This window comes from Parasteatoda tepidariorum, chromosome 2 (assembly GCF_982258835.1).
Source record: "Parasteatoda tepidariorum strain Cologne lab strain chromosome 2, Ptep-v5.0, whole genome shotgun sequence".
Classification (NCBI taxonomy): Eukaryota; Metazoa; Arthropoda; class Arachnida; order Araneae; family Theridiidae; genus Parasteatoda; species Parasteatoda tepidariorum.
Window position 1 is genome coordinate 64,152,254 of NC_141756.1, and position 144,179 is coordinate 64,296,432.

Here is a 144,179-nt window from a genome sequence, read left to right on the forward strand (position 1 = left end):
TGCTCAAAGCAATTGATTGTAATGCAAGTAATTTAACGGGATCGTTTAAGAAGAAATAATAAAGCTTTTGTGTCCTGGTGTAATGAATTCTCTAGTTCTCCAGAGGGTAAAGGTCTGATTAAAAGGTGCTATAAAGGACGCCGTATAGATGAAGTCCCCAGGGTGTATTAAAGGCGAAGGCAAACATTTTTCTGAGTTTTATCGTCCTATAACACACATTTTAGTTCTGTTAAAGGTATAACCTAAAATCAAACTTTGAAAGGTTTAAATTGTTTTGAGTAAGACAATATTTATAATTCAATCAGAAGCTTGACGATATCTAACAACCAGAAATTCAAGATTCGTTTTTTTGCAAAAATGTCCGAGCAAATGGAACTTTTCTTACCTCATCGTTTATTGGAATTAAATTGCTCCGTGAGTAATCGAATCATTGAAGCTGAAAAAAGAATTCAATTAAGTATTGTTTTGCTAATGCATCATGCATTTTTAAATTGCAAAAAACTTTAATTAAAAAAAAATAAAAACTAGTAGATTTCAGTGTTGGTGACAATAATTTACTGAAAGATTTCTACATCGATTACACCGGGTAACAAATTTTTTGTTGCATGTATACAAATACTTGGTCTTGCCTAACTTGGAAAAGGAGATTTAAAATCTGAAATTAGTTTTGCGCCTAATGTTATAATTTTTTTTAAATGACATGCTTAATCTATTTTTTTCGAAACGCACAAGTTTAAAAACGTTATATATAAAAGGGGGCTGCGTAATTGTCGGGGCTAACTTCAAGGAGAACCCATGCTCGGAAATGTCGTCGTACCCTGCTATGATTTGTTCAGAAGCATACGACGAAGCAGTTTAGAGTATTAAAAACGCCTCTAGAGGCACATGACGACATTTTTCGGACATGTTTTCTGATGCAGTTTTAATCCTGATGATATGCTCTATCTCACCTAAAAGTTTGTCAAAACATTTACGCAATCCCTTGTTATTAAATAACGTTTTAAAAAAATAGACTAAAAAGGTAATTTGAAGAAAAAAAAAACTGAAGCTTGGAGAGATACCAATTGCAAATTTGACATCAGCGACGAGAAAATATTCGCTTATAATATAAATATATATATCATCGACATTATATATATATATATGTCGGATTTCGTAATTCAAAATATCATCTGCACTAATTGTTAGCATATTCGAGGTCATACCCGTGAGCCATTAAGTCTGAGTCCCAGAGTCCTAGCACGTAAAAATCCAACCATTAGATCAAAAGTGCTTTTTTTTTTGTTTAATATATATTTTTTTCTTTCTGTGTTGGACTTTTTTTTAAAACTTAAATTAACTTTAATGTAATATCTTCCTTTATACAATTATGAGTCAAAAATTGGAAAATTATGAGTATTCTGTCGAAATAAAAAAAAATAAGATTTCGATCAAATATATATATATCTATATTCGCTTCTTATTTTAAGGATTAGAGGAAGAAATAAAAAATACTTTCTAACTTTTCAGTCACATAAGCAAAGTTCTTTTAGTAATCCCCATAAAACAAGTCTAACGTATGGATTGATATGGAAAAGGAAATAAGATTAACCGATACTCCTTTTTACTAGAAAGGGAAAAGGAATATCACAGATATTCCCCTATATTTTGTATCAAAAACCTTTTCGAGCAACGCTAACAGCCTCTATTTACTCTCTTGTAAAAGGGAATTTTCGTGTGCTGAAAATAAATCCCGGTAGAGTACCCACGTGAATACAAGATCGTGAAATTTCGATGGGTTTTTTTTTTTCTGACGGGTAGATGTCAAGGTGTAGCGATAACCTTCCTGTAACTAGCGGAATAAAAATGTATACTTTTTATTTTCTGAGGGTGATTTTTCGTTGGATATCTAAGACATAAAAACTTGTTTTTTAAATCTGTTGATAACAGTTTCTCACTGTTAACAACACATTAATTCCTTTTGGTTACTAAAAATTTATAATAAATATGTATACATCATTAAGAGATAGAATTGTATCTTGAAGTGCAGAATGCATTTAAAATAACGAGAGACGTATAGAAGCTTTCAAAAAGTTAAATACTGGGATTAATGTAGGAAAAAAACCTGGCGGGAGAAAAAGATCCGCAGTGGCTCAGAGAATGGAGCATTCGCCTCTCAAAAAGGTAACCCAGGTTTGAATCCCAGTGGTGGCTGGTGGACACGAATCCTTCTCACGGCTCGCACCGACCACAGTGCTGACGTAAAAGTATCCTCATTGGTAGACAGATAAGTTAGAATTCCCTTGTCATCGGTTAACCACGGAAGGTTTTCATGGTTTTTTTCTTCATGCAACGCAAAGGCGGGTTAGTTCTATCAAAAAGACTTCCACGAAGACGAGTTTGCCCCAATGCTTGATCCAGGAGTTATTGTATCTTCTGGGTTGGTTTAAAATTACAAAACTACTCAAATCAAGTAATTGATAGTCGTAAACTCAAAATTGGGTTAGCTGTTCAACGCCAGTTATAAAATAAGACAAAATTGCAAAGAAATTGAGAAATTATTTTAATTTAATTAAAATTCTCTAATTCTTAATATATTTGACCTATATATTTAAGAACAAAATTTTGGATAATGACTTAGGTTTGACTTCGATTTTATTATATATATTTTTTATGCTATGTCATGAAATTGATTTCCGACAGATAATTATTTAAAAATATGAGTTGATATTTTATAACTTTTTATTAATATCAGACGTTATTTTATTGAAAATATCGAATTGTAAGAGATGCTCAGAATATTCGAGTGTAAGAGATGCTCAGAATATGCGGCCCTCTAATCGTACTGTAGCTGCATTCTTGAATTTAACAAAGGCTTTTGACAGAGTGTATCGAAATAAGCTAATAATCGAGATTTTTGATGATTTTAGAATTAGAGGTAGCGCTCTTCCCTGGATTTCTGATTATTTAAGGGTCAGAACTATCAGAGTTAATTTTAACATGACCCTCTGAAGAAATTTTAGACTCGGCCAGGGAGTTCCCCAGGGTTCCGTTTTGGGACCTCTGCTCTTCTGCCTATTTTTCGCTGGTATCGAAAAGGTGACCTCTAAGAGATGTAATGTTGGTATTTTTGCTGATGATGTCGTCCTCTGGCACTCTGGAGCTGGCATTAAGACTATTGAAGACAATATCAACCTCACTCTAAAAGATGTGACTTTGCTCAAAATCACAAACTGGTTTTTAACTCATCTAAATCTGTTGTTAGTTTTTATACTACCAATAAGCACATATACAATTATAAACCTACTGTTTGTTTTAACGGTCATGATTTGCCTTATGAATAGAATGCAAAATAATTGGACTTTATCATGGACCAAGAGATTCTTGGCAATAAGCACATCGAATTGCTGGAATCGAGGTGTAGAAAGAGGTTAATTATCCTAAAATATTATTTCCGGGCAAGACTGGGGAGCAAATGCTACAACTTTGAAATTAACTTACGCCGCACTTATTAGACCCATTCTAGAACATGGGGCACCTATCTATTCCTGTGCTTCAGAGACAAACCTGAATAGATTGGAAAGAGTTCAAATTAGTGCGCAAAAATTATTACTGGTTTGAGGCGTAGCTGTCCGGATAAAATTGTTCTGGTTGAGTCTGACCTCCAGCCGTTATACATGAGAAGGAACTCAAGTCTCAAGAAATACTACAAAAAGCTCATCAGTTTTGGAGACCAGATCAGAACCTCTTCCTATCTCAAAAATTGGAAAAATGACCATAGACTGAAGAGAAACAGTCCCTTATCTTTGGCCACTTCAATTCATCTTGTTGACTTGCAATATCCCTGCCGAATTGAACCTCATTCCTTGAAGTCATGTTTTAGCCCTGTTACTGATTTTTCTGGTATCCATTTCCACACGGAGCTGTTGTACCCGGCCCATAAAAGTAAGGACAACCCAGAATTTATGAGACAAATGGCTCTTGAAACTATTAACCAAATACCAACAGATGCTTTACAACTATACACAGATTGCAGCAAGAGCGACGAAGGTCATTCAGGTAGTAGATTTTTTATTAAAACACCCACGTACACATTGAGTCTCAAATTTAGAAATTCTGAATTTTGCACGGTTTTCAGATCTGAGCTTATTGCGATTGAAAATGGCCTAAGACATGGTGAGAATATTACTGTGCCTAACTTTAAGCATATATGGATAACTGACGGATAGCAAATCTTCAATCCAACACCTAAGCAACTGGATGAATGTTGGAGATAGGGCTGTGACTTCAATTTTGGGGATGCTCTTCAAGCTCTCAGCGGACTTTGGGGAACACACTTCCAGTGGATCCCATCACACGTTGGAATCAAAGGTAACAAGATGGCGGACTCACTGGCTAAATATGCTTCTTTGGAGCCTTTACAGCTAGATATGCCTTCCACTTTCAATGAGGTCTTTGGTGAGTGTAAAAAAATGCTTATGGACCTCTGGAGGGTTCCTCCTCTGCATAATTGGTATTTCAGAAAACGTCCTGGAGGTGCCTTTCTTTTTGAGGGACTTAGAAGCCAGTAGACTTGTTTCTCTCGCTTTGCCAGTAGTCACTTGAGGTGTCTCTCGTATGTTCAGGGGCGAAGGACTTTTGGACTTTGCACTAAATGTAGGACCGATCAGGCTTCGCCCGAGCATATTCTAAACTGAATCGATTTTAAGATCGATGAGGTTTTTTCAAAACCTCATCTGTTTTTAGACTTTCTAGACATTTTTGGAATTATGGATTTGGTCTAATTGGGATGGACCTCTTGGGGATTAGAAGCAACAACATATGGAATTGGAAAATAAAGTATTTGTATTGCTTCATGTGAAGCAATACAAGTACTCTAAGCAATACTAGTACTTTTCCAAATGTGCCTACTTGATATGAAATAGTTCTTTAGTATTGTTTCCAGATAAATATTTTACAATTTTCGGAAATTTCCTATAGATCACAGTAAAGTGCACAGAAATTTATCTTTGTTTTCATATAAATCGTGTTCTTTTTTGTTAATTATTTTTAAACCAGAAATGGTTTTCCTAAATAGTTCGAAATTGTGGCTTATCATTAATGCTTCAGAACTCAGAAACTTTCAGTTGCACCTTTCAGTTATAGGAACAGTTATTACTTGTATTATTTCGATAAAGGTGGAAAGATAATGCATTTAATTGTTAACGCCGAGTAATGTATTCGAAGACAATATTACGCATACACTGTTAGAAATTTCTCGAAAAAAATGTTAAATAACAATTTATTTAATTGTTATTTTACCATATTCGAACATAACAGTCAAATAATCATAAATAAGATGATATTCAAACTGTTGCCAGTGAGTAAAACGACCTTCACCTAATACGGTTAAACAACTAAAATTTCATCGCACCAACTAGACCCGCCCAATGAAGTCATTTAATTCCTTGCAGACATATAGGTACATATTGTAGACGAGAAGGCTAATTTGTCATCTCTTGACCGACAGAATAACGGTGCGAATCCTTGCGTTGACACCACAATATTTCCTCTATTCCCTTCATGCATGATGAGTTTCCGGTGTTCTGCACTCCCCAATTCGTGATCCTGGGCTATCAGAATACGATCGTCTCATTACCACATAGATGGCAGCACCATAAAGCTGCTAAACTATCTCCAGTGTCAAGTTAGATTTCTTTTTTGAGGTTTTGAAACCATGCTAGTTGTTAATGATTAAAAAACAGATTAGTTTTTAAAAACAGTTTAGTTGTATTCATATTTTTTTTTAAAGATAACTGTAAGCGGTTTCAAACCCGTAAGGGAAAAGATGTTCGTTATAGTAAACTTTACGGTTAATTGATGGACAGACTGCTTCGGGTTATTTTTCCATAATTTTACAATGAAAATTTAGCTGATAGAGGTTGTAATCAGACGCTCTCTGCACTATGTTCCCCAACCGCCCAACATTGAGTGAATTTGCTTCCCAAATAATGTACTTTATAAAACATTTAACAAATGATATCAATTATTGAAATATCATTTAACAAGTACCTATTATCGTAATATCATTTAACAAATGGTATCAATTAATATAATATCGTTTAACAAATATTATCAATTATTGTCTTTTGTCCATTTATAGACTTAGTACTATGAATATAATTCATGCTTAAAGTTATTTTTTGGGATAAAAATAGATAAATGCTTGATAGTTATTTTTTTTTCTTTCCTAATTTCACAAATGGCAGAACTTCTCTTTATTTTGAAGTTGGACTTAACTGATGTGGATTTTATCAATTTCAAAACGAAAAAATAAGTTTGTACATACAGGACGTGTATACCCTCGATAGATATTTTTAGAATCTTTGTTAGAAATGAAGTAAAAAATGTGTGCATATATATTCATAGTCAAAAATAAATATTTAAATAGCGGAAAATTAAAAACTTCATGGAAATCTTCCAAGATTGAAACCTCCTTTATCTGTTTGAGTGCCAATGGGAACTGTGAGAAGTTGAAAAATGGCTTTTTTAAGTTATATCAGGCAATTAAACTGGTTTTAATAGTTCCCTCATGAATTACGCACTAGTGTCAAAACAAACTTCAATAACGTTTTTACCAGCTGTATTGTAAAATATGGATATTAAGAATATCCTGAATATTATCAATGTATAATTGTTTATTTTCAATTCTTTTATTCAACGATTCATTTAGTAAATGCAATGGTAAGAAGACTTCTATCTATTTAAATTATTTATTTTTAAAATCACGCATAATTTTAGATTTTATATTTTTTAGATTTTGCGTTACAAATGTCTTAAATGTTTCATACATAACAACAAAATTTTTAAGTCTCTCTTTATGGAAAGTAATTCCCCAAATGATTTCAAAACATTCAATAATAGTGAATAAAGTGTTACTGAAAAACTATTACCTATTCGGAATCATATTACTGATTTCAAATTCAAAAAATTATTTTTTTTAATAAAATATTTATATTATTGTTTATTTTATTTCTTATAAGAATTATTTTATCATAAACAAATGAAGAAAAAATATATTTGGAATATAGTGCTCAAAATAAAAGCAATGTTTCGCAATTTTGAGTTCTTTGTGCAATTCTGTAAAAATTTAAATCGAAATTTTGAGTTTTGTTCGTAAAGTTCAAAATGTTGTCTAGACTGACAAATATTTTAAGAATGTCGAAGAAATTCCGTGCATAGCAGAATTTCTAAGAAAGTTACATTTTGTCAAACTCATAAATTATTAATGTTATAATCAAGAATAAAAATTGTTTGCTGTCAAAAGTATATTATTTTGAGAAAAAAAATCATATTCAGTATGAAGTTTTTAAATATTTTTCCCTATCTTTCTTTAATTTATTTCCAGGTAGACTAAATACTTCTCTTTCGAAGTTTTATCGTATTTTTGGAATTTAATTTAAAATAAGAGAACAGATATTACACAATAAAGATTCGAAATGGCAGAATAGAAGAAATATGCTTGTTTTATGCAAAGAAAATCTTTTTCGAGATTTTACTTCTCAAGATTTATCTTAGATTCGAAATATATATTTTAAAATTCATTTTAGATAAATAATTAGTTTGGATTTAATATGAGTAAAATAACTCGAAAAATATTAACACATTTTTATTTAACAAAATGGTTTTCGTTACAAAAGTCGATTTTTTTTAAAAAATGTCACACTTTTCACATTAAAATTATTTTATGTTATTAAATTTAACAACGATGTTATTTTTTTCCAGAGTTTTAACTTACTTTAAATAAAATAAGTTTATTATTTAAATCAGTACATTCTAAATATAATATATGTGATTTGTATATTATATTTAGAATAATTTATTAGAATGAATTGATTTAAATCAGCTGAAAAAAAAACAGTTAAGTTTAAGTGGTTTTAAAAGAATCAGCGTTGCATTTTCAAATGAATGGACACAAATAAAATTAACTGTTTCAAATCAATGCATTAAGATTACATAACGTAACGAATCAATTAGTTTTTATCGAACAGTTTATAATCGACTTATTCTTATTTATGATAAGAGTAAACTTATTAACGTATCAGCTTCTTATAATTAAAATAAATTAAAAACTGTTTCGAATTTACATGAGGGGTCAATAAATATTATCAGTAATACAATATTATAATCCGTTAATATTATCAACTTATTCCTGTTCCTGATAAGAATCAACTTATAAAATACAGCGAACAAGAACAGCTATTCTAAGGAGTGTTAAATGTTGTTGTCTCTAATGACACTTAACAATATCATCAAGCTTGCTTGGTGAAACCAAGTGAATTTAAGACAAATTGAGCATTTCTTGTTTCTCAGTGACGCCATCTATTTCCAAGAATACGACTTCAGCCACACACACACGTCATAGCCAGGCTTAGAGGATAAACCCATTCCTATATCTATTTATTCATCCACAGATCGTATTTTTGTCTTGAACCAGAGAACGATTAATCTTCAATTCAGCACCTCCCAGAGGTACTGATTTGCAATAGGAATTTCGGGGACTTTGTGACCCGACAGATTTAACATGCAACAGCCACCATTCGCTATACGGGTAGCCTTCAGCCAGCGGGGATTGAACTCGTGACCTCCTGGGCATGGGCCTAACGCCCTACCAATCAGACAATCCCTTTCTATAAGTGTTATATAAGTAACTGTTTTGTTTTGTTTTTCTCGTAAAAGAATTAAATAAAATAAAAAAAAATGTTTCTAAATAACATAATGTATCAATACATTTCATCAATTACAAATTATTATAATACGTTATTATAATACGTTATTATAATCAATTTATTCTACTTATTAGATATTACTACTGATTAGATATTATTCTACTTATTAGATTCTACTTAATACAGACAGTGAATAAGAATGAATGGAATAAAATAGATTTAAAACGATCTCTAATTATCATAATGGAATTCATAATGGATCAATAAATTCTATCAGTAATAACGGTTTACTTATTCACATCATTGATAAGAATAAATTATTTGCTGATTAGAACATATATAGAACGCTGATAAAAATCAGCAATTAAGAATGATTGAATAACACCAGAATCACTGATTACAATCAATGCTATAACAAAGTAACGAAATTGTTTTGATTCAACCGTTTTTGGCAAACTAATTTTAATAACTGACTCTATTGTTTCGATTTGAATAATTCAATTCACTTAACTGAAACAATTGATTCGAAAGAGATAATCAGTTCGTTTGAATTCTATAGTCATAGATTTTATTTTTGAGTCAGATGAACTTCATAAATATCGACTGTTTCGAATCAACAAACCAGATTCATTGATTCAAATTAATATTGATAAGAAATAAAGGATTTATTTTATTGAAATTAATAGTCTGGATCAAAAATGTTTAAATTATATTTTTTTATCACTGTTATAATTTTATGTTTAATTTTTATTTTGTGTAATAATTTTGTTTTATGTTGTGAAGTTTGCACACACTTTTTAAGTTATAAGACAAAAATATGGTTTAACGTTAAAATATTTCTAAAGTTTTCCTTATTTCCGCAAAAAAAAAAAAAGATTCCACTACCCAATTTAGAATAGAAGACTCTTTAACCTCGACTTTAACGACATAAATACAATTGCATATAACAACTTCTGAATAGTATACCAAAAATAAAAATATTTTAAGAACTTCAAGGTTTTAAATAGCGATTTTAAAAGAATAAGAATTAAAAAAATAAGAATTAAAAAAATAAGAATTAAAAAAAATAAGAATTAAAAAAATAAGAATTAAACAAAATAAGAATTAAAAACATATATGAATTAAAAAATAAGATATGAACAAATAAGAATTAAAAAAAATATGAATTATAAAAATAAGAATTTAAAAAAAAAGTTGTTGTTGTTAATTTACGTCGCACTAGAGCTGCACAATGGGCTATTGGCGACGGTCTGGGAAACATCCCGGAGGATGATCCGAAGACATGCCATCACAATTTTGATCCTCTGCGGAGGGGATAAAAAAATAAGAATTAAAAAATTTATTATATTACAAAAGAAATAAAATTCTGTTTGAAAAATTAAAAGACAAACATGAGAAATAAGCACATTTTTTAGAACTCTTAAGATTTTTTAAAATTATGAATTATATTCATGAAAAGGGGCACCATAGTGATGATTGCTATAGTGCAGCACATATTTACTACATAAGCAACTAATTTTTTATTTCTATTTCTACATATTTAGAAATACATAGAAGAGGATATAAAAGAATACTGTGCTGATTACTATTAGTTTTCTTTCATACCACGCCTTTAATTTAGGTCAGTTTTTAGCAATTAATTTCAAGCAAAGCGTTCAGAATAATATACGCGTGCTGCATCAGATTTAAATTTGATTATAATTCCACAATCTATTTGAAGATGCAGTTGTTTTAGACAGATTAATTAACTCTTCCAAAGAGAGTAGTTGAATATAATGACGACGTGTTGGTATGCAGGGAGATTATCTTAAGAGTGAAAAAGCTTGGTTTTATAAATCAATATTTTTAATTGCTTTTAGCTTTAAAAAAAATTAATTGGTTTAAAAGCTATTTCTTTTTTTTCAATAAAACAATTTGACTGAGATATAAAGCAAATTGTTTTACTGTTCAGTTTCCAAATTGTTCATAAAAGAATAGTGATAAAAAAGCTGTTTTACATAATTGATATAAAACAATAATAATTATAAAAAAGAAAAAAAAGTTTTATGGTGTCGACATAGAACAATAAAGATTTTTAAAAAAAACTGTTCAACTATTGTCAACATAAAACAATGATATAGAAACTGCTCTACTGTGTTGACATAAAACAATAATGATAAAAAAGTGTGGAAAAAATTTTCTTAATTTGCAAGGGCAAGGATGGACTGATTATGGTCTGCTCTCTGCAAATTAGAAAGAAATAAGAGAAAAATAGATTTAACTAGCATATTCACCATGCACTTTTTGATAACCTACTTAAGAAAAAAAAAGATATACACATCCTGATAGGAAAAGGAGTGACAACTGATAAAATAGTAAAAAATAAATGCATCGGTTTCTCGAGTTCCAAAATTAGATCATTATAGAAAAACTTATTTTCTAAATTTAAGGAGATAGGGTAATCTAATAGCGAGAAAAAATAAACATATTGAGGGTATTTTTTTCCACTTAGACAATTGGATGAATTAGGGTTTTTTAGAAAAAAAAAACTCCTTCTAGTAAACTATAAAAATTTATTTTTCCAAAGCAATACGGAACAAAACAGTTAATCAGAGTTTAATCTTTTTAAAAATCTTGAAAAGTCAACAATAATAAAATAAAAAACTGTGTAATAAAATTATATATTACTAGGGGGCTATGCCCCCTGTTCGCTGCCACTCACCAACCCCGATTATTGCTTCGCAATAATTGTCTTTTCTTTGCAGAAAACAGTTTTTCTACTAAAGTTGAAATTATTCACTTAACATCTATGTACTAAAAGAAATACTGTTTGCTTACTCTTGTGCCTCTACTTCCCACGTCCAAATATTACTATCTATTAGTATTATAAACATTTAGATCTCTTGGTGAACGGAAGTGATTTTTCGAAGTAATCATTTTTTAAAATAACATTTATATTTTTGCAACATTATATTGTTCAAACAAATTTGATGAGTTCACAACCATAATTTAATATTCTCGCTAATAATAGCAGTACTGGAAAATAAGTTTAAATTTGGGATACAAAAATATTTAAAGGAAAACAATACCTTTACGACTGTTGTTAATTTTATGCTGATGACAACCAAAACAATACGGAAATGAATGAGGGAAAACTGGATCCTACCACGTGATTTTCTGGCCAATAAAAATGCACCGACAACAATGGAAAACTGCTACACCATCATTAAGGATTTTATATATAGTAAGATTTGAAACTCACAGTTTAAATTTGGAGTTAAGCGGAGAAGATTTGAACTGTTGCAGCCTTAGGGAAAAAAATTTGGAAATTTTATTGGAAGCGTAAGGGGCGAAGTAAAAGTTACCATAAAAAAATGTATAATAAAATAATATCTTGTTTGAAACTCAACTTCAAGGAAAAAAATTTGTGAATTTTATTGGAAGCGTAAGGGGCTGAGCAAAAGTTTACCAAAAAAAAACTATGTGTAATAAAATAATATATTATTTGGAACTCAACCTTATTGAAAATAGTTTGAGAATTTTATTAGAAGCGTAAGGTGTGGAGCAAAAGTTTACCATAAAAAATTGTGTAAGAAAATAATATATTATTTGAAACTCACAATTTAAACTTGGAGTCAAGATGTGAAAATTTGAACAAGTTCAATTTTAGTTACAATGAAAAAAGTTCGAAGTTTATTGGAAATGTACAAAACCAAGCAAAAAGTCAACATTTCAGTACTTAGACAGTTTTGCAGCTATATTTATTGACTTTTAGTTTATAATTTTAAGGAAAAATAACCGCAAGAAAAATTTCCAAAATCTTAAATTAAGCTAACTTAGAAAAGTTGTGCTACTTCATACCATAAGACAAAGTGTAATAAAATTAATGTTCACAAATCCAAGATTTGGTATTTTTAATACTGTGTACTAATTTTAATAGTTCAAAGGAAGGACGTTAAATATGGTAATTAGTTAAAAGTCAAACCTCCATTAATGACGTGAAATAGAAAATTAATTAGTATATTAATATGTAAACTACCCAGAGATTTAATGGAAATCCCATTGATTGAGTTTATTATAACTTTATTTTTTGTTGCAGAAATAATTAATTTCTTTAGTTCAGCAATATATATCATTATAATTATGATTTTTATTTTTATATAATCGACTGTATACGTAATCGAAAAAATTTTCGTAAGTTGAAACTCTAAAAATACATTGTAAATGTACACTCATTACATTGAAAAAAGGAAAAATTGAATAAAGGTTTCCTAATTTAAAAAAGTATTGTTTTATTTTTAAACAATGTGAACTTAATAACTTTATAGATTTTCATTCGATTTGATGAAAAATTAAATAGTATGTATTAGTTTAGTTTTTCTTCCATAAAAGAGGTTTTTAATACTATTTCTAGTTTTTAATAAATAATTTATTGCAATAACAAATGTTTAAAATTGAAATGTTTACAATTATTTTTTTAAAGAAACCAGTAAAGATATTAGCAGGAAAATATTGATTTTATTTCAATTAAAAGCTTTTATTTTTTTTAAATTTCATATTTAAAAAACAATTGAAATATATTTTGATTATTAACTTTTTCGCAAATCAAAATTGACTTCAAAAATTAATAAAAGTAAGGGAGAAACAAGAAGAATTTCACCAAAAACCTTGCCAAGTTCCTGCTCTTCAATAGGAAAAGAAAAAAACAAATTGGATTACAATGGCATTGGCTAGTTGCGCTTTGACGTTAGTTAATACAAATGGTAGACGTCAGAAGCTGTATTTTTCCTGACACTAATTGGATAATGTTGATCGCAGACCGCCAAACAGAAGGGAAGCTTTTTCTAGATTTGGCGATCATTGCAAAAGTGAAAGACGCGTGTACTTAAATATATCCTTCAATAGACTATATTTCAATCTGCTTTCTCTTTTCAATGGAAGCGACTGTATTTTAGCAGATACAGATTGATCTATAAAACCATAGATTAGGCAATAATCGAAAATCTCGTATAAAAAGTTTAAAAGATTTACATTATTTCCCATTTAGACATTACATTGAGATATTTTAATCTACCATAATGCAATCTATCATATATAATATAATCGATCATATTTTAATCTATCCATACGCTACGTTGCTTTTAGTTTATCAGATTTATGGTGCATTTTTTTCATGCAATTTCTTCTTTTCTTATTATTAGTTGTAGTTCGGCGTCTATTGAAATTTTATTTATTAATTGGTACACATTCATAAAGGCTTGTGGGTTCAGTTACATAAGTACGGCTTACAACTTATAATCATTGTCAACTAGAAAAACAGATAGGGCAATTCAGAGAAGGACGGCAAGAAGATACATCCAGGGTTTCGCCGAGACTCGAACCCGCTACCACTCGGCCGGGAATGATCCGAGTCTGTTCAACTAACTACGTAAGTTCGTAAGATTATTTCTGTTTACTGTATAGTTTTATCTTTATGAAGAATTTTCAAAAGATTTTATTTGGGTATTATGAATATAATTTAAAAAAACATGCCAAAATTAGTCTACCAGAAACTCATACGCATTTTTTATTTCATATTTTATAACCGTCGTTGAACTGCTGACCCAATTCAATGTTCAAATCCATATCCTTGTAATTTTGAACCCATTCCAGAAAACAAGGAAGGTCAAGTATTGGGAAAAATTTGCCTCCGTGGAGGACTTTTGGCAGGAACTACCTCGCATCAACAATGCACGAAAATCTCACACGGTTATCCTGGTGCCAAGGGGCCTCTAACCCAGCACTGTGGTCGGTATGAACCTGGTTAAGAATTCGTATTGACCAGCCATCTCAGATATTCAAACCTCGGCCACCTCATCGGGAGGCGAGAGCTCTATCCCCGGAGCCACCATAACTTCATACGTTCTTTCATAGTTATTCGCATAATTTAAAACTTGCAGTTGCTGCTAATCCAGGCCTACCATCTTCAAAAAAAAGTTACGTGCAGCCGAAATTTTATTTCCTATTATCTTGAAAAAAAATTACTTTTTTCTGCTCACTTAGCTGAATTATGATACAGAACTATTTTTTCTACAGAATTTTAATTTATTCTACTAGGAGGCTTCGCCCACTGCTCGCTGGCGCTCACCAACCCCCGGAACTGCGTTCACAGTTCATTTTGGATTGCTTCGCAATCCGATGCTCGCTTTACTCGCTCATTGGATACGTTCTTAACGTCTAGCTTTTGTATACTTTTTTGAACACTGAAGTTCCGAAAACTTTTCACTGTAGAAAATTCTAAACCTGTGCATTTCAATATTAATTTGAAATGGCAAACAGTTAGAATTCGGTGAGAATCGAAGACAAATGCTATTGTGTTTATGTAATGAGTTCACAACTTCTTAATTATATGGATAAATATGAAAAAAAAGTTTGAGAGATTTGTACAAAACGCCTACAATTAAAAATGAAAACTGTTGCCAACGCGAGAAAAGAAATATCATCTATTTTATATAATAAGACTCATAACTAATAATATAACAAAACGTGGAATAGTAAAGCGCTCAACTCAAAATAAAATGGCAATAGCATAACACTTCTCATTTCTACCAATGAAAAGTAACTATTTCAGAACTCAAAACCAACCAACCGTTTTTTTCTCGGCGACAGTCGGAGATGTGGCACACCCATACTCGGTTAGAATTCGGTGAGAATCGAAAACAAATGCTATTGTGTTTATGGCAGTTCACAACTTCTTAATTATGTGGATAAATACGAAAAAAAGTTTAGAAATTTGTACAAAACGCCTACAATTAAAAATGAAAACTGTTGCCAACGCGAGAAAAGAAATATCATCGGTTTTATTGATACATACCTACGTATTAGCGTTTTATATAATACTAGGAGGCTTCGCCCCCTGCTCGCTCGCGCTCGCCAACCCCCGGAACTACTTTCGCAGTTCATTTCGGATTGCTTCGCAATCCGATGCTCGCTTTGCTCGCTCATTGGATACGTTCTTAACGTCTAGCTTTTGTATGCTTTTTTGAACACTGAAGTTCCGAAAACTTTTCACTGTAGAAAATTCTAAACCTGTGCATTTCAATATTAATTTGAAATGGCAAACAGTTCACATATTTTTCTTAATCACACTATTCTAAATTTCAGTTGTTGCGAAAAGTAACTGTTGTAAGTTTTGTTTTAAAGTCTTTCCCACCAGAGGGCTAAAACCATGTGTTGTAAAATGATATGAAATAGTACTGAAAGCCGGATGTAAAGCATCGGCTTCGATGAAGATTATTTTGTGAGAATTTTTTTGATAATTCGGTGAGAATTCACCTGATTAGACATATGATGCTCACTGCGTGCTCTTGCGCGCCGAAGCCTATCAATTAAAACGTATTAGCGTTTTATATAATATAGATTAGCCATATGATGCTCACTACGTGCTCTTGCGCGCCGAAGCCTATCAATTAAAAATGAAAACTGTTGCCAAGGCGAGAAAAGAAATATCATCGGTTTTATTGATACATACGTACGTATTAGCGTTTTATATAATATAGATAGATTGTTTTATATAAAAAATTGCGAACTATACTGATTTCTTCTGCCTCTGGAGAGGTATATTGGCACAAAATAGACCTAATGTACTTTTAATAGTACAAAAGCCGGATGCGGTAATATATCGGGTGCCATATTCATGCAATTAAAGTAACAAAAGTTAATGGCTACATAAATTAAGTATGGTTCATAAAAACTAAGACTGGATCGAGTGTAAAATTTAATGGCACAACAGCCGGGTTCGGTTTTACAACACCAGGGGTTATTATGCATTTAAAGTTATAAAAGAGAAGAAGTTTGAATAAAGGCTGATGCCAAATCAAACGCGTTCACGAGAAACTAAAATAAAGCAAGGAGGAATACTTAAAGGGCATCGAGGATGTGATAGCAGTATTTATCTGAAGGAAAGTATACTTTTATCGTTGATATCAATCGCAAGGATTTAATTTATTTTTCTTGGTGTATAAAACTCTATATAACCTGCTACATATGACCAAAACGTTATACCTAACGTAAACATAAATACCAAAACAAAACTTGTCCGTTTAATACCTACATAAACCTATTTAATGTTACGCAAACTACATAAAATTAAACCTATATAAAATTAAAGCATTGATAGAAACGTAAAAAAAACGTTAATAAATTGTTTCAGTTATCAATTAAAGAAGAAAAGTAACTAAATATTAAATTACGACAAATTTTAAAAAATTATTGAAATTTTTAAAAAAAACACTATGTTGCATTATTTTAAATTTAGAAACACAATATTTTCTTTTTAAAAAAATTAAAATTGCCTCTATAATATTGATTAAAGAAAACCGCAAATTGCAGCTCTAAAACTGATTGGAAAATATTCTTAACTTACCAATTTCCAACCATAACAATCCTATGTTAAGCACACAATCGATAACCCTATTTTTAGAAAATATCGAAATCTACACCAGACAAGTTTGAATGCTTTATTCTCATTTTGTTATTAAAATGTTTCATTACGGTATCTATCAAATCTATTGATTTGAGTAACCAGCATCAATTTGTTGAGTTTATAATTTGCCGCAATAATCGAGCTTTGTTATTTCATTTTGCTTCTACATAAGGATCAATTATCGGCGAATTAATAAAAGACTTCAATGTTTTGATTTCCACAAAAAATACTTTAGTCTGCATCCATAATTAATTATTATTTTTAAAATACATGTACAAAAATCAAGAGCTCATTTTTCTGATTTTTTGTGACTGATTTTCAGCGCCAAATGACGTTTGGCGCTTAAGATTCATTAAATTTTACACATTGGAAATGTTTTTAAAATTGATGAAATTTTTCTTCATTAAGTTCTAATTTTTTATTATTTTACCAACAATTTAGTCAAGAAGATTTCGTAGTTATATAGATAAATTTTACAAAATACCTCCAACTTTCCTGAAATTACGAATATGTTTAATTCTTAACTTGGCAATCCACTCCTAACTCTATGATGTATTTGGGAATCCACACTTTCTTTTATATACTTTTTTTCTGAAGTTCTAATCAACAGCTAAAATATATATTGATAATTTTTAATTATAAGACAGTTTACTGAAAAAATTACTACAGTTACTGAAAAAATCTGTTATATTATCGGAAATATATTTGTTAAAAATGTAAAATCTCAAAAAGGAGTTTGAAAAAAAAAATTTTTTTTTCATATTTAAAAATTTATCAATAACAAATTTTGAAAATTAAAGACACTTAAATGATGAATAACTGCTTCTCTTAAATCTAAATAACTGCAAATTTGAAAAATTATTGTTTGGAGTGAGCCGTGTTTAGATTTTACCTTTAATGCAAAAAAAGAACCCGTGTTTCCTGCTGTATTTCATAACTAAATATTATTAAATTCTAAATATAATATTTTCACTTATATTGACTTAAATTAATACAAAATAATGAAAAAATATGAAAAATATGTTTAGTAAAAAATTAGCGTCAAAGGATTAAATTACAACGTATTGAAAGCATTGTGCGTATTTTTTTGAGTTAAAAAGACTCGAAAAGTCATCAATTAATGAAGCTCAGATTTTGATGATCATTTCATTTCTGGATTCTTTCTTCCTGTTTATGTTTTTTAGATTTTGAGGATATTTTTTTTCTAATATTTTTTTAATATTGTAATTCTGTTCTTATGTAGAAATCAGCATTAATAGATTTATCCTTCGTTTTTGTTATTAAAGCCTTTTACACTTATTTTAATTTTTACTGAAACATATATCGATGTATGCATTTCAATAAGTCATACCAAGTGATTGCGTCCCATGATCACAAAGCCTCGTGATTTGCAATCATTTTTATTTGTTGGCCTAAGTAAACATTTCTTCAATTGTTTGTCCAAATGTTTTCTATTAACACAAATTTAGCCCTGAATATATTGGGACAAAATTTAAACTTTATCATTTTGCCTGGTTAGAGTGTTTTCAATATTAAAAGATTAAAAATAATCATTAAAACAATGAATAAAATAACAATTCTTATTTGGACATCTTTTTCAAGCTATAAGAATAAAAATATGGCAAATGTTTGCAATTATTTCGACTGATAGCATTTTTACTTCCCAGAGGAAATAGAATAAATTTGCGTTCCAAAATTTATACCAGTAATTAATGCATCTATTGTTTTCAATTTGCAATAACCCTTTTTTTAAGTGAATCATGCATCGAAGTAAACTCATAATTCAGAAATGAAATTTTTTTCGTTTCGCAAAAAAAATTGTGCAGTGCTTTGGTAAAAAAAAAAGGAAAATTTTACTGATGAGAACAATTTAAATGTCTTAATTTATAGTTACAATTTAAATAATGTGTATTCAACTATATCATCTACAATATGTTTTATGATCTGTAGAAATGAGGATTTTGAGGCATAACTCACATTTTTGCGTAAAATTTTAACTCAGTATTGTTTACAGATCGATAGCTTACTATCTTCCGAAATTTCCACTTAATAACATCACAATTCACAAGAAAAATTTTATTGTTCGAGTTTGAAATCTTTGTATTTTATCACAAAAAAAAAACGCTATCTAAAATGACTTCCCAGTACAGTTTGAAATTGTGGCTTATAATTATACCCTAGCTTTCATATAAAGAATTTTTTTTCTAGAATCGAATGAAAACACAATACTTATTGAACGAATAAGAAGCCCCAAATCAACGCATTGCTGTTCGCAAAGCAAGAGCAGAATTATTTCACTATGGACCCCTAAATTACGAATAATCTCGATTTAACAAAAAAACATTTTCGACGATAAATAAATTCGTTATACTGAGGTGGAAAGATATACTGCCCTAAGCCTTTCAATTTTAGCTATCATATTATGTAAGATACAGTAAGATAGATTACGATATGCATTGAACGATTTCTGAGCTGAAGATGCTTGATGATTATGTCTGGAAGTAAATGAGGAATGAGATTGGAAGAGATGCAGAATATGGTATTTATGATATGTATGACTGAGTGATAATGAATGAATGTACATGAAAGAGTATATGTCAAAACGATAACGATTTGTATTGAAAACTTTAAGAGCAGAAGATGCAAAATATGGTGATTATGTTTTGAGGTCTAAGTGTTAAAAGATACCAGATATTGTAATTATGATTACAATAAGTATGAATAATTGATAATGAATGTGTATGAGTAAGGATTGGAGGTTAAATGAATGGGTCTGAATGAGGATAAAGGGTCAAAATGATTACAATTTGTATTGAAATTTTTTTTTTTTTGATCTGAAGATGCCAGATAAGGTGATTATGTTTGGAGGTCCAATTGTAGCAGTTGCCAGATGTGGTATTTATGTCTGAATGATTGGTAATCAATGAATGTTTATAAATGATGATATGTCTGAATGATTGAAATAAATATTGCAAGCTTTTTTAAGATAAAGATGCTAGATATGGCGATTATGGTTTTCTTCAAAAGATCATTTTACACATCGTAAGCTAAGACACGCACACAAGTAAAGCTAAGACACGCATATAAGTAAAGTTGACGTAAGCAATAATTAGGAGTAATTTTTTTCATCATAAAATTTGTTACAAATACCTCATACAAAATGTAACAACACTGTACAATGAAAACAAATTATATATACGAGAATCTTTTATTATAAATTATCCAATAATACCAGAAAATTTACATTACTTTTTTTTTATGTTTTTTCACAGTGACTAGATGTTTCACAAATGCCAAAAACGCTACAGACTAGATTGGGGGCTACAAAGGACTAGGTAAAGCCATGAAGAGAAGAGAAACTAAATCAGTGTTATGCCTCAGCCTCGTTTATTAGTACAAAAAATAAATTACGTTGTGTTCGGCTTGAAGCGAGTGTGTTCTGAATTCAAATTAAAACTAATACTTGAATCAAATGAAACGAACTTTTTAGTATAAAATTCAAAATGCTTTCTATGTGAGAAGATTAGAATATGTATTTTATGAATTTACTATGTGATAAGGCAATCTGGAAATGTTAAAATTATAGATAAAACGGACTTTTTAATCAGATGCCGCTCCATTTATAATTTAAGTTCCTCGAAAATTGAAAATTTTGATTCGATTAAAGCTTTAATGAAATTAGTACACATCAAACAATTAGTTTAAACAACTAGGACATGTGTAAATATTTATTGCGCCAAATTTGAGAAAATTCCTAATTGGCGAGCAAATTATCATAATAGAAGATGAATAAATATTATAATGACATTTATGATTAGAAATATTTGAAACAAAAGGAAGTAATTAATGCTGATTTAGGTGAAAATATTTGAATAGGAAACAAATTTACATTTTGTAAAGTAGTAAATTATTTTATTTACAAAACTTATACTTTTTTGGAGAAAAAACAATATTTTTGCTCAAGACCAAAAGCAAATAAGCAGTTACAGTTTGTTTTTGAAAGCCGCTACCACTTTTTGAAGATTCCATTTCGGAGAGGGGTGATCCTTTCAGCTGGGCTCTTCCTCAAGCTCTATTCCAGATGCTTTTCTTTTCTCTCACCCCTATTTCGATGAAATCAAAACAAACCACGCGTAAATGCGCGAATGATCTTTAAAAACCAAAACAACTGTATGTTCCCTGAATGCTTAGGTAAATATTAAAATTTTGTTACGAAATATTTGGCTGTTACACGTTATAAAAGTTCTTTTTTTACGAATTTAGATGTGGTGTAATTAGTTCTAAAATCGCAAGACACACAAAAGTTTCTTGGTTACACAAATAATGACAAAGAAAAGCAATAAATTAAGCAGCGAAAGTCTAGTTTTTCTACCACATGTTCATATTAGAAATACAAATTTCTCAATCTATTATGTGATAAGGCAGAAATATCTAGATATTAGTGATATAAGAATGGTTTCAAATTCTTATTGTATGTGTGATTAATTTAAAATATTTAACATCTGAAATAACAAATCGAAATGCCTAAATAACAAATTATTGCAAAATGCCAATCAATGCGCAAAGTAAATAAATTTGAATTTAACTTATTGCTAAATACCAATCATTGCAAGACAACATCACAAAAATTTCAATTGCACTCATTTACATAAATTAAAATATATTCACAAAATCATCCAACATTATAATGTCAACAATTAACAACTGCACACAAAATATTTTTCTTAATTTGCTGGCAAAAAAAAAAACATTTTGAGGACAACATACTTCATAATGCTGATATCAGCAATTAATTGCAATCACTATTTCAATTACTTGACATGACATGAAACATTCTGTGAACATTCAATTTCGCGATGTTGATGTCCTCTCTCTGGACAAAAACCAATAACAATTAAACATGCTATTAAGAAGAGTGTTCAAAATTAAAAATTAGCTTATGTTTAGAATACTCATGCACTTAAAAACAGCAATTATACAAAGGTTTCTAATTGTTATGACCAACTAGCAGTAGCTGCTTTTCTTCGAATAGAGTTTTCAAACAGCCTCCACAATATACTTCGAACTATCACGAGTATATTCCACCTTCCATTAATTCGAACATTCACACAAACAGCTTGAAAGTAAAATGGATGATCGAATTAACTGTTGATAATTCTAAGCATATCGAGGTCACGTGACTGTTTTGCAGCTATTTCAAGTTTGGACAACAATTAGGCACCACAATGAAGAATTAGTAAATGTTCTTTTCGACGACATAACTGAACACAGTTTGAAGACTCAGATAGTGCAGCCAGTTTATTAGCTGCCAAAAGTTTTTTTTTCTCTTAGTTTTTGAGATCCTTTCGGACATAATATCCTGGCCACTTCAGATAGGCTATGATGTCAGAAAAGCTCTGTCCAATAAAGGAATAGAACGTAAGAGAATAATGGTGATCCATTACTTTTCTTTCCGTTGCAGCCAGATCACATTATGAGGCATTTTCCTTTCTCGGCCCAAGGATTGTTCTTTTTGTCGGGCGCATGTATCAGGGGGTCTGTGCGTTCATTTTCTTCGATATATTCTCTCAATCTGCAAGAAAAATAAAAATAATAAGGTATGGCATTGAAAATAGATCTAATATATCAATAATTCGGAGGAGGAATGAGCACTTTATATGGTCTGGTATATTTTTTCGGCATATTTTCAATCAGCCAAGTTATTAACGTATAAAGCTCTCATTGCTGACATAGTTTTAAAAATTTGTTTCGTTTTATGATGTGTGCACTGTTTTCAAAATAAAAAACAGACTGATCATACTCTTGTCAATTAGATAAGTAAACAAATCTCATTGAGTAACAATGTCATAGTTAAAATGATTAGAATTTATTAAAATTTTTACACATAGTTAAAGAGACTATGTGTAAAAATTTTAATAAAACTCATCATTTTTTTTCACAATCCATATTACTGGGAGGTATTTTGAACAATCACCATTAAATTCTGTTTCCTGAAGTTTCAGATAAATAAGTATTGCTTAAAGTCCTTTTTACCTAATTACCATTGGTAGAATAATTTTTTCAAATAATTGTGAGCCAAAATTTTAATTTACGTGATAGTAATCATACTATTGTTTACTTCACTCTAATTAGAATTCAAGCAATTAAAGTTAAAATGATTAGAATTTATTAAAATTTTTATACATATTTAAAGAGACTATGTGTAAAACTTTTACTAAAACTCATGATTTTTTTTTCACAATCCATATTACTGGGAGGTATTTTGAACAATCACCATTAAATGCGGTTTCCTGAAGTTACAGATAAATGAGCATTGCTTAAAGTCCTTTTTACCTAATTACCATTGGTAGAATAATTTTTTCAAATAATAGTGTGCCAAAATTTTAGTTTACGTGATAATAATCGTACTATTGTTTACTTCACGCTAATTAGAATTCAAGCATTTCACACAATGAGTATAATCGTACACATGATGTGTTGAACATATCAAACACTGTTAAGTTCACAATAAGAAATTTTGAGATAATCTTAAAAGACTACTAAGACTTAAAGAGTAGATAGATTTCAGGAGCCTGCATGATGCTGATTTACAATTTCTTTAAAACGGAAAGGAACTTTGAACTATTTACTTATATAAATACAAACGTTGAAATTCTATATAATCATACTCTCATCATTAGAAGTCGAACATGAATTATTTTATTTCCGTGTTGCTAAGATAAATTTTATTGTTAGAGATAAGAAGTCATATTGAATGCATGAAGAATGCATGAAGAATGGCATATTTTATTTAAATTTTTTGAAATCTAGAGTTCATTATTATACAAATTATCTTCAGTTTTTAGTGTTTTTTTTCTTCAAATGATGGTATATGCACCATAAAAGTAACAAAATGGAAATAAATATTTTTATCACTTTTTTGTTTGGAATTATTGTGCACCAAAACTTATTTGGGGTCTTATGTAGGAGTTGATATTTTTTCTGGTCTTTTGAAGAAGTTCTATATTTACAGCAAAGTAAAGTTATAAGGTTTTAAGACTATTTCCATAACTTAATCTAAGAACATTATTTTAACTAAACACAATAAAATATAAAAAGAAATCGATAATTTTCGGTTACATAAAGCCATAATGTATTAATATTGGAATGTGTTAGAGAATTAACTATATTCGACTGTTTTAGATTAAAAGGAATTTGATAGTTAATCGATAAGAGACGACAAATGTTTCTGACTAAATAAGGCATTTATAGACTCTTATCTTTGTACAAAAGATAACACACCCATGTCCCTTAACTTAGCATAATATCGATCCATGTATAGTTGATGGTATTTAATAGCTGGCATCAATCCAGCACGCAGGCAGATCTAATAATCGTCAACATAGAAGGACTTAAATTATTTCCGCTTGATGGAAAAACTTTTTTTCTATCCTTTCATTTTATGAGACACGAGGAAAACTTTCAAAGAAACGAGTATCATTTTAAAAACACATTCATTATTGGGAAAAAAGTTTCTTCAATAGTTGATGCACTTTAGAGTATCGATATTTTGCACGTTTCAAAGATACGTAATAATCGGAGATTGATGTATTTTTTAAATATGAATATCTTAATAGTTTTTTTTTATTTAAGTGTTTGACGCTCCACTTAAATATACATTTAATTATTCAACAAAACAAAGAATATTGAAGATTTGATTTCCAACAAGGCAGTATCGATTCACAATGTTTTTTGAAGGTCATTTGCCAAGGAAAATAAAATAGCCACAGATCAAGGGCCTTACATTTAAGGCAAAGTTATAATTTTTAAACTATTTATACCATTTATTTATACAATACTATATATATCTAATCTCTTTACAAACCATTTATGATATATAATTTTAATTTTTAAAAAATCACCAATTTGGCAAGATTTTTAATTTTAGATATAAAATTTTCAAACTTAATGAACAAATCTCAGTTATTGCAAATTTTTATGAGCTCCTATCAAAATTATGCTTGAACTTAGTAGCGCGTAACATCATTTTCCATTAACATTTTGTAGGCTAATGGTGCTGTTAATTATACTTGTAACTAGGACTGGGCGATATAAGAAATTATGTATCGTGCTGCATCGTCAGTTTTGCATCGCGATATAGTATTTTTGAATTTCATTTACTTGTAAGGCACAGAAAGTCAGATTTCTATCAAAACTTCATACTCAAATTGATTTAAATAAATTTATAAATTTGAAGATATATATGTTTTGCTTAAGAAAGATATTAAATAAATTTACTACAATGTTCAAATCTTACTTAATATTTATTGAAATGTTTGTTTAGAAATTCATAATACGCGTAAAACAAAGTGTTAAAAACTTTTTTAAAGCGTTTTTTACAAATTAATATTTTCTTGTACTATGCATAAATAAATACATAATTATTAAGTTCGATCGTAATGTTCAATTTCTAAATGAAACGTTAAAGATTATTTGTATGTTTAAAACAAAGTGCTAAATAAATTTTAAAAAAAAACGCTTTTAAAACACTATTTTTTATTATTATCATTTGTTGCCAAAGTGTCTGAAAAACACAAAATAGGACACGAAATTAAGATGGCCACTAGGATTACTGCCACTTTTTGATATTTTGTTTGATATTTTGGTAGCCATTTTTTATACAAAGGTCACTCGTTGGCGACTGGCTACCGCTCATCTAGAGTTCTAGTTACACATACTCTACTTATTCATAAACACTCAATATTTTTGAGGTTGTTAAATGTTAAGAAGGTGGTACGAATTAGACAACCGGTTTCTTAAATCATACCACTTGCAGATCTTGCGAAAACAATTACAAGTACTTACTGCACAAATATTATTTTCAAAAAATAACATGAATAACTGTATTTTAGTATTAAATTATTTCAAATGTAATTCTGTGATTGATTGGCGATTGGTAAAAATTTTAATGTTAAAAGTGTAACGATTCAGGCAACTCCTCTCAAAATGGTCATTTAAGGCACTTCGGGATAATGGAACCCATGTTGACCTTTAATTTTATCCAAAGCTCAAATAAATTAGCGTCCCAAAGATGGATCCGTCAACAATTAAATGAGTTTCCATTGGTCAAGCAATTGGAAAGTCTCGTTCGCTTTGTATTAGGGTGGCGACTTTCAGGATGGAACCAGGACAACTATCTTGCCGCACTTCTCCATCGTTTTGATGGTCTCTCATCACTAGAGTATCACCAGTGAGGCTGTGTGGCCAACAATGCCGAACACCAGAACACCATTTTCTATTTCAGAACACAACCTGAGTTATAACATGAACCATTACTGGTCAGCACTTCACCGAATAGCTCAACAGCTAGGAGTGGACATTGGCTAGTAATTACTGATTTTTGATAAAATTGATTATACATCCTGAAGGATTGGATTACAATGGGAAACTAATTTTTTTACATCTATTCAAACACTTGATCTTACCTCATTTGGGTGAGAGGATTTAAAATCTGAAATTAGTTCTGCTCCTAAATCTGCAGATTTTTTAATAGCATTTTTAGTCAAAATTTGCACATTTAAAAACGTTATATATTATAGGCTGTCACGTAAAAGCTGCGACACATCATCAGGATTAAAATTGCATAGGAACCCATGCCTGGAAATATACGTGGTTTGGGGCATTTCTCTATTATGATCTGTTCAGAAGCACATGAAGAAGCAGTTTATAAAAGTAAAGCGATCCATGTGGCGTACGACGACATTTCGGGGAATGGGTTCGGATGCAGTTTTAATTCTAAAGATGAGCCCTAACTCTCTTAGAAGTCACAACATTCACGCTACCCTTTGTTATTTATAACGTCTTTGAATACATTTCGACAAAATATTGACTAGATCCGAAGACATGCCTTTACAATTTTGATCCTCTACGAAAGGGATGGTTCCCCGCTTTGGTAGTCCACCGACATGCGCGCAAAAACTAGAACTTTTCGGTAGAGCAGTTTAACGAGGATAGATACCACACACCCTCGGTCCCTTCACAGACCGATCAAAGTATTCACCCTCCCGCACACTGACCACTGCCGTTGATGCCTGACTTAGGTAATTTACTGGGAACCGTGTCTTAACGATCAGTCCACTGCGAGACAGCTGGAGGAGATAAACCGATAAATTGCAGATTTGAAATCAGCGATACGAAAGTATTTAAGATCTGTTAAAAAATCTCATGCAACAGGAAAAAAAAGGTGTTCGCTTGTGTTATTGATCACGATTTTAACAGATTTTAATAAAAAAAAATTAGAATTCAAGAGAATCAAAAAGAGGTTAGAACACAAGAGATTAGAATTAGAAAAATTAGACGGCAGGAAAACAATTTTAGCAAAAAATGTAGATTTGTTTACAACTTAAAAGCTTCAGATTTGAATAGAAGAGTAGATTGCAAAATCATAATAAACCAACTCAAAAGGAATTTATTTAAAACTAGGAAAATTAAACCAAACAGCGTCGCTTAGTTCGCAAATGTTGAAATCAAGATTTTATTCTCAGGTAATTCGAATTCGAAGGTGAAATTCCAACACCCAAGTCATCGCTTTGTTTAATAAATTAAATTCTTTCAAGCACCGACGTCTGGGATTTCATTGCATTAATTATCTTCTAGTAAGTTTCGTTAATTAAATGGAATTTTTTTCCCTTCATACTTTTGATTTCTAAATTGAAATTTCGAGTCGTAAATAAAAATTGCTTTACAATGCAATTTAACTCTTTGTGATCTTATTCTCCAAATGTGCAAAATTACTAAAACTATAAAACACTGTTTTTACAAATAACAACAATTTTCAGAAACAGTGAGGTGCAATATATTAGGAACAAAATGCTAAATTAAATGAACTTCAATATTTAAGTTGAAGTGGTCTAACACGTAGCATATAACATTGTTTTATAGTTAGACTAGGTATCAGAGCCATCTGACGGGCATCTTTGTGACTAACTTTAAGTTTTGGTAAAATCACGTTATCTTGTTTCCTAAATACAACACAGCAAATTTCTAACTCCTTCTGATTTTCTTACATCAACTTCGGTGATTAAACCTTACAAATAAATATATATATGGAAAAAAATCATTTCATAATAAAAATGTATAATTAAAAATTTTAATTTCGAAAAAAATTTGGTCAAAAATATATATTTTTAAACTTTATACTATCAGACTTTACAATAAAACATAAATCGATTTCAGGTTTAAGGTTAAAAAAGGTATAAAAGAAGATGAAATATTTGATTCGATTTAAGAATTCTCTGGCAGGAAAACTATTTCTCTCATGCTAAATGATTATTTTCACGCCAAGTTACCCACAGACAGCCATCAGTTGTTTGTGTCTCATCGCCATTTTCAAAAGAGTACCCAAACTTTGTTTAAGCTAGTTTTAATTCGATTATTCTTTTGTTTACAATCTGTTGTATAGTTCAGGCAACTTCATGAACTGAACTATATCATTAGTTTTCTACATAGGTTTGAATTTTCTGAATTATATTGCATTGGATTAAAATTCTTGAGCAATTTGTGAACAAATTTGTCGTACGTATTTTTTTTCCTTCTCTTTCTCATACAAATAAACTACATTTTCAAATTGTTCAGGAACACGTTTTTGGAAAAAAATACTGCACTTTCAAGGTAGGACTAGTCCTACCTTGAAAAGCAGATTCTTGAAAAGTTTCAATTTCAAGGACTATGATGTTTTTGCGTTGTATACTAGTGTATAGTGGATCGCCTGGAAACTTGAAAAATAACAGTTTGGCGTTGAAAATTTATGTAAAAAGGGCTGCCCCAATGAAAACTGAGGCTTTTCATTGTATTTTCCTGAAATTTCAATGCATATATTGTTACCTGTTTGAATTGGGGACAACTAGTGTCAGCTTCCTGATCACTGCATGTCAGAAATGGATCAGATTTAAAAATCGGTCTTTTATCCTCAGTTAGAAATGAAATGTGAAGAACATTTATGCAAATTTTCCAAATTAATAATGTCAGAATAACAGTTTTTATTTTAAAATTTTTTTTAAAAACAGTTTCAAATAATTTTTAAGCAAATTCTCAAACTTATAAAAAAAAAGGCTAATTCTTGTAAAGAAAACTATTTTAAATAACCCATTAAATTTTTTTTTCTTAATCGACGTTTATAGCGCTAATGGCAATTTCAAATTCAATTAAGATCAATCAGTATTCCTAGCTCTAAAAAGCGTTTCTTATAAGAACATGCAAAAACTAATTAACAATAAAAGTTTTATAGGTAACAGAATTCTAAAAAGGGTTTTGTCATTTACGTCACAGTCATTTTAGTGTAGAATATTTAAACTATATACTTTTATTTCTGTTTTTTTTTCTTCTTCTTGCATTTAAAAGAATGTTTTACAGCTCACGTATCTCTCTACAGGTGAGTAAAATCAGAAACTCTGTTTAAAATGTCTTCTTCTGCAGACAACAAAAACCTAAATTACCGAAATAAAATGAAGTCCTTTTTAAAGGAAGAAAATTACCGGAACCTGTCACGTGAGAAAAGATAATATACGAACCAAACTTATCAGTTAACTGTAAATTTATTGCTCTGTCGATCTGAATTGATACTTTTTTTTTTCTTTTTCATAAACCTCAAGGTACTAAAAATATTTTTTGTTAGAGGGGAACATTTTATAGAGTTTTTATTATCTTGTCGTTAACATTTCTTTCTCCATCGATTTCTTTTTAAAAATGAGCTGTAAAAATGTAACTACGTCATACTTCTTTAAGTATTTTTCTTTTGTGAAACAAAATTATTTAACAGTAACTTATCTACTCTGTAATGTACGCAACTACTGTTTAAGTTGGTTGTGTGAAAAATGTTAAACATTACAAGATTTGGTAGCGGCTATATTGCGCCAAACATAAATACAACATACTCAATGAAATAAAATAAAATGATTTTATAAACTAAGTTTTAAAAAAACAAAAATCAAATTTAAAAAACTATGCTGAATCAAACTTTTACACTAAGACATATGAGTTTTCTGATCGAACGGTGTTTTAAACTAAGTCTGACAGAAAAAGGTGGATAAAAGGAAGATCACTGTCAAACCTCGGAGTCATAAAATTCTCATTTATTTAAAGAAGGCAAACCCTTTCAGGGGATAAGAATATTTAAACCAGCAATTATATTTACCATGAGGAACAGGCATAAAAGTTAATTTATTTATCTTATAATTGCAGAAATATTTGATTTTTATAAGCATTACTTTGAAATAAATTACTACATATAATATCTCTCGTTATAAATGAGACATACTTTTTTCCGACACAAAAGAATTAATATTTTTTTATATTCAACAATATAAAAAAAAACTAAACTTTTTTGATATTTTTAATGTTGGATTTTATTAAGTACTGAGTTAAAAACAATTTTTTTTTTTGCTTTATATTCATAATATTTTGTTTCTGAACATACTATTACCGAACACAAAAACACAAACAACCAAATCTTTCCATATTAAAAAACGTAAGGGCCACTATTGTTTTGAGCGTTCAACTTACTGTTACATTTTGACACAATACGCAAAAGTTATAAGACTTAACTTGAAATCACAAAGGTTCTATAGAGAAATGTACAAGGAATACGATGAAATAAAAAAGGTAACATTTTATAATTATTATCTGTTAAACTTAGAGCAAAAAACAGCATGTGGGCTGTTCTGCAGGCCTCAAGAATGCAACAAAGACTTGAAATTTTACATGCGGAAAGAAGAATGTTTGTTTATAAACTTAACACAAGCTATTTTTTTTTTCGAACAATTTGTTCAAATTTTGTGCCTTTTCGCATTTTTTTTCTGAATTTTCTTTTCTCTATTTTCTTTTCTCTATTTATTTTCTTTTCTCTATTTTTCTTTTCTCATATTTCGCTTTGTTGTGCAAAAATTACATACTTAAAAACTTAGAATTATTATTTTGAAATTGATTCGAGAAACATTAACTTATCTTTAAAGTAAAAAATACCTTGTGGAGCATTCTGCAGTCCGTAGAAATGCAACAAGATTAAATTTGACGCGTTAAAAGTGACATTTTCACATATAAACCAAACGATTTTTTTAAAATTCCTATTTGTTTGAAAATTAATGTGATTTTAAGTGTTTTTACGTGATTTTTTTAAAACTTTTTTATACAATAATTGCTTTTCTATTGTTGCAGCTAAGTTTAACTCTCTCGTGATCTACATTTTATAAGTTCCAGCTTGACTTGATATCAAAATAAAAGAGTGAAAGATGTTACCACACATAAGTCTTAACAATTGCATTGAAATTTTAAATTTAAAAGGCTGAAAAAGAAATAAAAAAGTTCTTTCAATTTGGACTGATAGATGATATAAGGTTACTGTAATAGATTGATAGATAACATTTAATATTATTTATTACTTTTTTATTGTGTAGCTCATTCTGAATTCCCAAGCTTAAATATTTTATTTTTCTAAGTACAATTGATTATTTTTCAAATACAAGTATTATTTTACATCATTTCGATTTTCTAAATGTGCTTAAATATCTTATAAGCAAAATGATTTTTTATCAACTTATAAGGAAAGAAACAATGATGAATGAGACGCAACTAGGGGGTTGGCGAGAGCAGCGATCAGGAAGTTGTTTAAAATAACCATGAACACATCAACCACTTAACGTGATATGGTATATGCATGGTACGTGGTACGCCAGGCAATGTCGTATGATGCAATGTGACCAAATCACGTCAATTTAAGATTTGTCAGCTTTGTTGATAAACTATTACTTGAAGTTTACAAATATTTTAAAAATCTCGAGTAAATTGATCTACTACTTGAACAAGATTTGGAGTTGGCCACATCAAGTTAAAATGCGTTTAGGTCTATAACGAAACGCATAAACGCAGTATTACCCAAGTTACAACTTATTTTAAAAACTTAAGTAACACATCAACTTAACGTTATTGGTCAATCCCAAAAAAGTAATCTGAAAACTACTTTAAAAAGCAGAGAAGAAGTTCTCACATATTCACATTTAAAAGTATTACCCTAGTTTGAAGAGTGCCCCTGATCCATAAAACTTTTCGCTACCAATGGCTCGTTGACTTTTCTTTCAGACATTGAAGTACAGTCTATATATATAAGTACCGAAAAAACAGCGAAACACACGCTGAAATGCCATTTCAGCAAATTTTCGAAGCTACTTAGAGCGTTCCGATAAAAGTCCATAAAGACAGCCATAAAGACAAAACTCAGACAAAATTGGCACGTGTCTGGGTAATATTTTTTTCTCCACTTTTCTTGTAAATAGGAAAATATCTTCGGTTTCTTTTAGTGAATTACAACTGTCTCCATTTTTTTCCGTTAAATTATTTAACCAAGCTTAAGTTGTAAGTAAAGTCACAAAATGCATAGAGAGAAAAAAGCGTATTGTTGAAAATTTATGAAGATTCTACGAAATTTTAAAATTGTATACAAAAACATCTACATTTTATCCCCGGGTTATTGATATTTTGCATTAGGGGATTTATAGCGAGAAAAGAAATGCATTAGTAAATCTTTTCGCTTCTTATTTTTTCCCGCTTGTTTGTTATTAATCTGAGAGCATTCTTTTTTTGAACGAGAATTCAGTAAAAAAAAGGGTAGAAAATCAATATTCCCAGTTTTATTTTTGTTGGGAAATTTTAAAGAGATTTTTGAAAGTTTAATTCTTATAGGTTTGCTAAAATTTCTAGTTTTAGTTGCATATTAAGGATATTGTGGATCGAAGGCAGAATGTACCTTCAAATGCCCAATGTGTGGTCATCGCATTTTATTTTCCTTTGTATTCGACGATTAGCAGCGAACCCAATTCTGAGTTTACGACAATTAATCTTCAACTTCGTAGCCTCTTAATCTTGACCAGGAAACTCCTAGATCAAGCTTCGGGACAAACTAACCATCGTGGAGGAATTTTTGATAGAACTAACCAGTATTTGCGTCACATGGAGAGGCAAACTACGAATACCTCCCACGGCCAGTCCGACAGCAAGGTGAATCTAATCCATGATCAGTCTACCTCTGAGGATATTTTATGTCAGCACTGTGGACGGTGCGACCCGGGAGAGGTATCGACCATCCACCGCTGGGATTCGAACCTAATTCACCAGGCTCTCTATCCTCAAAGAAATGACGGCTCTCATCGCCTTTTAGATAAAATTACATAAATTCTTTTCAAACTAATTTCAATAAAATGTTGGGGAAGATTTTCGCAGAACATAGCATTATCTGCCGCAGCAAATTGCGCCATCTACAATCACCAAAGCGCCAAATTTGGGCTATCGCAGATGACACGACAGATCAAGAAACGGAAATATCCCTATCTTTGGGTGGGGGTGGGGAGGAAACATTGAAATTATACTATTAAAATTCCAAATTTAAAATTCTATTTTTAACATCAACAACCTTTTATTAAAGAAATTTCCTAACAAAACAAATGTTAAAAAAAAAAAAAAATTCATTACAGATCTATATTTTAAAAATGATAAAAATGTTAATCATGTACAGTAAAATAAATGAGACAAGTTTTTCGTAGGAGAAAGTTACACTAATTACACTAATTTAATTTTTTAAATTTTAAACACTTTTTGATTCGAAAGTATTATACATATAATTTGTAATAATTCTCTTTTCAATGCAGATTCGTTGAAGATTTCAAGAGCTAAATTTGTTAGAAGCCCCCTTCCGCAAAGATTTGTATATACTCCTGCTGTATTTAATTTCTGCAAAGAATTGTATATACTTCCGCTGTATTTAATTTCCGCAAAGATTTGTATATACTCCCGCTGTATTTAATTTCCGCAAAGATTTGTATATACTCCTGCTCTATTTAATTTCCACTAAGATTTGTATATATTCCCGTTGTATTTAATTTCCGCAAAGATTTGTATATACTCCCGCTGTATTTAATTTCCGCAAAGATTTGTATATACTCCCGCTGTATTTAATTTCCACAAAGATTTGTATATACTCCTGGGGTATTTAATTTGCTTATTAATGAGAGATATCTCACGCAAGACTAGGATGGGCTGAGATTTTTCCTTAACGTAACGAGAGTGACTTTAACAGACTTTGTAGCCATAGACAAACTATACCTGCTAATATTGCAACTTTCATTGTCTGGGAGCCCTAAGAAAAATTCCGACAGCTCTTCATTTAACACAAGCAAGATCCAGAGAAAAATGCTGCCTGATATGGAATCATAGTTTTTAAATCAAAATTTTTTCAGCTCAAATTATAATTTTAGCATTTTTTTTTTTTTTTTTGAAATTTTTCAGATTCAAGAGAGAAAAAGTTCGTCCGCAATTTGAATTTTAATACAACATAAGGTTATTGTAATAGAATTTAATTTTAAAAAACTAAAATAACTTCTCATTCATTACTTCTTATTGCGTCAAACATTCTATATTCTTAAGTATAAATCATTTTGGATCAACATGGAAAAGTTTATTTTATTTATATGCGCATTAATAGTAAATAATTTTCTACTAAAGAGCATTGAGCAATATAATAATTACCTAAAATATGAAAAGTTTTAGCGAGTGCTTATTAAAAGCGATTTTTGATGAAAAATACCACTCTTACATAGAGGAAATAACATTTTTTTTCTATTAAGCAGATAGTTCAGGTACCGCTTAATAAATAACCGTTAAATAACTTAAATAGCTGAAAGTAAATGTCTGAAAATACTAAAGAACAGATAGGTGTAAATACTGAACTTGTAGAAATAGTGCGGCTTATTGTAATGCCCTAAGCCATTCATTTATATATATTTCAGCTTAAACTTAGAAAAACATTCTTAAAAATGCTTTGTATGTAAATATAAATAAATCAATTTTTAAAATTTCTGATATGTACCCCTTAAATGTGTTGACAAAATTACTTGCAAATAGATGTTTTCGTGTAAAAAATTTTACAATAAAAAGAGCTCGATGTTTCATAAGCCAGTTGTTAAACCCCCTCGCGTGTACGAATGTTTCTATTCAAATTTCTGTTTATATTTGAAATATATAGATTGATACCCCTACAATAAATAAAAAGACAAAAAAAAATTTATGAGTGCTTATTTTCCTTTAAAGAGCTTGGAAAAATTTTCTCCTCTTAAAAAGACCTTCTGAAATATTCATCAATATCAAGTAGATCACTGCATTATTCATATCAAATCGAATAAATATGTATTTTAAGATTCTTAGAAGTTTACAAAAACTTTTTCCGATCGAATAAACATTCGAATCTAAGTCGGAGCGTTTTCGGAAATGAAAAGTGAGGATTGGTTTCCAGACATATTATCAGCAACGACAAAACTTATATGTTCTGGAGTTTTTTTCTCTTAAAAAAAAATTGTGATATCACAAATAATACAGAACTTGAATCAATTTGCTACGCGGAATCAGGAATTTATTATTGCTCCCGGGACCAACCAAGCTGTGATACAATCTCGATCCGAATTTAACCCCCCGAGGTCTTCTGAGGTGGATAATCTGACCTTCTAAGAAAGTAAGAAATAAAAAAAGAAAGTCAGAAAGCTTTATTTTAAATCCTGAACATTTCTTGTAGTGTTCAAGAAATTCTTGGTAAAAAAAGAATAATACATATTAAGATGATCAATCATATCTATATTCTATCAATTATACATATGGAAGGTGTTTTCAATACAAATATAAACAAAAACAAATCTAGAGCTCCTTACCTCCACGACTTCCGATTACAACGTTTACAGCTGTTTACTTCAGCTTATTGTGCGAGGCAATATTTTCAAACAGATAGTTTTGTTTTCAATAAACGAAATTAATAATATAACTTCTTAACGCAAAATTTTCTGCATTTCATAAGATAGTAATAAGAACAGCGATGGCTCAGGGGATAGAGCGTTCGCCTTCCAAAGCGACGAAACGGGTTCGAATCCCAGTCGATACGAATTCCGCATCCGGCTTGCACCGACCACAGTGCTGATGTGAAATATCCTCAGTGGTAGACGGATCATGAGTTAGAGACCCTTTGCCGTCAGGCTAACCCTGGGAGGTTCCCCAGATCTTCCTTTCCATGTAACTCAAATGTGGGTTAGCTCCATCAGAAAGTCCTCCACGATGGTAAATTTCTCCCAATACTCGATCCAGGAGTTCCCTTCTCTTCTGTATTGGGTTCAAAATTACAAGGCTACAGAGTTGAACATTACTAGTCATAAACCCATAAAATTGGGTAAGCTGTTCAACGACGGTTATAAAATAAAATATAAAATAAGATGGTAATGAAATTAAGTAATTCTGCTGAGTTTCATAAGAAATTTTGATTTAGTTATTTAGATAATTTAAAAAAAGGAGACAAGGTTGTTATATTTAGAAAAAAAATCTTTTTTAGCAGTCATCATTTGGCTTCTTTTGACAAGTTTATTGCAAATTATCTTTGCTACAAACAGTACTCCGTACATACGTTAGTGTTAGTATATGGAGTAACAAGAGAATTTCGAAGTTAGTATATTGTTGAAAAGATAACAAGGGTTTTATAGCAATATTTGTTCTAATATTAAGCTAATATTATTTCGCAAACCACATGCTTTGAGTATATGTACTATCTTTTACATACTTATGTTTATTATTATATAATTACATCTACTGTCTTCACTATTTACTGTGTATTCATTATTTACTATATTTACTGTTAACGTTCAGCCAAATGGCCTCAGTAAACCTGAAATATGGGTAGTAAAGAGCCTGCAGCGCTCCCTAATGTAGAAAACAACATCCATATAAAACGTTATGTGTGGTCTCAAAACCGATAAAAATGATTTTCCCACGTTGGCAACAAAGAACTGAAACAAACTGAGCTATAAGTGGGTTAGAAGTAAAAAATTAGGAACGAACAGTTCATTTAAGCAAACTATTTTATAATTAATATTTGTTTTTATTATAATTTTAATTAAGGTTGATCATAGAATAATTTAGATAATTTATGGTAATATTCGGTAGAATGTAGAAAACTAGATAAGCTCTATAAGCCTAAATTAAAGGTAAAATTTTCAACAGTACATAGGTAGTTTACCAAAATTATCGAAAGTTTATTTAATATATCTAAATAGCTAAACGTCTAATCTAATAGAAATAAGTTATCTAATAAGTTTAAATCAGTTAAACCTCAGAGAAATAAAATAAATGAGATATAGGGTAAACTAACCAGTGAAGGAACACTTAAGCTTCGCTTGCCTTTTAAAAAACCATATTAATTTCAAAATTCGTAATTTTAGTTAAATGACAGTGTCAACATATTTGTTACTAATTGCAAATTATGTAAAAAAAATTGTAGATAACTTATATAATACTGTTTTAAAGTTTTGGAGGTTCAAATAACAAGTAGTAAGAAGACCAAGTGAAGGAACAGCTCTTACCAGTGAATGAACACCCAGTAAAGGAACACTTAATTTTGGTTATTTTTTAATGCTCTTTATGAATTTATAAGCCATACAAATATTTAAAATCAAGCATATTCTTGAAATTATAATATATAAATACTTGGAAAATGTTAACTTTTTTTTGTAATCATGAATTGAAAATTAAAGTGTCAACATATTAACACATACTGTTCATTCACCGGGAAATCTATGCCCAGTAAAGGAACATGGCTGCTCCCTCACTGGTTAGAAGTTGTTTTTCGCATTTTTAACATACTTTTGATGCGGAACATCGCTAAAGGTACAAGAAAATTAAAGTTTATCTTTTATTTTCATTAACTTAGAAAAAAACCTAGTAAAGGAACACTTGTTCCTTCACTGGTTTTTCATCGTTTGGTGATCCAGTGAATGAACACCCTCTTATCTCAGTACTTTATTATGCTATGATGTTTAAAAATAAATAAAACGTAACTTTAATAACTATATTTTTAATTCTCTTTTTCACAGTGAGAAAAATAAAACTATTGCACGCAATTAATTCCACTTCAAACATATAAATACAAACACTCACCTTATAATTTTTTCAAAGAAACAAGGTGCTGCAGAGATAATAATAAATTCTAAAATTTTTCCAGAGAAGTCTATTTGACCAGGTTATCCAAAACATTGCTAGATGACTTCCTATTGTTTGGTAGTAAGGTATTGTTACCAATCAATCTAAAGAAAACCTTTCAAATTCTTATTTTTAATCAATACATATGAAATGTTCCTTCACTGGGTAGTGTTCCTTCACTGGTTGGTTTACCCTACAACTTCCATGAATTTTTCCTCAAAACTTTAAAGAAATAAAATGTGATTTGTGGTTTTGAGTAATTAATTTGAAACTACACTCTTCTCAGGAACAAGATTTTTTTTAAATCTAATCTTATTGCAATTTAAATTGATGAAAGCCAATTTGATTGATGGTAAACTTTCCTTTAACATTAATTGCATAAAAAGGAAGATACTTATACAAAAATCTAAAAACTGATATCTGTTTACTATATAAATTTCTTTCAAAAACTGTTGATTGCAGAAGTGTATTGTCATAATTTTGTGAGAAAAAATTTAAAGAGATTATATGCTATTCCTCGCATTATATCTCAAATTCTGATTGGATGATGGCTTTATATTTTACATGTAGCGAAAGGTACTGCTAAATAGAGTAAATATTTAACATCAGTTTATTTGTAACAACTAAATAAAAATTATTAAAAGCATATTTAGAATTTTCCTTCCCAGTCCCCACCCCTTCGAGAGCTGATGGCCCTCTTAAATGAGCAATCCACTAATAAAAATTTTTTTAATCCACTATAAAACAATTTTTAAAATTGAAGTGTATATTTTTAAACTTCTGTAAAATTGTCTTTCAAATGATCAAAATAATAAATATATTTAATTATACATATTTAATTCTTTATTACTTTCTTAGCATCATTTTTAGAAATCAGAAAAGAAGCATATTTATGCACACGCGAAAGAGAGCAGGAAGAAAAAAATACCACCTAAATAGGATTTAGAATACTCAAAAATATTTTACAGAGTTTCCCATATGAGAATTATTCTTGGAAAAAAATGCATGCAGACCTTCTTATGATACCTGAAATAGTTAATAAAGAATAAGCTGAATTTACAGTAAAGAGATAGAAAGGGAAAAAATTAGCTTCCCAAAATGATTTTACTATCTGAAAAAGCAATCAGCAGGCGTATTCTTAGTTACATAAATTTCTCTTCTTCACTGGAATATATTTCGCTGAAGAAAAAAAAATGAAATTCCGAAAAGAATGGTAAAAGAGAAAAAGAAGTTGAAGATCCTAAAACTGTGACAGATCATGCCACATAGCGGATTTATTCGGAACTGTTTTTCAATACTTAGAAGCAAAGAGGTAGGTGTAAATTCCTAAGATTTGAAAGAATTTCATTTTCATGTACTTGAAGAAAAAGAACACGAAAGAAAGATTGAAGTTAGAAGTTCTGAAAGAATAATAAATGTAAGATGAAAATGTTTCACAAATTCCTTTAAATCAAGATTTATTTTACAACTCGGTTGGGGGGAAATCGTTTGATTTTGGTTAAAGTTATATAACAAAGAGGGAGAGAGGAGTTTGTTGAATAAAATATTTCTGAACTTAACTATTTATTTATAGCCACGCTATTTCTACAAAAAGCTTTTTATGCAAAGAAATGTAAATAGTTTTTCTACCCGTGGAATACACGATCAAATCATTTTTACCATGGAGTTTATTATTTCGTTTTACATTAAATTCGAATAAACATGCGGTCCATGATATATATTTATATTAAAAAATTCTTTTTAACGAACTTGATTAACTCAATAAATTAACGAAACTGCACCGAAGAGCCATTACATTATGACCACCCTGCTAATAACATGTAGGACCACCTTTAGCCCTCAAAACTGCTAGCACCCGCCGTGGCATTGATTCCACAAGGTGTTGATAGGTAGTGAGGTATCTGGTACCAAGCGCTCACCAACTGGACCTGCAATTCCCTCACATTGCGAGGGGGTAGCGCGGTTGCATGAATTTGGTTTTCCAAGTAGGATCACAAATGCTCTATTGGATTAAGGTCAGGTGAATTTGGGGGCCAAGACATAACTTGAAAGTCACTGGAATGTTCTTCGAACCCATCCATGCCGATTCGACCCTAATGACGTGGTGCATTATCCTGTTGGTAGACACCACCCCCCGCAGGAAAAACTGTTGCCATGAATGGGTAAACCTGGTCTGTAACTGTGTTCAAGTAGCTTGCAGACATTAGGGATTGTTCTATGAGGATTATGGGTCCTAATGTGCCCCATGGAAGCATTGTTCCTGGGCGAGAAAGCATGAAAACCTGGGCGAGCCCATTGTTATAGATGGAGGGTGGTCATAATGTAATGGCTCTTCGGTGTATATACATAACTGCAAACAACAAAACACTGACAAAAAAGACATTGGTTGAGCATTCGCATAAGTATATTATAGTCAGCAAAAATTTTATATATTTCAAAAGAAGTGTTGAAGTTAAATAATTTTTGTAAGAATTAGGATTTTTCTTTTTGTCATCATTTTTAAGTTAAGTGCAATTTTTTGGCATAATTTTTAATCGAATTCAAAAAAATTTTATTGCTGCGAAGCATATAAGGATAACCAGATTTTGAAGTTAAGTTGGTTTTGAATTAACACACAAAATCGAACAAAACAGCAAAACAACTGATAATATTCTCTTCATTTTGCCCATTTTCTAAACCGCCTGCGGGTTATACACTGGTGTGCAAAACTTAAGCAACAAGTGCGTTTTTTGTCATATATTTCAAAAGAAGTGTTGAAGTTAAATAATTTTTTGTAAGAATTAGGATTTTTCTTTTTGTCATCATTTTTAAGTTAAGTGCAATTTAACTATACAACATATACATATATGCATAACTATACAAGAAATCATCCGATTAACATGAAATTTGAATATGATGTACATTATTTTGTACTTAAACGATGGTAAAAGAATAATGGCGCAGAAATGAATATAAAGCTTAAAGTAGGGTATGGAACAAAAAAAGGCTTTATTTGACATATAGTGGCGTTACACATGATTGCCTGAAGAAGCATAAGTACAACTGGCAGATGTTCCCTAGTATGGGATATGCCCTCCCCTTACTGTAATTGTTGCTTGGCATCGTCTCTCCATGCTAAGCAACAGATTATCCAGGAGTTCTTGGGGTAAACGTCTCCATTCCTCCTTTAACGCATCTTTCAGCTGATGGGTGTTACCAGGAGGATACTGTCGTGTCGCAAGATGCCTCCCTAATGCATCCCACACATGCTCTAGGGGATTTAGATCTGGAGAGTAAGCTGGCCAATTCATTCGTGTGATATCTTCAATTTCCAGTAGCTCTTGAACATTAGCAGTACGGTGTGGCAGGGCATTGTCATCCATAAAAATGAAGTCTGGTCCAATGGCCCCTCGGAACAGACGCACATGGGGAAGGATTACCTCATTGCAGTAGTATTGGTAAATAGCAAGCAAGGTCGCATAGAAATGAGTAGTAGCTGATGTCTGGAAAATTTGGTCCCTTTAGTTCAGTCAAGCAAACTATTAAAAACTCATTGATGTTATTTTTGAATAAATTGCATTTCTTATTATATTTGAAATACTTCTAGAATTAATTGAACTAAATTATGAAAATAATTCGCAAAATATTACTTCATACAAAAGATTTTTTTTTAATTATCATTTAAAGGATAGTTTAGATATTTTAAAACTGTAATTTAATTCTATTCTTGCATCTTGTCAATATTTATATACGTATTAAAAAACACTAAAACTTATTGTAAAAAAATACTTAAATTAATGAGCTTTACTACTTTAAATTTTCGTTTTAAAGTAATTTTTTTGAAGCGACTAAAATTGGGCAAAGCAACAAAAAAGCCTACACTTTTTACAATTTTCAAAATAAGCAACAGTTCCTCAAAGGCCTAATAAATAGACGAAAACAAAATAACGAAATAAGATGGACGAAATAACGATGAACAATCTTCATACATAAACATCATTATTTTAGATATATTTTAGTCAATTAGTTGAAGGCTGTTCTTGTAATAAATTCGGTAATAAGTTCAAGTAATAAGTTCTTGTAATAAATTCTATTATTACAATTCGGAATAGTTATAATTTTTGCAGTTATAATTTTTTTAATATACAAAATAGTTATAATACAATTATCAATTGCCCCATAAAACGCAGACATTATTTTTTTCTTCACACGAGGTTAAAGTTATAACTTTTGTTTCGAGGTAATTTACCCAATTATTTAATTCACTGTCTCCCTAACAATCATTAGAACTGAAGTAGTTTATTATTTAATAATATAAATGTTTTTAAAGCGTACAAAAGACGATCAATTTAGATTATAATCATGCTCATCACGTAAAAGCAATTTTTCAAAAAATGTCTTAAAAAAACTGTGAATTAATGTTATTTATTCATGTTCTCATGGCAATCACGTTTCTTTAAGAGTCTTTAACCACCCTCAAATGAAATATAATTCATGCTTTGCTTAAAACTATAGTAATTTAGCTCATTTATTTCTTTTACCAAACGTAAAAGTTGTTAAAGAATTTAAATGGTTTATTTAATTATTTGAGAAAAATATGCATCACAAAACTTAAAAGTGGCGAAATCATTCATAAAATTACAAAGATTTATTCTACTCTATGTGGTTTGCATAAGTTCTGTGAACACTAAAATCCTTTGTATATTTTATGGGTTTGAAAGAAATAGGCGTTTAATATGTACTATATAATTGCAAAACATTTAAATTTAACTACATATATTTTTGTTAATGCCACAAACTTTTAAAAACAAGAAAAAATTACTAGAAAAGTTTCATTATACACATATTATATATATATATATATATATATATATATATATATATATATATATATATATATATATATATATATATATATATATATATATATATATACAAATGTTGTTAAAAAGACCATAGGCCATTCAAAAATATAAAGAGTCAGCATTCTAATACCAATTCTGGTTGGTTGGTTGGTTCTAATGCCACTTGCTACACGGGCAAACCTGCTTGGTGAAACCGAGCAAATTTAAGGCAGAGTGTGTGATTCTTGTCTTTCAGTGGCGCCATCTATGGCCAAGAATTCGACTTCGCCACATCATACGTCACACCTGTTTATAAGGCAGACCCATTCATACATCCATTCATTCATCCACAGATCGTAATTTCGACCTGAATCAGAGAACGATCGATCTCCAATTCAGTACCCCCAGAGATACTGATTTATAATGGGAACATGGCGGACTTTTTCGACTCAACAGAATTAATGTGCATCAGTCTCTTTACTACACGGGGAGTCTTCGGCTGGAGGGGTTCGAACCCACGAACTCTCGGACATGGGCCCAGCGCCCTACCGACCAGGCTATCCCGGCCTATCTTCAAATGAATTGCGTGACTTAAAGCATTGCACTCTTGGATTGGCTGGACTCATTTGAGGGGTAATTAAGCCATTTTTCAGGGAGTAGATCCAACTCTTAACCCCTCAACATACGGAGACGTCTGGGAGACGTCATTTGTTTCTTATGTCAAAACAATAATTGACGTGTCTCAGACGTCTTCAACACAGAGATGCCAACTTGCTCCGGACAGCAAGTAAATGTTTTAAAGTGGTATTTTATCAATTGTGATTCTTGGTTTAATAAATTCAATTTAATAGATTTTCATCCACCACTATTTCTAAATAATTCGTAGGCTTATATAATTCACCACTTTATAGTAGTTATGTCATGCTAAACCTTTGAAAAAACAAGCAAAAATGCTCAAATATTTGCAAAATTTAGTTTGTAGTTATTTACCGTTTTTTTTTAAAAAATTATTTTGGCGTGTCCGGAGCAGTTGGCACCTCTGCCAACATTTCGTTGCGAGTTGTTATTGTTTACAGTGCAATCAAAAATCATTTCTAATTCAAGAAATAATATGTCAAGTAGTTAATCTAATTAATGCATTCTTATAAAATACTAAAATAGAAAAAGCTAAGGTTCATTCTCGCTTCTTTTATAATACATTTGTTACATAGTAGATACTTTTTAAGCATAATATTTATCTGGAGCGTTGCCACGGAGGAAAGAAAATAAGAAATTATAATCTTACACGCGCTTCTTAAGAATATGAACGAAATTAGTTTTATTTAATATTTGTTATATTTGGTATTAAAATATTTGAAGCAAAAATATCCACAAAATAATTTTTTGACAAATGTAGTTATTTTATGTGCCACAATCGAGAAAAAACCGTGAAATTGTTCTATATTATTTTGCTTAATTATTGTTAAGAAACATTTCACTGAAAATATTAAAATAAATTCAAAATAATAATGCAGACAAGACGTTACAAAAAAAATAAAAATATTACAGGAATGTAAAGTAATATATATATGAAAAAAAAAAGAAATTTTTAATTGAAAGTCTCTGAAAATTTTTTTATAAAATTGAACACTGAAAAATATAAGTTTGTTTTAGGATAAAAAAGCAATCTAAGAAGAAATCCAAAATTTTTTTATTAATATATTTTTAAGAAAAAAAGCAATTTTATCTTTTTTTTTTTTTTTTTGTCATACAAAACTCCTTCTAAAACGTCAACTTTATTAGCTATGCACACAAAAAGATAGACAAGACGGTGGTAAGCACTTTACAGAGAAGAAAATAAAAAAAAATTTCATGAACTTTAACATTTCAAATTTTGAGAAACGATTTTTCCAGATTTATATCTTCCCGAAGAAAATTCTAATACTACCCCCCCCCCCCATACTCCAATTGCTTTCACGCCCGCTGCACAGCGTTTTCTGCTGTGGACACAAGCTGTTATGTCGTGACGTCATTTTGGAAGTGTAAATATTTCGAGCGCTAAGGAATTTAATTCTGTTATCACAATGAATTAGATTGATGCTCAGTTCCTTTGTTATGCATATATCCTTTCCCAGAGGAAGCAGTTTCATTTCCGGGTACTACTCCGAAAAATCCCCAAAAGAAAAAGGAATTAAATAAAAGGAACGGATTGTCTGCAGGAAAAATGTGATCGTGAGGGATTACTAGGAATCCTCCCCCCCTCCCCAACACGCTTGAATCGTCTAATTTAATTAAAAGCTACCCAATATTTGTTGACATACAACATAAGCTATTTCCGCAGAAAGCATGACCAGAAAACCATTTTTTTATATAAAAACTTTTTCTTTAAATTTATTAAAGTAATAAAATTTAATTTTATAAATAAATAACGTACGCGAGGTATTCGAACACGCGATGAGCTGCGAAAAAAGGAGGGAAATAGCATGCTTAACAGAATATGCGAATTCGTTGTCCAAAAAAAGTTTTCTTATAATTAATTAAAGAGCTTATTCAATCTTAATTTTAGTAAAGATCAATATAGTTTACGCACTGTTGTAAATTTTTAGTTGCACAAAAAAAGAAATACAATTTGAGGACGTTAAGTTATTTTGTTTTCATGATATTTTTTCTTAATAAAGTCTATTCTGGATTATGCATTCAAAATTTGAGCTTTTTCCGAAATTGAAAAATTAATTTCTGTACTGTAAATTTTTTGGAACTTAAAATAAACTACAATAATTTTGAATGAAAACTAATATAATGGCGTCCGAAAGTTCATGCAATTATAAGTTATTTAGTTGCTAATTTCAAAAATCTTAGACACTGATGTTAGTTTATTTCATAAAAGGTATTTAAAAAACACTAGTTGCATTAAAAATTGTATTTTCGTATTTCGACAAATTTTGTCATTTTGTATTTGAGGTACATAATTTTAAAATATCTTTTGGAATAAAGGGTTCTTTTCCACCAATTAAGCAACGCTGTATTTCAATTACTAGCGTTTTTTATTGTAATTTTTGTTTTTCATTTTACTTTCAAATTTCATTTAAAAGCTTAAAAAATGTGTCGTTTTGAAGGATTGGTATAGAAGATTGTGTAGACCGATTTTCATTTTTCAATTCAGTAGCATTTCAGTTAAATTCTTGTGTTGAGTTTTGTACTTAACGTCCAGTGCCCAAAAAACTGAACACTTTGAATAATTCAGTGAATAATTGATAATTATGATCGGATTTTCACCCCTTAAGACTCAATCCTAATGATTCGTGGGCGTTGTCTTAAATATGCTAATTAGAGAAGACGATATTTTAAGTTCCGAAATTAGACACAAAACGTACATCTCTTGAATAAACATTCTCTTTTTTTATACGGATTTCTACTCTTGACCCACAAAGTATGGGGGAAAGTTTGGTCAAAATAGTTTAGGTTGGAGAGTGGTCAAAAGTTGGGATTTCTTAATGTTAATTTCATTTATTGTGTTTTTGGCTGTACCTCAAAATCTTTTATGAGATGCCTATTTTTTTAAAGAAAAGAATCCATCCATAAATTAGTATGTTTATTCAGAAAAAGCACGTTTTTGCAACTGATTTCATAACTTAAGATATTGTCTTCTCTAATTAATATTATAAGGTTAGGCATTCAAACCATTAAGGTCTTAATGTGTGAAAATCCGATAAATAGATTAAAAGTTATTCAAGGTGTTCATTTTCCAATTGTGCGATGTACATAAATAACACTATCAAATCGTGTAAAAGTAATCAATAAACAAATAGCATCCATAAATTTTCCAACTTAATAAACTAGAACTTAGCTTTGAACAAAAATCATATTACGCGTAATAACAACGTATTATAGTGTTTGTGTTTTTTAAGTATTGGCAACAATGGAATTGCTATTGAGTAAACCAAAAGCTTTTTGTCATTCTACCTGAACGCATTTAAGGCGGTAGGAATATTTTTCATTGACTTCTACTTGTCAAGAGAAAATTGCAATTCACGGTCTATATAAATTCTATTATTGTGTGTATGCCACAAAAAAAGGTAAATCTTTCAAAATGTCAACGCTGGCAATAAATATTAAACATAAAAAGAAGAAATGAAAGTAAAATATACGCATCATAAAATATGGCAACAATGAAATTTCTTATAATGCTGGTAAACATGTTTTTAAGTTACCTTGAAAAGATATTTCTTTTTTCAGTTACAAAAATACGTTCAAATATAAAAGATTCGTTTGTTTAAAAAGTAAACACGAAAGAGTTAACAAAAACAAATTCTAAGAGAAGAAAAAAGACGGAGTATTAAAATTATTGGCTATTAAATATTGCGTTCTTGCTTTAAAAAAATTTGTTTTCAAAAATTAGAATTCTTTAATACGAGAATTCTAAAATTCTTCATCTCCTTTGCAAAGTTGCAAAGGTTGATATTTTATTTTATAACCGTCTTTTAACAGCCGACCCAATTTTAAATTTACGACTACCAATGATCAACACGGTAGGTTTGTAATTTTAAACCAAATCTGGAACACAAGGGAACTCCAGTATCAAGTATTGAGAGAAATTTTGATGAAGATAACCAGCATTTGCGTTACATGGAGAGGAAAACCACGAGAACCTCCCACGCTTAGCCTGCAGACAAGGGGATTCACATACCACTGAGGACATTTTACGTCAACACTGTTTTCGGTGTGAGGTTCACCTCATTGGGAGGTTAACGCTCTATAACCCTGAGCCACTACAGCTCTAAAGTTTGATATTTTATTTTTTATATATAACCATCGTTGAACAGTCAATCCAATTTTTGGGTTTACGACTGCTAATGTCAAAATCCATAACCTTGCAAATTTGAACCCAGTCCAGAAGACAAGGGAACTCCTGGATCAACTAATGGGAGAAATTTTTGCCTTCGTGGAGGACTTTTTGATGAAACTCACCCGCATTTACGTTATATGGCGAGGGAAAACCAGGAAAACCTGCCACGGTTAGCCTGACGGCTAGGGAACTCTAACACATGATCCGTCTCCACTGAGGATATTTTGCGTCAGCACAGTGGTCAGTGCAAGCCGGATGCGGAATTCGTAGCGACCAGCCATCGCTGGGATTCGAACCCGGTTCACCTCATTGGAAGGCAAACGCTCTATCCCCTGATCCATCACGGCTCTAAAGGTTTTGATATTGATAAAAATTAAAATATCATTCGGTTGGTTTAATGTAGTGTTTAGCAGAGCAAGCCTAAAACAGTGACTTTGCCAAACGAAAACGCTGATTCCTCTGGGAACGAAACCAAACCATGTTTCACAGAGTCAGATGCTAACACAAACAAAACATGTAAAAATAGATCACTCAAGTGCCTTGATGTGGAATCAAGTGTTTATCTTACTGTTAATGCCTGAATGCCATTAATGAGTGCATTATCAAGGTAATCTGCGATTCACTTGGGCGATTCGCTTAAGTATGGAATTAAAGAATTTTCAGCAATTTACCTAGAAAATATGCAAATTAACGGCTTCCGTATTTTTCAAGTTTAATAGTTTGTTTCTCTCATTCATAAATTAATATTGAATTTCCTTCCATTATGATAATATCTTTAATCGTAATAAAATTTAAAATCGATAATAATATTTTTATTCAACTGCCATACATTGTTGGATTCTTGGGTTCAACTTGCATGTCCTGCAATCTTTTTTTAATTCATTTGAATTCCAATTCCCTCCTTAACAGTCCCGTAGCTCAAGGGATTGCATTTTGTATTGATTTGCTTCTCTCAGGCACTGAGGTTTATCTAGTTTTGGTTTTTTACCTTTATTTTTCGTCTTTTATTTCACTCGCTGTTACCGTAGTCTTCATTATCTTGTTAGTTTCATTTCACATTTTTGGTTGGAACCGTTACGGTTTCTGTTTCAAATGTCTTGATTTCCTCATTCACGTCTGACGAGTCTATAGAATGGACGCCTATTTTTGGGAGCTCGAAACATATCGGCTTTGATTACAATCATATTTTTTGAAAGCAAATGAAGTTTTTATATTATAAAGTAAATATTTTAAACCGTTTAATTCTTGTGTATAATAGTTTTTTAATTGATTAATATTTGATCCTATCAATTAATTTGGAGATTATTTGATTGCATTAACTTAATTCCTTAGCCATTGAAAAAAACATTACGTTAATTTAAGTGTTCAGAAACTTTGTTGTTCCAGAAAACTTTACTACATGCCTTGTGAATAGTATGTAGATTGGCGCGTGCCAAGTAGGTATCATACTTGTAATTTGTAGGTATCATACTTGCAATCTTGGTAATTTGAGAAATTTAAACAATTTTTAGTGCATAAGTGGATCACATTAGTTTATCTGCTCATCGTCTTAGTGAGCGGCACTAAAAATATGTTCTGCGGAACCGTGGAAAGATGGCAGGACCGTGACTTAGTAATTCTTTTTAAACAGAAATTATTTTTGAAACTTTTAATTGTCCAACCAATAATCAATTGTTCATTTAATATATGTGATGTTTTTCTAAAATTTTCCAGAGGAAAAATAAATAGAAAAACTTTAAAAAAATCCATAATTATTTCTCATTTTATTCAAAAATAAGTATTTCTTATTGAAAATTTAAAATAAAAATAGCCAAATTCAGGAATAAAGAATTTTCTTCCGATAACTACTCTAACAATTTAAAACAGTTCTTTTTCAAAAAAAACTATTATTTGGTATTTTTCAAAAACTGTTATTTAGCTTATTTTATTTAATTTGTCTTAGATAATGTGTACGCCAAAAACTACTAAACAAAAAGCCGCTGTAGACCTATGAATTCAACTGCCTGGTATAAAAACATAATTTTAGGACTGTAATTAATAAATTTCATTCCTCACAATAAATGTTTCCAAATTTTTCTCTTTTTTTTCTAGCATATTCACAGCAGCTAATGAGCTTTTCTTTTAAGGTTGGAGTTCCGTCAAAAAAGCTTCCTCTTTTAGAGTTCCGCAATGGAAAAAAATGGGAGCTGCAGGCTTATGTTATTCGTAGAATAACTTATTATTGCACTTCAGTAACTGCAAACTTCTTGAAAAGAAAAAGTGAAAGGCATAAAATCAAATATGGTTTTTTTTATTTATTTATTTTCAATGAGCTGCACAATCAGTCTTCCCGATGAGCAGACCTAATGCGTTCTCCAGAGGTGGTATCCACTCTTTCAGAACCACCACAATGGGTGAGACACCGTTGGTCTAACTAATTTGGACGTCTAGTTTCTGCCACACTAGAGGGCAGCACCGAGACTCTATTTCAGGGATGGGGAAACTACGGCCCGCGGGCCAACTGTGGCCCGCCGGAAGGTTTTATCCGGCCCGCGGACAGAATTTTAACTTGCCGATCCGTGGCGAATATAAACAATATACATTATACGTCCATTTTCTTATCTGCTTTGCTTAAAGCTATTTTTGTTCTTTCTTTTTTAACAAAGTACTGATGACCTTTTTACTTTCTCTATTTTTGTTCGACAAGCCATAAATTGATGGAAATAGTTAGCACAGACAGCTTCAAATAGTAAAATGTTGAAAGCAGAAGTTCCTTATAGAATAGCCGTAGATTAGCTCCAACTAGTGTTTGTCTTTCTCGAGAAGCTGACATATGGAATCTAATATAGGTGAATTGTACTTCACATGAGGCAGACTACACATTTTTAAGTTCCAACGAGCGGATTTTTCTGCCGGGGCGAGTTCAAACATTATTTACTGTGTATGGACAGATTGCACACATACAACGTCATTTTAAATAATGGTGAAATTATTAAATGCATAAAATGGCTACTGCTTTTTTGAGTTATTTGTAAAATTTCTTAACCCAAAAATGGCAAATAAAGAACGCTAAGTTGATGTAGAGTGCCATGCGTTCAATGATGAATTGACTTTCTTTTATTTCGGAAATTAGAATTTTTATTTTAGAAATTTTTACTAGGCCCACCAATTTTTTTTATAGAGTTTTGGCCCACAACCAAAAAAGTTTGCCCATCCCTGCTCTATTTGGATGCTAAAGTAAATCAAGTATGTAAGTAGAATGTTTTTAATTGAATACCAGCTCTATCATGCGCAGTTTATATCAATAAGTCTATTTAATCAGAAAAAGATTTATCAAAGATCAGAAGAAGATTCTGATTTTACTTATGTTTTTAATTGGGTTTTTCCTCTTTAAATACGGTGACAAAAAGATGATTAATATATGCTTCATCATGAATAGTAATGAAGAGTGATAAAAATGAGTATAATCATTCAGAATATCCGATTAATTAAATCTGATATCAGATCAATTAAATAAAACAAGGTTATTTTTTCTCTCACTAACATCATACGTTATGTCAATAAAATTTCCTTTAAACTTGAATAAAAAATTTTATTTAATAGAATATAATAGAAATTCTTTTCAAAAAGTGAACCTTGTTAATAAAATGAAGCTCTTTCTCAATGATGAACTAATTAAAAGCGAAAAATTCCTTAAGGCTGAGAAATTTTTAAATGAATGGCATGTCATAAATGACATGCCATTCATTTAATACATTAACCATCGCGTACACCTTCAAAAAACGAAATTTTTGCGAATAGATAAACCGAAATGGAAACATATTTATGAAATATGTAAAGACCATTTTATCCGACCTGATTAAATATTCTGTTAAGTTGGTTCATTAGGTCTACTTAGATTTCTTTTTTGGTTTCTAAGCAACCCACAACAACTGTTTAAAATTACTTTTAATTTATTTAATTAAAAAGTAAAACATTCTAACAATACCTCGTTTGTGGGCCAGGGGATCATGAAAGTTAAGGACTCTAAATGGCATGATTGTGTTAATGTAGTCAGCATTACACACGAGTCCTTCTTTACTTCTCACACAAGCTTCCACACAACGATCTAAAGTTGGGTGAGGTTCAAGTCTTCACTGAGGATCGAGCAATAATCCTTCACAATGACAGCTCAGTGTTTTTAACCTCTGCGCCATAGTGGCTGAGTTCATTAGATCGGCTTAAAAGTTCTGCTAGGTTACTTTTTTAAATATCTTGTTCTGTTAGCTCACATGTTTCCTTCTGTTCAAAGGTTGAAAGTTCTGTGAGTTAGCTTTATTAAACTGCCTCAAAAAAATCTTTAAACATCTAGGGTTACATTATTTGGTTGATTTAAAAAATGTTTTCTTGATTATATGATTATAAGACTTCAAGTGTTACAACTGAAGTTGAATTTCTAATATTGAAGAGTGAGAATCAGAATTATTATCAGATCAACTTAGACACTTTAACAGCACCAGAATAGATGAAAGAGCTTTAATATCGTCGTCAATTTGTTTAGACATGTTATGACAAGTTATTGTTTACTTCAACTGGAAGAATTTTAAAAAAAAAATAAATAAGAGTATGGCACTGCATATGTAAAAATAACACGTGGAAAAATACGAAAAAGCAAACAGCGGGGAAAAAATTTATATATTCAAATCATAACTTAGAGATTTATTAATATTTTTTCTAGGGTTGGTTCATTTCATTTATTCTGCGTACTGTACGTCACGACTAATATTGAAATCGAGATGATTTTCAATAGAAACGATCTCCTAAGACAGGGGTCGGCAACCTGTGGCTCTTTTGATGCAAAGTTGCGGTTCTCCACTCCCATACCAGTTCCAGGTGTATGTTGTCCCAAGGTCCAAAAGAAGAACTGCTAGGACTGCTACCGCTCTCAGCGCAAATTCGTAGATATAGCAAATGCTGTGCAAAAATGCCCGGAAGATAATTCATCAAGGAGCGTTTCGAACCCAAACATTTCCAGCCTAAATAGTTGAGGTTCCGAAGTTGTTAATAAAGATTATTAACATCTTGGCAAGACCTCTCAACCGTCGCCAGTTTAAAGTTTTCCTTGAAGAAATAGATAACCAGTTTTCTATTGTAACTCTAAAGTGAGATGGCTTTACAGAGGTTAAGTATTTCAGAGTTCTGCTTCATACTTGAGTGAAATGAAAACATTCATCAATGAAAAAAGCATTGAGCATCCCGAATTTGAAGAAGACAAATGGCTTCAGAAATTTAACTTCATGGTAGATACTACAAGGAAATTAAATGAACTAAATCTACAACTTCAAGGAAAGGGCCTTGCGTGAACTAGTTTGTTTCGAAAAAAATTTATTTCTTTTTGTTGAAGACATGGAGAGTGGTAAATAAAAATCTACAGTCGTGCTTGGAACTTAAAACAACAAATTATAAGCCAGTTTTAATTAAACTTTTAAAAAGCATGCAAAGTCGATGCTCCCATTGATGTTACGATCTATATTTGTGTTTTTATATGGATAAATATTATTCCGTATTTGAAGCCGTTTATTTTAAATCAAAAATCAAATATATATAACCAAATACTATAATATTAAGTCGAAAATTTTTAGTGGCTCTTTAAAAACTGGGAAATTTTGTAAATTGTAAATTCTGGCTCTTCCGCTTCAATAAGTTGACGACCCCTGTACTTATGTAATAAGGAATGTGTTTTATCATTGGACGGTCACAGATCGTACATGCTTAGAACAAATTTATACCAAACATGCCTTTTTTTTTCGTTAACTGATTATGTATTCAGATAAATGCATTATTTTTTTTAAAAAAGAGAGAGATAAAAACTTTATTTTACACCTAGTGCATTTAAATTTAGAATCAATTTAAAATATGTTCACATCTAATTTAAAAACCCGTCAAGAAACTTAACTCTTTTATAATATAAAATCAATCATTACCTTTAACAAAGAATAATCTTTTCCAAAAGTTCTCTATGAAAAGAAAAACTTTCTTATACAATTCTTTCTCATCTTTCACCCCTTACAATTTATCATATTTCTTCACCACATAAATTTATGTTAATCAATGACCTTATACTTTCTTTTCATACTAAATTAAAAAAAGAAAATGGCTCGCTTTATTTGTAACTCTGAAACCTTTCATATTACCATATTTTTGATGTTTAAGCTCGATGTTTAAATAAGGTAAAATATTTTGCCCCTAAATTTACTTTCTCATTCTAAATTACTTTCTTAGCAACGTCTTTTTTAAAAGAAATTTGTAAAGCCTTTCTACAGATTAAATTTAACTTTCTTCAATAGAAAAATGTAAAATATATATAAGATTCTCGCAGGCTTTTATTATACTAGAATCTTTCAACCTTTAAAAAATATGGAATTTGTAACTTATTTTAATATTGTCCACCTTGTATTTTGTCATCGTTTATTTGTGAGCCGCATGAATCATTTTTAAATCATTTATTTTTTTTCTTCTTTTATGCAATTGCGTAAATCTTAAGTTAATATCAGTCGTAAAAATCCACACACATTTATGACACATTTATAATTAAAGATTCTGAATCAAATGCTTAACCTTGCTCAGTGAATGCATCCATTTTTCTGGCTTTATTTTGTAACGAGTAAATGAACAAGGAAGTTAGATCCTGGATTTGAAATAGTTTCATTTGTAGAATAAAATCGTTTTTCTTATTTCTTTTGTAGAATAAATTTCATTACCATTAATTTTATTAATAAACTTATATAAATTTTTTAAAATAAATGAAAAACTCGTGAATGGCAAGATTAATATTGAGTGCTATATTACTCTTAAAAATAAAACAAGAGTTATAAAAAGGGATATAAAATAAATTTAAAAAGTTACATTGCTAAGATTTCTGCGCCAAAAATTCGCATAGCGTTAGCATTAGAAGCGAAAAACAAACATTACAATTAACTCCTTATTATTTATTCGAACAGAGAATATTTATGAACCTTACATTTCCTTTTTCAAATGTATCAAATTTAATTATCGCTAAAGAAATTTTGAGCATTTTTCTCTTTTGGGGAGTTTCTAACATTCCCTAAATTTAACGTTCGATTCAAATTCAGCAAGCACTGTACTAAAAGTGCTTGTCGTTATTTATGAGTCCAATTATTGAAAGAGTTGTTCAATAAATAATTGAGCCATCTGTCCCGAAACAATTGTATATAGGATGCTGTAAATTTTGACAGACAAATTCATAGGGGTAATAAAAGACAAGAAGAGTAGAAACTTACCATAAATCCAAGGATCTCAAACCATGTTGACATGGCGAAAATCGCGAAAAACACAAACGGAATGCACAGGACCTGTTGCTTGGCCCCCACGTTAAAGGGATCTCAATCTGCATGAGTTCTTTCTATGGGGTTAACTTAAATCACTAGTTTATGCGACGCCTGTCGACGCATCAGACGTTCTCTCAGCCTGAATTGTGATTTCTTCGGCTGACATCAAAAGCACGCCAGGATTCTTCGAGAGCACTCGGGAATCATTTTTACGTCTTTGTAGACTGTGCAATAACAATGGGTGATACTTTGAATAACCCTAGCAATAATTAATCAAATAAATATTTTTGTTGTTTGCAAGATTGTTGTGTCTTTTGTGACTATTGTTTTTCAGTGTCACGCAGAAACTTGTATGGGTTTTTCGCAGTTTGCTCCCTCAACCTTGTTTGAGACCCCATGTTTTATGTAAAGTTCTTATCCTTCTAATGCCTTTTGTCACCCCTCAGAATTTGCCGTTCAAATTTTAGAACACCCTGTATTTCAATTCAAAAATGTTGAAGTGTTTTGGTTGTATTTTTCGTGTGTCTGAATGTTACCATTAACGAGGATATAGCACCTTTGAACTTATTAATTTTCCGCTGATAACGCAAAAGCACCGACACAACAATACTCTATAGATTTCAAGCCATCCTTATTAAGCCCTGACTTTGTGGTAGTTCTTAAACAAAACAACTTTAGAGATACATCTTCATTTCCGGTTTTGGAAGGGGTGAGCATTTAGTTTATTAAATTAACACATTCTTTTATTCCCTTAATTAAGGTTAATTCTGTTAAAATTGTTTTGTGAATTACCTTATATTTCGAGCTAATTTTCAAAGAAAAGAAAGCTAACTGAGAAACTGTTTAAACCTTCGGTTCCCAGATGGTTGTCCGCGGAAACCTAGGGTTACCTGGAAAGATCACATTGGTTCCAAGAGCTAGGACTTTTCTTTTCTATCAAATAATGATTTTGGAAATATGCAACTAAATTTGTATTGAAATAGTAATCCATTATTTTTTTAGTATTTCCATTCCTTTGGTGAAATTATATTTAATAAGAATTCTTATGAAAAGATAAAAATCCAAAACAATGCTTTTTTAGTAATAACAATATAATAAATAAATTATGAATAGGATATGTAAGTATAAAAAATTAGTATTAGTATTTCGCATCGAAAAAAAATGACCCAACTCCGTGTTTCGTTGATTACTACGTTTACTCTGATTATCAACGTTTATTTTCGCAACTTTCCGTTCTTATTTTAACGGAAACCATATTTCATTAATTTGTTTTGAGTTTATGTATTCACTAAAATCAAATTAAAAACTAGACTATTTCCCGCTCTAGACCAGTGATTTCAACATTCTGACATAAAACCCAATTTTAGGACGAATCTTGTTTAAACGATATGATAAAAAAAATTCATTATCCATTAAAAATTAACGGAATAGTAAATAACATTCAAATCATTAAATATTTTCAAAGTAATTTATTTTCCTTCTCTAATTAACAATCACCAATTAGCAATATTTTGACAATCACCAATGAAATTTATTCGTGAAGTTCAGGGTTTCGCTGAAACAAAGTCGACTATTTAGGGTTCCGCAATCGAAAAAAATTGAGAACCACTAGTTTAGACTATTTTTGACAAAATTTTTTATTCAGTAATTTTTGCGACTCGAAATTTTTTAAAAACATACTTACATAAAATTAAGAAAATATCATTGAAATTAATAATATAATTTGCTTGATTTTTAAAACAAATTATATGGAAGATTGAAATTATAAGAACTAAAATTTGTTTCGTATTACTTTGTTACTTAAACACTGATAACAGTGACTCCTCTGAACAAGCGACACATTTTTTAATGATATTAACAATTTGTAATAAAGCATTCTTGAATATTTACATTGAAACTTTTGTAATACACTGGTTATCATAAATTAAGGAAAAATCACAAAAATAGCGATAACTCTTTCAAAAGTAAGCCAAACCGTGCAAAATTTGCATATGTTGTCCACTAAGAGTAGCTGAGTAAAATTGCAATATGCAAATTAGTGGCGCTGCACTCGGCTTACGTCATCTGCCTGGAGCATAAAAGTCCAAGTTTGAGAGAAAGCACACAAATTTTACTGTGATTGCGACATTGAAAATCTGAGATAGCCAATTCGTAATAATGACCTCTAGGCATCATTTGCCTGAAGAACTACGATGGAGAGCCATCGGGAGACTAGAGGCAGGGCAGAGTCAATCAGAAGTGGCCAGATGGCTAAATGTGAGTCCATCTGTGGTTCATAGACTTTGGAGGCAATTTCAAACCACAGATTCGGCATCTAGGAGGTTCAGTCAAGGACGGCCAACTGTTACGACCAGTGCCGATGACCGATATTTGACATTAAGTGCACGCAGGAATAGAACCGCTACTCCGACACATCTTAGATCCTCTCTTGCTGCAGCCACCGGAAGGTTGGTGTCAACGTCAACTGTGCGCAGAAGGCTCCACGAAGGTGGTCTGTATGCGAGACGACCAGCCATTTGCGTGCCGCTCACATCACGCCATAGGAGAGACCGTTTGCAGTGGGCCCGACAACATGTCCACTGGACGTCAGATCAATGGAGGCCTGTTCTCTTTACGGATGAGTCCAGGTTTAGTCTAGAAAGTGACAGTAGACGTTATTTGATATGGAGAGAACCTGGGACCCGTTATCATCCATCAAACATCCGTGAAAGAGATGCATACGGAAGAGGCAGTGTCTGTGTTTGGGGAGGCATATCCTTAGGAGGGCGCACATACCTCCATGTCTTTCCAAGGGGAACCGTGAATGCTCAGGTTTATCGAGACAACATCCTTGATGCTTATGTGCGCCCATATGCCGGGGCAATTGGTGATTGCTTCCTGTTACAGGACGATAATGCAAGACCACACAGAGCTCGCATTGTTGATAATTATCTTCAACAGGAAACAATTACTCGCATGGAGTGGCCAGCTCGATCCCCGGACTTGAATCCTATCGAGCACGTTTGGGATGCTCTAGGGAGGCGTGTATCTGCCATCAATCCGCCCCCTCAGACCCTTGCCACGCTTGCAACTGCTTTACAAGAGCAATGGCTCTCACTTCCTATTGAACTGATAGACCGCATAATTGAAAGCATCACACATCGCTGTTTGTGCTGTATTGCTTCTAGAGGCAATCATATTCCATATTAAAGGTACTTTTTCTATTGCAAACCGATACTTCCAATTTGTTTATTTTATACATGTGCTAATTTCTATACTACTATTAATGTCTGATAATTTCTTTTTATGTTGTTTAATACCTTACTATGTGTTGTATATTGTGGGTAAGTTTCATAAAATTCCATGTGTAATTTCTTGAGTTATCGCGATTTTTGTGAATTTTCCTTAATTTATGATAACCAGTGTAGATCAGTTATATTTTATCATAAAAATGCTTTCGCCTTAAGTGCAACTCATAGCACAAATGCGTAACCAAACCTTAAAAAAACTGACAAATGTATTTATATGTAGCCCAACATGAATAAAATACAAAATCTATTCAGTTTACGAGTAATATAAGATCAATTTCATATTTAAATAAAACTTTCCCATATTTTTTCCTTAAAGTATAGATAAAACATAACATTTTAGTGAAATGTCAAAACGTAGAGAAAATGTTATTTTAAAGTGTTGCGAGCTCCTGGAGCAGTTTGGATCAATAAGACAAACAAAATGCTTTTTGTTACCATTATCTCAAAAACTATAAGCAAGGTGAGCCTACATTGGTTTTTTGTAGACACACGATTTTTATCACGATGGCTTTGCTAAAAACTCCAAGAAACTAAAATTTTATGCGACAACTGTATATAAATTTAGTTTAAAACGATAAAACTGACAATAACAATGAATAACATAAGTCTCGTTCCATTTTTTTAAACAAAAATAAAAAAATCCTTTCACATTGCAGAACATTAAATGTCCACTGATGTATCCTGGCATTTTTTTGAGCAAAACTATACAAAGGACTACTTCAAAGAGAAAAGTGGAAAACTACGAAAATTTTTCACAGTTTGAGTACATTTATATATTATATTTATATTATATTTATATTATATTTATATTATATTTATATTATATTTATATTATATTTATATTATATTTATATTATATTTATATTATATTTATATTATATTTATATTATATTCATATTATAATTATATTATATTCATATTATAATTAAATATTAATAAATAGTATATTTATTTTATGTATATGCTGTTGTAAATTACAAGGCAGGAAAAGTATTTAAAAAAATTACATTCTAAAAGGCGTGTAATTAAAATATAAAAATATGTCCTTGATTCAGGAGTTCCCTCGTCTTCTGGATCGGTTTCAAAATTACAATGCTACCTAGTTGAACATTGGTGGTCATGAACTCAAAATTGAGTAGACTGTAAATAACTATACCAAATAAAAACCATAAAATAACTATACCAAAGGTAAAGACATTATTCTATGAAGTTTTCAAATGCATACTAAAAATTGTCAAAGCAAAAAGTATATCATTTAAAAGCAAAACAAAAATTACTAAGTTATGGTTTTCGCAAAGCTGAAGAACTATATTTTGTATTTACCTACAATAATGAGCAAATTTATTGGGGCAAAAGGAAAAAAAATTCTTTATAAAAGCATGAGGGGTAATTTTAAGAGAAAGTTGATATAATAACGAACCCATCACGAAATTTTTTATCATTAAAACTGACCCTTAATATTCTTTATTTTAAAACTAGATCTTTTACAAAACTCTTTAGGAAAACGGTGGATTCTTTAATTCATAATTTTATAATTAAAACTAAAAGGTCTTGTTTTTGCGGAATTAAAAAAAAAACAAGACTGACCAAGAGATTTGATTCGGAAGCATAAAAAAAAACTATGAGTAGACTTCTCACAATTTCACAAAAAGGGGATCATTTACAAAGTCTGGAATCTAACCTTTTATCCGTTTTATTTATTTCCTTATTACATTGATAAATGCAGTAAGCGTTTCTTTACTAGCAGTGATCTCTCAAAGACATTTTTGGTATTGACTACACTAGATTTTTTAGAGTACAATTTTTTTCTTTTCCTTTTTTTTAATACAGTTAATCTTACCTATGTCTCTTCAAAGTATTCCCCAAGATCTTTATGGGATTTAAATCTGGTGAATCACCTCCTATGTCTCTTCAAAGTATTCCCCAAGTTCTTGATGGGATTTAAATCTGGTGAATTCCCGTAAAAATTAAGCAATGTTATTTCGATTTTCGAATATAAATTGACCTTTATCGATTATAACAAGGGGTCAAGTAAAGTTAAATTGTCTCGTCAAATGTCTGCATGTCTAGAATAATCCTACATCGTAATATCTATACATTTTTTTCTTTTAATTTATCATGTTTTACAATGGTTATTTAGAACATGCACCTACGCAACGACCACATTTACTTAGAAGAAAAAAAACTACAAAATATTTGTTTCAAATGCTGTTTTGGAAAAGTGGTTCCCAAGTAGTGCTATGTGGAACCTCAGGGTTCTGTGCAAGGGTCGCAAAGGTTCCGAGAGTTGGGATATTTTTAAACAGTTACGATTTTCGAAACCTGTCATTAAATTTATATCTACTTAATTATCTCTTTGTTTAATATTTTCATTGTTTTCATAAAATTATTCAAGTAAAATACTTGCGAAGAAAGAAAAGTAAAATTTTGAAGAAAAAACTATGTTCTAGTAATTATATATAGAATGAATAATGAATGTGTTTATGAGAAATTGCATCAATACCTAGCATCAAATAAAAATAACAATGAACAAATAAGTTTTGCTGATAACCATTTTCGACGTTTATTTTCACCCGTTTTCGTTTTTATTCCAACAAAACCCATGTTTCAGCTGATTCATTTAACTATATTATAAGTTAGAATAGATGAGTAGATAGATGACTAGATACATAACTATAAGCTAGCCGTTTCAGATCTGTAAATTCACCTTTCTGACATAAAACCCGATTTGCAGACTAGTATAGATAAAGCAAAATTTACAAGCATAGATAAAGCAATATTTATTATAATATATAAAGCACGATGAAAAAATTTTATATTTCATAAATTCATTAAATGTTTTCAAAATAATTCATTAAATATTTTAAAAACAGTTAATAGTTGATATTTGATTAATAATATACAATTGTGCAATTGCTAATGAAATTTATTCATTAAATTTCGGGGTTCAACCAAAAGAAGGTCGATCATTTAGAATTCCATAGTCGGAAAAAATTAGAAACCGCTGTTTTATAGTGTGACAGGTTGATGTCTAAAATACAAGAGAAAAAAAACTTATTTGTTTCAATTAATTTGCACAGATAGTACAAAAAATGCTGACGAAACAAGTTTTGTAAAACAATTTTTTTTAAATGATATGAAACATTACTCTCGCCTTCAGAACCAGCAAACTAAACTGTAGTTAATTGTTACTAAACAATCGAATTTTACATCAACAAACAATACAATCCTGGTTCGAAGCCGGGCACAAAGTGCGAAACCTCGTAAAGCAAACTCCGAAGCTTTAACAGAAACTATAAACGAATTCATATCAATTACGAACATCATGCAATTAAACTTCGCTGCACAATTAAATAAATTACGTGTATTTTAATCCTTAGCAAAGTTTCTAAAAGGATGGTAAATGCTGTGGGACTCTCTTTTCAGAACCCATTAGTTTCATAATTAAATTTTCCTTCACGAGATCGTTTATTTCGCATTGGATTTAATTACAGGTGCATCGTAATTGCAGGATGAATAGAGTTACCTAATGATGTCCAATTTATGTAAACATATTTATCAGGAAATCCAAAACCTGAAACTAATTTCAAAATTACTTTAATTTGAAATTTTAAAAGTATCAATCAGAAACATTCAGTTTTCCTGCACTCACTAATGATCTTGAAACAGACGCATAACGTTTTCATAGAATGGTTGGAAAATAGGATTACTCAATATTTCCCAGAATATTGAAACATAAGCTGCCTGGTGAATGTTTTTCATTTGAAGTTTTGGAAACTAATAAGCATGATCACGCTTTTCAGACTAAACATTTAAGTATGAAGAGATATTTCGAATGAATCCATTTGGAACGAAACTTTTTATTTAAGTTTTAATTAGTAAGTTACCATGTTTTGAATTCATATTTAACGCTAGTATACAAAGGGAGAGTTAGTGTGAAAAAATGTTTGATGCTATAAATAAAGCTGGGGAACAAATTTTATGTTGTATTTATACAAATAATTGATCTTGCCTAATTGGGAAATGGGAATTTCAAATCTAAAATTATTGCTCCTAAAGCTACATTTTGTAAATGACATTTTTAGTCAATTCACTTAAAAACTTCTTGAGAATTTGCGAAATACTCAAAAAGTAAAATTAACATTAAGGGGTCCAAACATTGGATCGCTGTCCTGGCTAAACTATTGGAACCTTATTTCCCAGATTGAGGCTACCCCCTATAGTTTGTGGGCCAAAAATCTGAATCCGTTGGAATAAAAAGTATGAAAAAATTTTGCGAAAGTACGTTATTCTGCATTATTTTGTAACTTAAAATATCGTCACTATTAATTAATTAGCATATTTGAGGTCAACCCCTCGAACCTTTATAATTGAGTCCTAAAACGAGAATGTTTGATCATTCAAGTTATTCAGTGTAGTCCGTTTTTTATTTTTCGCACTGTACAAAAATTAAAGGGTAGTAAATAGTTACTGCTTTCATTTATATCAATTTTGGCAAAAATAGATTACATGGTGTAATTTGCGAGTGAAAGTCTTTTTCCTACAATTAAAATATTTATTTAGCGAAAAAAAAAGCATATTTCAATACAAAAATTTGATGCGAACAAGAGAAAATAGTATCATTGTATTATTTATTTTCCTCTATAAATAGGATGCTTGGCACTATTAAACGTAGACCTTGGGCTATGAAACGGATAACGTCAACTATAAAATGAACACTTTCTATGATGAGAAAATACAAACCTACATCATCATTAGTTTTTATTTATCATCACCACAGATGAATGCTTAGAAATAGTTCGCTCATTATATCTTGATGTGCCTTTTTACCTTGAGAATTTTAAAACCACCGGAGATTTTTTTTATTATAGATCAGAAACAATTATAGAGACAATTGGTTTATTGCAAACTTATAATGTAAGAGATTCAAAATTAATTATAAAATGCCCAAACAAAACAAAAAATACAAGTTTTTAAAAAAAATGGAGTGACAAATCATTCCTATCCAATAAATAATGTAAAGTATATGAGTTTTTACAATTACAAGTGAAAACGAATATAAATGTAGAGACGGTTCATCCAGTTAAAATTTATAGCACAAAATATTACATTTTTTTAATCATTACAACTAAATAAGAACAAATGTAGAGGTTAGTTCATTTTAAAATTATAGTTTAAAGAAATATAAGTTTTTATAACTACCTGTGCAAAGGAATATAAAAGTAAAGACTGCTCATTCATTTAAAATTTATTGTGCATAATACTAAAATTTTTTATCATTACAAATAAACAGAGGTTATATAGAGGTTATTTCATTTAAAAATTGTAAAAATAATTATAGTTTTTTTATCACTACTAGTGAAAAAGAACATTAAGAAACAAGTCATCCATATTAAATCCATAGTGTATGGCATTCAAAATGTGTTTATGCATTGCACTAAGTGCATGCTATCAAATTTATAAGAGCGTTCATTCCTTTACAGTGCAAGTAATATGGCATTATATTTACAGTTCTATGTCTGAAATATCAAATTCCTACTATATATAATAAATTTAAGTTTGCAAAAACAAATTACTTCTCTTCCAACTTCACAACGACTGTTTACCTTCAGTTCAATTTACGCAAATAAAAAATAATGCATTCACTCCTCACTGGTACATTTAATGCCAACATAATACAACAATCATTTAGATTCGATTTCTATGTTTCATTCAACCTTTCGGACAAATGAGCCCGTCGCAGACGATAATTATTTAAGAAAAGCTGAAACTATTTGGAATTCATTTCAACCTACAGATTTAGAAATGGTTGCTACATCCCCTTTGTGTATCTTAAGGCCAGTCCCAATGGACGACTCCAGGCAACGCCATCTTCCGAAATTAATCCAAATCTATTTAAGCAATCCCACGAAAGCACTTTTACTAACAACGATGTGGAAATGTTTTTCTAGTGAAATGACTCCCAGGATAAAATATTTATAGTACGTTCCTGGCTGAAAGTTTTTAACTAAACAGGTCTTGGAAGTATAAAAAATATTTTATATCATTTACTATTCCCTTAATATAGGGGTCTTCAATTATTTTTTATTATTATTATATTTTTTGCGCCAGAGGGTTACACCAATAAATTCAGGAAATCCCACGGGCTACATATTTGCTGGATAATAGAATATAAAAATTGATTAGCCGGAGGGTAACTGTAACTGTTTCGGCGTCAGTTATGAAGTTTTATTATTTCTGACTAGAGTATAAAAAGCTTATTTTATCAATTTTTGTTATTATCTAAGGTAGATAATAAGATGATTATATACTGAAATTCGGAACACACGTATATTATTATAGTGTAGAGCAGTGTTTCCCAAAGTGTGGTACGCGTACCCCCAGGGGTACGGGAACAGTTTAGCGGGGGTACGAGTTCTAATACGAAATATCTTGCAACAAACGAAAATTTCAAAAAAATTTATTTAAAGACAAAGTTAGCCATGAAAATTTACAATTACGTATTTTTTAATTGGCTATTTTTTGCACAGTTAACAGTTAATAATTAGTTTTGTCAACAGCCATTTGTGATTCTTAACTTTTGTGCAATTTGTTTTATCGTAAAAAATACATTCATTTCCTTATTAGTGGTACACAGCGTTACGAAAATATTAGAAAGGGTACACAAAAGTCATAAGTTTGGGAAACACTGGTGTAGAGAGATGAACACCATTTCAGACAAAATGAGAAATTTGATATTGTTTTTGCAAAACTTATACTGTGGAATTCGCGTAGTTTCAGGAAATATTTTTCTTAGTGGTAGCAACGGTAACGTAATAATCTGTATATGAGAAAAAAAAATTTCTCATTGACTCACTCAATCCTAATTCTCCAACTTCCCGTTAAGTTAGAATGATACAATTTTGAATTTGTGTTCTTTATGAGATAAATAGAAAAACTAAATTTTCATTTCGATATCTTGTAATTTTGGGAGTAATTATCCTAATTGACATTTATGCTAAATAAAATGTTTTTACCAAGATCGAAGTTACAATTTTCGGTTCTTTATAAGATAAGTAAAAAAATTTAAAATTTTCATTTCAATATTTTGCAATTATTCGGGTACATTTGGGTACTCCAGTGGGGTTGATCAACACCGCCTAGAAAGGCCTCAGCACGGATCAATTTAGTAGTCCGATGTGACGAAGTTAACTGCGCAGTAGACGAAAAATACGAAAGATGTCATTACGTTAGGGGTATTAAGCTGCGCAGTGGTTGAAAATACGAAATATGTCATTACGTTTGGACTACTAAGGGATATTTATGGCAACCCGTGCTGAGGCAACACCTCCTAGAAGTAGAAAGGCCTCAGCACGGATTAATTTAGTAGTCCGATGTGACAAAGTTAACTGCGCAGTAGATGAAAAATAAGATGTTATTACGTTCAGGGTACTAAGGTGCGCAGTGGTTAAAAATACGAAATATGTCATTACGTTTGGACTACTAAAGAATATTTATGGTAACCCGTGCAGAGGCCTACTCTTTTCTTGGAGGTGTTGGCTGAGGCCTGTTCTTTCTAGGAGGTGTTGGATTGATCCGGGTTCTTAATTTAATGTTCTGTAAATAAAGGTTTGCCACAAAGATAGAAGTCTCAAATTTCGACCATGTATTCCGTATTAGATAAAGGGAAAAACTAAAAGAGTTTCGTCTTAATGTATTGTAACTGTCAGGGAAATTAGAGAAAATCACTCTAATAGACAGAAATTTGAAATAACACTAGCCAAACAAATTAGAAGTGTCAAACTGTACACCGTTCAAGTTAAGAAAAGACCATTGCTGTATAGGATTTAAATAATCATCCACGACTGCATTTCCGTTTTATTTAGCTATAAAGTTGTACGAATATGCTTTCAAAACAATATAAAAGCTTTTGAAAGTTTAACACCTCAGACACAAAATTAATTTGAGCTATTTTTTTACGATGTATATCATAGATTATTTAAAAAAAAGCTTATAGTTTCGTATTCTTATTGGAACTTGGTGTCATATTTCAATAAATAAAAACTTTCGTTCTTGAAAAAGGTACTACTATATGAAATTGTAAGATCATTGGATTTGATTAGACCACTAAAATTGGAGCATCTTATGCTGACATGCCCTTATCAAATCAAAGGCGAGATAAAGAATTATTACTTTTGTTTCACTGAAGAAGAAAATCGTCTGCAAGAAACAACATTTATTATTCTTTCATCAGTTTCCTTAAATGAGAGCAGAAAGGCTCACATTTGTTACAATTTTCAGCTATCATTTTTACTAGTTCTTATTACTTGTTAATGCATTATTGATGTTATTAACTTATTAATAAAAAAGTCCAAAAAGAGGCTATGCAACGTCGTTTCAAGCGTTGGCGATATTAATATACGTTCGTGCTGCGAGCTTGGCAGCCATTTGGTGTGCACTTAGTTGTAAACAGGCTCTCTCCATAGGGATAATGGTTTTTTATCAACTTGCAACAAAGTATAGAATTGTACGTTCCCTCAGAATTTGGAATCATTTCTGTATGTTTTTAATGAAATCTTAATTTAAAACGGTTTTATATTTCCACATTCTAAAACGATTCTAAATAGCACGTAAATTACCTGATAGTATTTCGTGGGTTATGTGAAGAAATTTCAGTTAATTACCATATCTTCAGGAAAAAAAATAGTAAACAACTTTAATTTTTTCTGAAACCCAAAAATCCCGTTTAATAGTTCGCAATAATAGTTGTTAATAAAAAATTTTAATAGCAAATACAAGCACTGAAATCAAAGTATATGTTATGTTGTAGGCTATTTCAAAAATCAGGCTTTTGCAAACAGACTTCTTTTTTGAGCTTATTTTATTGAGTCTGGTTGGAGTAATTCAAAGTGACGTCGGCAATTTGCAAAGAGCCGGATTTCTTTTTTAAAATTAGTCTGACGCATACTTTAAATGATTAAGACAAACTATATTTTTGATTAATGAAAATAAAATAATTAAAACTAAAAAAGATAATTATTTGCTTACAGAGCCTTCAAGAAACTACTTTTAAGTCATGACTACATTTCCCATCAAACTAGCTTGCAATTTATAAAAGAAGTCTTTGAGAAACAGAACTTTAAAGAAATCCCTGAGCATTAGTGGATTTTGAAACACGGGAAGTCTAAATGTTAAATAGTAAGCATTTAGTTTATAAAATTCCATTTCGTTCAGCTAATTAAAATTGAGCATGAAAGTTCGTTTTAAATAAATTCAAGCTTTATAGAACATGATACAAATTTTAACTATATTCATTTGAAAATTTTAGTAAAGGTTCAAATGATTAGTCAGACCTGACATGAAAAAAACTCAAAGTCAAAAAGATTTATATGAAGAAAAAACAATGAGCACTTCATAGATTGACAAACTTCCATGGAATTTCTAAAATTTCGTTTTCTTTGACTATTAAAAAACTATTTTGCGGAAAATTTTGCTTCAGTATTTAAACAAATTACAATATTGATCCATTCGTTTAAAAAATCTCGTACAGGTCAAACAGACCAATCAAGTCAAACGTATAAAGAACTAACACTCTAAAAATTTAAAGAACAAAACAATGAGCAATTTTTAGATTGTAATGAACAAAAGAACATCGAATTTTTAAAATTTCTTTTCTTTCAGCTATTTAAAAACTATTGTACATAAAATTTTACTTCGATATTTAAAAAAGTTTCGGCCATTAATAATATTATTCTTCAATTCACTTAAAAAAATCTCGTATAGGTTAAACAGACCAGTCAAGCCTAACGTGTAAAGAACAAACACTCAACTGATTTAGAAAAAAAATGTAGATTTAGATGAAGACAAAACAATGTGTATCATTCAGGTAAAGAAAACAGCTTAACAACAGAATGCGTGTGAGTTATTTACTACTTAGTATTGTCCATGGAAAAGATTTCTACTCAACAAAAAGAAAAAAATTATTCCTTGATTTATTTCTTTTTGTTTTTGGTTGAGCGTGGATCCATATCATTGAAGGCATCTCCTGTGTCGTGAAATTATCGCAACGGTAGTAAAAGCATCCGACATTTTATCCCTCAAACGTAAAATTATATGGTTGTGTTCGACCTTCAGATGCGCAACGTTGTCTGCGTGAAACATTTTTTATCCGTCTAAATAAATATTGTATGTTGGGATGGGTAAAAAAAAAAATAACCTATTTTTCATAACAATGAGTCAGTACAGAAAAGTTAAATAACATCGAAAAAGAAACTAAAATTTTAGATTTTTTTTTTAATAAAATAGAAAAAAAATTTAATACAATATGTTTTCTGTATGTAAAAAATGTAAAACAATATGTTAATATTTACTGAAAATTACTTTTTGCATAGAGTTATCTATGGATAAGCAAATTTTATAATTGTGTCCAAAAAATTTTCAATTCGCCTAAAAAAGTTCTCGAATTATGGTGAAGTACGCAAGAAGTAAAATTTACATTTAGGGTCCAAACTTTGGTCCACTCTTCCGACCAAACTATTAAGACCCTTTTTCCCCCATTGCAGTTACCCCCCCCCCACCATATATTTTGGAGATCAAAAATCTGAAAAAGGTGTGCTTATTCAAAGAAGGTACATTTTTGTAACTGATTTTGTAAATATCTTCTGCACTAATAAATTTACATATTTGAAGTCACTCCGTCGAATCATTAAGATCGAGTTCTAGAAAGTGGAAATCCAATCATTCAATCAAAAGTAATTCAGGATAGGTTTTTTTCGTTTGCGCACTCTATTGTACAGCCTTTGGTGTAAAAAAAATCACTTAAATATAAGGAAAGTCTATAAAACATAATTGCACGTTATACATGAATAAGTTAGATAACTCAAAATCAAAAATTCAATTCTATAAAAGTAAATTGTTCTTTTTCTTCAATCGATGAAAAAAATTGAGCACGTTTCATTGACAAAAGAACTGTTAAAAACAAAAAACAAACAGACTATCAGTTCTATTTCTTATCTCTGAGTTCAAGTATTTGTGGATAACTGTTACACAAAAGCTTTTGTCCCTATAGCAATTCATGAGAAATAATACAAAAACTCGTTATCTAGATAGAAAATACAACTTCTCTACTTATCGAATTCTTTGAACAAGGCAATCTTTCTGCTCAATATTTGATTACATTTATTATAGATATCAAGAAAGATTAAATTAAGGGACAAGATCAAACTCAATAAATTGCTTGTTTTCATCCCAGCCTATTAATAATCATGCTTTTGAGCAAGAGACAAATTTTTAAATTATGAAACTTGATTATAAACAAAACTAAATCAATAATTTGAATGTCACACTAACATTCGTTCCAAAAACATGTCTCTGATATTATTATAACTAATCGAATGTAAAGTTTAAGGGTTCCAGAGCCAGGTGCGACTTTACTGCACCAAACTTAAAAACAGAAATATTGCTTTTAAATTTTATGGTTACAAGAGAATGAAAAGTTGTTATAAACAATACTGACTGAGAATAGGACAAAAGGTCTGAATCTAATCATATGTTACTTGAATGTAAACAGCCGCCTTAATGGGTGAGGCCAATATAAAACATGTTTTGTAACTGTAACATATGCTGAACCTATATTTAATACAAAAAGTAATTGAAATGTATTCAACTGTGGCTGTATTTAGCATTGTATTAGGCCGCCAAAGGGCATCTTGAATAAAGCAATCATACCATCTTTAGTAGATATACTAAAACTCAGAAATTTTTGTAAGACCATCTTAAAAGTTGTTTAAATACACAAACATAGTACATATATTTCCCACATGATTATATATTTCTAACAAAATAGTATAAATCTTTGATCAAACTGTGATGAAGGTGTAAATAAACTTTCTCCAAATATGAGTGCAATTTCTGAAAAGGGAGGAATTTTCGAATTCTCATCCTAGTTATTGCGAATTAGAAAACACGCACACTTTCGCAAATAATATGTTTTGCAGAAAAATATTGAAAGACGAGAGCACATTTGCAGAAGTCTACAGTCTTTATTGTCGAAACAGTTTTTTAAAATGACTGATCAAGCTGAGTATAACTTATTTTCACACAATTTAAGTATTTTTAATGAAAATAAACTCTGACTTGTTGTCTAATTTAGTTACATGCATGTTCAAAGATGAAATAAAATACTTGTTTAATCATAAGGGAATTTTTCTATTTTAATTGCAGATTTTACTATTTCATTGCAATTCGGACTCTATTGTTTATTAAGTTACAATGAAATGAAATATAAAATGTATTCTAGTAATTTAAATATAAAAGCAATGTATTAAATATCCATGAAATTAGCTTCTGTTAAACAGATTACAAATGTAAGTAAACTTCCTATTCATCACAACACTCAATAATCAGCGTTATTTTCTGTGAAAATTATATCAACTATTAAGAGTTATTTTTAACCAATCAGTCACATGACACTGCAATTAAAACCCATGAACCGTAACACGCCCTTTACATACAGAAATGCGAAATGACGTCAAAGCAGACGATTATAAGAAAAAAATAAATGAAACGAAGAACTGAATGGAACGGCATTATTATATAGCAATTAGCTCCTTTGAAATTAAACAGAAATGCGGGGATTATTAAAAGCAATTAATTAAAAGATGGGTACGATTTCACGTAAGTTTACAGCAGTTTTATCTAAATAACTAACAGAAGCTCACAGTGGTTGCTCTCTATGTCTTCTTACTGTATTTTAATAATAAAATTTCTTGAAATAAACTATTACAGTAAAATCATTTTCGTTAAAAACCATAGCGATATTTTTTTTAAATCAAATATAAAATATTATCAATGCACAAAATCTTGTAAACTATTGTAGTTTGTTGCGTGAAAAATATCTTCAGCGCAATTACCAAGAAAATATTTTTATAATAGAGTAATAAATTAGTTTAATAAATGAAAGTTTACTAAATAATAGTTTAAGAAATATAAGCTTAATAATGATAGTTTAAGAAATATAAGCTTAAGAATAATAGTTTAAGAAATATAAGCTTAAGAATAATAGTTTAAAAAATATAAGCTTAAGAATAATAGTTTAAAAAATATAAACTTAAATAACAGTTTTAGAAATGTGAGTTTTAATAATAGTTCAAGGAATAAAAGCTTTAGAAATTATAGTTTAAGAAATATAACTAACAGAAATATAAAATGTTTGTTCAATGAAATATCAAATAGAATGAGATTTTTTTTTGTCTCGGGGGGGGGGGGGACGGTGACATCTCACTAGCCTTTCTCGACCGGGGACTATGCATTGTTGTATGGACCTGAAAGTTCGGGATACTGATCTCAGATTATTTTTTGCATTATGCCCCACAAACATCATTGTTGACTTAGCAGCGTTAATGAGCAAGCTTAAATTACAGATATGTGACTTTTTAAGTTCGGCTACGTGCCTCGAGCCTGACTCAAAAGACGAGGGAATTCATTAGCCATCGCGAAAAAAGTTTTGAGCATCGCTAATTTCTATTTGCATCACAGTCAAAAAAATAAAGTATGGGGAAAAAACTGTAGTTAGTCCTATAATAATGATACTAAGTCTTGATAAGCCAACGACTAGAAAGAATTTGTGTAAATACAGTGGTTGATAAGGCTCAAGAAACATACGAATTATTCAGCTATTCGAACTTGGATTAGAGAAGAGTTCGGGCTCGCTTTTGAAGGTCAGAGATCGAAGAATTTTATTCCAAACCCTGACCAAATAGACATACATAGGATTGCTTAGAGCTCGAATCCGTCTGAGACACACGCCAGAAAAAGGCCAAATTTTGATGAGTCTCGCTATTTGGCCTTTGTTTCCTAAATAAATTATTAACTGTGATAAAAAAAGGTTTTAATGACTAAATTTTACCTTTTTTATACTTCATAACGGAACCAAACGCTTTTTTAAAGTAATATAAAAATCTATGAAAATTTTATCATGACTTCGAACCTGAAAATTTTTTTCAGTAAACAAGCCAGAGACTGCGGTTATACGGTTTCGGGATGAGTTTGTCCCAGCTCTTGCCTGGATTCACTTGAAAAGGAAGAAAAAAATAAATCTCATGAGTAATCCCTATTCTTTTTATCAATCATTACAAAATTTTAACACCAAATCTCAATATTTGTCATATGTAGAGCAATAATTACTATTTCTTTAACGTGATTTTGTGAAGAAATTTTTTAGAACCGAAAATAAATTTGTTTAAATTATCTAGCATTTAAAAACCACCACTTTATGTTTATCGTATCTTGTTGAAATTTTTGTTTGCCGTAGTGGTAATCTGCTATCAGTTTTAAATCCAGTTTACAAGACAAAAAATTTTAATTTGGCAGCCATTAGAAGGAAAAAAACTTCTACAAAAAATGTAAAAGTTGGCAACTATGATACATTATACAAATATGAATAAATGTTAAATAAATGCATTTATTTCGTAGTCAAAAAGAGCTTAGAAACGTGCTACAAAGTATCCCAACGAAATTCAAAAGAGTATAATAAAATTTCAAACTTAAAATTTATGTGTTTAGTGCAAATACAAAAAGAAGAACTCGTAAGTACGTGTATAAAATCCAAAATAAAATTTTACTAAGAATTTTCAAACGCATTTAAGGAGAGAAAAAAAAGTAAATTCGCTTTTAAAGAAATAGAAATTTTAAGATGCCACAGATTTTAAGAATCAGATTCAGCCCAAAACTAATTTTAATTCTCTGGATTTCTCTTTACTCCAGGGCGGACGTGAAAGGGGAGGGGACGCACCCAAGGGGGGGGGGTGATGCAAAAACTTAGGAACTAGTTTTTAAAGAAATAGAAAAACAATGTAATGTTTACGCTCTGAATTTCAGACCATTATTTTCTTACAATAAACGTACTTTACGTGAGATAAGATCGTTTTTAATACCTCGATATATGGGTATCGAGATTTCTGGGCTATTTTTTTCAGAAAATGGAAGATTCTATTGGAATAAGGTAAAAAATAATATTTAAAACCCTGAAAAAAAATTTAAGAACTGGAACACGTAAGAGGTTGGGAAGTGCGTAGAGTGGAGTTGTCTGCATCTACGAACAAATTTGTATATTAGCATTTAAATAGAAAAGCACCCTTTTTACAAATACAGGAACATCTCTTGTTGTAATAAAAAAGAACGTTGTATGCTTGTTGTGAAGAATGGTTAAGTTTTGGAAACGACTCGTGAAATATTCGCTGATCTATTAATAGTCAGAAAACGTATTTTCACTTTTTGCATACGAATACTTTGCATAAGCAAACGTATTCTATAATTAATTTGAATGAAAACTGCTCATGAATATCTTTTAAGAGTTTATGGACATAAATAATAGTTTAAACATTAAACCATCATATCGATCATGTTATGAAAAAGAGAAAATATAAGATATTTTAGTTATGTTTAGTTGGTTTTGATATATAATCAACTTTTTTGTTTTCAAAGCAAAAGCCTTTTTTGTAATCTTAGGGAAAGTAACCCTTATTTTTAGTAAATCTCTACTTAAAATTATCCAATGAGTTTAAATCTGAGCATAATCGAATATACATGGTGTTTCAAAAATGAGTTGAAAACTTTTCGAAGAGGTAATACCTCAACTATGAACTGCATAACAATCCATGACGGAAAATGCCACTAGGTAGAGTTCAGCATCAAAATAATATAATGCTACTGTGCACTGAGATAAAGAACCTTGATTTATTTTTCATTGGGGAGATATCATGCATCACAAGTGTTGATTTATTTTTTGTGAGGAGCTATCATGCATCACGAAGGCTTCATTTCTTTTTGTGAGGAACTTTCATGTATCACAAGATTTTGTTTATTTTTGTGGTGAGCTATCGTGAATCACAAGTCTTGATTAATCTTTATAGAAATCTATCATGAGGTTTCATTTATTTTTTGGGCGAAGCTGTCATGCATCACAAGCCTTGAATTATTTTTGTCATGTATCGTAAGCCTTGAATTAATTTTATAGGGGGGCTATCATGTATCACAAGCTTTTATTTATTTTAATGTGGAGCTATCATGCATCACGTAGGCTTCATTACTTTTTGTGGGAAGCTATCGTGTATCACAAGTCTTGATTAATCTTTGTAGAAATCTATCAGATCACGAGCTTTCATTTATTTTTTGTGTTGCATCACAAGCCTTGAATTATTTTTGTGGGGAAGGGTGCAATATTTTTTTTTTGTTGCTATTTGCATAGGTGCTGGGTTAAATGTTGGTGTGTATGTATCGTAAATCTTGATTTATTTTTCACGGAAGCTATCATGTATCACAAGTGTTGACTTATTTTTGTGAAGGGCTATCATAGATCACTAGCCTTGATTTATATTTGCTGGTAGCTATAATGTACCACAAGTATGTGGTCTTGCTATGGACCTTATATGGCAAGAATCGCCTGAGCTATTGCTGTAATCAAAGAAACTCTCATGGCGTATTCGACAATCAATGTTCCATTCGCATCAAAAATCTGTCGTAGCATTATGAGCTTTGCTTACATAATGTTCAATAAATATCGGGTTGAATAAAAAAAATTTCTCCAAAAAAAAAAACAATCCTGTAAAAGGATAAATACAAGCAAAATCAGCAAAGATAATGAAGATAGTAATCTCCATTCAAATCGACAATAGTCTGCCAACGTTTTGGCAACTTTATCAATCCCTTCTGCGAAGAACTGGGGGTGCGCGAGTTCAGAAAGCGATCGACCTCATTTATGACCTCATCATTTGAACGGAAGATTGTGCCATCAAGATGCAGCTGCAGATGTGAAAACAGATAGTAATCCGAAGGCGCCATGTCTGGGCTGTGTGGTGGATGTTGCATCAAATCCCACTCCAGCGTGTAGAGGGTCCAGCCGGTCGTTGCACTGACATGTGGCCGGGCGTTATCTTGATGAAGGAGAACCACCTTCCTTCTGAACTCGTTTTTTAATTTTTCGCGAATGGCATCGCTAACTTTGATTAGCATATTGCTGTATATTGTACTGTTGATAGCCTGTCCGCTTTTCAGGTACTCCTTGTAGATAATTCCACGGCAATCCCACCAGATACAGAGAAGGACCTTCTTGTTAGTTAACGTTCGTCCTGCAACCGAACCTGCTGATTCCCCGGGTGCTGACCACCCTCCTTTACGGCTAGTATTGTTGTAGTATACCCATTTTTCATCCCAGGTCACAAATATGTCCAGAATGTTCCCTTTTCCTTGATCTCCGAGCAGAACCAAACAGGCCGCTCTTGCTCTTGTCTTCAGCAGTCAATTCGTGAGGCACCTAGTGGTTGAACTTTAATGTTAGATTTATGCGTTTGAGAGCATTTTCTATTGTTTTTTGGCAAACGTCAAGCTCTAACGTAATGCATGTTGAAAATTTTTTGTCTTGATCAATAATTTGCTTTAACTAGTCACAATCAACCTCAATAGGGCGACCAGAACGTGGTTCATCTTTAAAGTTGAAATTCTCTGTATTAAACTTTCGAAACCAAACCTTTACTGTATCATAAGAAACAGTACTGAAACCTAAGCTTTCACACATTTTCTTGTAGAATTCAGTTGCACTGAGTTTATTTCAGAACTCATAGTACATAATCATTCCGATCTGTTCACGTGATAGCTCCATTTTAAACACTTTTTTGATGCACCAGATGATTAAGTTTTGACAAACAAATTACACAGTTGTTTAGTTCCAACTTTCAGCTTTAAAATGCAAAAGCCCGTTTCAAAAACGGTTAACTACCACGGGAATGGCTGCTTCTGGTACGGAGGTATCTCCCCTTGTAGAAAAACCATTTACTCAACCCGATATTTCCTAGTAATAACTCTGTCCTGCCACTTCAGATATTTTACCACTTTCTCACAAAATTTCCAATCACGAACTATGCAATTCTCAATTTTATAAAGTACCCTACCTCCCCTGAGAATTTGTTGTAATATTTTTAAGACATCGAAAAATTTGCCTTATCTTGTTAAGTCAGGAATTCTAGGATAAAAACATGAAACAAACCTGAAAGTGAGTGTATAAATAAATAGTAATCGAAAAGAAACCAAAAAATTGCGTAGACTTGAATTAACTAAGAATGAATTCGTTAAAATTAAAACAACTCTCATTATTTTAGTAGCCACAGTAAACTTGGCATTTTTCTTTAAAATAATTTTTTATTTTTCAATAGGTCTTATTATTTTTATTATTGTCTTTAGTATGTCGTTTATACCTCTCTTTAATATCTTTGTCAGGGAAGATAGTTACCAATAAATACCGCGATATAATTAGGTTTATATCACTTTACTGTTATTAAATTGAATTAAATATAATATAAGGAGTCAAATATAAAGCAATGAGGGTAAAATTTAAAAGTTAAACGAAGAATAAATATGAGTATTTACTTCTTATTTTACGAAAAGAATGTAGAACTTATAAAATTCTTAACAATCCGAAGTGAAATTTATCCAGTTGAAATTAAAATTTTAAGATAAATATTAATTTATATAATAAAAATATTAAAATTAAACTATCCATCTTAAATTCGTTAGATAAAACATCAAAATCTAAGATAATGTTACGCAGTTTATTTTTACGATGCTTACCGCAAATCTTTATTTAAATTTAAAAAAAAAAAGAGGAATACATTTCGTCGCTTTCGAAGTAATGGAAATTTCAGGTACAAAAGGAGCGAATTGAAAAGCAAATTCACCCAAGAAAACTATTTTATTTTTTATTATTCTTTACGTCCAAATTCAAACATAGAGCAAAAACACAGAGAAAAATGAGGGAATTTTCGTATTGTGATATAAAAATCCAAAGAACAGTTTTTGGAGAATTGGACAAAATAGTTAAGTTCCCATGCATCGAATTGGAAACCATAATTTTCTTACTATAAAGATCGTCTTTAAGATGTTGGTATTTACATGTCGTAAGTTATTTTACTTCGTTCCGAAAACTTTACGAACACGGTTTGGAAATTTTATTCATAGAAGTTTTGAAGAAGTTTTAAACTTCGAAAAAGAACAAGAAAGAATTTTGTAAAGCATTGAGTCCACTAGTCTGCATCTACAAACAATTTGAGGAATATTTGCATTTTAATGAAACTATTTAACTACGAAAGAAAACTTGGAATAATAAAAGAGAGTTAGAAAAATTCGCAAGCGTTTGTTGACAAATATGGAAATGTTTTTGGCTAAGAATAACGAAAAATTAGTGTTTAATAAATTTTCTATACTGTTAAGATTGAATAATTTGGAGAATGCTGAAGTCTCCAAAATGTTCACTTGGTTCTCTTCTTTATACTTCCAGAACTACGATAACACTTGCAAAGAAACTGTACTAGAGGAATTTTTATCAAATTTTTTTCCGTTTCTAATCAACAGAGAAGAATTAGGTAAGTATTTTTGATTTTTACCATCAATATAAATTTTTCTCTAATGCTTGCTAAACAACAAATTGTCTGAAAGGAAATTTTTAAGAATATCGTAAAATATTTCCGGGTTGGATGTGCGACCAACCGGCAACTAATGGTTAGAATATCTGCAGAATATAGTAAGTTATTGTATTGTTTCTGTTTATACTGAACATAATATTATTAGATATTGTGACGGACAGGTGTGTTACGGAGAAGAATTTTATTTCCGTGAGAGAAAAAAATTTATTGGCTATTCCACGAGTAATTTGGCTGATTTTTTTATTCCATGAGTGATTTTGTTGATTTTTTTTTATTCCATGAGAAGTTTTAGTAGTGGTTTTGACCATCCATGGGGAATTTTTGAAATTTTTCTCAATAATTCATGGGAAAGTTTGCTAATTTTTCCATACAACAATTTTCCATGCAAATATTTCCAACCTTCAACATTTTTCCATCTTCTACGCAACAAAAATGTGGGCTAAAATAACCTGTCTTTTCGATTTATTGTAATATAACTTGCAGTAGAAAAGATGATTTATACTTTTAACTTAACAATGGGAGTTTAAATGAACATTAAAAAACAATTCTTTCACCATATTTTTTAATATGTCTCCATTTTACCTTACTTACAGTGCAGGAGCGTTTCCCTATGCTTAGCAAAATTGTCTTTTCTACTTAAAATTTACATTATTTATGTCGTTCATCACGACGTATTAGTTTATTATAAATTTTATAAATTAAACCAATAAGCATTAAATAAATTAGGAAGAACTATTTTTATCTTCAAGTTAGATTTAAAAGAAGAGTTTTGCAATTTAAAGAAGGGTAATTTGATTTTGCAATTATTTTTTGCTTTCAACCAGTACTTGAGTAAATGAAACATGTTAGTAATTTTGGAATTTCAAAAATTCATACTTTTTGCAAAATATTACATTTGATGGATTTTTCTTTCTTTTTCCAAATAGTGTAAAGAAACTAAGGCTGAATTGACTAAGGTAAGGTAGTTGATTTCATAACATTGAATAAGAGCAAGCAAAATATAAATGGTTCAAAATATAATTAAAGGTTACATTTTTAAATGAAATATAGTACAACATACCGGAATACCGTCTAAGTGATAATTTATTTAATAGCAATGATAGTGTAGTAAAATTTAAAAGTTAATTTTAATTCTTACTAAAAGTATCTGTACATAATTTTTAGAATACAACAACCCTTATAATTATGCTAAATGCTTTTTAATCAACTTCAAGTCATACATTATTCTATAACAATTGCTTTGTAAATCAGTGGAATATTCAAGCTAACTTTAAATCAATTTTTACCTAAAATACTAGTGAAAAATTTCGAACAACTTTAAGTAATAAATTATTCTACAGCAATATATTGCAAGCCATCTAAAATTTAAAAGCCAATTTTAAAAATATTCTCAGAGAAAATATCAGAACAGAATTCCAATACATATAATATAATAAGCTATAAATGATAAATACCTAACTGTAAATATAAGCAATAAATGACAAATTATTCTACATAAATACCTATTTAAAGTTGTGGAAAAATTTGAAAACTAATTTTAAAATAATTATTCCGGAAAATATTTGTACAGCATGTTTCATAATATAAAAACCACATTTACTAAGTTATAACCACCTTCAAGAATCTTTGAAGTCAAAACCATCTCAAAAGTCAAGTAATGCTTCAATAATTTCAACATAAAGCCCTGATGAGTGATACCGATAATTCCATCACCTCAACTTTATGCAAATAGATGATAATCATTAAATAAGGATATCTAAGAGGATTCTGCCTGTGCCATGTAGTACACATCAAAGATTAATGCAATTCGCAAGTGAACCTGGTATAATGTGTAGACACTATAAGGAAGATAGAGTACTAGTTTCAGGGTCAGTCCTGATGTTGACAGTCGATATCACAGGCAATGAATTCTAAACATCTGAGAGTGAACTAGGAATTCCAAGATAGTCAGATATCATGAACATAAAGATGGTATTTGAAACATATGTCGAATATTAGGTGAATAATAAACATGGCTTATTTTAACAAGATTTAAAGTCTAGCAAATAAGTCTAAGAGGAGCATATTATAAATGAAAGCATAATTAGAAACAAATTAAACTTGTTTTTAAAGACAAATTTATAAATTAGTATGTACAGGGTGTTCCGTAATCTAATGCCAAATTATGCATTTTGTTTTATAACGGGGTTTGAACAGGAGATCCAATTTTATGTTTACAACTCTCAATGTTCAACTCCGTAACCTTGTAATTTTGAACCCAACCCAAAATGAGGACTTTTTGATGGAGTTTTTATTTTATTTTATAACCGTCGTTGAACAGCCGACCCAATTCCATGGGTTTACGACTACTTACGTTCAACTCCGTAGCCTTGTAATTTTGAACCAATCCAGAAGACAAGGAAACTCCTGGATCAGTACCCCCAGAGGTATTGATTTGTTGTGGGAACATGGAGGACTTTGAGACTCGACAGATTTAACGTGCATCAGTCACCTTTTACTACAAGGGGAGTCTTCGGCCGGCGAGGATCGAACACACGACCTCTTGGATATGGGCCCAGCGCCCTACCGACCAGGCTATCCCGGCCCTTTTGATGGAATTAGCCCTAATTTGAGTTACATGGAGGGGAAAACCACAAAAATCTCCCACGGTTAGCTTGATGGCAAGGGGACCCTAAGCCGTGATCCGCCTACCACTGAGGATATTTTACGTCAGCAATGTGGCCGGTGCGAGGTTTCTAAAGTTTCAATAATTCAAGGATTTTTAATCTTTTGTTACTCATCGTGTGAGCGCTGTTATAGTGAGTCTTCTGTTCATTTAAGAAAAATAGGATATGATTTGATATATTTCCAATATATTAAAAGACAGAATACTCTTAATTAACAAGTCCTATCTATCATTTTCTTGCATCTTGTTACATTGAGTATTATGGTGCTTTAGTGATTTTTCTTTTATTCACACAATGGTATAAAATATTATAAAGTTCCTAATCAAGTATTTAAACAAGTTAATCGAACTAAATATGAATATTTAGCGATTACTTACTAATTCGATCATAGCCTTGAGTATTTTTTAACTCAATAATCCTATAAAATAAACTTAAAAATAAACTAAATTAACAAGTCCTATACATCTTTTATTTGCCATTTTGTTATATTGAGTGTTCTATCCTAATTCTATCATAGCCTTGAGCCTTCTCAGAAAATCTTTAACGAGATTACATTGTTCTTTTTTCTCCAAAATATTGCTTTAGGAAAGTAAACTGCCTTCTTAAAACATCAACAATTTTATTACTTTTCAATGATTCTTTTAAAATAGCCCATTACATTTTCAGTATAGCTCTAAGAAAAATTTGAATTTCAAATAAGCTGTTTTGAATCTTCAAAGATAAAATATTGACGTACATGTCAAAGAATAAATCCATTTTTATGGAAATAAGACTTAAAAAGGAAATTATTTTGAGATAAAAACGTAAGATTATCATTTTGTTTTTAAAAATGAAAACATGATCTAAAAGTAATTTTAGTAAAAAATCATTACTCTTATTTATAAAACAAATGGAAAAAATAGTGATTAAATTTGATTTTGTTTAAAAAATAAACAGTTTTATTTTCATTCTTATGACTTAAAATATTATAGATTCAGTGGTGTTTAAACACATAATTTTAAATTCAAAGGAAATTTTCATGAAAAATTTAAAATAAAAATTTCATTTTGCTTAGATATTAAACATTTAGAAAACCTTAAATATAGCAAACCTTAAAATATACCTGACGCAATATTAATAAATTCAAAAACACCTCAGTTTTTTTATACTATATAGACAGCACAATATTATCGAAATTATGAAGATTAAACAATTTAGAAATATATTTTAAATGTTAATATTTCAAATTGATAATCAAGGATTATTTTTGTTATTAATATCGTAAACACACAAAAAAGAAAATATTCAAAATTATGCGAAAATATTCAAAATAAAATAAAATAAATTTTTCAAATATTTATGATCAAAGCTCTTTTAAAAACAAAAAAATATAGATGTCTAAAATATTTAAAACATGTATTTAATTAAAAGATCTATGAAATTTCTATTATTCGATTAATAAGAACGCCACACAAAACTTAAGATGGTTGGGAAAGATGTTATACTGTCTTGTTTTCCGATTTTATTTTTACAACTTTAAGTAGGGAAGTAAAAATCATGAGAAAAACTTAAATTATTTCGTAATTTACGTTTATGATTTTGTAAAAATAATATACGAAAATGGACCAGAAGAAATAATTTTTATGTGATAAGATGAACTCATAAAACAGAACTTTAGAACTGACTTCAAATGTGAAAGGTTTACTTTTCGATAAATTATACCGATTTCAATTGGAAAATTTTTATTTCACTCAGAATAATTTTCACATTAATAATTTTTATAGTTCAATTTATTTGTTTATATTTCAAATTTAAAATATTTCAATTGATAAATTTGTTTATTTTCAATTGATTAATTTATTTTATTTCTAATTCAATTGGAATATTTTTTATACTTGTATAGGAATATTTTAATTAAAATTTTTTTTTATATCAAATGGAGTAATTTTATTACTTTAATTCAAGTTTTTTTTGTCTCTAAATTGGAATATTTTTTACTTTTCAATCGAAATATTGAATATTGATTACCCTTTATCTCAAATTTATTTTTTTATTTCAATCAAAATAATTTTATTTATTATTATTATTTAACTAAAAATTAAGTAATAAATTGAAGAAAAATTTCAAAAAAAAATTTATATTCGAAGTTGCGAACATTTAAAACTCTTCAAAAATATTTTAATAACTAAATGCATGCAAGTTTAAAATAAAATGTTTATGAAATTTACATCCTCAGGTGAACTTATCAATCAGGTTTGTTATAATTCTCTTATGAATTTTATGATAAATTTTTTAAAAAATCTGTTGAACAAAATTATATTTATAAATATTTCTATTCCTATAACTATATTGTGCACCATGTCACAGATTTATATATTATAACAAAAAGGGAAAATAAATTGGGTATAGTGAATATTTGATACTCGTAACAAAATATTTTAAAACTATTATCTAAATAGAGTTGTATAAAATTTCAAGAAGCCAAGACCAATTTTAAGAAGCCAGTAGCCTTAAAACATGTAAAGTATTTATATATTTTTAGGTTAAAATAAAACTGGTTAAATTTTAATAAAATAATTTACACAATTTATGATATTCTTGGCGCGGTTTGATGATTTATGATATTTTTTGTAGACTCACTTTTAATAATATGGAAGATGTTATGTAATGTTAAGTAAAGTTTTAAAAATTTTAATTTAAATTACGTTTTATTCAAATTTTAAATTTGTTCCAAAATTAATATAAATAAAACCACAATATAAAAGTAACAATTATAATTAAAAAAATGAGCCAAGTTTTTGTTACACTTTTCCGGTTATTAATACATATTTGATACTATAGAGCAAGTATACATTATTTAGGTATGGAAAAATATTTATTTGTTCCATACTGTGATTATATTATTAGCATAATATTTCGTTATATTATTGGCAGATATAAGTTGCTATATAATTTAAACCTTTAATAATTTTTTCCTCCATATACTAAAGTATATAGACTGTAAAAATGTCTTGTTACTGAAGTTATTTTCATTTTGTTTAAAAATGTATTTAAATTTATAAATTAAAGACTTTAATTCTTCGTAATGCAATTAATTTATGCTGACATTGAAGGATCTTTATTTTTGCATTTCCTATTCTTCTTGAAAATTCAAATTAAAAAAATTAAATTTTCTAAAATAAAAAAAGAAATAATTTTAGATCCAAAATTTTTATTTATTTTTTATGTTTTGATTTTTAATGTTCTTGTAATTTATTTCGGCTAGAATAAAGTTGCCAAGCAAAGCTAATATATAAACAATTTTCATACATTTCCTTAATTTGAAGTCTTTAGAAGTTTGTTAAATAAAATACTTAATACATAGCATAATATCTAAATATAAATATGCATTTAAATAAACATTCATCTCTAATATCTTCGCCAGTTAATCTAATTTGTCGCGTTGGGTAAATGCCAAGTGCCAAACGAAAATATTCTTAACTCTAGACAAAGTAGAAAATTAAATATATCTATTGATTTACCCTTTACACTACATCTTAATTTACAATGTACATAAAACACACACTATTTTGAGACATTTAAAAAATAATCAACAAGCCAACCGCCATGTTTGACATCGAATCAACCTAAAGCAAGAGCAGAGAAATGGAATAAAACAGAAGATTTTTTTCCCACTTACGCTTGAATAGACTTGGATAGCGGCCAGCGTTCCATTTGAGCTTGGTACCTCATGTTTTCGATCTGTTTTCGAAGTGTATCTTTGTCCATCTCTGATACTAATGACTGAGGTTTTGGTCTACAGTTATTCTCTCAAAATGTACAACAAAAGCCCTCGCCTTTCTCGTTTTAGAACAATCAGTACCTACACCCGAAGCTCGCACGTTACTAAATGCAGAATGGAGGAAGAGCGCTGATTCGGCGTGGGATTGCAATTACGGCGCCTGCGCGATGGGGATTTTGGTAGGGAAAATTTCCCTCTATCTTCCTTATCCTCGATTGCATCCTTGGATGCGAGGAGGAAAATGTTGAAGAAGGGAGAAATATGAGGCGCAATAAGAAAAATGCCACCGACGTGCATGTCTACGAACGCGTATAGGAAGCTCGTTTTTTTTGTTTCACTGCATTGATTAGTTGTGTTGGAAGGTAACAAAGTCTGGGCAAAGATAAGATTGTCAAAGTGAGCCCCAACTATTATGCGCTTATTTAGCTTCCTTATTTTATTTGTTTATTCTTTTTCTTATTGTTTTAATGTCTCCCTAGTTAAAATTTTATTCTTTTATTTTTTAAAGAAGGCTTTTTTTTTTAATTACGGCTTATTATTAATTTTGAAATTAAAATACAATGCCCACTTTTATAAAAGTATTCTATTCTCGTTTTTTTTATTAGTTATTTTTTTTATTTTTTTTTTCGAGACAAAGAAAAATTTATCTTTTTTCGAATAAAAAAACGTTATTGTTGTTGCCATTTATTTAACGCGACATTTTATTACAATACATTTTCGTTTTAACTTATTTCTTAAAAATAACACATTTGTTGCTTGTTTAGAATCACCCGTTTGCTAAAAAATGCATTTTGGCGTGCTTTACAATCGATTTTTTGTAGCACGCCAAAGCATAAACATTTGAAATTTTATTGCTTAAAATTGCAATTTTTTTCTTAAAATAGGACCGATATTGAATATAATACAATGTAATATTGATTTAGGTGAATAAGCAAAATGAAAAAAAAAGTACAATGTCCACTTCTTTGCAGTTTTAAAATCAAATTTCTTACTAGTAAACAATATATTTGAGTAATACTTTATCGTCCAAATTATTTGACAAAAAATAGCTTGAGGTAAGAAACAAAGCTATCAAAAAATATACAAATTAAAACTGTGCGAATTTTTATTAAATGACATTCGTATTTTTATAATTATTAAAATTATATATTTCACCTATAGTAAGTTATGATATAAGTAGAAATTTCTTCTGTTTTCAACAACGAGGTACATTTGTAAACGTAAGTTTATTGAGTCCTTCTTTTCCGTTTCTTTAACACTTGCGTATACAAAGAAACACTTTTTATACATCAAAAGCGAATCTTACGAAATTTACAGCAATATCAAATAAAAATAATCTCAATAAATCAATACACAGCTTTTAGAGATGCAGAGATTTGCAGATTTTTGCTCAAAAAATTCACACATTTTCGTCTGCAATTTAGCATGAATAGTTTAAATAATGGTTTAATTATAAAATGTTATTTGTAGACTTTTTTATTTAATTTCGGATGCATGGAATAATAAAAAAATGAACACCATAAGAAAGTGGATAGATCCTTAAGAAACTAAAAAATACTTTCTAAAAATTTAAAAAAGGAAGGCAACAAGTAAAAAAAATGAAATCTAGATTGGAGTTTTTGTCAATTTCGGTAGTATCATTTTAGTGAGATCGTTAGATCCAACAAAGCTATGAATTTGAAACTGACTACATCGTAGGACTCAAAATGTTTCAACTTCATTTCTTACTTATGTTTGAACTTATTTAAATAACTCTAATTTTTACTAAACAATTTAAAACCATTTTATACCATTTCGTAATGTTAAGATAAAAACAATTAGCTTGCCATCGTGGTTCAGAAACAAATAAATATGACATAATTTTGCTGTAAATTTTCACGATATCTTAGGCTTAATAAAAGCCATCGGCAATTTAAATGTATAGCATAAGCTATTTTTAATGATGACATATAGTATCTTTCAATTTCAAATAATTAAATTAATTGAACAAGCACTATTAAAGGGAAATGTTTCTTTTTTAACTTTAAAAAAATATGTTCATTAAAAAATTTTCCAAATTACAACCAATTGAGCTTTTCAGAAAAGTTTTAAGTTTCAGTTTTGTGACAAATAAATTTATTTACAGTAGCAAAAAATAATCAATTTCATTTGTTTGAAAATTTTTACAAATTACTGGATTGATTAAAGCATAAATATAAAATAAAATACATTTTACTTTAATAGGTTGTAGTAGCTTTCAAAGATTTTCAATTAAAAAAAATATTAAAAACAATATTAACTAGATTTCATAAACTATTTTTAATTCCACTTAGTTAATTGAGTGTTTTCCCTGCAACAGTAGAAGTTTCCTTATTAAACATTAGTTTAAAAGTCCAAGAAACTTGACTTTGTTTCTCTGTTTTCCATGTACAATTTAAAAGATTTCACGAAGAAAAAATATTATTCTTTTTCATTATTTTACTTCGGAGGAAACAAGCCATTAAAAGCGAATCAAAATAGTCTTGAAAATAATAAAATGCTTAAACAATGATAAATCAAAATCTTCCAGACTAAATTTAAGTTGCGTATGAAAAAAATAAAAAATACATTAATCAAAAATCGTCAGTTTCAGAATGTTGCTATAGTTACGAAACAAAACGAACTGACAGCATACAGGCTCTTGTTACTTCTGAATTTGAAACAATTTAAAATTATCAACTAACAGAAGAAATTCTGAGCTCTTTTTTAACATTATATGATGTTTGTACTCCCAACCGAAAATGTTATTTCTGAATATTGTCCAAGAATCGAATAAAAAAGTTGTTATTCTATAGAAACCGAAAAGTTTTGGAGGTTTTTGTCTGCAAAACTGACGGATCCAAATGAAGTTTAGCTCCAAAACAAACACATTACAGTAAATAATCGCATTAAATAGACTAAAGCAGCTCTTAAAAATAATTTTTTAAAAATAGCGATTAAGAAAATTCTAAAAAAAAGTTACGATCAAACTGTATTTGAGATCAAAATGTGAGGTATTGCTTACGATTTATGGAATGCTCTTTAAGGAAACAAAAAAATACTAGGTGCGTGTTTGCATGCTTCTTGTATAGAAACCTTTTAAGGTCAGCCTCTCAACAGGCCTTTCACTTCATTTCAAGTTTGACATAGATTTTTAAGATAGATATGAGCAAAAACCTATTGTTTTGAGGGATATATTAACCAAGAAATTAACTCGAATCTGTTTTTGGAATTCCTTGATACCATTGTAGCATTTTTAGTGATAACTTTCTCTTTTACTTTTGTTTATAATAAAGAAAATTTATCAGGGTATTTTTTTACTTAGAAGTCAACTTCTGTGATTTTTTTTATTGCTTGATAGTTTTTATATTTTTGAAGCTAGTGGCTCCTTAACTTTTTTAAGTTTTAGAGAGTAATCTATCTCCTCAAAAAATTTAAAAAAAGTAGAAACAGCCATCATCTTAAAAAACTTAGTGACTATCATGCAATAAAGAAAAAAAGCTACAATTTGTTTTGTAATGAAAAAAAAATTGAGAAATTTCTTTTACAGCAAACAAAACTATGCGAAAACCAACCTCATGTTAAAGTTTTAGGCCTACAGATCAAACAAAATAATTTTTTTCTGTGGATAACCTACTTAAGTTTGTATTCCACCTTGTTCACATTTTAAATTTAAGTTTTATTCCCATAAAAATGTCATTATTTAAGGCTAGTACCCATCTAAGGAATAATTAACAATCGTTGCGTTATCCGTATAAAATAATTTACTAATTTACAACTATACTATCAAAGACAAAACTTTCACTTTTGCAATCCTTGAGCTATATATTTAATTAATTTAAAAGATTATTTCGTCACGAAATCGCGTGATTTCTTATGAAACGGGAACTCTCAAATATATGAAGAAAATCATTTCCTCAACTCGAAACGTCATCGTAGTGCATTGTGAGAGATTGTTAATTAGAACAACAAAACTAGCATGAAGACTAGACGATCGAAAATAAAGTGCCTCAATAAGCCGTCCGGTTGTATGGTGCTCAAGAAGTTGGTCTCGTACTAGAACGATCCCAGGTTCAAATCCCGCTTCGGACAAGGTTGTAATTTATCTCTCTGTACTATTTGTCTCACTTATATTAGTAAGGTGACATTGTCCCAGCTGTATGGTGTCCTCTATAAAATGGTACTTAGAAAAGTTACATTAAGAACTACGAGAGGGGGGTTTTTTTAAGAAAAAATGGAATGGCGAAATATTTCTTTACTGTTGACGAAATTTGCTTCCTCGAAGAAGTGTCGATAATTATTGCATTACCTTAACGAAATGTTCGCTGTGAGAACCAGTTTCGTCAAAACGAAGGTTTCATGAAATTTGAGTATCCATTTTCTACAGTATACTTTTAGAAATGCCAATATCATTAAAATGGTGGGACCCGAAAAATTTCGTATAACCCAAAAAATTTCGTAAAAGTGTTTCGTAATTCGTGTAGTTTCTAAATGTGCGTGAAATATAAATACAGTATGTGCAGCGAAATAAATATAAAATAAAAACACATAATTTAAATAAATGTTTTAATTAAAAAATTATATTAAGTTGAAGTTCTCTGATATATTTCCTACTAATGTTGTAACTAACTATTCATTACAGATTATAGATTAATATTTGCTTCAATGCTTACGCTGGTATTAAAGTTTATTCAGATAAAGGTTTTCTCAAAGTTTGTAATAAATTTGTCATAAAAATTCATTTTAATGGAGGGTCTTGAATGCTTCGAGCATTGCCAATGCTCGAACATTTATTAAGAAACATTTAATTGCAAAACACTCATTTGTTCGCGGTAAGTTTTTTATTCATTATATTTTTTTAAAGAGTTTTTTTTTTGTTATTGAATCTTCATTAAGGATCATTTAATTGCAGAGCACTCATTTGTTTGTGGTAAATGTTTCGTTCATAATGTTTGTTAAAGCGTTCCTTTTGCTGGAGGATTTCAAAATTTTGTTACGTGGAAAGTCTATGGTTTTATGGGAGTAAGCCCTAAATTTAAAATATAAACAAAGGTAACATACATTTTTAATCGAGTTATCCTTAAAAAGCAATAACTTCGTGAGATTTATCGGAAAAAAAACTTGAATCTAAAATCTGCATTTCTTGATTTCACTGACTTTTTAGTGTTTTTTCTTAATCTTTGTTTATTATTAAAAACAATTTATCAGATCTTTTTTTTCTAATTTTTGTGTTTTTAAAGTTGGTGTTAGTTTTACTTTTTCAAAGTTTTTTTCGGGGGGAAATCATTTAAAAAAAATAATAACCTATATACATACACCTAACAACCCAACACCTACTAGAAGTTACAATTATTAAATAAAATGCAATTTGAATCATAAAGTTTTCAAATTCAATAAACTTATCAACAGTCAAATGTGTGTTTTTGAGATCATTTTCATTTTTATATCTCAGTTTTATGGGCAAAAGCTCCTCGGTTACAGGGTTAATGTTACGCACAGGTTTCAAACCTTTTTTTTGGCAAATTAACCGTTTATTTGCGTTCTCTATTTCCGATGTAGTGCACTTTTAATCATACAGTTAATTTATCAAAAATTCTTACTGATCCATCAATTTATAGTAAATCTTTTTCTTTCGAAAATTTTTAATGGGCCCGAACGTAAACAAGAATTATTTGCTGCAAACATCTGAGTCAGTGTAAAATAACTTTAAAATTTTTTTTTTTAACTAACCAAAACAATTGTAACATTATGTTCGTCATAAATAAAAAGAATATCGAAATAATTTGTTCAAAATTTAAAAGAACAGAAGAACAGTTTGAATTTTGAAAAGTGAAAAATAAGATACTTCAAACTTTCAAGTAAAAACTATTTTTCGTGTGTGGAAACAGCAAGCAAAGCGTTTTCTTTTTTCTATAGAACTGGTTTGTAATATTTTACTAAATAAATGGTTGAATTAATAGCTCTTTAATAACATTCAATTCATACAGCATTAAATATGTGTTTGTTTTTCAATACAAAATAAAATTATCAATTTTAAAATGTTCTTAGTATTTAAAAAATATTCTTTTGTTACAAAATTTTCACGTATAGTTCCTTTAGAAAACCCCAACGCCCCCGTACAAATTTACAACGCCCACAAGGGGGTGATAACGCCCACGTTAAGAACATATGCTATAACAAGTGTTTTCGTTCGATTTTTGAACATGATTCTGAAGAAAACATTTCTGTGGGAGAGAAAATCCTTCCTATAAACATTGTAAGAAGTGCGTCTGTACTATCCTCCTCTCCGCACTTCTCAACCCCAACGATTGTTACAATCTCAGTTTTTTTTTTTTTTTTTTTTTTTTTTTGCATCATCAGTCAGTTGCAAATAATTAAAAAGGATTTATTTGAAAGGTTTAAGATGTTTAATTATATTAATACCGATTTGATTTTGCTTTAAAGATTTAGTTCCCAAATCGGGATAAATGTCATTTTAGATTTCGCTTGGTAACGTCATCATCATATAAGTGAGAAAGTGGACCATACGTTTAGAAGAATAGTCTGGTATTTTTATCGTGATTCTTCAGAGTATGTAGTGAAAACCATTTTTTTTCGTTAAACTTGTTTATTTTTCGACACTTTATTATTACTAAATGTGTGGATAGTTAGAATGATAATTTAGGAAACTAGAATTTTCGATAAACCCCTTTTTAAAGAAGTAAAAAGTTATCAAAGGAGCGAATTAAATACCGAAATTTTGGTGCTATTCCAATTCCCCAAAATTCCAGATTTTCTTTAACAGAAATTTTTCTTTAGCATTAAAAAGTGCTTTTTTTGCAGAGTTTCTTATTCTTACTGTCGGTGCCTACTTTCTCAGGGTCACTTAGCACTATGGAAATTTTCCATACACTTGAGAATTAACTTTGATTTATTAAATTTTTAGATAAATTTGAAAAATACATTTAATTTTTAGAAACATTCTTTTATACACTGAGAATAAATAAAAATAATAAACAAAAATACAGGAAATAGGTAAAATTGTCTGTGTTTCTGGCTCTATGGCAACACTAAAACGCTCGGTAATTTTAACCGAAGCGCTTTGGTAATGATTTTGGTAAAATTAAGATTTAAATACGGTCTTATAATATGTGATAAAACTTGAAAAATGTGGTAACATTTGGCAATTTCATCATGATACTTTAGAGCATGACATAAAAACTATTTATTTGACTTAATTTACTTTTCTGTTTTTTATTTTTTACTAAATTTGTGGTAATAAGAACTATAATTTTGAAAACCAAGATTTTTCGTAAACCGTTGCAAAATATGAACGAAAAAATTACTTAAGGAATCATTTAAATACCGTTTGTATTTTGAGTTTTATTTCCAGAAGCATGGTTTTTTTTACCATAAATATCATTACCATAGATTACAGTAGTTTAATCTTTGTGGCAGAAACTAATCTTTTAAAACGAAACATCACATGAAGCAGAATGATCTTTTCTGTTCAAAATTTAACTAAGTTTTAACTTTTAAAAAAAACTTTCCGTAATTTATCCAGAATTTCCTAAAATATCTGCGTCAAATGATCGTCTTTTATCAATTAGGAATGAAGGCGAAAAACAAAATGGTCGAGATGAAAACCAAATTGAGCAGAGTAATTGATAATTTATTACGTTTGACTTAAAATGAAATTTAAGAAAATATTTTTCTTTTAAAAAAGAAGAATGTTAACATAAATTAAATAAGCAATGTTAACATACGTTTATGAATCTTCAATAAAAGTTGGACTATAAAGTAGGAATTATAATTAATATCGTGATGAATACATTTGTCACTTTTTTAAAATTTTAGCAAAAAATGTTTAAAGCGAAACCCATTGAAAAAAAACTAAAATTAAAAAATATTTTCAACCTTCAAGAAATTTTATAGTGGCAAAAGTTCAGTTATTTCATTGAAGGTAAAAGAAAATTCAGAGATAAAAACGAATTTTATTACTTATTTTATTATTATTATTTTATTTTTATTATTTTATTATTATTATTTTATTTTTTACTGATTATTTATAAATCACCATACTCACAAGTTGAATTTTTTTAATTTTATTTAATAAGACATGATAACAATTAATATGTACAACAAACATTAAAAGTAATTACAGAAAAAAATAAAATATGATTTAAATACAAATAAAAACATAACTAAACTATCAACAACACTCTCAAAGTTCATTTTCTTATTTCACTACATTTTATAAACAATTATTGTAGATAACACATCTTAATAATATTTCACGAAGCAATATTTTATTTAAAACATACTTTATTCATAATACGCAAGCATGTGCTAATTCTAAATCTGACAAACACTAACTTTTTTTACAATCTGTGCAAAATCATTTACAGACATTTAGATTAAAATATTCTACATAAATATTCTAAAAATTCATAACTTAACTGTGGCATAAAAATGTTTCAATTAATTTTAATGACAACAAACTCACCATGCATAATTATGTATAGCGCAATTTTGTACAAAAAAAAATCTATTCATTGCACAAAGATTATTTTTAAAAAAAATTTAAAAAAAAAACACGAATTTATACGTTTAAATGTGTAATTCAGTTTACATACATATTCATTCAATTATCGATTTATCATATAAGATACATTTTTATTCATTTTCCTTTCATTTACAAATATACAATTATGTATTTAAACTGAGAATTCATTTTATGGATATAATATGCATAAAATATGCATATGTTTAAACCTTCATGTCACATCAGCTCATAAAAAAACAATTAGAAAAATAACTAATTCTCCCAAAAAATAATCAAAAAAATCATTTAAAAATAAAATAATTAATTTCTTACATCTTCTTATAAGTATCATGTGAATATAAGCCCGGTATAAGAATTTACAGAGTCAATGTACGGCAGAATCTTCATAACTTCAAATTTGTCTTCGGCCTTAGCACAGTTCTACAGAAACTAGTATTGTAAAAATTAGGCTAAATGTAACATAACTGCAGCAGAATTAAATACATCTTATACAACCATGACCAAGGGTCTATTGTTAAGCCACCATATGGTAACAAAATTAGGACATATAAGACAAATAAAAATTACGAAATAGTTAAATTGAACAAACATTATTTTAATTAAAAGTTTTATACATTTTTGAATGAATAAAATAATAAAATTATGGAAATTTAAAAGGTAGATAAGTATCCCTATAAATAATTGGAATTTTTCTCATTCTGAAATCAAGAAGAAAAAAAAATTAAATTTTTCTTGTTATTTAAATTTTTTATTTTTTAAAATACCAGTTAATCAGAGAACATTATTTGGAATTTTTGAAATTCATCACTTTTCTTTTGCATATATATCTGCAGATTGGGAAACAAATTTTTTGAGGACCTAATGCAAATAGTAGTTGAATTGAATTAAAAATTAATTGACTTGGTTTCTCCTTTCAGTAATATATTAGGCTTGTTCTTTAAATATGTTATTAAAAATAATCTTCAGGAGTTGTGATGATTTTTATTTTCTAAATATGAGATACAAACTAATTCGCATATGCTCTGATAATCTGCAGAGCTCGCTGCCATGCTGGAGGATTTCTGCAGCCGGGAATATAAGAATATTACAACTAAAATCAAGTATTCAAACTGTATAATATTTTTAATAAGAATTTGAATTACTTTTTTAAAAAATAAATTAGATTCTATTAAAATTTAAGACCTTCTGCTTAAATTTAGCTTTCAAAATGTATCTCATATAAATAAATCTTTACAAAATAATAAATATTTTTATCACAAATGATATTTTTCCATTATATTAAACAGTCTTTACGTATAAAAGATATTTTCCATAACATTAAAAATTTTATCACATATTTTGTATTTTTTACTAAATGTGTAGTAACAAAAATCATAATTTTGAAATCCAGAATTTTTGATAAACCGTTATCATATGAACAAAAAAATGACCAAATGGATGGTTTAAATACTATATATTTCGATATTATGAACCAGAATTATGTTTTACTTTTTTTTACCAGAAATATCAATACTATAAAGTACGGTAATTTTACCATAACTTTTTTCTACGATTTTTTTCTGTGTGAAAATAAAATAATTTAAAGCCAATGTGTTAAAGTAATATTCCGTATAGAAATTGCTGTTAAACCTGCAAACAATTTCAAGCATCCTAATGTTTCAAAGCTTTTTCATCATCAAAGTATTATTACAGAGTTTTATCACAATACAATAAAAACATTTAATGACATTACAATGAGTATTTTTGTGCGTTTGTAATACTGGCCTTTAATGTTTAGATCATCTCCTTCAGTTTCGTCAATACTAAGTCATGATTTATAAAAATGAAGCAGATTTACCCTGAGTCGTAAAACTGTGGATGAGATTTCTGTCACTGTCAAATCTCATTAGTGCTTTAAAAAGCAACGAAAATCATGCGATGTTAAACTTTTCAATGATTTTCCATACTTTACTTTTGGTGCAAAACATTCACCGGTAAACACATCTGGTGATTTCTTTTTCGCCAACCATAGCAGTTTGCAATGACATTTTAAAGGATTACCTGCAAAAAAATTTACTTTTCTAAATTTACTTTTCTAATTTACTTTTCTAAATTTACTTTTCTGTTCTAAATTTACTTTTGATTAAAGAAACAACTAAACTAAATCGTACTTATTAAAGCCATACTATTATCTATCGCTTTTTTTAAAAATTAATATCTATATATTTAAATTATACTATAAAACATTTCGGATCAAATTACAGTATAAAGTACCGACACTTTGGGTGCAACATCCGTAAAATGCATTTTACGGTAAATGCGGTAAAAATTATGGTATAATATTTTACAGTAAAATGCATTTTTACCGTAAAATAGTATACCATGACGTCTACAGTAATATTTATTTAGCTAGAGTGGTTCAGTGACCTTACAATAATTATTTAAAATTTTTGTTCCTTAACATATTCCGGTAAAAATGGATTATACGGTAAAAAGTACCCTGATACATTTCACCATAATTTGATCCGGAATTTTTGTACATTGTATAGGAAACTGTATTGTCGTTGTATGTATGTTTCTCCCATACTATCACAGTACAGACAGCATAGCAATAGATCATATTATTCATAATGATTGTGATCAGTTTTATCGTAATTTTTCTGTCTAAAAAGGCTAACTTTAGCATCCAGATATGTTAGTTTCGGTCCATCTAAGAATTATCGTTTTAGTAAAAATTTTATTCTTCAATAAAACCTTTTTTTTCATCTTACAAGGAGAGGATACAAACAGTTATATGGAGGGAAGGTTGATTCTTTATAAAGTTAATTTTTAAAGTTATTTAGTGCATATACCGCTTCAATAATACGAAAAGAATCGAATTTTCAAAATGGACCAAATAAAACTTTCAAACTGAGTAAAAACGCCTTCCTCACCTTACGCAATTAATGAAACGATTAATGAAATTAGCAATGATTTTAAGCAAAAGTTACAAACAAACTGTTAAATAAAACTTTAATAGTGCCTTAAATAATGTAAATAATGCCTTAATGTAAATAATAGAATATTGTAGAAATGCAATAATGTAAATAACGGAATATTGTAGTAATGTAATAATGTAAATAATGTAATAAATAATACAATAATGTAAATAATGCCTTAATTAAGTTTCATACTTGCAATCAGAATATGACAGAAAGTCAATGATTGAGATAGATTGATTAAGAGACGTTGTATAAGTGGTTCAACGTAAGTGCTTGCAGAAGATTGTTAATAATACTTTCATTATAAAGCTAAATCTATTTCAGACTATTAAATTATACAAATGTGAAAATATTTTCAAAAAAGCATTCAAAAATTACATCATTTACGACACTTTAGAGAATCACGATTATGCGGTATTTTAAGATTTGACTGACTTATATAACTCTTTCAAAATGTCAGCGTCATAGTGTTTATACCCTTGTAGTTTTAATTTGTATCTAAAAACCAGCGTTCCTCATATTTCTCGTCTATTTTTATTTCCTAATACACTTGGCACTTTCTTTTATTCCAAAAACTCTCTTAGACTGTTGCTTTGTTATTCTAACCACCAATATCTAAGAAATTTAAAGATTTGGCGAAATAAATTTATGTTGTATGGTTGCACAAGACTAAAATAAGATCTAACTGTGAGAAATTTTTCAGGAAATTCACTTAATACCTTATTCAACTTATCTGTTAAAAAAATCTTCAAATCTCAATACAGTTTGAGTATTAGTTCAAAACTTATTTTTCAGTCAAAAATCTCTTGAGAGTTTCAACTTCTATGTACATTATAGATAAATAACTTCTATTTACAATAACTTCCATATGCAATATGGATAAATAATAATAATAACACTATCAATGTAAAAACTTTAAATATTTTTTTCCAAATTATTCTAATTTGTTATGAAACCAAAAGTCATTATACTTAAGGATCATTTAAACAAAGATAATACTAATTATAAATTTCTTTGAATTAAATTAAAATGTTTTGTTTGAATGTTTGAGAAAAAAAAATTTCTAAGCAATCTATTTTTAAATCTTAATCAAGTAAAGCGTCTTTTTAAAATTTTTCAGATATTAATCAAGAACTGCAACTAACAGCTGTGAAATTTAGTTACAGAAAATCTAATAACTAAATATTAATCGCTTAACTCAAATTCATATATGTTTAGTTAATATTTTTCCTTGAGTATCTGTTTAGCTTAGTTTCAAATTATCTTTCAACAGTCTGTAGACTTACCTTCAAGTAGCAATACGTCTAAATTATTCCATACAGGTTCAAATGTTCTCGAATGGATTTCAGATATTAAATTTCCTTCTAAGCCTACCCGCTCCAGATAAGGCATTTCATCGAAAATATCATCTGGTAACGAAGTTAACTTATTTCGCCTGAAAAAGAAAAGGAATTTCAACACCACAATTAATCCATAATATAGATATAAGCTCACTGAGCCAATAATAATAATAATTAATTATTTTAATAATAATAATTACTTATTTTAATAATAATAATTACTTATTTTACTAATAATTAATTATTTTAATAATAACTAATTATTTTAATAATAATTAATCATCTTTAAATCAATTAATTATTTTAATAATAACTAATTATTTTAATAATAATTAATTATTTTAATAAAAAATAGTGTTAATCAACTATAGATTTATTGGTAGCCTAGCAGTTAGAGCAGGGGTTTCCAACTTACATGGGGACGTGGGCCGCAATTAAAAACACCAGTCGAATGGCGGGCAGTAACTTTATCAAAATTTTATATAGGACTCATTTATGTTTGAAGGAACATTAAATATTACTGTCAGACTTTTATCAAGTTATACAAAGCAAAAGTATTGAATTACGAATTAAAATAAGAAGTAGATTTATACCTGAGAAAAAAATTTTTTTTGCACGGTTGGTATGTTAAATTTCACAGAAACGATGAAATATTAGGGTTTTTTTTTAACGTAAGTAAAGTACTATTTTAAGCCCATATAGATTTTTTACGAAAATTGTCAGCAAAAAAATTATAATTTATACATTTTAGTTTACGGGTCACAAAAAAAGGCTTCGCAGGGCGGATGTGGCCCGCTGGCCGCCAGTTGGTAACCACTGAGTTGGAGAATAGGACTCCAGTTCGGAGAGGCCGGGGTTCAATCTTCGACCCTGCTAAGACCCACCGAGTATATGCGATGCACGTGCCCGTGAAATCTGCAGAATCGAAAGTCCTGTGATAAGTCGCTGATCAGTACCATGGGTTCAGAGATCTGGAGAAAGTTTCCTTCCCGTTCAGATCTATGTCTGAGTTTAGGATGTGATTTCACTAATGAGGGGTACTACCATCCGTCCATGGGGTTCTGAGCTACAATTTTCTCCTATTTTTTTAAATGCACTATTATAACAAAATAATACAGAAAACTAATGTAAGGAACAAACTAACATTTCAATAATTCTAGTTTAACTAGAGTGATGACATTCAATATTAAATGGAACAATAAACGATTTTAAGTAACTTCATTCACATTTGGAAATGTTCCACGTAAATTTAAACGTAAAAACAAAATTCATGAAATTGTGCAAAAGAATTTTATAGTTGTTTTGTTTACCTAATATTGAAAAAAGCCATTATTCCTAAATATTTACAATAATAATAGGACTTATTGAAATTTCGTTAAGAAAACTACTTTAAATTTTAAAAAAATCAGAACATAACCATAATTAATTTTATGTAAATTTAATGAACAAAATAAAGAAACTTTACTTCATCCAGAACCGAAAAATGCTCCTTTTCAACTCAATAATACTACTATTTTCCACAGGAAAGTGTTTCAACTTAGTGAATTTCATTAAGGCTTCAGAGCTAACAATATTCTTTGTTGTGTATTCAATAGTTAAACTTCTAAGATTCAATTTCAAATAGTCCGAAAGATATCGTCTAAGTGAGTCATCTCCATATTTGCTGCTGTCAATTTCTGCAAATGTCTGGAAACGCCTGGAAGCTTCTAAGACCAAGAATCCCTGAATAGAATATCGTCTAGTTTCAACTGTTCCAGACGAACTCGAATGTTACTCTCTTTTAGTTTAGACAATATGTATAAACATCAATTTGAACTTAATCGCATCTTTAGAATTTAAGTTATATTACAATTATAAAGTACCTCTTATTCAATATTTAAGAATTCTTTAGAAACATGCATTTTCTATTTTTATTTACTTTATTTATCGTTGTGTTGCTTATCTTATACAAAAAAAATAACTATTATCGCTGAATGTTTAAAATAATATTATGATTAATTGAAGTTTCGTTACGTAGAATTGCTTTTAATAAAAAAGAATCAGAACATAGACTTAATAAATGTCATGCAAATTTAATGAACTTACCCTAAATAAAGAAACTTTATTTTAGCTGGTATAGGAAACATGCTCCTTTTCAACTCAGTAATATGATTATTTTCCATCGAAAAATGTTTCAACTCAGTGAATTTCGTTAATGCTTCAGATCTAACAATGTTCGTACTCGTTGACTTAAGAGTTAAACTTCTGAGATTTTCATTCAAATGGTCTGAAAGATTACCATCTAAGTGCGTCACCTCCATATTTGCTACAGAAAATTCCAGCAAATGTCTTAAAACGCTCAAAGGTTCCCACGACCAAGAGTCCCTGAATAGAACATCGTCCAGCTTCAACTGTTCCAGGCGAACTAGAACGTTACCCTCCAATAGCTTGGATAATGTCACAGACTTAACGTTCAGAACGAGAAATCCACAGAAATCTAGAATGTAAAGCGGTAAAAAATCAAGAGAAGATTTCTCGAGAAATACCTCCTGCATATTTCTCCTCGAGCTGCATCGTAGAACGCGAATAAAAGTCTTCATGTCGTTGATGTTTTCACACCACACACTTTGTTCGAATCGTGGATGTCTTTTACAAGGATCTAAGTTGTCACTAACGCATGCTGTGTTGGAATATATTATTGTAGTAGATGTCATGGAAAACAATAATGACAAAACTAGGAAAGTTGTTTTTATAACCATCTTTTGGCTTTTCAAATTAAATTTTATTGCACTTGTTTTGTTATTTGGTATTATAGCTGTCATAAATATTATCTTCAATTTCTAAAATTAGAGAACTGTAGCAAATTACATGGTACAACCACAGATACAAACAGCATACACCATAACTGCATCACACTTATCCACTGATGGCAGCATAGTATTTAACAGTTAAAGAGTTGAAAGGGTAATGTATGTGATAATTAATCTACACTATCAAAGGTTAATATGTAGAAATCTTTCAAAATATTCTGGTTATGTAGTAGTTTTAGTGATGACCTTGTACCTAATATCAAATTAGTATTATCACGTGCTATAAGGGCGTGAAGTAATTTAAGTACCATGCTATCTCAGCAGCGGTTGGTCCTGTTGCTAGTGAAGGTCAGTATCTAGATATGGTGAAAGAACCTACTCAATACATCATCAATTATGTGTGAAAGTTGGTGAAATGTAATGCTGTTAGCTGATAAACAAAACTTTTGAAATTAAAATTTCACACATTTACCTCATAAATGCTTATAACTGTAATATTCTCTACCACGTGCGAAAAATTCACATGCTCTGCGAAATTCTATCGCAAAAAGGCCTATGAACTCTTTAAAATTTGTTTACGATGACTAATAAATACATTCAATATAATTTTTTTTAATGGAACGACTTAAACACTCGTAAATGGATTGCTGGAATTTAAATGTGCTGACACATGAGGAAACATGATGCAATGAGGAAAAATGACCTCGATTGAAACATTCAATTGTGTTTTTGTAGTATTTTGTTTTTTAATTCACGTGACAAAGCTTTATTTCTCGCTGCACTGTTTATTTGTTAACAGCGTTTTGTTTATTTATACTCATGTTATATAACGCTTGCTTAGTAAGCAAAAATATTGCAATTCACAAAAGAAAATTTGATGTTAATCGTTTCCTGTCTTCTGTTTTTACCTGATTTAAAATACAGAAACAATAATTTCAAACGCGATTGTATATAGTATTTACATATCACAGTATATATGATATATACAGTGCATCAATCACTACATAAAAATACCTATCCCACTGACTTCTCAATATCTTCTCACTTAAGACGCATGCAACATCAATAGGAAATCGCCGAACACGTTTAGGCAAACAATTCCAACAATATAGGGCATTTTAAGAATAGTTTTAGAAAAAAATTTATTTTTTGCTTCTGAAATTTTTACTGCTAATTTGTAACATTTTTTAAACATTTACACTTAAACATTAAAAAATAATCATTTTAATTTTAATTATTTTAATAAAGTTTTTATGCGGCGTACCTAATTCAAAATATCCTTTAGAAGATTTATGGGAACGTTAGAAAAAAAAATTTGATGCAAAAGAAAATGTAAAAATTTGAATAGAAATGCATAACATTTTTATTTGGAAATGCATTAAAAATTTGCTTAAATTTTTATTTGCGAAATGAGTGGTAACTTAAATATTATTAGAGATTTTTTTAATTCAAAAAGAAAAAAAATTTTTACAATTTGACTAGAAATGATTACATTTTTCGGAAATATATGACCAATAAGCTATAATTTTATTCTAAGCGAACGCAAAAAAATCTTAAAGCATTTTCAACTAATTTGCTGAGTAATCGTTATAAATCTCGTTAAAAGGTCAAATCCTAACGTCGTGAAAGAACAATATTTTTTTTCGAATACTTTCAAAGAGCATGTGAATAATTAAGTTTTTGTCTTTTCAAATTGTCTTTTTACGTCATAAAAATGATTGTTCGATTCAATTTTTACAAAAAATTTTTGAGTTCTTTTTGTTAATTAAAATTTCGCCAGATTTGCATTATTTGAAAGTTTACAATTCTTATCATCTGTTTACATTTTATTTTTTACTTAAATGCTAGGAATAACCTTTTTGTTATAGATTTTTCAAGGGTGCAAAAATTAGATCAAACCTCTTTTCTTTAATATGGTTTGACCAATTTCAAGGGAGATTTGCTCAACGGAAATAAAAACAGTTGTTATAGCATTAAGTATCTAAACAGTCATTAAATATCTAAATAAAAGTCTGTCTTACAGGCGATAATCGTGTCAAAATAAATATACAGTGATACACGAAAGTTAACATACACCTTTCAAAATTAACAGAAACTTATTTATTTCAAATATTTACCTAAGAATTGAATTCAATTTAGCTTAAATTGATTAGAAGTAAAAAATTGATGAGCAAAATAAGCAGTTTTTTTATCATTAGACATAAAATAATATAAAATATTGGAGAATCAGTCATTTCGCAAGTCACGAAAGTGAACATACAGGAAATTCTACGTTTGAAATTTCCATATTTTAATATTTAGTTGGTTCATCTTTTGAATTTAAAACAGTTCTCATACGATTAGGCATTGAATAGACCAGTCCTTCGGTTACAGTGCTGTGGATTTTTTGCCATTCTTCAAGCAATGCCTTTTCAAGATCGTCTTTGCTTTTAATTTGCCTTTTTCTGATACTTCTTTCCAGTTCATCCCATAAATTTTCGATAGGATTCAGGTCGGGGCTTTGAGGAGGGGGGTGCAGTTGTCTTGGAGTGTTGTACAACAGCCATTCCTTGACAACACCAGCTGTGTGCTTTGGATCCTGATCTTGTTGGAATATCCAGTCATTTCCTATGCCTAATTTCCTCACTGATTGCTTCAAATTGTTTTTCAATATATCCAAATAGACAAAACGATCCATAGTGGTTTCTATAAAGACTAAATTGCCAACACCTGAAGCTGAAAAACAGCCCCAAACCATCACTGAACCTCCGCCATGTTTTACTGTAGGAATCAGATTCTTCAATTCTAACTCTGTTCCGGGTTGTCGCCAAACTTTTTGCTCACCATTCCAGCCAAAAATGCTAAATTTAGATTCGTCTGTAAAAATAACTTTGCTCCAGTAATCGAAATTATCGTTTTCATGAAGATGCGCAAATGCTAATCTTTTGTCTCTATTGACTTTACTAATGAGAGGTTTTTTACGAGGAAATCTGCTATTATATCCTTCTTCTCTCAAGGCTCTTCTAACACATTCTGGATTTACATCAGTTTCTTTAACTTTTTCAAGATGTTTGGCTATGTCTACTGCAGTAGTTTTCGGATTATTACGAATTCTTCGAATGATTTCTTTTTTATTTCTACCGTTCAATTTTGGTGGTCTACCAGTACGAGGCAAGTTTTCCGTAGTTTCTGTCAAATTATATTTCCTTATTATTCCTTGCACTGTAGCTCTACTTCTACCAATAATTTGACTTATTTGATTGAGTGATTTTGTCTCATTTTTCAATTTAATAACCAGTTCTCTGATTTCTAATGATGTTTCAGTTCTTTTAGTTGCCATTTTAAAATTAATGAAATAAATTTCATTCAAAAATCTCCTCTAAAGCTTATATAAAACAAGGCACAATTCTTACAAATATATTAAGAGAATAAAAAGATGGCCAAATACCTGCAAAAATCTATTTAAACACAACTGTATGCTCACTTTTGTGAGTTTGAAAAACGCATATTTTTAACTTAATCTGAAAATGATTATGATAATCTTAAAATGTTTGATGTCTATTAGACACATAATGATTCAAATGCATGCTGGTAGCTATACGAATGAGAAAAAGAAATTTATTTGCATTTTATTTCCAAAAATGGGAAAATTTGCAAGTGTATGCTGACTTTCGTGTATCACTGTAAATAATCATTTACTGATAAAAATTAACAAATCTGAACAGAAATCGTTAAATGAACTTAGCTAGTTTCATTGAACTTCTAAATCTGAAGTCAGTTCTGTTATTCACTTTATTTTTTGCTTATAGTTTTCTCTTTTTAATATTTTGAGTACTCTTATTTCTCTTTATTATTGCACCTCTTCTCGATTTCCTTTTTGATTTGAACATCAGCAAATTCTTGATTTAGAATTATGGGTTAAATCTTTTTTAATAGCCATTTATACAAAAAAAGCATTAAAATAGAAAGCAAATAATAAATAACCTGACTTCTATTATGATAATTTAAATACCCAAAGAGTTTAATTTTCTCTTTTATGTGTTAAAGATAAATAGCACTGAGGAGAAAAAATTACTTCTCTGATTATAAATGACATAGGTGATTTTTACTTGATTTTATTTGCAAATGGTTGATGAGCAGGAACAGTACTTGATTTTGATTGATTAGATGTTGCAATCTCTAATAAAATGTTTAAATGTTAAAAGAATAGAGTTCGTTAGACCCCTCGTATAATCAAACTTATGAGCAGCTTCTATGCTAAAAATCTCCAAGCATATTTTTTTAAGAAAAACAAATTTAGTGTATGAGCATTTAGGGAATTTGCAGCATTTATAATACTTATGCAAAAATTAAATTATTCGTGCAAAATAAAATAACTTTTTATTTATTGATTTTTACGATTCATGTTAAAAATTATCTAAAAGCATTTCATGCATATTTTTTCATCAACTTAAATTATGTTAGTTGCTTTATACATACATACTATACATTTTAAGGGTCTTTTTAAGAAAAAAATTTCTATCGTGGAGTAATTTACATAAAGAAACAAATCTATAAAATGTTCTCTATAGAACAAATGAAACAGCAATAATATTTAACTTCCAACTTGTTACTTCATTTATAGATTTGAAAAAAGTATCAGTTCATTTTTCAGATATTGCTCTTACATTGTTTTTCTGACTTAATAGTTTTTTTCCTTCACTAAAATATTTTAACTTTTCTCTAAGATCAAAGAGCTTTTTTGTTACTTCCGTGATTTCTTAACTTTTCCCACTGAAAATCGGTTTCCGATAGTTTTTCTCTCCTACTTTTATATTTTTCCACGTAATTCTACTGAACACCATCTATCTTACACAGCTACGAAAAGAAACGAGAAAAACTATTATTATTTATTTATTGGTTGTTTTTCCTTTCCGGTTTTGTAATACAGAATATATTTCATTGCTGCGCACGTAAGCAATTTCAGCATCAAATTTAATATTTTGTATTAATACCAAAATTTTAATTTTCTTTAACAAATCTCGAAAACTAGTCTAATTGTTAATTTTGCCTACAAAAGCAGATAAACATTACTTTTCTATCGTAAAAATTTGAGCTTAAAGCTAATTTTTGTTAAACATTTTAATAAAGTTAAATACTTTTTCAAATGGTTTCACTTATAAAAATTGACAGAATGTAATAAAATTTACAGTGTTTGATAAAATCGATAAATAAGTAATACTCTTGTCAAGATTTTATTTTATAACCGTTTTGAACAGCTGACCCAATTTTGGGTTTACGTTTACCAATGTTCAACTCCTTAACCCTGAAACTTTAAATCCAATCCAGAAGATAAGGGAACTCCTGGATCAAGTATGGTTAGAAATTTCTCCTTCGTGGTGCACTTTTTAATGGAACTAACTCGCATTTGCGTTACATGGAGAGGAAAATCCAGAAAACCTCTCACGGTTAGTCTAACGGCAAGGGGACTCTAACCCACGATCCGTCAACCACTGAGGATATTTTACGTCAACACTGCGATCGGTGTGAGCCGGGTATGGAATTCGTATTAAAATTTGCAAAAACATCTGTAATTTGAAAAATGGCAAAGGCGTAAATGCATTTAAAAAAAATGTGTATAAATCATAAATGAATAAGTACAACATGAAAATACAAGCATTCATGAATTTTAAATATTGAAAAATTATACAAATCATTAATTTGAATAATCTATTTTTTAAAAAATGGAGGCTATAATCCACCAAATCTCGCTAAATCTTCAACAACCAACTAGGATTAAACCAACATGAACATTTTCGAAAAAAGCACATAAATTATAAATTAATAAATACAACATGAAAATACCATAATTTATGATTTCCAAATATTAAAAAAATATGCAAATCATTAATCCGAATAACCCATTTTAAAAAACCCACCGAATACAACAACCGACTAGGATTAAACCAACATAAACATTTTTAAAAAAAGCACATAAATTATAAATAAATTAATACAACATGAAAATACAATCATTTATGAATTCCAAATATTGAAAAATTATACAAATTCTTAATCCGAATAACCCATTTTTAAAAAAAATGGAGGCTATAACCCATCAAATTCCGCTAAATCTACAACAGATTGCAAACTATCACCCTCCCAAATATCACTAGTGCTGCCGAATTTCACCATTTACGAATACTAGTATTGAATCCAACGTTTTCTAGCTATAAAAGAGTTTTAATAAACTCTTTTATAGCTTGAAAACATTGGGCTTGTTATTGATTTTGACATGTTTAAAAATCATACTACTGGGCAGTTAATTATGAGAACTTACTATCCATTTCTACGTCCACTGGTTACTTTGATTCGTTTGTTTTTACCTGGTAAAATTTCAATACACTTATCTTGAATGTTAGGAAATTTGTTTATGTTGATTCTATGATCACCGTCACCAAACTGATAAATTATCATAAATGGAAATATATATAAATAGTTTAAGATTATAAAAAGTTGAAATTTTAAGTCATAAAATCTGTTAAAAACAATTTGTTTGCTAACTGTTTTATCTCAATTTGTTTATCAAGTGGTTTATATACATTTACGTTATTAAGTTAGAAAAGATATATTAAATAAATAAATGTTTAAACATAATTCCATCCAAAAAAAAATGAAGTAGTTTTTCGTTTGTATAATTTTGAATAATACTGAAGTTAAATAATTATATCTTATTTTTGGAGAAGTAATTAATTTAATTTTGTATCATGAAATCAAAATATTCAAGAAATTTATTCAATTGCATGCTGGAAAATAAAATTTAAGCGAATTTTTTTTTAATTCTTTCTAATAGTTTATAAATTTGAAGAAATTCCAACAATAAATATCCAACACCATAAAAACGGAATGACTGTATACAATAATTTGTTACTTTTCGCAATACTATACTTTTCGCATAGTAGTAATATTTAAAAAAAAATTAATATGAACTTTAAATTTCTTAATTATGCATACTACGTATCATTGTGTTTTGAATCTAAATTTAGGTGAATGCCTACTCGATAAAAAGTTATCTTAGTTATTATTTCATAATCTCAAAGATTGAAAGCGGTTTTATAGATATTGAATAATCAGGGTTTGACATCAGAATAATATATTATTTATAAAAAACTAGTTTATTTTTACTTATTTCTTACAAATTGCTCTAAATTTTAATGTTAAAAGATAACTTCTCCAATTAATTAATGACGCTTTTCTTAAAATTTATTTACGTATTAATTATTGTAACTACGTTAGCTTAATTATTTTATTAAAACTTGTTTTCTTCTTTTATTCATAACTTAATTAAAATTTATCATTGTTTTGTTTTATCAGCATTTATTCATTTTTTCATTCCTTGGACGATAACATACATTTTTGATAAAAAGTGCATGTGGGTTGGTAATATTTTTCCATTTTTAATTGCTTACTGTACGATCGTCGAAAGTTCTGATTAATCTACAAAGGTCTCATGATTAATAGATTTTAAGAAGAACTGTAATTTATCAGCAAGGCAGTTGGACACTAATAACTAAAAATATATTTTATTTATGTAAGGAGAAAAAAACTTTTGCTCATTAGGAACTTTACTATACTCATGGTAATAAGACGGCTTAGCGAAAAAATTTTGCCCTCTATGATTATAAAATTAAATTTTTATCATTATTAGCATGATATGAACATGATTTTAAGACATTGCAGCACTTCAACATGATTTGTAGGATTCCATGTTCAACGTTTATACCAGAGAAAGGGTAAAAAGGTCATAAATGAAAAACTTATTAATATTTAGTCACTGTTATCTAGAAAAATGACACATTTCTGGGACGGATTTTTTTTTAATTTTTTTACGTTAAATCCAATGAAACTAAAAAAATAGACAGGGCTATATGTTGAAAAGTTTTAAAAGATTTTATATACAATAAAGTGTATAGTTTTGTACTTAAACCCATTTACACGTCTGAAATAGCTATATGAACAATGTGTTGGATTCTATGTATTGATTTTTGCTGATTGGAATCAGATCATTTGCCGAAACCGCAATTTCAGACGTGTAAACGATTTAGTCAAAAATAGTATTTTTTTCATTTGAAACCTTTATAAATCTTAAAACTTGTAAACTATTAATTTTATTAAATAGTTTTTAACTTCATTCGATTCATCATAAGAAAATAGTTTCATTTGTCTAAATAGCATCAATATCAGAAGCACGATTAGGAATAAGTGCAAAGCTGTACTTCTTATATTTGGCTGAATAACTTATTAATTTTCTTCAATTCTTTCATTTATTTATTCCCTTAATTAAACTTTAAAAAATAAATTGCAAACAATCTCCTAATTTTCTATATATCAATAAAGTCTAACCCATCCCCCTAGTATGCTTTTGGAAATTAAATAGAAAATATCCTAATGTCTCAAAATCATGTTCATATCAAGTACAAACAATGATAAAAAAATTTAAGCTTTGATTAAAAACTGCACAAGTATAACACATTTTTATGCTATATCACTTCATTACAGTAAGAATAATTAAAAATGAGACGTTTCGTTTTGAAACCAATTTTAACCAAGTTTAAATCAAAACCGATTTTCGTATTAAAACAAAATTTAACCTATTTTTTCGAAATTCAATTTTTTTCGGGTATGCGAATATCATAATCCCATTATTTACGTCACTAAACATTAAGAAACTTTCATTTTTTTTAGAAAATAAAACTAAAATTAATTGTTGACGAAAATAAGATTTCCTTTTACTTCTAAAAATTATTCCAAAAAAAATGCAAACAAATAAATGTAAGTAGTAATGCATTCCAGCTCTTTTTTTAGTTTTAAATGCGTCATTTTAAATTTGCTAATTTTTTAATGTTTTCTTTGAAGACTGTTTCATTCATTATTTATTATTTTTAATATTTCAACAGATAATAATCGAAATTTCTTTTGATAAAAAGTAATGAAACAACGTCGTTTGAAATCCAAACCAGCTTTTTCAGAATCGAATTTCTCGGCCTAATTTCTTGCGTCGAGGAGGAAAGAAACAGACTAAATAATTAAATGCGGTTAATTAAATCTCCGTTATTTGTTTTTCTTGAAAAATAATTACAGAAATGAACAATATTAAGATGTAGTTTTGGGTGGGGTACAGAATATCCGTAGCTTAGATACATGCAAACAGTAAAGAGTAAAATTATTACAATAGATTCAAGCCTATGCTTTTGTGAATAATTTTATTGAATATTTTACATTTAAAAATAGGAAATTATCATTTTACTCTCTTAGAATGCTATTATTGTGTCAATTAGCACGCTAATTGGTCAAAAAACAATAAATAACATTTTAGTGACTCTTTAGAATCGTTTCCTTAATTAGAGGAAATAATTGACAAATATTAATAATACTACCTCAAGATTGTATGAAAAGTAATTAACTGCTTAATTGTTTCACAACGAGGTATGACTAGCTAGAAAAAGCTATTTTGTTTCATGAAAAGAATACTATTAAAGAAGATCATAAAAGCATGCCAAATTTAAATTTAAATTAACACATTTACTAAATGTAGTATTTATTCCTACATTATTTTAACAGTCATAACTTTCAATTTCAGGTATGAACAATTCAAATCCTAATTCTATAAAAACTAACAAACAATTTTTCGAATAATTTTCTCTGTAACAATCTATTTAAAAATATATAATTCGTCTTAATGTTTATTTCTAATGGAGAAATAAAACTCATCGCCTATATGAAGTTTATTAGTAACAATGATAAAAAAAAATTTAATTAAAAAATATTAAAATGTTTACATCAAACTAAATAATATTTTTTAACTTTACAAAACTTAAAATTTAGCATAAATCTATCGAATAGTCCCTGAAAATTGCAATTTAGAAAAGCTTAATAATTCTAAATGAAGTTCATTTTTGTAAACGGCTGTTTTTTTTTGGGGGGGGGGAACTATGTGATTAGCTTTAAAAGTGACGTAATTTAGGGTATTTTAAATGTTTTAGATTTTTATAAATTAAAAAATTCAATAATTATTGAATTGAATATAATGATTTCTTGTTCAAAATATTCATTTTTTGTATGCAACTATCTGTATATGAATAAGTTTATTAAAACTTTTTAATAAATTATTGTTATGAATAAATTGTTGAGAAATGTTCTAAATTCTACTATCCATATCCCTGTTTGGGTCTGGGATTAAATCTGACCAGCATAGACCAGCATTACCTAAATCTGAAACTATTTCAAAAACGTGACCAAACATTACTGTCAGAATTAAAATGTGACAAAAGATATCATCTCCATTCATTATCCAATCAATCACGCATCTTCTTAAATATTGCAAAAACTTTTCCAAATTTAATCTTTTCTAACTTATTTCTAAGAAACTTTTATTCGTCACAAATAATAACGCCAAATTAACCCAGCTCAACTACTGAATGAAAACAATATAGCTCACTGTGCGACGCAACTTACGCATTGTCCTAAGGAAACGTTATATCACTCAACAAATGAGAAAACAGATACCATCTTGAAGGACGTTTAACTCATAACTACATCCTTATATGAGAGTTTAAGCCCTTGACACTTAATCTTAACGGGTGGATGTTCTTCTAATTTGTAAACACAATGCAAAAGGGTCTCCCATCTTTAAATCCGTAATGCGCTAAACAATTTTATCTCACTTACAATCTCCGTTATCTAAAATTGTTTTCGTATTTTCTCATTTAATATTTTCAGTTTTCTTATTTATCATAGGAAGCGTTTGCTGATTCAACAGTTATATGTGTAGTTGAATCATTGCTTGTGTACCAACAAATTCTGTTAAATCTTAAGAAACTAAAGCGATAGTACGTTACTTGATGGAGAAAAAAAACTTCATTTCCCTTAAAAAAATCACGCAAAAAGGAAATAACAACTCAAAAATGGGAGCCCATTTTCAAGATGCCAAACGTGAATGAGAAAAAATAAAAGTGATTTGAAATATAAAATTCATTGCAAAATAAAAATGCATTTCACACTGACCTGCTCCTCTCGACCTCTGTTCTTTTCTTGTTCTGCGTTTCCTCTTTTTCTCTGTCCCGCAGTGGACTGATCGTTAAGACACGGTTCCCAGCAGATCACCGAAGTCAAGCATCACTGGCTGCGGTCAGTGTGCGGGTGGGTGACCACTGGGATCAATCTGCGTAGGGACCGAGGGTGTGCGGTATTGGTCCTCGTTAAACTGTGCTACAGTAAAGTGCTCGACTTCGCGCGCAGATCGTCGGGCTACCGAAGCGGGGGTGCCATCCCCTCCGCAGAGGATCAAAATTGTGATGGCATGTCTTCGGATCATCCTCCGGGATGTTTCCCAGACCGTCGCCAATAGCCCATTGTGCAGCTCTAGTGCGACGTAAATGAACAACAACATTTTTCATGGAAAATTTTACGTTTGATATTTCAAATCACTTTTTTCTTCTTATTTGACGTCTAGCAAGTCTTGAAAATGGGTGCCTATTTTTGAAAGCTTGAAAAATGTCGGTTGTTATTTCCACTTTGCATATTTTTGAAGAGAATGAAGTTTTTAATCGAGTAACAAATTCCATTGTTTAATCTTTTATTAAGTCCGTATCCTTCGACAGTAATTGTTACTGTGTTATTTAATTTCCATTAATATTTCTTATTCAAAGGCATAGTATTCTTTAAATTGGTTACTTCGAATATATCTTAATTATTAAATTAATAACCTCTACCCTACGACAAATATAAACGATACTAAGCAAACTATTAAAACTTTAAAACGGTGGTATAAACTAAGCAGTTAAAAAAAAGTAAGTGTTATATAAATAAGTTGATAAAATGAAGCTATAAACGAAAAAATGATCTGACGAAAAAATGAAAATTTGAATTTTTTATGCAAATTAGGAGAAAATGTGCTTAAAGTTGTTTTTTTATTTTGTATATTACCAAATCCTTTGACGTAAATGGGACACCGGTGTTCCTTTTATTAATATATATATTTTTCTGACGCTGTAATTACAAGCAAAAATACTTTTTGATATTTTTTATCATAAAAGAACCGTCCAATAATTACTAAAAAAATCTCTTAGACAATCGAGATTATAATAGTTCTTAAATAAAAAAATCCAAAAAAGTTGTTTCAATTTTTTTTAAATTTTATATAAAAAATTTATCAATAATTGATTTTTTAAATTTAAGAAATTCAATTATGAATAACTCTTTCTCCTGGATCTAAATAATTGCAAATTTGAAAAATTATTAGTGTTTAAATTATATAATTAGTGTTGGTTATAATTAGTGTTTGGAAGATTTTACTTTTAACGCAGAAAAAGATACCAGTATTTCATGCTGTATTTCATAACCATAAACTATTAAAATGTTTAATATAATATTTTTTACTTTATTTGACCTAAAGTAATACAAAATAATTAGAAAAGTATGAAAAATATGTTTCATAAAAATTCTGAGTGAAAGGGCTAAAAAATGCCTAAGTTATTCTGAATAACTCTGTATAGTGTATAATCAACCTTATACATACATGCAATGGCAATTCATTATTTTGTTTAATGGGAAAAAGGGAATTCTAAGCTAATAAACCTAGTGAAAAAATCAAAGATTAGCAAACATTTTATAAATCCAACAAACATATCGAAAGGACATAACTGAGTGACTTTTAAAAGCCCAATAATCCTTCAAGGATTCTTGTAATTAAAGCAAATGCCTCCTGGACATTTCTGGTAGTGAGAATTTTAAGTCTCGAGATATTTAAAATAGACTGAAGATCGATTAACTCGGAATTATTCCACTCGGGCTACTGGAATTTTAATTAAAGATCAAATTTCGGAATTGCTTTGTAAGTATGTTGTAATTGAATCTGTTAGTTTATTTACAAATGTCTGATTGCACTAACTAAAAAAATATAAAACCAGTATGAGGCAACAGAAACTCAAAAATTTATCATTATAAAAAATTTTCCTTATAAAAAAGCCCTTTAAAGTCTTTTAATTTCATTAGCTCGACTACAAATTGTATTTACATAAATATTTTTAAAAAAATTTATCTCCTTTATTTATTTATTTATTTATTTATTTTTTTTTTTTTTTGAATGCTTGGATGCGTATACATGTTGTTCTAATGGAGTGTATGGATATACTTGCTGCTTCCTGTGGAAGAATCACTTTTTTTGTTTGTAAATATATTCTGTTTTTTTTTCTTTAGTATTTATTGCTAACAAAGTTTTTATGATCCCAGTTGTTTTTAAAATTAGTTAAATAAAAAATGATAACCTAACGCAAATTAACTAAGCTAAAAATATATTAACCTAATATTACTGTAACTTAAAATCATTCTAATTGTACAGAAATACTTCTCCTTTTGAAATAGATATTAGTCTCATTTTATTCATTGGCATTATTTTATTCATTTACATAAAACATGTCATGTATTGCCCGATACTAACATATCATATAACTACACTAACATATAAATACTCAAACATTTTTACTTCATCACTTTCTTTTAAATACAGAATATCAGTCACTAAGGCAAAGTGTCTGCTTTGTAGTTGGTTACAAAGGTTTTAAATACTCGTTGCCATTGAAGACTATGAAGTACAGCTCCACTTATAGTCCATAGAAGTGACGTATTTACGAAAATTTAGAAGTCTATCTTTTAAAACATTGATATTGCATATTAGTACCGAATATTCTGATCAATAGACCAAAAGTTATCCTGTGTGAACAGTTGCTTAATTAGATTATCGCACACAAAGACATCAGTTTATCCTAATGTTGCAGTTATTTTTTGCTACCCTATGTCTAAATCGCTTTTCTACTGAGTTTTATATAATTTACGAGTAGTAACGTCAATATTTTTCGAGATAATATTAAATGACAACTTGAACATCTGTTGTTGTCTATAAGTCATTGTTGTAATATGCAGCATCATTCTTTTCTCCCTTGTACTAATTAATTATATTATTTATAGTCTACCTTTTGAAACATCAATATTACATGCTTGTACATGAAAATCCGAGCTATGGGTCAAAGTTTATTTTCTAGTTCCATTTTTTATACTTACCCAACATAACGTCAGCAGAGTATACTACTAATACAAATATTTTCTACTACAATATATCTAAGTCAGCTCTGAACACAGTTTTATTTAGTTTACGTAATGTATAACATCATCATTTTTCACTGAAATATAAGATTACATATTTGAAGCACCATATGCAATAAGTCATTGAGGTAATGTACTATATCCTTCTTCACTCTATTCAAAAGAAAAAATAATCCATCATATTTGCGGACATTTTCTATTAAATTTCGGTCATTCCCCTCTAAATACACAAATAATGCATTCTGGTAAGTCAGGCTAAAGCGCGTCTATGCAACATCCGATAGAGTGATAGATTTCAGACGACTTTTATAAATCATCGATATAGTAAGTTTCTGAGTGTCGTGAAATAGAAATTGGAACAGAAATTTTTTTAAACTAATCTGAGGAAATGAAAATATTTTATTTTTCATTCGCAACCAAAAAAAAAATTTTCCCATTTCTTTGCAAAGTAATAAATTAAATTTTCATTTTCCAGAAAGTCTTTATGTTCCATTTATTTTTTTCTATCAAGCATTTGAAGAAAAAATTCATCGAAGTTTTTGTCTTTTAAAATTATATAAAATAAACTCACATTTACAACGGCCTTAGTTTTATGTATCTTTTATATCAGCTATACTAACTATAAAACTTGTATATAAAGTTTTATAGACATTATTTGAAAAAAATAATTCACAAGCTTTTTATTTATTTATTCTGATCTTTGCCACATAATGATGCTTAAAAATGAGAAATTCTTATTAAATTATTTATATAAATGTATTAAAACGTGATTTTTAATGATTGATTTCCTAAATATTTGCTTATAGTTTTACCATGCACTTTTTACCACTAGCTTAGACGAATTGTTTTTTTTTAAAGAAAACTCCTAACAAAAGAGATGAAATTAAAGCAAAACTTTTGATTTTATTGATTACTTTTGACTTTTACAAAATTTTCAGAAAGAAAAACGGGACCTTTTAACATGGAAAAGTTTCCTTTTCTATGACTGACTATTTATAGTTTTGTTGAAAACATAGATCAAAAATGTGATAATATTCAATCATAATATTTTTCGATACACTTAAAGAAAAAAATTAATATTTCTTAAATTTAACTTTTTATTTATTTTTTCATGCCTTATATAATATTTTTTGTGAACTAATTAAATGGTTTAACAGTATGAGAAAAAATAAAAAAAATGCTGACATTTTTTATAAAGAAGTTTCAAAATTGTGTCCCAGACAATTCATGATGCGATTTACTTCACAAAAGAGGACAGTTGTCATTAAAAAGATAGATTGTAGCTCGTAACTGTTAAGAAACCTAGATCAGATGGAATAGGAAACAAAATTAAAGAAAAATTTTATCCCTTTCAAAATTTAATAACTAACTTTTCCATTCAGGAAACAAGATTAAAAAAATATTTTAAGTCTTTCAAAATCAAACAGCTAAGTTTCCCCGGAAAAAAGATCAAATATTCATTTAGTTAAATTTACTTACAAAGTTGAGAATTCAAGTTTTTTTCATTTTAAAAATAAATCCTTTTTCAATATCGTTTACCTTCAGATGGCAGGAAAATGTTTCAATTTCAAATAATCTCTGCGAAAATATCATCAATAGAAATTTTGGAGACCTTAGTACCTCACTCTTTTTGACAGATATCTAAGCAGAAACAAATGAAGGCGATTTAAAAATTTTTTAATAACATTAACATAAATATGTATTTTTTATTACTTTTTTAATTGAAAAATCACTGTCTGTCTTGTCATTAATATTTATTTTAAATTTTTTTTTATATTTTATGTGTTGATTAAACAATATTTTATCTTTGCATTTTTACGTTTTGCAAAACATTATTAGTTTGATTTATCATTGAGTACTTCAAAAAAAAAACTTCAGTTCCTATGCCCATGCTATATTTATATGAGTAATTTAGAATTCGATGTCCCAGCGGGATGTACATACAGGGCTCGAAGAACAGCCCGTCCTCGGCGGTCAAAAATTCCCCGCGGACAACGAATTTCTCGAATCCGACGTCCGCGCGGACGGCCATTTTCCCGTTAATGTTTGTGATACATTTTCAATTTTTGATATTTTACAAGAGTCTAGCTCCTCACTTCTAAAATGACCCTGAATTGGAATTGATATTTTCTCTGTCTGGGAGTACTGCAGCGGTTGAAAGGGGCTTTTCAGCAATGAACTTACAAAAAAACACATTACGTACTGGTCTTAAACAAGAAGCGTTAAACGCAATTATGAACATTTATCTAAGTGGAAAACCCCTTTCAGATTTCTGTGCAGAAACCTCAGTAAATCATTGACTTGATTATGAAACTGGCAAACGTCATATTTGATTCATTTAGAAAACGCAGTACCCCCGAATAAATTGACATTCCAGAAAACTTGACCTTTGTCATTTAAATTATTTCATAAAAGAAATGCTAGGTTACTATTAGTAACCTAGTACTTCTTTTATTACTGTATAATGTAATCCTAGTAACTAGTAGTTCATTGTGCAATTTATATAAATGTTTGTAATATATAAGAGAAAATTTATATTTTTATTTATTTAGAAGCTACGGGTTAGTTTCAAAAGAGGACGGGTACATTGTTGGACAAGCCATCCTCGGGGACGGGTAAAATTTCTGAGTTTTTTCGAGCCCTGGTGTACAACAAAATAGTTAGAGCATCCTAGTATGAGCATGATGGTCCTTGGTTCGAATTCTGTCGGTTCGAAACTTTTTTACATTTTTCTCCCTCCACATCATTTTTGGGTCTTTGCATTTTGTTCAAAAATGAGTATATGCTGTTTGAAGTTTAAACATGTCACTATATTCAGTACTGAATTCATGGGATTTTCAAATTCGATTATTTTTGTTTCGATACATTTGCTCACTAAGCTATTTCAACACATTTTGCTCAGTTTTGAGAAGCATTTTTTTACAGTGTTTTGTTCACAAAGCATACTATAGGTTTTGAAGAACTCAAGAGAAAATTAAATCAATATATTTTGTTTATGTTAGGTCTCTTCGCATTGCAACCATAAATTCATTGTTTAGAATTTTTTTTACTTTTCTTAACAATTCTTTAATTATATTTTATACTTCAACTCCAAACTTATTAGATACGGTTAAAAAAATAAAAAATGATAAGTATATAAATTTAAAAATACGACTTCTTTAAAATTTTATTGCTCAGAAACTATTCATCAATCTCATTTAAATTTAATTGTCACAATTTATAATTATGTGGTAAAAGACGGTGAAAAAATTGGCATATCTTATAACGTATTTTTAGTATTTATATTTTTGCCAATATTAAATTAAATAATTATTAAATTAAATGGGAGTGCCATACATTTAATAGAATCCTCGTGTCTTTATTGGAAATATTTATCTTTCTTCATTGATCAAAAAATAGTGTAAAAAGAATATTTTAAAAATACTTACTTTTTCCATCGTTACATTAATCCGAAAGCAAATTATATGACTGTCTACCAACATTTTTAAGAAAATATTCGAACGTTTGCATGTGAAATTAATTCCTTAAAAATGAGAAAAGTGGAGGAAATATAAAATTCAAGCCATATAAGTGGACAGTATCTGTTTAATTTTTTAGGATTCCTAATTTACAAGTTTTTAATCAACACGCAAGAAAAGAATGTCAATAGCTTGATAAATATCAGCTGCATAAGAAATTGATCTGGTAGTCCTCTTCATTCGCCTCATTGTTGTTCATTGTTGTTGAAATAGGCGAGGGAAGTGATCTGAAAAGATCTGAGTTTGTCGAGCAACAGCGAGTAGAGACAGGAGTTGCTAACTTTTTTTGAAAAACTCCACACGACCTTTTTCTTATTTCTGAATTAAGAATCTTCCTTCTTGCTAAGTTCGTTTTTAAAACCGTCATTAATTGCCTTCTCCTGTATATCATCCCACAGAATCCTAAAATTTCCCTTTGCTAGAAGTGATTCTGGTAATGCAGTTTCAAGTTGCAAGATTCTGGTATGGCATGTGGACGCACTGGAGGAATTCTGTTTCTCTAATGAGCTCTCGGTAGAATTCATCGTAATGGGAATATTTCTTTAATGACAGTTTTCGCTTCAACTTCCACAGACAAATTTCCTCGCTCTTCCGACGTAATTTATCTTGTAAGAAGCTATTCTTCAGAATAATGTCAAACGAGCTGCTTAAGTAATAGACTACGGGGAGTGCTTTATAAGTCTGCCAGACATTTCTTGAAACTTATACAGTTCGCTACTTATACTTACAGAGTTCGCTAAATAAAACTATCGCTACATTTAACGTTTCATTTTTCACAAAATTCAGTTGTACTAGTTTTTTTAATATAAACTTTAAGCTCTTTTATATATATCAGTTAAATTTTTGTTTTCAAATGAGGATTTAGGCATTTTCTTAGTGTTATGACTTAAAAAACCTTTTTGTAAATTTTTACTGGCACAAAAACTTTTAACTTTTCGAACAAAAAATTGTAAATAAGTTAATTCTTTAAAGCAAGGCAATTTCGAATTTACAAAGCAATGGTATAACAAAGTTTGACTTTGATACACTCATTGAGTGCATCAAAGCAAACTTTTGACAATGATTAATTTTATTTTTTATATCATAACCATCGTTGAACAGCCGACCCAATCTTATGGGTTTACGACTACTAATGTTCAACTCCGTAGCTTTGTAATTTTGAAGCCAATTCAGAAGACAAGGGAACTCCCGAATCGAGTATTGGCAGAAATTTGCCTTCGTGGAGAACTTTTTGATGGAGCTAAGCCGCATTTCATTACATGGAGAAGAAGACCACGAGAACCTCCCACGTTGAGCCTGACGGTAGGAGACTCTAACCATGATCCGTCTACCACTGAGGATATTTCACGTCATCACTGTGGTCGGTGCAAGCGGGATGCGGAATTCGTATCGACTGGGATTCGAACCCGGTTCGCTTCAATGGAAGGCGAACGCTCTATCCCCTTACAATGATTAATTATAATAATTAATTTTAAAAATTAATTTTAACAATTAAGTTTAATAATTTATAATAATTATATAATTAATAACAACTCAATTAATTGCAAGGCTAACAACAATAAGCAATAAGTGTGATGAAAATAATAAAATTGTTTCTGTCACCATATTTGTAAAACTGCCAATAAATAAAAGTACTTCAAGGCTTATATGGTGGTATTTGTAAGGGGTTTAGTCCTAGTGCAATATATTTTGTTTCATTTGCTTGACTTACATAAAATGACACGATATGCATAGAGAATTACTTCAGGCTTATATGGTGGTAATGGTTAAGGGTTGCAATATATTTTGTCCGTTTTATTTGTGTCCAATATATTTGTTAAGTCCTGGTGTAATTTATTTTGTTTCATTTCCTTGACTCACATATATAATGATACCATATACATAGAAAATTACGTAGCATTAATATTTTTTGACGAAAAAATAAATTCTAAGTATTTGTATTATTATTTTTAAAACATTATTGTAGTGTATACTTAAACACTTTTAATTAATATATTGTTCAGCGATTATTTTAATGAGAAAATATTTGCTTTAATTGTATATTTCAAAATTGTATATTAATAAATTGTACTTCTTAAATTGTATGTTTGCTTTAATTGTATTTTACACTTCATTTTTGAATTATTTTGCATTTAGAGACAATATCAATTATTAAAAGAAAGCAATTAAATTCTTACTAATTTAAGTAAAAAGTTAGTTGAAATATTTTTCATTCTAGAATTTTTCGATACACAATTAACTTTCTTGTGCCGAAACGTCATTTAAAACTGTCATAAACAACTTAAAAATATATTAGTTGATATAAAAAACCAGGATAAAAATATAAACAATAAAACGGACTTATATCACTTTGATAAAATTTAAATATACATAATTATATAAAAAAAAATTTAGTAATTTGATTTCATACTTTTTTTCTAATTTTTTTTTTTTGTAATTTATTATATTTTACCGTTGGTGTTTGTAAATTTTTAAGGATAGGATTTGAAACCTTTTTGATGCAAGATGGTAAATTATACAGACTACAAAAGTAGGAAATAATAGTTGAAGCGTGAATATTTAGTGCTTATTAAATTTCAACCGTTAAATATGGAAGCAAGGATTAAAAAACATGAATACTAAACATAGACATGGTTTTGACTTCCTATTATTTCAGCAATATTGATAGTTTTACGATAATAGGTTAATCTTTGGATAAAAAGAAGAAAAATTAATTTCATAAGTAATAAATCATTTTTGCTCTTTCTTTTTCTCCCTAAATAGGGAAGTTAAAGTAGTTAGCAGCTCGCGTAAAGTTTTTCTTTTGAGTTAAATGCAGTCTAATAATAAAGAAGAGAATATCATTCCTCTGCGAAAAGTTATTATTAATTTCAAAATTAGTTCCGCTGAAAATATCTTCTTAAAACTTAAGTTATATTTTCGTTTAATGATTTGATTTATGACTTGTTATGACTCACATTGGACTTTGGATGTGACTTTTAAAGGTAAAGCACGCATACCCCGAGAGAATGTTTTTATAAGCTAATATTTAATCTCGGGAGATTGTGCGTGAATTTATTGCATAACTTAGAAAGCAGCAAATCGATATTAGTGCCTTATTTTTTTATTTAACAAACTAAAATCTAGTTTAATTAGCTTCCGAAAACAATTTTACACTTTTATTGCATCTTGAAAATATTTTGATGAAAATTTTTTATTTTGTCACAGAAATCAGTGGACATATTTGAATCGTTATGACGTATTTCTATATCGCATTGATAAACGAAGAAAATCTAAATGTCTCTGTTTACAATAACGGAGTTCTCTTCTAATTTAACGGTAGTTACCTGTAATTTTAATTATCTCTTCGGAATAATACTCTCCGGTTTTATTACGTTTTTAATTTGAAATGTTAGCTGAGAAAAAAGTATGGTCAAAGCTAGTTGAATATGGTAAAATTTACCGTGTTTCTGTTAATGATTTTGGTAAGATATAGATAAAATATTGTTTTAAAATGTGTGATAAATGAAGTGGTAAAATATTGTAATTTTTATCATTTTTATTTAAGAGCGTTCAAACCATTTATTCAATTAATTTTACTTTTTAATTTATTAAATTTACAGATTTGCATTTTTATTTACTACATGTGTGGTAATAAAATCTATAATTCTGAAAATCAGAATTTCCGGTAAATCGTTACCATATGAACAGATAAATTACTAAATTAGTGGTTTAAATACCATATGTTTTGGTTTTATTAGCCAGAAATATGATTTTCTTTATCAAAAATGTCAATATCATAAAATACGGTAATTTTACAATAAAAAAAATTCTTCGTGAAAATGGTAGTTGAAAAAACGGTAGCTAAACAAAATAATTAGATTCAAAACTTATTCCAATAGAATCGGGTACTAGTCCGCTGTGCTATTTTTATCAACCTACGTACATTTGACACCTTGTCCAGATGACTAGATCTAGAATTTTTCATTAAGAAGAAAGCCCAGTTTTTGAAATCTGGAACATTAACCGAACTTGGATTTGGTATTCCACAAAAACCTCTGGTTGAGGCATCTCTCAAAGTTGCATATCGTATAGCCAAAAGGAAGAAACCGCTTACTATTGGAGAAACGTTGATTAAGCCAAGTGCGCTGGAAATGGTTGAAATAGTTTGCGGACTGGAACAGAGAAAAAAAAACTGGAGGCTATTCCATTGTCAAATGATGTGATACATTCAAGAATAGTTGAAATTTCTTGCAATATCATGAAACAGACCATAAATGAATTTAAAGCATCACCATTTTCCTTTAGTATGCAACTGGATGAAACTACAGACATCTCGAATTGTAGTCAACTTCTTGTTTTTGTTCGTTGCGTGTCTCTTGATACTATCAAAGAGAAATTCTTATTTTGTGAGTCTCTTTTGCAAACTACAAAGGCAGTTGATGTTTTAGCAATGTTAAATGTTTTCCTTACCAAGCACGATTTCGACTGGAAAGAAAAACTTCATTCACTTTGTACGGATGGAGCACCTGTGATGCTTGGCTCATCAAGATAATCTGGTTTTGCCCTGTTGGTAAAAAATAAAAGAGTCTCATATTGTTCTTGTTACTCATTGTTTTACACATAGACATGCACTGGCTACAAAAACTCTTCCAACCAGCTCAAAAGAAGTATTATCAATAGTTATTAAAACTGTGAATTTTATTAGAAGTAGAGCTCTTAATAATCGTCTTTTCGAAACAGTTTGTCAAGAAATGGACGCAGAACATGAGATACTTCTGTGTCACATGGAAGTGCGCTGGCTGGGGCAGGTTTTGAAACGAATTTTCATGTCGAAGACAGAAGTATCACTTTTTCTAGAAGACAAAGATAACCCACTCTTCGAATATTTAAAAAAAGAAAAAAATATTTTACAACCACATGAAAAAAAAGATTTTTTTAACCACATGAACAATATAAGTCTTTTAATTTAAGGGCCTGATATCACCATTATGGATGCACCTGAGAATTTACAAGCATTCTTGTTGAAAATGCCACTTTGAAAAAATAGAATTCGAAATTAGATCTATGCTTCTATGCTACGAGATCTATGCTACGATCAAACTTTCAAATGTTGGAAAAAGTGCTTTCTGAAAATGGATCTCGGCTAGATAATTTGTCACTGAATAACTTTAAAAAAATGAAATCTGTGAACACCTGGAAGTACTTCAAGTTTCATTTCAAAAATATTTTAATTTGGATGAGATAACATAAAAGATGAGTTGGGGATTCGTAATCCTTTTCTTTGTGATATTGACTGTGTCGATGATATGAACTTTGCCAAAGATGAGCTTATTCATCTTAGAACTTACAACTAAGAAGTCCTTGCTAAAAATGGATTTCGATTCAAAAACACTGGGGAAGTTCTGGTCTTCTGTGAGAGAAGCCTACCCATTGCTTGTAAAGTGAACTATGGCAGCTATAATTCCGTTAGCTACAGTGTATCTTAATGAAGCCGGATTTTCCACACTTGTAACACTAAAAACAAAACATCGAAATCGATTGAATGAACATGATATGCGCGTTGCTTTGTCGAAAACCATCCCTGAATTCAGTTTATTAATTAAGAAACAGCAGCAACAACTTTCACATAAAAAATTTTGTACTATTATAATAACAAAATTAAAAGTTTTCTAATAATTGATGTTTTTTGCAATATTTTTTTACTGGGGAGTGGTCCGTGACTTCTTAAAAAATTTTAAAAGGGGTCCATTGTACCAAAAAGGTTAAGAAATACTGGTCTAAACTTTAAAGCTCGACTAATTTGCCCATTATAGCCGAGTCAGATATATTGTAGCGTATCTACCACTACAAAATTACAACTACAATTCACTAGTATATAAGACATGTTAACTCGACTCTATGTCGGGGTACCTTTTCAGAGATGAAGGTTGACATGGTCGAATACTCCTTTCCCCACATTGGTGACCCGGACGTGATGTGAACACGCCTACCTTGGCAGTAACACCCACTTCGATATGAACACGCCTACCTAGATAGTAACGCCTACTTCGATGGATGGTCCACATTGAACAGTTGACTTGCTACTTGTGACTGCGACATTATCCACCTCCTCGCACTGTTGCTACTCAGTCTCGTCTTGATCACGCACAACGTCGGCTTGCACACTTGTGATTACTCTACTGCTAACGGCAACAGAGGAGCGACTACGACCGTGAAGTTAATACACCTCTCACATTCAGTACTCAAAAGATACGGTGATCTTAATACAGCTCTCCCGGCTTCTCACAAAACAGCAATGAATCAACTAGTGGTATTCGTTCATCGAATTCTATCACAGATATAATTCTAGTGGGGGAGTACTGTAGCGCATCTACCACTACAAAATTACAACTACAATTCACTAGTTTATAAGACATGTTAACTCGACTCTATGTCGGGGTACCTTTTCAGAGATGAAGGTTGACATGGTCGAATACTCCTCTCCCCACAATATCAAATAAAAAATCGCATTAAAATAGAGATAATAGTGCCTTAGATTTATACTAACAACAAGCAGCAAAAGAGAAAGCATATAATATTCCAAAAATGATTTTTTGCTGATAAGGGTATTGAAACATAACTAAATTTAAATAACCGAAAATGCCTTTAAGTCCAGGGTGCAAAAAAAAATCAGAACAATGAAATGCACCTAACATCTGATCAAATAATTGCTACTCGAAAATTAAAAACTATCACATTCTGTTAAAAACGGTAAAAAATTTACATACTAGCAATTAAAAAATATATAAATAAATAAGGGCAAATTGAGAAGTTTACTGCTCTATTTATTGATTTATTTTCTTTATTCGATCAACACCATTTAATGAGACTTCGTAATTAAAATGACAAAAGAATCGCTCGGAACTTTTTATTACATAGCTTGAATCAAATTATCTAGAACGATTAATATTTCTTTCAGAACGTTGATTAATTAAACTAATTATTTGCTCATATGATTATTTTCTTTTACTCGGCTTTTAACGATAAAAATAATATTTTATTGACTTTCAGTTTTCAGTCTGTTTGGAGCTGCTTTCAATAATTGAATTAATATTTGTAGATAACAATGTTAAATGTTATTATTTATCACTTGTTGCATAGTTATGAGTTCATATTTACTTATTGAATGTTAAAAAAAAAGTTAACTATGTATTTGGTTTTAAACAAAATTGAACACTGTACTCATATAAAAAAATATTATAAATTGTAATTAGTGAAATATTAGTGAATTAAAATTGTACCTTATCAGGACGTTTTAAATATTATTAATGTTTTCCTAGAACTAACATTAATTTAAAAAATGCATATAGAGCCCTATTATTTTTTGAAACTTGTTTTCGTTTACTATTATAATGTAATTGCTGTTTCCAGATCATTTATTTGTTCACTTTTGCTATAATTATGGATGGATATTTAATTCTACTTCGCAAATAAGTGATACTATAGTATAATTAACAAAGTATAAGTTTGATAGAAAAAAAATGAATCCGTATTGAAAATATGATCAACAATTTTCATTGCGTTGAGTTAAATACCTTATTTCTACCTACAAGCAATAGGGAGCCTGATTATTGGGGAAAAAATAACTGATTTGAATCAGATAGTCAAATTCAAATTTCATTTGGCAAGGAACCCAAATACAAAAGATTGTACAATTCCTTATAGTTAAAAAAACTGTAAAATAAAAATAATTATTTCGATACATATTTATTAATATTCATTTTACACAATAAAGCTTTGAAATAACTTTTTGAGATTTTAATTTCTGTAATTTTTAACAATTTATTTATGATTAGTTTTTGATCAAATTAGTGAGTAGAGTAAAGTTTGTATTCTTTCTTAGTTCTTAACCATGTCCTTTAGGCTTCCATCGAAGGCAATTTATGCGATTTTAATTTTCATATTTATTTCATTCAATGATTTCCGCTGTTCTACTTTAACTTATAACCAGTTTTAAGAATAATAGTTAAAAATAAATAAGGTACATCAACCGTGGAAAAAAGTAACTGCTATAATTTACAAAATGGCTGAATGAAAATGAACAATAATTTTCCAGAATCCCCAATTCCAGGTAAATCCAGAAATACTATGTGATATAATGGGAACGTTTAATCATGCTTGCTTTCCTATGGATAAAACACCGCTGCCTTTTTAATATATTTTAGAAGCCCTATCAATAATGTAATAAAAAAAATTATGAGTCGCAAATAAAACAAAAACTATCAAATCATACGAAAATTCATCACTGTCCAATCACAGCGTAAATGGAGTTAAAAACATCAAGACCAGTTTATCTGTTGGATTAAACTGAAAGACATCGCTCTTTTTTTTACCTATTTTAATAGCGATGAATTTCAACTTTCAAATAAATTTGGCGTTTTTAATCCCGACTATACTTTGATAGATTTTAATAATGTTTTTGTTTTCTTCGAATTTGAATACTAATTTGAAATTCTTAATGTGCATACATTTCTACTTAACTTTTGGCAAATATTTAAAATATATATTTTAACAGTGGTAGTGTCGAAACATCCTGAATAACTCATGAACCACCTCATCTCTCTTTTCATTGTATATGATATGATAATGAAGTTGCATATGATAGAGATTCTTAATAGAAAAATTATTGAAAGAATTGGCGAACATGTCAGCTGTGTCACGTTGTTATGTTCCAGTTTTGACTGTTTATTTGTGCTCTAAATAATTTCTTGTAAGGTTTTGTGTTTTAAAGAGCTAATGGGTTGTTTTTTTATCCTTGTATCAACATATTGATTTGCTTATAAATTGTATTCATATTTAATCTGGAGCGTTTCATATAATCACATCAAATTCAAAGGCATCTGTTAAAATTGTATTCATCGAAAAGTAATCAATTATTTAGAAAAAATTAATATTAAATTGATTAAAAATATTAACTATAAAAGTATCTTTTCTCGAAATAACGGGAGAACTATATTAAATATATTATTTCAAAAAAAGCTACACAATCTTGGAAACCGTTGACATAGGCACTAAAAAAAAAGAATTTTATATTTTTTTTACTCTTTGTATTGCATTCCAAAATTTAACGAGTTTCTCAACTTTTTTCAGATAATGTAATTGTATTTCTTTTTAATTAATATTTGTCTGTCAGACGTTTTTTAAAAATAATGTGCCAGTTTGTTTTACTACATTAACGATACACGATACATTATTGAAAAATTACGACTCAGATAAGCTTCAAAATTAAATTATTTGAAACTAAATCTTTAAATCATAAAAGTATACAAACTTAATACCTACGCTGTGCATTATATGAAACAAGGATTATAAACTACAACTTTATCGACTAATAACAAATTTGAGAATAATATGCATGTGCTTTATTATGCATCAAAATTTAATATAAAATAAATAAGTATGTAACCAACTTAAGTTCCTTTTTAAGAAAATAAATTTCATGTAGGAAAAGCCATCCTAAGCGCATTCTAAGAATATAATATATACATAGATGACAAATAATTAAATCAAGAAAGAATGAAAAATGTACAGGATGAAAGTAGGACGTCGTCTGGATTTTATCAGCTTATGCAAATTGGATTACCCAGAAAACAATAAATAAACTAGCTTCTCTCTTCTTGCACTTACATTAACGAAGACTTAAGAATGTCATGCTCTTTTTTTCTTTTTAATTTACCACTACATTTAATATTCATAATTCAAAATAAATATTTACATAAAGATACAAATTTTATTCACTTGGCAGGCTATTACATCGGGATGGTTTTGTATACAATTTATGTGTTTTGATATTTATATGGTAAATCACCCTGTCTTTTTTACTTAAGGGATATTTAGGTACTATCTGGAAAGAAAAGAACGTACCAAAATGTAGGTATTGTCAATTGCAGAATTTTTAATTTAATACTCCAATTTTTTTAATAAAAGGATAATTGAGCTTTATATTTTTACTAAACATAATCTTATTTTTTAACGCAGAAAAAAGTGCAATTTATCGTTATAATTGAAGTAGAGAATTTTTCAAATGTTTTGTTAAATGAGTTTCATGTTGAGCAGCATTGTGTTAACGCATTTGACGTTAATATCAAATATTTAACTGGCATAAAAGTTATTCTCCTCAAGAAATTAAACACAAATTTGAATAATATCTAAAAAATTTATAATATATGTATTTTAAATGATAATTTAAATTTTTCTAAATAATTAAAAAATAGAAATATTTTTAAAATTATTAATATTTCCTTTTTAATTATAAAACCCATCTCCCTTCCTTTTACTTATAAGCCAGATAGGTCACAGCTTAGAGCCTCTAGAACTGAAGGGGCCCCAAAACTATAATATCTTTTTTTAGCATAGCTTATAGATATTCAAAGTCTAATAAGTCCCCTGAAACCAGGGCTCGAAAAAACTCAGAAATTTTCCCCATCCCCGTGGACGGCTTGTCCAACAATGTACCCGTCCTAATTTGAAACTAACCCGTAGCTTCTAAATAAATAAAAATATAAATTTTCTCTTATTTATTACAAACATTTATATAAATTGCACAATGAATTAGTAATTGCTAGGATTACATTATACAGTAATAAAAGAAATACTAGAATGCTGATAGTAACCTAGTATTTCTTTTATTAAATAATTTTTTTATTTTATGAAATAATTTAAATGACAAAGGTCAAGTTATCTGGAATGTAAATTTTTCCGAGGGTGCTGCGTTTTTTAAATGAATCAAATACGACGTTTGCCTATTCCACAATCAAGTCAATGATTTACAGAGGCTTCTGCACAGAAATCTTAAAGAGGTTTACCATTTAGGTAGATGTTCATAATTGCGTTTAACGCTTCTTGTTTAAGACCAGTACGTAATGTGTTTTTTTGCTGAAAAGCCCCTTTCAACCGCTGCAGTACTTCCCAGACAGAGAAAACATCAATTCCACCATGCGCAGAATGTTGCTGTATTTCTAGATTAGAGGGTCATTTAGACTCTCTTGTAAGGTAACAAAAATTAAAAATGTATCACCAACATTAGCGGGAAAATGGCCGTCCGCGCGGACGTCGGATTCGAGAAATTCGTTGTCCGCTGGGAATTTTTGACCACCGAGGACGGGCGGTTTTTCGAGCCCTGCCTGAAACCCAAAATACATTAATACAATACATACTCATCACTATGAATATGCTTCTTAGTTATTATATAAATATTATATCCAGCAACCTAGTAATATTACTATCAAATGATATTTGTTTATTGTTTAAAAATCATCATGACAGTTTGCTCTTTGTGAAAATAAATAATTTTGGACATATATAATTGCTCAACTACCTTCAATGGCTTACGCCCCGGCAAGCTTAAATTCTGCCCTGCCTGAGGGCTTGTTAAGTGCTAGTATTTTTGGTGGGTCTTCTAATCTCGGTAAGTATTCGAAGATGTTCGGAACTTCGCCTGTTGAGTTCTTGGTTATACAGCATTCGGCTGTCTTTTCGTTCACAGCAAAAACATTGGAATGCTGTATTCAGTGTTTCGGTAAAGTGCGAAATCTACTTTCATGTCCGACTTATAAGAAAAAGAATATTTTCTTTAGTGAAAGCCTAATGTTCTGTCCTTGGTCAAATTTTAAAAAAATGAGTAATTTAAGTCAAATTTATTTTGAAAAAACAACATCAATAAGTTTATACTGACTTTTGAGAACTGTACTAAAAAAGAGTCCCTGAGTAATAGGTAAATAATAAAAATTACTCATTTATTTTGGAAAAACAACATCAATAAGTTTATACTGACTTTTGACAACTGTACTAAAAAAGAATCCCTGAGTAATTAGTAAATAATAAAAATCTACGAATTGTTTATAAAATATATGAGTATACGCATAAAAAGAAGTTTTAAAGCTTGAAATTCAAGATTTTATTTAAAATTTGAATATTCAGAAAGATTTACCAATGTTCTGGGTCGTTTTTCTTTTCTTTTAAGTTTTTCAACCTTTTCCACAAGGAAAGTTTGCTTTTTATTTTCTGCTAAAAGATAGCGCCCTATTCTCCTAATAATTCTGATAGAACTAAATGAAAACTTAATAAATAAAAGTCTTAAAATAACAGTCCGCTAGAGGGCGTACTCGAGTGCTGCGATCGCGAATAATGAATGTGCGAATCTCCTATACATTAAATAAACTATGAATATGCGTTTCATGCCAGGTCTCTACAATGATACATAAATTTGTAAAATTACATTGTATATTGTAATATAATAAATCCAGCGATTACATGTTTAATCTACATGTTCTGACAACCAACTTTATGATCTTCTGTAGTATCAATGTATTTTAGAATGTAATTTATTATATTTTTTATATATATCCTACATTTTGGATTTTACAAATAAATTTCATCTACTTATAGTGTTGAAAATAAGAACAAAAAAAGAATTAACTGGATAATTTCTGTTCAAATGATCAGATTTTCCCGTGTTGAAAATGTTACTGATAGTGAACTTGTTACAGATCTGAGGATTAAGCCTTTATTTGTTTATCACAGAGAAAGATAAAAAGATTTTTCATTCTAATCCCAGAGCATATAAAAAAGCGACAGCGACGCGCTTTTTTTTTCAAAGCGCAGCAAAATTGCATTCTCAGTTAAATGATTATCAGCGCCACGCTACGGTAAAAAGCTTAATTACTGGTTAAAATAGTGCATTTATCGTTTTCCTTTATTCTTTTAATTAAATTTATAAATGCAGCTGTAATCGCTTGATTATCTTATGTGTTTCAGTGCTATAAAATACTTAGGTTTAAATTTTTTAAGGATTTTGCTTATTAATAAAGACAAAAGTACATTTTAAGTAAATTATGATTTATTTTAAATATTTTGATTCTTCAACAATTTTATTGTCCTTAAATTTAGTTCAATGTTTAATAACAAGCTTATTTATATGGATGACACAAACTCTTTTCTTAAAAAAACTAATAAAAAAATAATATGGAAAACCATTATTAATATAAAAGCGTTGTAAATGTTTTCTTTTCTGTTTATAGTAGAATTTATCATGCGACAGAATGAAATAAGCATGAGTCAATAAAAATAAGGCATAAACACTTTTTTATGAATAATGGAACTAAAATTTTAAAAGATTTGAAATCGATTAAGAAATTTCTACCCAATCGTACAATATGAAAAAAACTTAAAAACATTATCATAAATTTACGCAAATTTATGTTTATTCAATCATTTTTATTGAAATAAAGGGAAAATATTCAATATTAGGACTATTAAACATAGAAAACCATTAATCATTCCTACTAAAAACTTAAACGTACAGAAGTTGAGAAAATATGACAAATACACACTTAATTATAAGCCATCGAGTATCAATTAATCAAATCTACAATCAATAACCGTTTCCTTTTTAGTAATTTTAGAAGGCTTTGATATTCGTTGCACAAGAAGAAAATTTAAAAAAAGAGCATGATGACGTCAGAGGGGATCGTCCTCAAGTATTATATTGTTAATGATGCTAATTTAAAGACTTTAAGTAGATCTCAAGAAGAAGTAAAAATAAGAATTTTTTTATATACGATATTTTTTTAAATATGATTTCGATGAAATTTTTAATTTCGTCATTTAAACTTAAATAGCTAAGGGACATTTTTAAGGGCTTTTTTTCTGGAAAAAAAATAGAATGACGAAATATGTCTTTTATTTTGACTAAATTCGTTTAATCGAAGAATTGACGATATTTATTTCATAAGCTTATCTCGGATCATATACTAGGAAATGGTTTCGTCAAAAACGAAGAAAGTTTAGTGATATTTGAGTTTTTTTTTTTTTTCTACATTGTAATCGGTAGTTGATGCGGCTGTAAAAATTTTTTTATTTAAAATTTGCTAATCAGTTTCGTAGAGTTTTCAAAAATGTGGATGTTTTAATAATGTGCGTTTTAATAATGTGCATATTTGTTTAAAATTCTACCAAAGCATTGCTGTAGCGCATGTGTTTGACTGACTCATACATTCATACACAGTAAGAATAAAATCAAGAATATGCTTTTTGAAATAGTTAATATGTAATGTAAACCAAGAATATGTGAAACTTAGCGCAGACTTATGCTAGAAACTTAAGAATTCAGTAACTTTACCAAAAGTTATAAACGCAATAAACAATATTGACTTTTTTCCATGTATGCAAGGAAGATATACGCCCGATTTAAAAATTTTAAGCACATCAAATAAAACTTGATGTATTTGATCCATTTTTTGATGATTCCATCACATTATTATCATTTCTACTCTGAGGGGGGAAAAAGCATTGTTAAAACTAGAAGAATGGTAAAATTTACTGTGCTTCTGGCTCGATTAAAACAGCTAAAAGCTGGTAACCAAATGGTTACCAGCTCCTCGCTGCGGTAAAAAGTATGTCTGCTTTGTAATAAGTGTCTCTGTAATACTTCTGCTTCTGGCTCGATTAAAACAGCTAAAAGCTGGTAACCAAATGGTTATCAGCTCCTCGCTGCGCTAAAAAGTATGTCTGCTTTGTAATAAGTGTCTCTGTAATACTTCTGCTTCTGGCTCGATTAAAACAGCTAAAAGCTGGTAACCAAATGGTTACCTGCTCCTCGCTGCGGTAAAAAGTATGTCTGTTTTGTAATAAGTGTCTCTGTAATACTTCTGCTTCTGGCTCGATTAAAACAGCAAAAAGCTGGTAACCAAATGGTTATCAGCTCCTCGCTGCGGTAAAAAGTATGTCGGCTTTGTAATAAGTGTCTCTGTAATACTTCTGCCTCTGGCTCGATTAAAACAGCTAAAAGCTGGTAACAAAATGGTTACCAGCTCCTCGCTGCGGTAAAAAGTATGTCTGCTTTGTGATAAGTGTCTCTGTAATACTTCTGCTTCTGGCTCGATTAAAACAGCAAAAAGCTGGTAACCAAATGGTTACCAGCTCCTCGCTGCGCTAAAAAGTATGTCTGCTTTGTAATAAGTGTCTCTGTAATACTTCTGCTTCTGGCTCGATTAAAACAGCTAAAAGCTGGTAACCAAATGGTTACCAGCTCCTCGCTGCGCTAAAAAGTATGTCTGCTTTGTAATAAGTGTCTCTGTAATACTTCTGCTTCTGGCTCGATTAAAACAGCTAAAAGCTGGTAACCAAATGGTTACCAGCTCCTCGCTGCGCTAAAAAGTATGTCTGCTTTGTAATAAGTGACTCTGTAATACTTCTGCTTCTGGCTCGATTAAAACAGCAAAAAGCTGGTAACCAAATGGTTACCAGCTCCTCGCTGCGGTAAAAAGTATGTCTGCTTTGTAATAAGTGTCTCTGTAATACTTCTGCTTCTGGCTCGATTAAAACAGCTAAAAGCTAGTAACCAAATGGTTACCAGCTCCTCGCTGCGCTAAAAAGTATGTCTGCTTTGTAATAAGTGTCTCTGTAATACTTCTGCTTCTGGCTCGATTAAAACAGCAAAAAGCTGGTAACCAAATGGTTACCAGCTCCTCGCTGCGGTAAAAAGTATGTCTGCTTTGTAATAAGTGTCTCTGTAATACTTCTGCTTCTGGCTCGATTAAAACAGCTAAAAGCTGGTAACCAAATGGTTATCAGCTCCACGCTACGGTAAAAAGCATGTCTGTTTTGTAATAAGTGTCTCTGTAATACTTCTGCTTCTGGCTCGATTAAAACAGCAAAAAGCTGGTAACCAAATGGTTATCAGCTCCTCGCTGCGGTAAAAAGTATGTCTGCTTTGTAATAAGTGTCTCTGTAATACTTCTGCTTCTGGCTCGATTAAAACAGCTAAAAGCTGGTAACCAAATGATTATCAGCTCCTCGCTGCGCTAAAAAGTATGTCTGCTTTGTAATAAGTGTCTCTGTAATACTTCTGCTTCTGGCTCGATTAAAACAGCTAAAAGCTGGTAACCAAATGGTTACCAGCTCCTCGCTGCGGTAAAAAGTATGTCTGCTTTGTAATAAGTGTCTCTGTAATACTTCTGCTTCTGGCTCGATTAAAACAGCTAAAAGCTAGTAACCAAATGGTTACCAGCTCCTCGCTGCGCTAAAAAGTATGTCTGCTTTGTAATAAGTGTCTCTGTAATACTTCTGCTTCTGGCTCGATTAAAACAGCAAAAAGCTGGTAACCAAATGGTTACCAGCTCCTCGCTGCGCTAAAAAGTATGTCTGCTTTGTAATAAGTGTCTCTGTAATACTTCTGCTTCTGGCTCGATTAAAACAGCAAAAAGCTGGTAACCAAATGGTTACCAGCTCCTCGCTGCGGTAAAAAAGTATGTCTGCTTTGTAATAAGTGTCTCTGTAATACTTCTGCTTCTGGCTCGATTAAAACAGCTAAAAGCTGGTAACCAAATGGTTATCAGCTCCACGCTACGGTAAAAAGCATGTCTGTTTTGTAATAAGTGTCTCTGTAATACTTCTGCTTCTGGCTCGATTAAAACAGCAAAAAGCTGGTAACCAAATGGTTATCAGCTCCTCGCTGCGGTAAAAAGTATGTCTGTTTTGTAATAAGTGTCTCTGTAATACTTCTGCTTCTGGCTCGATTAAAACAGCTAAAAGCTGGTAACCAAATGATTATCAGCTCCTCGCTGCGCTAAAAAGTATGTCTGCTTTGTAATAAGTGTCTCTGTAATACTTCTGCTTCTGGCTCGATTAAAACAGCTAAAAGCTGGTAACCAAATGGTTACCAGCTCCTCGCTGCGGTAAAAAGTATGTCTGCTTTGTAATAAGTGTCTCTGTAATACTTCTGCTTCTGGCTCGATTAAAACAGCTAAAAGCTAGTAACCAAATGGTTACCAGCTCCTCGCTGCGCTAAAAAGTATGTCTGCTTTGTAATAAGTGTCTCTGTAATACTTCTGCTTCTGGCTCGATTAAAACAGCAAAAAGCTGGTAACCAAATGGTTACCAGCTCCTCGCTGCGCTAAAAAGTATGTCTGCTTTGTAATAAGTGTCTCTGTAATACTTCTGCTTCTGGCTCGATTAAAACAGCAAAAAGCTGGTAACCAAATGGTTACCAGCTCCTCGCTGCGGTAAAAAAGTATGTCTGCTTTGTAATAAGTGTCTCTGTAATACTTCTGCTTCTGGCTCGATTAAAACAGCTAAAAGCTAGTAACCAAATGGTTACCAGCTCCTCGCTGCGCTAAAAAGTATGTCTGCTTTGTAATAAGTGTCTCTGTAATACTTCTGCTTCTGGCTCGATTAAAACAGCAAAAAGCTGGTAACCAAATGGTTACCAGCTCCTCGCTGCGGTAAAAAGTATGTCTGCTTTGTAATAAGTGTCTCTGTAATACTTCTGCTTCTGGCTCGATTAAAACAGCTAAAAGCTAGTAACCAAATGGTTACCAGCTCCTCGCTGCGCTAAAAAGTATGTCTGCTTTGTAATAAGTGTCTCTGTAATACTTCTGCTTCTGGCTCGATTAAAACAGCAAAAAGCTGGTAACCAAATGGTTACCAGCTCCTCGCTGCGCTAAAAAGTATGTCTGCTTTGTAATAAGTGTCTCTGTAATACTTCTGCTTCTGGCTCGATTAAAACAGCAAAAAGCTGGTAACCAAATGGTTACCAGCTCCTCGCTGCGGTAAAAAAGTATGTCTGCTTTGTAATAAGTGTCTCTGTAATACTTCTGCTTCTGGCTCGATTAAAACAGCTAAAAGCTAGTAACCAAATGGTTACCAGCTCCTCGCTGCGCTAAAAAGTATGTCTGCTTTGTAATAAGTGTCTCTGTAATACTTCTGCTTCTGGCTCGATTAAAACAGCAAAAAGCTGGTAACCAAATGGTTACCAGCTCCTCGCTGCGGTAAAAAGTATGTCTGCTTTGTAATAAGTGTCTCTGTAATACTTCTGCTTCTGGCTCGATTAAAACAGCTAAAAGCTGGTAACCAAATGGTTATCAGCTCCACGCTACGGTAAAAAGCATGTCTGTTTTGTAATAAGTGTCTCTGTAATACTTCTGCTTCTGGCTCGATTAAAACAGCAAAAAGCTGGTAACCAAATGGTTATCAGCTCCTCGCTGCGGTAAAAAGTATGTCTGCTTTGTAATAAGTGTCTCTGTAATACTTCTGCTTCTGGCTCGATTAAAACAGCTAAAAGCTGGTAACCAAATGGTTACCAGCTCCTCGCTGCGCTAAAAAGTATGTCTGCTTTGTAATAAGTGTCTCTGTAATACTTCTGCTTCTGGCTCGATTAAAACAGCTAAAGGCTGGTAACCAAATGGTTATCAGTTCCACGCTACGGTAAAAAGCACGTCTGTTTTGTAATAAATGTCGCTGTAATACTTTCTCTATTTTTTAATAATATGATTGATACTTCTCTTTATTTTTTACTATAACGAAATACTGTAGTACCTCCTGAAAAGGGATGACTCTAAATAAAAGACACCTTTGATTTATTGGACAATTCTATTTGTCCCGGTCCTTTTGAATGGGGGCTTTATATTTACTTCTTATAAAAGGACACTCGATTTAAGATATTCTCAAAAGGGACTTTTCAAAATATAAGACAGAGGTATATAAACACAAAATAAATATCGAAATACTCTTTGTTATCCAACTGAAGAAAGAATTAAATTTTTCGACGAATAAATACAGCTAAAAAAGTGAAAAGATCATAAGTAATCCTATATAAACAGACATACTATAGTTTCAGTTCCATAATGATGAATCTTTACTGGTATTAAAGCAGGGGGAGATTCAGAGAGAAATTAACAATTTATAACAAGTATAAAAAGATTGGTTAATTGATAGGGGACAAATACGATTAAGATAATAAAATAAAAGTAAGATAAGAAGCAAGTATGATGAGGGCGAACGGGATGAGTATTCCAAGTGTTGCAAATTTTATATAGTTTGTCTACGGTAAGAACTCCCCCCGCCACAAATTCTGAGGCCATATTTTGCAATGGAAACAAGAATAGCGCAGAGGGTAGCTTCTTTCACTAGGACTAACATAATAAACCGAAGAAAAAGAAACGGCCACCCTTCGACTTGAGCCAAAACCTGTCCTAAATAATGACCCCCCACCCCTACTTGAAATAGTTATATCTCGTTATAATAGTTACATCCACGGGTCCAGACGAATGGCTAGGGGAGCTCTTACTTTAGACAAACTATAGGAGAGTAGATTTTCTAACATATGAGAATGAATATCTCATTGTCAGTATTTTTATGCCTCTCTTTTATTGATCGATGCTTTTAAGATTAAGGAAAACAATACATTGGGAAAAAGCATGTCATAGTTCAATCAAATAGATTTCATGTTTGATGACAGAGCAGAAAGTATGATGATGCCTTACAACCCAGAAACTGCCTTGGTTGTGTTAGTGAGCAACATGCATCAATGAAAAGGAAAAAGAGATCACATGAATGTCCACCATAGACACAGATAAACTGCTAATTCAAATATTCAATTGTAGATAAAATCAAATTTTATTGTAGATAAAATAAAAATTTCTATCATTTTCTAATTCATTTATTATGCTCTGAAAGAATAACGAAGGCTGTTAAATCCGCAAAGCAAATTTTTGTACATAACTGTTTCCAGAAAGTGGACTTCAAAATTTCAGTTTCTAGTGCTCTTAATGAAAATATGGCTCGTAAAAATAAATTGTGTGAATTATTAAAATTAATGATAGTGATGAATCAGTAACAGACTGTACGTGTAAGCATTCTTTTATTTCCTTAAGTATTTTTTGAGATATGATGAAATACTGAAAAACGTGAAATTAACCCCCAAACTTCTGACCACTTTACTGCTTTAACTATTGGAGCCACATGTTCCAGATTTAATGCCGTGATAAACATTAAATCAATCATAATATACATTTGGAGTTTTACATTAATAATTTGCTGTTCTAGAAATAATGTTATTTAGTTCCTATTTTACTCCATTTGACGTATCTAAGTTAATTTCAATTTCCCTCATCTCCTAAATAATACTAGGAACCATCATAAGGCAAAATTTCGTTTTTTATAATTAATTTGCTTTAGTTATAGACAACATATATAAATGTACATGAATTTTCTTCAACAACTAACAAAGCATTAGTAAGAAATTTACCGTTTAGTTCTTTACTAGGAGATAGTTAATTAGTTCTTATTAAGTTCCATTCGATGTATTTAATGGTTATTCCTCCTTACCTTAACTTCGAAGGATAAAAATAAAAATCACTGTAACTCACTATTTGGTTCTTTACTGCACAATTTCTTCACTAGACTCTGGTAAATTAGTTCATATTTAATTATATTCGGTATATCTGGCGCTTATTCCGCTTTCCCTCAACTCCTAAAGATTAAAATAAAAATCATCGTAATACACAATTTTGTTCCTTACTGCATAAAATCTTTACTATTATCTAGTAAATTAGTTCATATTTAGCTCTATTCGGTTAATCTAAAGTTTATTCCACCTTTCCTCAACTCCTAAAGAATCATCTTAATACACATTATTTGGTTCTTTACTGCACAATTTCTTCACTAGACTCTGGTAAATTAGTTCATCTTTAATTATATTCGGTATATCTGGCGCTTATTCCGCTTTCCCTCAACTCCTAAAGATTAAAATAAAAATCATCGTAATACACAATTTTGTTCCTTACTGCATAAAATCTTTACTATTATCTAGTAAATTAGTTCATATTTAGCTCTATTCGGTTAATCTAAAGTTTATTCCACCTTTCCTCAACTCCTAAAGAATCATCTTAATACACATTATTTGGTTCTTTACTGCACAATTTCTTCACTAGACTCTGGTAAATTAGTTCATCTTTAATTATATTCGGTATATCTGGCGCTTATTCCGCTTTCCCTCAACTCCTAAAGATTAAAATAAAAATCATCGTAATACACAATTTTGTTCCTTACTGCATAAAATCTTTACTATTATCTAGTAAATTAGTTCATATTTAGCTCTATTCGGTTAATCTAAAGTTTATTCCACCTTTCCTCAATTCCTAAAGAATCATCTTAATACACAATTTTGTTCTTTACTGCACAGAATCTTTACTATTATCTAGTAAATTAGTTCATATTTAGTTCTGTTCGGTTAATCTAAAGATTATTCCACCTTTCCTCAACTCTTAAGGATTAAAATAAAAATCATCGTAAGACATAAATTGGTTCTTTACTGCATACTTTCTTTACTCTAATAACGAAACAACACCGGGAGTTCAATTTGACTTTCAAATGCCCTTTTCTCCCGCTAATGTTCCCTCTATTTAACTCACAAAATCATTTTCGCGTAATTTTCGACTTCTTAAGAGAAGTGTTCAGTCATGTTTTCATAAATAAAGTTCCAAAACTCCCGCCGTGAAAACTTTTAGAAACATTAAAATACACATCAATCAGATTATGCCAAGTGTATTATATTCTAGACGCATTAAGTAAAGTGACTGAACGATCTAAGTAAAATGTTACCGAGTTTTAAAAGATATCTATTGTATTTAACCTTTCATCCTTCATTTTATTCATCTAAATATTGATAGAATGAAAAAGTTAAGTTACAAAGCAAGATCGATTATTTTACGAATTTATCAAATTTATGAAAGAGTCTCTCATGTCTATTTATATTTTGTCTCCTTAAAACGAGAAAAATATCAAATTTTATCATACATTTCTTAGCAAAATTAAATTTTTTAAAACAATTGGTACTTATAAATACTAAAAAAATATTTCTTTTCATTTTTCAGAATATATTTTTTTAATTTCAATACAACAAATTTTAAATATTTTTTTCAGATTTCAAATATTTTTTAAATTTTCTTAAGGTTTTGTGCTAATTTCTTCAAAAAGCATTTTCTAAAAATTTCAAATTAAAAAAATATTTTTTTAAATATTTATTTTTTAAAGAAAACTTAAAACAAGTACCGTTAACTTCTTTTTCCATCAGGAGGAAAGACAAAAGTATTTCCTGTATCAGTACTAGCAATATCCAAAATACAAAATTAATCAGAATTAAGTGTCATTTTTATGATCAAAATTAATTTGCAATAATTGTTCACCTCGTTTTTTTTCCAGAAACATTTACCGAAATGCAAATGCCTGGATATGAGATAGTTTTCGTAATTTCTGTTGGCACAAAATTTATAAGTGGAACAACATATATTCATTTTCTCATTAATATGCTGATAACTCTAAAAAGCAGACAAAACTTCGATTTACTTTTTAAAGTAATTTTTTTTTTTTAAAAAAATTTCAAAATGACGTAGGTTTTAGATTAGAATGTCTTACGTCAGTAGCATAATCCAGACTGCTTACTTATTGATTAGTTTTAAAATAAGGCTATTGACGTATTTTTATGCGGTGTCTGAATCAATTAATGTTGCTTATTTCATATGGAATAGTATTCCAATATCTTAAATTTGCTCATGTCCAAGTAAATTTCATTGATTATTTTTTTCTTCCAAAAGAGAAAAGAAATTTGTTTCTCATACTTGCATAATTTCTTGTTATATCTTCTAAACATTTAAAGAAAAAGAAAAACTTATACTCATAGAAAAAAATTCTGATAAAACTCCCGTACTTTATGACATACTCAACACAAATGTGGGGATACTTAAATCAAAACGTTTTTACTTGGCGAAAAAGTTCTGATAAGATGACCGTATTTATATAGTAATGACATTTTTCATTAAAAAAATAAAATATTTTTGGTAACAAAACCAAAATTTACGATATTCGAAACATTCATTTAGCAATTTTTCCGTTGCTATGGCAACAGAAAGTTCTGTTTTTTTTAAATATTTTGGTTTTAATATTACGGAAGTTCCGGTTTTTAAAATATAGATCTTATTACCACGTATATAAAAATACAAAACTGAAAACTAAACTCAACCGAATAAAAGATTTTTATGCCAAGCTAAGACATTATGATAAAATTAACGAATTTTACCACATTTTCCAAATTTTATCACAGGTTATCGAACCATATTTTATTGTTAATTTTACCAAAATCATTACCAAAGCTCTACGAACAAAACTACCGAGCTCCTTGCTATTTTCTTAGAGCCAGAAACACGGTAAATTTTACCACACTCTGATAGTTTCGATGATGATTTTTTTTTCTCTGAGTAGAAATGACGAAAAAAGGATCTGGATAACTCCTTTAAGTTTCATTTCATTTGTTTAAAATTTTGAAATCGTGCGTATATCTTCCTTGTACGTAGAAAAAAATTATTTTTGTTCATTGCGTTTATAATTTTTGGTAAAGATACTTAATTCTTTCTTTTCTAGCATAAGTCTGCACTAAGTTTCACATATTCTTGATTAATATTACATATTAACTATTTCAAAAAACATATTCCTGACTTTCTTCTTTTACTGTATATGAATTTAGGAGTCAGTCGAACTCATAAGCTTACAGCAATGTTTTGGTAGAATTTAAAACAAATACGCATCGCAAAAGCACGTTATTAAAACATCCACATCTTCAAAACCTCTACCGAACAGATTAACTGCTTTTAAATTAAAAAACATTCACAACCGCATCGACAACAGACTACGATGTAAAAAAATGGATACTCCAATATCACAAAACTTTCTTCGTTTTTTGCTGAAACCGTTTCCTAGTATATGCTCTGAGCAAAACTTTCATCAAAGTGATGAAATAACTATCGTCAATTCTTTGAATAAACGAATTTGTCAAAATTAAAGAAATATATCTAATTAACAAGTTTTTTCTTTTAATAAAAAAAAAAATTCGTACTGTATTGAGCTTTTCTAACAATCACTTTATCGTTGGTACGATATAGGCTCGACAAATGTCGCCCAACAGCACTAGAAGAACCGATAGAGCAGAGAGATAAATTACACCCCTGCCCAAAGCGTGACCAGCTTGGTTCATGGCTAGCTCCTTGACCATCATACAGCCCGGTAAGCTTATTTCGTCACTATATTTTCGATCGTTTAGTCTTCATTCAAGTTTCTTCATTCTAGTATCTATGATTCTAGTTAACAATCTCCCACTGTGAGGTTTCGAGTTAAGGAAACATTTTCGTCATATATTTAAGAGTTTACTTGTCGCTACAAATCACTTGATTTCGTGACGAAATGATTCTCAAAATAATGAAATATAGCTCAAGAATTGCTGAATCGTCAAAAGTGAGACTTTAATTTCGGAAAAAAGGATTATTAATTTTTTTTCCCTTTTTCTTTCTCTCTCTCTCTCTCTTTTTTTTTTTCTTTTTTTTTTTTTTTAAAAAATTTTAAGGAGTACAAAATGATGATTTTCAGCCGAACTACAATAGCATTTACATAGATTACGAAAATCTTTAAAAAAAACTTTTATATCATTCACTCTTAATCTCCTTTTTTTTTATATATGTAGACTCTGCAATTGTAAGCGCTCGAGCTTAATTCTTTTATTTTTTACACATTATTTTTGATTTTTATTGCATTTTAATAATTTTGCAATTCTATAATGTAAGGAAATAGTGGAATCATTTTAATGCAAAATATCAAAAATGCATAAAAAGGATAAATTAAACGAATATTTAGTCAAATTGTATTACAGTACATGAATGAATAATTTATAAAAAATAATGAATGTATAATATTACCTTAACTTGAGCGCTTAAAGAGGTAATTAAAACTTATTTTAGTATAATATGTCTTTTAAGTATCTCCTTTTCCATAAAAATAATTGTTCCAAGTCAAAAGTGTAGAAAAATAGAAGCATACATTCAAAACATAAGTACATAGATTTTCTTAACTTAAGATAAAATTTATGTTTGGAGTAAATATCGCTGAACATATACTGCCATAAAAATGAAAAAAACAAAGTAAGTACCTCAATAGATTTCGAGAAAAGTCGGTTGCCAACTGCTATCTTTGAACAATGTCTTTTTCAATAAGTAGCGTATCATACAGAAATTCTAAATACATTAAAAAAAAACAATTTTGAATTTTTTGTCACTTACATTGATTTTTCTTTTGCACCGCAGTATAATCAAAATATTAAAGAACAGATTAGAAATGTCTGCTGTGTAGTGGCATTTTCTTAAAATTCTTCTTATAATTCTTTCTTCTTTTATAAGCTTCAAAAGCTAAATTTCTTAGATAAACTGAAAAGTTAATTAACTTTTTAAGATTTCTACGCTACAATGTAGAGAACTGCAACTAAAAGGGAATAAGGAAAAAAAATTGAGCAAACGGTTCTATACATGACCGAACTTTGAAAAAGTTTTATAATTTTTAAATATTAAATTTCATTTTTTTAATGAAGTAACAATTTTTTAATGACATATCAATCTACTGCTGCAGGAAAAAATTATTCCAAAAAAGTAGCCAGTATGCTATTAGAGTAATGTAGCATATTTTTGATCGAAAATGTAAATAACTCAACATTTAAGCATTAGAGGTTAAATCTGTTATGCCTTGATTTAATAAAAAAAAATGATACATCAAAATGAAAAAAAAGTTAATTTTTGAACCAATGGTTTTATAAATAGCAGAAGTTAAAAATCGTTTGCTAATTTTAAAATCCTAATTTTTCGAATAAAAAAAGGCATATCAAGATATACTTTTTTAAATGAATTATTCCACTACTAATCAGTAAAAATAAGCTTAAAAACAGAGTTTAAGTGTTTTTTAATTGTAAAAAAATATTAATGCTATTTTTTCAAAATTTTAACATCATGGGACAACAGTGCTATATGTGGACATAAGATAAAGCTTCATAATCTATAAAACTATAGATTTATTAAGCCAAATAAGCGACGAAACTTATTTTATGCCATCACTTGAAAGAAATAACATAAATCGATGGAGAGCACTATGGAATTTCTTCACTATGTAACTGTTTATAAATAGATTTCACTGACAAATCCCTAAAAGTTCTACTCTACTCCAATTCCCTTTCCTCACCCCTTCAGCGACGGGAATCGATCGAAATTTGTCGGAAATAGGGGAAAATTTTCCCCAAGATGTGGGTCATTCCTCCCTATTCTCACACTATAATGAAAAAAAGAAGAAAATTCCCTCGTGACGTAAAAGGAAGAAAAAGCTCTGAACTATAATATATCTTATGAAAGACAAAGAAAAGAAGAAATGGTGAAGAGAGAGAAAAAAGGAAATGGGTTCGAAACAAACAGAAGGATTGTTTTGACTACGAAATGTTCGATGAAGCGGAGAAATTCACAGTTTTACACTTCTGTACACACAGAACGAGAATCTGGCATTCCCACTATTTTTTTATTATTTTTTTTTTATAAAAAAAGGAATTGTTTCTAAAACTTTTTTCTTCTTCTGAATTTGTTTACTGTCACCGAAAGATTTCAGTGACAACTAAGCCTGACGATATCTACGAATCGTGGCTTACGTTAAAAGAAAATCTAGAAAAGTGTTCTTCAAAATAAAATGTGGAAAGCCAAGCTCCAAAAAAAGAGGAGAAAGCCCAACAACATAAAAGAAAAGTTTTTTTTTTTCTTTATTTAAAATCTTTTCTCGTGTTTTGTTTAATGCGCTATTTATAGCGAAAACTAGTCTGCGAAAAATTATCTAATCAAATCTATTTCATTGCAAAATATTTTTGCCAGCTTTTGAGATTTTGTTAGTTTGATAATTTTCATGCAAAACTTATTATTCGAATAATACTCTTTTATCAAATTATTATAAAAAATAATTATTTAATTCCGACATGCATAAAA

General features: G+C 29.7%; 2 protein-coding genes across 2 annotated transcripts; both read right to left on the reverse strand.

Annotated features, from left to right (window-relative positions):
• Positions 1-20,324: 20,324 nt before the first annotated feature.
• Ggamma30A (guanine nucleotide-binding protein subunit gamma-e) lies at positions 20,325-84,388 on the reverse strand. The gene is made up of 2 exons (XM_087157431.1): positions 84,181-84,388; positions 20,325-22,702 (listed from the first exon to the last, which is right to left on the reverse strand). The coding sequence occupies exons 1-2, from the start codon at positions 84,267-84,269 to the stop codon at positions 22,597-22,599; spliced, it is 195 nt and encodes a 64-aa protein (XP_087013557.1). The 5' UTR covers positions 84,270-84,388; the 3' UTR covers positions 20,325-22,596.
• Positions 84,389-92,369: 7,981 nt separating this feature from the next.
• LOC107441720 (uncharacterized) lies at positions 92,370-100,110 on the reverse strand. The gene is made up of 3 exons (XM_043048321.3): positions 99,210-100,110; positions 97,071-97,219; positions 92,370-94,864 (listed from the first exon to the last, which is right to left on the reverse strand). Exons 1-3 carry the CDS (start codon positions 99,923-99,925, stop codon positions 94,710-94,712), a joined length of 1,020 nt encoding a protein of 339 aa, XP_042904255.2. The 5' UTR covers positions 99,926-100,110; the 3' UTR covers positions 92,370-94,709.
• Between the last annotated feature and the right edge of the window lie 44,069 nt (positions 100,111-144,179).

Bases quoted from the DNA above. Each gene is read 5' to 3' on its own strand.
- Ggamma30A (XM_087157431.1), bottom strand. From the start codon at position 84,269: ATGGACAAAGATACACTTCGAAAACAGATCGAAAACATGAGGTACCAA. The intron at 22,703-84,180 runs GTAAGTGGGAAA...TTTTTCTTGCAG, and splicing joins CTATCCAAGTCTATTCAAGC to ATTGAGAGAATATATCGAAG.
- LOC107441720 (XM_043048321.3), bottom strand. From the start codon at position 99,925: ATGACAGCTATAATACCAAATAACAAAACAAGTGCAATAAAATTTAAT. The intron at 97,220-99,209 runs GTAAGTTCATTA...TTTCTTTTTCAG, and splicing joins ATAAAGTTTCTTTATTTAGG to GCGAAATAAGTTAACTTCGT. The intron at 94,865-97,070 runs GTAAGTCTACAG...ATTTTTTTGCAG, and splicing joins AGACGTATTGCTACTTGAAG to GTAATCCTTTAAAATGTCAT.